General features: G+C 41.9%; 5 protein-coding genes across 10 annotated transcripts; 3 read left to right on the top strand and 2 right to left on the bottom strand.

Annotated features, from left to right (window-relative positions):
* Positions 1-28840: 28840 nt before the first annotated feature.
* Positions 28841-47183, top strand: LOC117547697 (targeting protein for Xklp2-like). 2 transcript variants are annotated; one of them, XM_034218476.1, is made up of 17 exons: positions 28841-28985; positions 29457-29593; positions 30337-30462; positions 30745-30871; positions 32321-32380; positions 32542-32661; positions 33763-33872; positions 39456-39604; positions 43528-43714; positions 43799-43979; positions 44066-44285; positions 44359-44451; positions 44962-45135; positions 45230-45376; positions 45474-45582; positions 46421-46587; positions 46813-47183. In XM_034218476.1, exons 2-17 carry the CDS (start codon positions 29485-29487, stop codon positions 46921-46923), a joined length of 2190 nt encoding a protein of 729 aa, XP_034074367.1. In that variant the 5' UTR covers positions 28841-28985; positions 29457-29484; the 3' UTR covers positions 46924-47183. The 2 variants fall into 2 exon arrangements, with proteins under 2 accessions (XP_034074367.1, XP_034074368.1); XM_034218477.1 differs by having other exon boundaries at positions 43841-43979.
* A 780-nt stretch (positions 47184-47963) lies between these two features.
* Positions 47964-53831, bottom strand: LOC117547699 (procollagen-lysine,2-oxoglutarate 5-dioxygenase 1-like). Its single transcript, XM_034218478.1, has 3 exons — positions 53735-53831; positions 52231-52356; positions 47964-49564 (listed from the first exon to the last, which is right to left on the bottom strand). Exons 1-3 carry the CDS (start codon positions 53828-53830, stop codon positions 49409-49411), a joined length of 378 nt encoding a protein of 125 aa, XP_034074369.1. The 5' UTR covers position 53831; the 3' UTR covers positions 47964-49408.
* LOC117547695 (targeting protein for Xklp2-like) lies at positions 52186-66067 on the top strand. Of its 5 annotated transcripts, none has more exons than XM_034218471.1 (18): positions 52186-52319; positions 54024-54160; positions 54922-55047; positions 55330-55468; positions 56912-56971; positions 57133-57252; positions 58364-58473; positions 61076-61224; positions 62298-62423; positions 62469-62559; positions 62646-62826; positions 62913-63132; positions 63206-63298; positions 63809-63982; positions 64077-64223; positions 64321-64429; positions 65268-65434; positions 65696-66067. In XM_034218471.1, the coding sequence occupies exons 2-18, from the start codon at positions 54052-54054 to the stop codon at positions 65804-65806; spliced, it is 2232 nt and encodes a 743-aa protein (XP_034074362.1). In that variant the 5' UTR covers positions 52186-52319; positions 54024-54051; the 3' UTR covers positions 65807-66067. The 5 variants fall into 5 exon arrangements, with proteins under 5 accessions (XP_034074362.1, XP_034074364.1, XP_034074361.1 ...); XM_034218473.1 differs by having other exon boundaries at positions 52276-52434; positions 62298-62438; positions 62688-62826; XM_034218470.1 differs by having other exon boundaries at positions 52276-52434.
* A 3248-nt stretch (positions 66068-69315) lies between these two features.
* Positions 69316-81453, top strand: LOC117547706 (targeting protein for Xklp2-like). The gene is given in 17 exon segments (XM_034218486.1): positions 69316-69473; positions 71063-71199; positions 71939-72064; positions 72347-72491; positions 73950-74009; positions 74171-74290; positions 75384-75497; positions 77917-77984; positions 78111-78190; positions 78192-78250; positions 78337-78556; positions 78630-78722; positions 79231-79404; positions 79499-79645; positions 79743-79851; positions 80691-80857; positions 81083-81453. Coding segments are annotated over 16 exon segments (1902 nt in total). The 5' UTR covers positions 69316-69473; positions 71063-71090; the 3' UTR covers positions 81194-81453.
* A 780-nt stretch (positions 81454-82233) lies between these two features.
* Positions 82234-114249, bottom strand: LOC117547696 (procollagen-lysine,2-oxoglutarate 5-dioxygenase 1-like). Its single transcript, XM_034218475.1, has 19 exons — positions 114159-114249; positions 112692-112783; positions 112354-112487; positions 109541-109704; positions 107856-107968; positions 106502-106565; positions 100227-100324; positions 98805-98906; positions 98552-98683; positions 98282-98403; positions 89246-89350; positions 88971-89096; positions 87810-87951; positions 87507-87620; positions 86952-87017; positions 86682-86786; positions 86180-86326; positions 84676-84801; positions 82234-83846 (listed from the first exon to the last, which is right to left on the bottom strand). The coding sequence occupies exons 1-19, from the start codon at positions 114247-114249 to the stop codon at positions 83691-83693; spliced, it is 2199 nt and encodes a 732-aa protein (XP_034074366.1). The 3' UTR covers positions 82234-83690.
* Positions 114250-123839: the final 9590 nt, after the last annotated feature.

The following is a 123839-nucleotide window of genomic DNA, read 5'->3' on the forward strand; positions in this document are numbered from 1 at the left end:
AATATTAATGTACAATGCCGAGCTTCCGGACCCCTGGGTCTCCATCGTGATCTCTGACCCGTGGGTACCCCCGTTCAACGATTGAGATGTTGTTTAAAGTTGATATTCTGAATAAAGAACAGATGTTTTGATAATTGATTACAGTTGATACACTGGATTAAAGGACAAATGTCTGATTTTTCCTTTTCAGGTTGTTATACAAATAAAATGTCTGATTTTCCTTTTCAGATTTTGAACAAATGTATTTGAATGAAATAAATGTATTACTAAGTGCCTTACTCTTGAATAAAGCGTAATGAAGTAAACGTAAAGTAATGTTAAAGATTGAGGACACTGTAACTTTACAGATTACAGATTGATCGATTCATCACTGTGAATTTATACCTTAAACTAGGAACCTTAGCTGGATTTCTCATAATCCTAAATTATACCTCAATTGATTTCTTATAATCCTAAATTCTAATTGTGTTTTTAATAAGTAATTGCCTTAAAGTAAATCTTTGAGATGTAAGCTGATTTAGAATTTGTGTTTGATGAATGAGATTAACTGAGTGATAAATGATAAAAGATCTTATTTTTGAAACATATGTTTTGCTGTAATATTTTGTATCCCATGTGTTTATTATTGTGCCTTTTGACAAAAGATGCCAAGCACTGAAGAGAGATGATTTTTTATTATGATTGACTGTGTTCAATCATGGTGATTGAAGTGTTTTCAATCTTGTTCTATTTTTAATGTAATGAATGTATCTGAGCCCACCCAACTCTGAAGACGCTTATTGATTTTAAGTATTGCCTGAAATATTCTTAGACTAATGTTAATTGGTTATCAATAGATTGATAAAAAGAGTGAATCTGTAAGAGAATATTTTAATCTGATCTGTTTATAGAGTTTCTTAGAATCTGTGATACTGCATGTAAGAGAATATTTTCATCTGATCTGTTTATAGAGTTTCTTATTGTTTTATAGAATCTGTGATACTGCAAACATCTGCTTGTAGTCAGTCAAAGACCCCTGTGTAGGTTGAGGCTTGTCTGGATCTCTTTGAGACAAGTAGACTATTGTCTCACATCTGCTACTAATTAGGTATACGCGGGCTTTCTGGAAGCCCGCCTCTCCTCGTGTTGGTTAGATGTTTTGTGTCTTTTGGGGCAGAGATTACCTTGGTGGAGCACAAGGACAGTGTGAAACTAGGATGATCTCCCGGCCGTACGTAATTGTCTGTCTCTCAATAAATATCAGTGTATCTACAGGTGAATCCAGTTTCCCTCATTTGATGATGCGCTCAACATTGCTGCAAATAAGTTTTAACTTCACATTTTGGCGTCACGAACGGTTACCAACAAATCGTCGAGCTGGTGAGTGTAATTTCAAATCTATATTTTGACATTGCCTCGCCAGACTCTGTGATTGACGGTATAAAATTACCTGTGGAACAGATAGATGCAATATTTTTGGTTTCCTCTGTGTGTGTGCACGGCAAATATTCGGAGAGACCTTAAAGAGGGCATCAGTAATGTGGAACTTCGGTTTAAAAGCAATGTAAAGATTTGTACTGAAACGAATCGCCGAATTCTGGAGATTTCAACGGTTTAACTAGTTAAATCAACTCGCCTCGAAATCACCCTGTTGCTGCTGCAGGAAGAGGGTGTGGGTAATTCCCCTCCCCCCCCCCCCTGTGGGGAGCAGCACACGAAACAGAGCACAGTGTCGTATTATTTTTAAATCGCACCATTATGAGTTTTGGAACTAAACAGAACTCTTATTAACGGGAAACGTGATACGAAATATTACGTCACGCTGTGTTTCATAAACTGAGGGGTTGTTGAATTTGGCTGTTGTTAAAATAAAGGGTACTGAATTCATTAAAAGTCTCTGCCTCTCCGGATCGGGGAGGGCAGAGCACCACTAAATTAGCATAGTGGTTGCAATGCTGATTGAGAATAATGTGGTTATTACTCTTCAGCAGATTCCGTTCTTAGAATTAATTAAATTAATTAATATCTCTGCTCTCGGTCGGTTGAGCAGTTTTACCACTACATTTGCATAGTGGTTTTGATTGAGAATAAGGTCGTTTATTGCTCATCAACAGAATTAATGTTTAACAACACAGACTTGTATTTTCTGTTAATCACACCATAAGCTCAAGAACTAAATTGAGCTATTAAATGGGAAGGGTGGTGGCAGAATATTACATTCACACTGTGTTTAATAAACTTACGGATTATTGAATTGGATTTTGTTAAAAAAAATAAAAAAATAAAAATAAAATTTAAAAAAAACAATAAGTAAAAATAAGTACTGATATTTCCCTACCCCCGCTGAAGTTTCCCTAATTCGGATTCAAATTAAACTGGATGAGTTTAGCTGTCACCTGATATTTGTTGCGGGTTCATGTTTGTTTGTATAATTGTTTCGTGTTTGTTTGTATACCTGCCGTCTTGTGCATGTTTTGTAACAACTAATAAATTAATCAGTCCACAGCCAAGGTAAAATGAATCTAAATTTCCGCAAAAGGAAAATAAATAGCAAAAAGCCTCTGTTTTACACCCGGGAACCTCAGAGGCATAACTGCGGGTCATCTGTCTGCTCAAATAGGTCAATGTTGTATTATTTGTTTCATTTATTCTTAATCTATGTATTGTATGGTAATAATGAAAATAAAATAACCTAATGTATTGAACACATTCCGAAACAAAGCAGATAAGACAAGACTTAGACACAATGGTGATTGAACCTTTTTGCACGATTGATGCAAAATGAAAACTTTGTCATTATCTGTTTCCAACTGGCCACTGGAATCAGATAATGGATATGAGTTGAAGTTCAATTACAGTTTTAAATATAGTTCAACATTCTTTATTTAACTGTTTGAAATTATTTCTAGTCAAAATCCCCTCCTTTTCTATACTCTGCTTGGTGCTGCAGAAGAAGAAAATAAAATAAAACGCAAGACACGGGGTCAGAGACAGGCGTGACCTCTGGAAGGAGAAGATAATCTGAAGCAGACCACGGCGCGACCCATTGGGGGTTTTATGACCACAGCACAAAGGAAGATCTAATTTCAGCAGTCAGTTTTTTTTGGCAGAACTTTTGAGCATTTTTAAAATGTCTTTTCTTGCCTCTGTGCAAGGCTTAGTCTTTCTATCTGTATAGCCACTGGTGTAAAGTAACTAAGTTCATAAACTCCACAAGTCCTATACTTGGGCACAATTTTGAGATACTGGTACTTTATTTGAGTATCTAAAATGTTTTGCTGTTTTATTTTTCTACTCCACTACAGTTCAGTGGTAAATGGTGTACTTTTACTCCACTACATGTATTTAATACCTTTAGTTACTTTCAGATGTGGATGAATGATGTGAAATCTAATCAAGTGTTTAATCAGACTTTAGTTCCACCTGGAGTGAATCCACTCCAAGTCATTCAAACTAGCTTCTCCTTTACCAGCTTTGAGAACACTTTCATGATCAATCATTATAAAACATATCATATATAGTATTCTGGAATAAACCAATCTGCACAACGACTACTTTTACTGTCGCTATTTTCACTATATTTTGATGACAATACTTTTCTACTTTTACTTGAGTAACATTTTGAATGCAGTACTTTTACTGTAACTTAGTATTCCTACACTCTGGTACTTCTACTTGTACTCAAGAACAAGATCTGAGTACCTAAGCTAACGTTAGCCAGAAACCTTCCATTTTGACACAAAGAACAATGGGGTAATTTCAAAGTAATTCGAAGTAATTCACACAGCCTCTTCCATATGGGAGGAGCAGCAGTTTCAGCTTCATTTAAATATGTCGCGTAGTTATAGATGGATTTATTTTTTCCTCTAAAAGAGAGAATGTGTATTTTATGTTAGTATTTCAAAAATCTCCTGGGGGAGAATCCCCCCAGACCCCCTGCGGGGGTTGGGTTTTCAGCATGTGAACTCTTTCACTTGTGAGGAAATGGCAGGATTGGCTCCAGGTCGCCTTTTTTTATTTACTACAAGACAAATGTTTTTATTTTATTTTAATTTCATACAGTTCAATTAGGATTGAGACAGGGAAATATTCTAAACCTCACGCGTGGCGTTTCACTGACAAGGGGGCGATATAGCGTGTATGTAATTACATTTCAAATACTGATTTGAGCCCCACCACTGTATGGGTTAGCCCTACCATAGATTATCTAACACAAATACTCGGGAGCCGATAAGTCAATAAGTTGCTTTTCGCGACAGGCACACAATAAAACAGTGGAAACAAACATGTGTTTGTCTTTCATTATTTAATGAAACTGTGTGCCCTTTATAGTCTGTGTCCAATATTGTGTATTTGTATATATATATTATATATATATATCCTAAATATATGCTAAGGTCCCGCTACGGACACGATAGCAGTCACTTCGTGCGCATGTGTGTAATTAAACCCATGATATCAAAATCTCACTCCAGCCAGGTACCCAAAGTTAGCAACCCTGTCCATACCCCAATAATATTTTATTGATGACAAGTTTGCATCCCTGCCTGTTATCGTTTTCATCACGGAGCTAAAAAAAAAAAAAAATGGTGTATTGATTACTGATCTGTGCAAGTCAAATTTGTTAACTCACTTTGGTTCTAATGTTAATGTTAATTTGATTTCAACCCATAAGTAATTATTTAAATTAACTCAACATTCCACATGATGGATTAGTGTTCCACATTTTTCCCACTAATTTGTTTATGATTAGGCCAATGGTAAAGAGAGACATTGATGACCCTGTGTCCTTTTTGTTAGCACGTGGTTCCATTTTGTCTAATGGCGTTGGACAGCTTCACTAAGAGTCACCCAGTTCTACCCTGCTACAGTCCGGCTGAGTGCAGTCACAGAGATGCTATGGCTGCTCTACATGACATTAATGGTTTGGTCCGAGAATGGACACCATTTCCTGCTCCCAGAGAGAATGACGCTCCTCACACTGAACAATACAGCCATTGACACTGTCTCACGTGGGTCTGCTCCCCCCCACCGAGCCATGAACTGGAAGCTGGAACACTTGGAACTGTCACACCAGCACCAACCCTTGGGTCAGTTAGATGAGACTAACGGCTTCACTTAGGGCATATGGGTCAGAAATATGACTCTCGTTACCACGGAGTGGGTTGTTTGTTTTTTTAAGGCTATTCATACTGCTATGCAGAGTGAAGAGCCCCTACTATTTTAACAAATACGATGTCAGGGGCCTCTTACTGTCTACTTCTGCATGTATTCACATTATATGGACCATGTTTACACCTGTTGAAACTAGGGCTGCACGGAACTCAGGCTACAATACAACCATTTTTTTCTGCTCTAACGATTCAATTTATAAATTCTACATCAAAATAGTTCGGTTTATTGTTTCCAATGATAACGTCACCTTAAGTGGAGGAATGCAAACCTGTTTTAAAATGTAAGGTTTTGAATTTCTTTGACATTTCTCAGTAATGACACCCTCAGACGCCCACTATCATTTATGCCAGTGGTTCCCAAACTTTGTTGTGCCCAAGGCACACCAAAGGACAAGTAAAAAATCTCAAGGCACACCTATTGTGAAAAGATAGCCCTTATAACACGTGTTATCACTCATAGTATGTAAAGTATCTGTAAATGTGCATAATTATTTACTAATGCCAAATAAAATGTGACAAAGACAACTATATTACGAAATATTTCCGAAATTAATTTGAAACTTTATCAAATTAGGCTTCATCAAACCAGCAACACACTCATTTACACCAGACAGGTCACAAAATAGAAAATGAGGCAAAGGAAACTCAGCAGAAATTCAGCACAGACAACAGTCAATGCAAGGAAGCTGCATTGTCCATGGTCCGGAACTACAAATTATAAATGTATTACTTTAAAAAATGTAATATATTACACTACTTCGTTACTATCTACATAAAGTAACTCGGTACTTTACTCGTTACTTTCCTCGCCGAGCACGTACAAACTGCGCATGCGTGAGTGGCAATAACTTTCCTTACCAGCAGGCGGCGGTAGTCAAGCCCCCAGGTAGTGCACCGGACTCAGATGAAAATATTCGTGCTGGCCAAACGGCGGTACTACACTTCCGGTTTGGTTGCCAGGCCCGGAAACACTTTTCCCATTGACTTACATGGGGAAAGAGTGGTCTGTAACTCGTTGGATAATTGTTTTAACTAAATAAACTACCCAGTATGAACACTTGTATAGCCCTTATTAAAAAACATTCGTTCCTCAAGTTGTAAAACATTTGCTAATAACGTTATTCTGAGAGTTATTTGCCTCTGCATTATGAACGCGCATCTAATCCACGGGACCGCGCAGCCCGGCACGTTCATGTTACGTGTCCCGACCAATCAGAGCACACTGTGCTCACAGGGAGGGTGCTGGAGCCAGGCTCTGGCTGGAGCTTTTGGAGCTACAATGAGCGTTAAAGGCAGAGAGTGAAATTCAGTGAATACACGTAGTTTACAGAGATGCTGTATGAGGAACCAATGTGAGTTGCGTTTATCTTTACCCATGGATGCACAATGGGAACGGATCCATATCGTCTTACTGCCATCCCACGGAGCTGTAATAATGGATATATTGCACATGTTTGCTGTAATTCATTGTCATACTACATGGGCTGTATGATTGAATCTTGTACCGTAAATGTTGTATTAAATGGAGTTAATATTACCGATATCACTAGATCATTACTAGCTAGCCGCTAGCTGCTAACTGCCGCCTCGTTCATATCAAATCCATGGCGGTAGTGTGTATTTGTCATTTAATACAGGCAACAACCGGAAGACAGAGAAGAAGAATAGACTGCGTGATATAAAAATAATGGGCATACCTCCACCCCTCGATAGTTATCGCTGACTCAGCCATTGTTTATGCAGCACTGCACGTGGAGATGTGGACGCGCAAGTCGCGCAGATGACGTACATAAACCTACAAAGTACTGATATAGTAAATTGAAAAATAAATGATTATTTTTGTGTAGTTGTATATTGAAAAAATAATGTATGGTTGTCACAAAATCCCACGGCACACCCGGACTTGCCTCACGGCACACCAGTGTGCCGCGGCACACCGTTTGGTAACGGTGGTAACTCAGATGCTTACATGGACTTGTATGTTTTTTCCTTCATATCTAACAGAAATAAGAGAGAAAGAGATGGGAAAGTGAGTAAAGAGGGATGGGAAGGAGGAGAGATATTTGCGAGTTGCATACTGACTCTGAGTTTTCTCGATTAATAGCTTATATAGACAATACCATGCTTAAATAGACTCCTAAGTTATTATTTCATATGTGACAATATGTAAGAAAAGGGAGGGAAGAGTCAAATTATATTGAGAAATTGAGCAATTGATTTCATATTGGAACATTCATTTCTCAAACCTATGTTTTATGGAAGAGGAAATGTACTTCTGATAAACTAATCCTTGATCAAACGGTAAATGGTGAATTAATATAACATTTATAATCATTGAGAAAGGGTTATTCCACAGGGACTAGCTCACATTTAACTTAAAATAACATTTATCTGCTTTGGACTGATGAGTATATGATTCTTGCATGTTAAATGACTAACACAAACCTTACATTTATAATGTGCATGTCTCAGGAAGGCTCCCAAATCATTCTGAGGGGGCCTATCCTATTTTTGTAATTGAATGATAATGTGCTAATCCATTACCTTGAGTTGTCTGCACTCAGGAAAACATCCCTATCAAGTGTTAACCCAATAACTAGGACAGCTCTGAAGGCCAAGGGTCAGAGAGAGAGGATCACACTCTCCGGCTGCAGAGAGCAACTTATCCACGGGCAAGGAGGTCGTTCGAGATGAGAGGATTCTAATCTTCAACTTTCTGATGAGATGGGATGCTTCTTCATTTTCGCTCGCAGGACGAGCGATGGCTTCAGAGGTCGTCATACAAGGTTTCCATGTTTCATTGGAGGAGCAGATGTTTTCATAACCTCTCCCATCACGGGGGGGGCATCTGGATGTGCCACTTGGAATAGGCAGGTGCACTGCTCTCAAGCAGATAGCAGAAGGAATGCAGGCAGATGAGCCTCTGTTTCACTGGGAGATCATAAAGTGCTCACTGAATTGAGCCACAAAAGCAGAGCAATTGGGGGGGATTGAGATATGGCGCTCTGATGAAGAAGAGTTTTGAGCCAATCAGCACCTCAGTGCTAATCTACAGATAATTGAGTTATGGCGCTCTGATGAAGAAGAGTTTTGAGCCAATCAGCACCTCAGTGCTAATCTACAGTATCAGGATGCCTTTACACACCAGACATTCTGTGTCATAAAGAGAGGAGGAAAACATGTCTTCTAGCTCTCGTACAAAGATAACATTTGAATTGAATGACCAAATGATTACAGATGTACAATTAATGATTGTTTTTGTATTCCCAATGAACAGATATGTGTTAAATAGTGGTGATAAATATATTTTATCAGATTACACTTTCACACTAAACTAATTAATTAATTGATATTTTCAGATTTATAAGGTATTGGACAATAAGATATTTCTAATATTATAACAGACAATGTTACTATCCTTAATCATTACCAGGTAAGAACAGATGTTTTGATATTGATTACAGTTGATGCTCTGAATAAAGAACAGATGTTTTGATTTTTTTCCTTTTCAGGTTGTTATACAATAAAATGTTTGATTCTTCAGATTGTTAAACATTTTGAGAATTGTTTAGCTTTCCCTTCAGATTTTGAAATGACATAATGATTGATAGTTGAAGTAATGTAATTAATTAAATATCATGCTTTACTCTTGAATAAAGCGTAATGAAGTAAACGTAAAGTAATGTTAAAGATTGAGGACACTGTAACTTTACAGATTACAGATTGATCGATTCATCACTGTGAATTTATACCTTAACTAGGAACCTTAGCTGGATCTCTCCTAATCCTAAATTATACCTCAATTGGATTTATTATAAATCCTAAATTCTAATTGTGTTTTAATAAGTAATTGCCTTAAAGTAAATCTTTGAGATGTAAGCTGATTTAGAATTTGTGTTTGATGAAGGAGATTAACTGAGTGATAAATGATAAAATATCTTATTCTTGAAACATATATTTTGCTATAATATTGTTGTATTTCATGTGTTTATTATTGTACCTTTTGACAAAAAATGCCAAGCACTGAAGAGAGATGATTTTTATTATGATTGACTGTGTTCAATCATGGTGATTGAAGTGTTTTTCAATCTTGTTCTATTTTTAATGTAATGAATGTATCTGAGCCCACCCAACTCTGAAGACGCCTATTGATTTTAAGTATTGACTGAAATATTCTTAGACTAATGTTAATTGGTTATCAATAGATTGATTAAAAAGAGTGAATCTGTAAGAGAATATTTTCATCTGATCTGTTTATAGAGTTTCTTATTGTTTTATAGAATCTGTGATACTGCAAACATCTGCTTGTAGTCAGTCAGAGACTCCTGTGTAGGTTGAGGCTTGTCTGGATCTCTTTGAGACAAGTAGACTATTGTCTCACATCTGCTACTAATTAGGTATACGCGGGCTTTCTGGAAGCCCGCCTCTCCTCGTGTTGGTTAGATGTTTTGTGTCTTTTGGGGCAGAGATTACCTTGGTGGAGCACAAGGACAGTGTGAAACTAGGATGATCTCCCGGCCGTACGTAATTGTCTGTCTCTCAATAAATATCAGTGTATCTACAGGTGAATCCAGTTTCCCTCATTTGATGATGCGCTCAACATTGCTGCAAAGAAGTTTTAACTTCACACTGCAAACATGTGTTTGTAGTAGTATCAGTCAAAGACTCCTCTGTAAGTTGAGGTCACAGGTCAAACGCTTCTCCCATATCCTGTGGGGGGAAGGTTTCAGGCTTGTCTGCGTTCCCTTGAGACAAGTAGATTATTGTCTCCCATCGGCTATTGATTAGGTAAACGCGGGCTTCTGGGGGCCCGCCTCTCCTCGTGGTGCTAGATGTTTTGTGGCTTTTGGAGCAGAGATCATGATGGTGGAGCACAGGACAGTGTGAAACTAAGATGATCTCCCGGCCGTATGTAATTAATGTACTGTGTTCAATAAAACTCTCAGTGCTTTGGCTAAACGACGTTCCAGACTCCTTCATTCTACCTCAACATTGCAACAACAGAAGTTTATCTTCACAGCGGCGATGTCCCTCTGGCGTGCTGCCAAGCCGGTCCAGTATGGCCTTCCTCAGATGCCGGTACACATGCCGAGAGGCTGCTGGCAGGCTGTGGGCGGCTAGCTGCGCATCCCCAGATAGCAGAGGCAATAGCCGGGCCGCCCACTCCTCCTCTGGCCACCCGCACGCCGCCGCTGTGCCCTTAAAGATGTCCAGGTATGCCTCCGGATCATCCTCTGCCGTCAACTTCTGGAGGGCAATTGAAGGCGGTCGGGCCGGGTTGGTCGCGGGATCGGCCTCCCGAGCGGTCGGACGCTGCAGCAGCTCCCGTAGGAGAGCCCGGTCCTCGCGCTGGCTCGAGGCGATCCCGAGCAGAGCCTCGCTCTGCTGTCGCTGTAATGCTGTGGTGGTCTCCTGCATGTAAGCGAGACGTTGGAGGGCCTGCCCCAGCGGGGTTTCTCCTTCCGCCATGATGTCCCTGTTCCGGCGCCACTGTGAGCCTCTCCGCTCACACAGGGTTCAAATATGGACGGAAAGAGCAGGTTCGTGTAACATATATGGCGTTTATTAGCTCCAAACAAAAGTATCCACTACTCCAACGTTGCCCGCGTGGCAACCTTCACAGGTCCTTTTGCCACCTTCCAGGATCCCGCCTACTGCAAAAACCCAGATCCAGGTTACGACATACTTTTATTCCGGCACTGATTACCTGATTCCGATCAGCTGTCTGGCCTCCGGCCGAGCCACTCCCTTCACTCCAGCAGCCGGCGCCCTAACCCCACCCCGCTGCCACAAATACATTTTGTAGTTTCCTTTCATTTAAAATGGTTGAGGTAAGCTTGGGGGACTCAAAGGGCACCCGATTGTTTGTCTGAATACCTTGTTTCTCTTGTGCATTAAGAACACTTGTGTTAGGGCATGAATTAACAATAAATAGGTTATATACAGTATAAAATACCACGTACTGTCCGCCCTCCCATGCCACCCTGGCATGACCTCTTGCCCCCCATGTAAAATGTTCTAGAACCGCCACTGGTGGCATTTAATACTTGCATGTGTGAACAAGTAAGCTAAATAATGCTAATGCACAACCTAGGATGAGTAGGATCATAAAGTCACTTAGCTAACGTTAGTTGGCCCGCAGAACACTAGTGGGCAAAATTAACGCTCTAATCACAGTAAATACTGTGGTAGCAAAGTAGCGGTGGGCACCAGATTGGAGATAATTATAGAGATAATCTTGTAGTAGCTTGTTTACCGACCATTTTCAAACAGTATTGCTGTTGGCGCTGCCCTTCTGTTGCCCACCAGTGTTCCACCACCAGTGAAGTCAGCTGTTTACTCCTATATAACCCCGCTGTTGACTGCTTTAATGACTATATGAGATGGCTAATGCTTTAGCCATCTACAATCTAAGCCTTAGCTAGTGGGTGAATAAAATGGCCTTTTAAAAAAATGCAGAACTTGTCATTTATGGAGCAGCTAACAAACAATAATTTTCAGATCAATGTTTGTCATCTCTAATCTCTTAATTTATCCCCTAGGAATCACTGAAGCGTGACATCTTTCAACAACTGCATGATCGACTAACACACATCCTGGAGAGGACACCTGTAGACATCGAAGGGTTAGAGTTTGCGTGCCGTCAGGATTGTGTTCTATTAAGTGCTCTGGGCGACATAGTTGATGTAGGAGAGAACATTCTGTCTGCACTTGCAGACCTTAATACTCTCATCCAGCAGGAGAGAGAGAATGAACAGACATTTGTAACCCTGGAGTTGCAAAGAGGTTCTGGACGTGGGCGTCCACGATTTACATTGTCAGTAGAGACTCTGACAAATCTTATAGAACTAGGACTGTCATCACATTGCATTGCCAGACTTCTGGGTGTGTCTAGAGCAACACTATTTAGGCGGATGGCCGAAAATAATGTATCTATATCAGCTTCATATAGTGGCTGCAGTGACGATGAATTCGATTTATTGATCACAAACATTAAAAGCACCATGCCAGATGCTGGCTACAGTATAGTCCGAGGTGCTCTACTTGCAAAGGGACACAGAGTGCAATGGGACCGAGTGTATGCATCCATGCATCGTGTGGACAGTGTTGGTGTGCTCTCCAGGATGACCCGGATGGGATGTGTGGTGAGGAGAACATACACAGTTCCTTACCCTAAGTACATGGTGCACATCGACACCAATCACAAGCTAATCAGGTGTGTTTGCATGCTATCTGTATGTGAAGTGTTCATTATATTATTTTTCATTTCTAGTTTTATATATCTTGTGTTTTTTTAATAATATTTTAAAATGACCATTGACAAAACATAGCATAACGTAGCATGAACAAATTTGGTTTTGCTTTCATCCACTTAAATATTCTATGTGAGATCTATGCTTCTATGGATGTTTTGTATTGTGTTTGGGAGTTACTTTTTTCTTTCTTATTTGTTTAAACTTAGATACAACTTTGTTATCTTTGGAGGAATAGATGGCTATTCAAGAAAGGTTAGACTTTATACTGTCAAAAAGTAACAACTGCAAAATGAGACAAGACTGCTGTTTTTTTATTTGTTGTATTAGGCTTCAGATTATTTTCTGTACAAATAGGGGGTAGTAACCTTTTCATTCGTGAGGGGAAGCAGGCTTTGTATACTGGAAATTAATTTATCAAAGTCGTAATTTCAATTTGTTTGCTGTCTGAATAGTGCCTATTCCACCCATCATATGTTAACTTTGTATTCATGTAAAGTATTCAGTCCTTTCTATTGAGCTTTGACTTGATTTCTCATGTCAAGAGGCTTCATGATATAACATCAAATCATTCTGAGGTGTCTAGTTTTCTTACCGTTTCATGTCATTTGTCAGTTGATTTATGTTGCAATGAATACTAATTGATCAAGTTGATAATGTATTATATTATATATTTACTTGTATGTAGATTATGTACTTGAAGGTAGCAGACAACAACCGGTCTGACACCCACTTGGTCTTCTTCAATGAAGCTGTGAACGAGCATGGGTATCCACTGAGGTATTCATATCATTCCAAATGTAATTTTTACTGTAATTGTGGACCTATCCATAGTATGTAGATGCTCCCCTCAAATAGCTGCACATTGTTTCTTAGTTAAAAGAGGCATATTTTGAACATATGTTTGAACTGACAAGATAAAACAATAGCCATCACATACCTTTCCAGGCCTCTAAAGTGCGCTCGGAAACATGTATTAGCTTTGCTGACACAACTATAATTGTTAAAGATGACAACACAATTGTGTACAGTCGGGGTTTAAAGCTGTGGGCCTCTCCTCATTTTTATGGCACTACATTATTGGGAGTATACTGTAGTGTCATATATTTTATATACTACATATATTTTAATTGTGTAATTTTCCTGAAGCATATAATTGATTTGTTTTTCAGAGTGAGAGGAGATCATGGAGGGGAAAATGTTAGAGTAGCAGAATTAATGTTCTCAGTTTGTGGAACTGACATTAACAGCTGTATTGCAGGGAAAAGCGTACACAACCAACGGTGAGTCAAACCTAATTTTGGAAGCTTTTGAGACTATTCATTCTTAACATCCCCTTTAACAAACTTTCAGAAGAACATTCTAATTTTAAAAGGAATTTAAAGGCCAAGATCATGAACATTTTCAAGCAAAAATGTACTTTATGATGGTGCACTGACTCTTGTGTCATTCAATGGATTATTGCCAAATTATAACAATATTACGTTTCAACTTTGAAAATTGAACAGTTTGTTCAAATCATCTGTAACTACAACTTATGACCATTTTTTTTCAAATACAGAATTGAACGTCTCTGGCGTGATGTGTTCAAGTGTTACGGGTGTGTTTTACAACACCTTGCACTCTCTTGAGGAACAACACCTGCTTGACATCAGCAGCATCCTGCACATATTCTGCTGCCACTATGTTTTCCTGCCACGCATCCAGGCCAACCTTGATGTCTTCACTGAGGCATGGGCCAACCATCCAATCAGGACAGAGCAAAACATGACTCCAAACCAGTTGTGGCAGGTGGGCCAAGCCCTGCATCCGGTGGCAGATCCTGATCCTGAGGTTAATTCCAAATGTGTTCAAAAAATCTTATCACAATCTCTTGTTGATCCTCAATCAATAAAAAAACAAACATCCTTACATTTAGGTTCTTATTCTCTACACATAATGTAGAGTTATATTTGTATTTATTCATGTTGGCAAACTATGGATAAGCTTAAAATGGGAATAATTTGGGTAAAACTGTGAGCTGCATTTGGGGCCTGTTGACATGTGTTTTGAGGACAAAGGAAGATGGGGGAAGGTGAGAGCATGTCCTGATTTGCATTCGACTTAGAACGAGCTACAGTGGTTGTGATATTAAGAGAGGTCCCTTGGGTTTCTCTGGTGGTTATCAACAGTAGCAGTTAAGTGAATACTGTTCAAACAATACCTGTGTTTGTGTTTTATATTGATTTCTCTGTTTTATCCTTTCATAAATGTAAGGACTACAAATGGCTATAAACATTCTGGGCTGGTTGGAGTAAACAGGGTTGTATTGCTCTGTGGGGGAGGTGTAGGTATGCAGGCCTTGAGACCTTTTGTTGGAAAGTGAGCCTGTTTGGTTTCCTGCTGCGTTTCCTGCTGCGTTGCGTCTCCCAATGAGATTACCTGAAAAGATGACCAGCTGACCTAACACCAAACCCCTCCTTCTTACTCTGGTATATATCCGGTGGATCCCTGGCGTTCGGCCTCTTCTTCACATGCTGCCCTCGGGTGAAAGTAGCTCTGCAGTATGCGGACCAGGGCAGGAGTAAGCCGGCATTACTCCTTAAGCATTACAATTAGGGCCGGGACTCGATTAAAAAAATTAATCTAATTAATTAGAGGCTTTGTAATTAATTAATCGAAATTAATCGCAATTTTGAGAAAATGAGAAGCAATTTTTTTCACATGGATTTTAGTATACCATTAGGCGCATTCACACCGCAGTACTTTTCCCACAAAGGTTCATGAGAACTCTTTGAACCTGGGGGTGGATTAGGCAAATGAAGCCGCTGACGTCACTTCTTCTTCTTCTGCTTTGGGTTTACTGGCAGGCCGCAAACCACTTCACGGCGTATACTGCCGCCCAAAGTCCCCGGAGTTGGGGACTGGCTTCAGTAGAAGCTGCTGGGACTCCCAGCAGCCTTCCGAGTAAATCGCCAGAACGCCGACACCTCCTCATCTCCAACGCTCCCATGTTTTATTTTGTGTTGCCATAAGTTAGTCTCTCTGCGTTTCTGCGCTGGGCTAATGCTAATGCTAATAATGCTAATGCGAGGATAATAAAATGGCGGCTTCACCAAACTTTTTGGGAGTTTTACGGGGCGTGGTTTGCAATCCTTCCAGCCAATCAGAAATATAGCTCTTTTCTCACAAGAGAGCGGTACGAAAGTCCCTGCTCTCTAGCAGCTCTCTGCTCTCTAGCAGGGACTTTCGTGGGGGTAAAAAGGTTCTCATGAACTAATTTTAGTACCGGCTCTTTTTGGTGTGAACGCGATAAAAGAGGCTAACGTCCACGCTAGCTTCCACGCTAGCTGCTATATGTTTTGCATTGAGGTGATACTTGAGGCTTGATGTGCTGCGGTGATATGCAAATTCCTTTTTGCATAATTTGTACACAACCGTGCTCTTATCGACGCTTCCATCCGTCCGTTTTTTAAAACAACATTTCCCACTGTTGTTCACTGTGGTTTGTTGTTGTCTGAAGTCATGAACGTTAGTTGGTGCTCCAGTATAATCGGTACGCCTGAAACTCATCCAGTGAGAAACGTTCCGCGGTGCAAAAATAAGTGCGATTAAAATGCGTTAATTTTTTTAACGCGTTAATTTTTGTGTAATTAATTAATCTTAATTAACGCGTTAAAGTCCCGGCCCTAATTACAATATAACTGTAATATATCATGTTGTATTGTAATGATTGTATTGCATTGTCATATTGCCATTAAAGTAGATTATTGTTAACGGTTACTTTGTAGATATGGATTCCTTCCTGTATTATAACCAGCTTCATAGGAACGCGCGGAGATTTGAAAAGCGGACCAGTTATCCCTCCAAATCTCTAACAATAACTATAATCACACTACTCTTGCATTAAAAAAGCCTTTGCTTGGTGCAATCAAGACTAGGGTTATTTTTCACCACATGTGTAAAGTCAAGTCTTTTCCATAATAACCTTCACATATTCCACAAACATTACTTGTAATCAGGGCCGTATCCAGGATTTCCTAAATACCGAGGTCCAAACATGCTAGGGGAATTCGGGGGATACCCCCCGAGATTTTTGGGATTTTCATGATCTAGTTATGGTGCTTTTTAAGTCCTATGGGGAGTCACAAATTGGATAATATATCGATTTCAAACCATGTCAGTGGGCTGACAATGTCAGCATCAATTATTTTGAAAGTGTAATACATAATAAGAATCAGTTGATTGTTACTATTAATGATCTGGACATGCAGAAGAGGCTAAAATGATCACAAAACATTGTCAACATCAGTGGCGAGCCGTGACTTTTATACCTAGGCCCTCTGACCCCCACCCCTTCCCTCGAGTTATTACGTCACAGCGTATACGTATACTTCAGCGGAATATCAAAAACAACGGCCCGGGGTGCAAAACGCATCAATGAAAGCGAACCTCTACCACACAAAACAACACCTGTAAATAACCCTATTTGTGTTCTTTGAAATTGAAAAGGATATTGCATTGTGTTTGTTACTTTCGTTGCAGTTGTATATCTTAAGTGTAATTTGGCATGCTTTTATTTTGAAGGCGAGTTAACGCTGTTGACAGGAAGTTGTTGTTGCTATGGAAACAAGAAACGTTTCACAGCGGGCAGAACTTGTCATAAAGTCCGCGATAATAACACCCACCCATTTAGAGGGAAGATATGATTGGTCAATTGTACTGTCATTTGACATTACTCTCTCGTTCAGTTACTATAGCTGGGCCCTCTGTGAATTCATAGCTGGACCGCCTGGACGTCCAACAGCTCCTCTCTTCACAGTAACTTGCAGAGACGAGCTTCTTTCATTTAACTCTTCACATTCCAACATAAACTGAATAGGCAGATTCGAAGGATTTATTTCTTTGGAAATGTTATTTTAAATACAATTAAATCAAGTTATTTTGGTAAAACTAATGAAAAATATAACTAAAAAAATATATTAAAAAATATATAATTTGTTTTAATGTTTTTAAATATTATTTTGTAGAATATCTTAGGCCCTCACAGAGGGCCCTGACGGCTAACCTACAGCCTCTCTTCCATCTTCTTGAGTCTCTCTGTCTTCTTCCTGTTCATTACTCTCTCTGTCCTCTACGCTTTCTCTTTGTTCAATCTCTCCCTCGTTGTTCACTTTTTGCTCCTCTTCACTTGTCGCTCCTGCCAGTGAATTAAAAGCAATTCAGCAATTTAGTTAATTTCACTTGTTTGTTTGCATTCTTTTTTTATTTAAATCTGTTTTGTTTGATTCTCAAAAGAGAACAAAGATGTAAGCAAATTGTGTTTTATACAATTGTATGTTATTATGACATCATCACAAGACTATTGTTATAGACACATTACATATTTCTCTCTCTCTCTCTCTCTCTCTCTCTCTCTCTCTCTCTCTCTCTCTCTCTCTCTCTCTCTCTCTCTCTCACCAAAGCTGAGCTTCGACTGACTGACGTAGTCTTCTCATTATATCTGAGTCAGTGTAAAAAGAAAACAATACAATGTTATATCTTCGATGTTTTACTCAAATTGAAATAAAAGAAAAGCATTACAACGTTTGTTAAAAGGTAATCCTTCTGACATTGGATGAATGTAATTAACTTTAGCTCTCTAGCTAGTTTATTCACGCAATTTAAACCAAAGTATAGCCTATAGCTGCAATATAAGTTAGTGTGCATGTTGTCGGACGTCCACTGACTAACGTAGAGCGTTCACACAGGATCTGCTGGTCATATGATGTTCTGATGAACAGAAACACAAGCAGCCCGCTGGACTCAGATCTCTAGATACCTCATCACTCCTCCGCTGCTCCGGTTCAAGTCCGGGCTGCGGTGATTTGTTGATACATGCAGTGCTGGAATTGGGCCGGTACTCACCGGTACGCAGTACCGGCACTTCTGGTTCTGACCCATGGAGTACCGGCACTTCTTGCTCAGTACCGGCATGCTGGCGGTACTCCGGTACTCATGCACCGTGCCAGTACTCAACACTCTCCCGCCGTTCTTATTATACATCCATATATATATATATACAGCCGCCCGGTACTCAGTAGATGCGTCATGAGGTGCCGAACGGACATTCTCATCGCTCTAACCGCTGGAGTTTCACAGCGGCTGTCAGCTGTTTACTCCTGTCATTCAAACAGAACGTGCTGGAGAGGGGGCGGGGCTTATCTTCTCCATGTAAATACTGTGGTGGAAACGACTGTCAAAATTAATCTATTTGACCGTGATTTAATAGTAATACACGTTTCAAAATAATAATAATAATAATAATAATGCCGAAGTAACAACATACTGAAAACTGTTAGTAAAACCATGTTTTAATGCTTTACAATTTACATACCTAGATGCACGTGTGTTGTGTTTATGCAGTGCAACTCCCACCCAGTGGGTGGCTATGTAGAGTGATAGAACAGAGCAGGCACGCCCCCGAGAGAAGGAAAGCAAGTCACGTCACAAATTAGCATTTCTAAAATGTTAGCGTGGATTAATAAAAGTGCAAAAAGACAGCGGTTGTCGCCGGAAGAAACTTCAAATACAGAGAATGCTGTGCCTGTGTTGGAAATTGTGTCTGATGGGGAGCTTTCTTTGGTTGATCCTCCTGCTCCAAGTTCTAGTGCATTAGCATTAGCACTAGCTCCGCCGCCTCCTCCAGAGCCTCTAAAGTTAGCTGCTGCTGGCGCAACTGCCACCACCAACACCGGGCAAAGCGATGCACCTGACTGCTGGACAACGGACCAGGTGCAATATTTTTGCAAGACCAATGCATGGCTCCTTCTTAAAGATAAGAAGCTAGGATGTCGGATATGCAGAGATGTCAAATCTTTGGGAATACACACTGGACAAGGACTGAAACTGTCAACTGAATGGGGTGAGTGTGCAGTGTCTCATTTCGGTGTTGACAAGGGCAAACAACAAGTTAGCCTGAGAAAAAAAATCAAAGAACATAAAGAATCACAAGCCCATGTAAAAGCTGCTGACATCCTTACATCTGCTTCACGTGAAACTATTCAACATCAAGTGCAGTCTATGCATAAATCTGAATTAGACACCACTATCAGAGTTTTTCGAACGGCATATAAAATTGGCAAACATAGCCGGCCATTCACAGACATGCCAATTGATTTGAATGTACAGAAACTGAATGGGCTGAACGTGGGCAGGGTTTTGCACTCCAATAAAACCTGTGGCGAAATCATCGACCACATAGCTCATGAGCTGAAGAAAAAAATGGCAAAAGACATTACAGAAAACCAAAGAAAACTGTGTTTTGGTCGATGAATCTACCACTATTAGTGGTAAAACGGTGCTTGTTGTGTGTCTACGCTCAGCATTAGCTGATGCTGAGCCCGAAACGTTTTTTTGGGAGCTGATCGAGTTGGATGGAACAACGGCTGATGACATCACAAAGGCGTTAATGGAGTGTCTTGGAAGAGATTTTAACGAGGACTTTTTAGGTCAGTGTTTCGTTTCTTTTGCATGTGATGGGGCTTCAGTCATGCTAGGGAAGAGAACAGGCGTTGCTACCCAGTTGTGTAGTAAATTCCCAAGCCTGTTTGTGTGGCACTGCTCCAATCATCGTCTAGAGCTGGCAGTTGGGGATGTGGTCAAGGAGGTCTCAGGGCTCAATCATTTCCAGATCTTTTTTGACAAACTCTATTCCTTGTTCCATGCCTCCCCCAAAAATCAGAGGCAGTTAGCGCAGTGTGCGCAAGCAGTCGGACAGCGTCTCCTGGTGATAGGGCGTGTTTTGTCCATCCGCTGGGTGGCTTCAAGTGAAAGGAGCGTCAGAGCAGTCTGGGAAAACTACCGAGTGCTTCATGATCACTTCACAAATGCTGCAAACGACACGAGCAGGGATTCCAGAGACAGAGCAAAGTACAAGGGCCTGGATGATGTGCTCACATCTGCAACGTTTGTCAGCAATCTGGGACTGATGTACGATGCGCTCACAGAGCTCAGCGACCTCTCTCGGCAACTCCAAAAAAGAGAGATGGCACTGCCTACAGCAGATAGGTTCTTAACTCGAGAAATACGAGTTTTTGAATCCATGGTCACCATGCCTGGCCCACACATGACTACAGTTCATACAGCTCTAGCTGAGAAGTCCTTCAAGGGTGTTGCCCTGCGTGAGAATGGCAGGCTTGTACAGATTCATGCAGGTCAGTTTTTCCGCAGTATGGTAGAGAATCTGAGACACAGAATGACTTCCACAACCTCCTCTCATGTCAGCACAAGAGAAATCCCATTACATGGCCGGGAGGCCCGGGACAATCAGCTAATCCAGGACATGAAAGTTATCCATCCTGGAAGTTGGCCTGAAGAGGAGTTAGATGTACAGTATGGGGACGTAGAGGTGCTACGTTTGTGCGAAGTGCTGAAAGTGGACAGAAGAGAGACTGTTCAGGGCTTTCGCGAATACAAGGAAACCAGGGCATCCCGTACACCTGCTGCCATGGAGCCTCTACTGAAAGCAGTCCGAACCATCGCTGTCTCCACTAGTGAGTGTGAGCGGGCATTCAGCTGCATGAACGATATCCTTACTGCAAAAAGGAATGCTCTCTCTGTCAGCCGACTGTCCAGCCTGGTTTTCATTAAATGTAATGGACCATCACTAGGACAGTTCAATCCGGAACAGTATGTGAGGTCCTGGCTGGCAAAGGGAAGGAGAAGTGCTGATGAAAGAGCCTGTCCAGCTCCAGCCCCTGATACTGATGTCCCCAAGGCCTTCTGGAGCCTTTTCTAACAATGTGAAGTATATTGCAAAGCAGCTCACCCAGTGAGAAGACTTTTGGCATAATGTGCCGATTTGTACAGATCCTGGAGATAGAAGGACTTCAGACCAACCAGGGAGTTATCTGATCAGCTTGGTGTTCAATGTAACTCTTTACCATGGCTCAGACTTTGTTACTTGCAGTTACAGTTTCTCATTTTAGATTGTGCAAATTTTGCATTTGTTTTTACATGTTCTTTGTTCATGCTCTTTATCATTTTTCTGAGTTGGAAAGTTAGATTGCATCATAGTTTACTTTATACATATTTGTATTCTTCAGTGGTGAAGTATATTGCAAAGCAGCTCAGCCATGTGAGAAGACTTTTGGCACTTTTTCGTTTTTCGTTTTCTGAGTTGGAAAGTTAGATTGCATTCAAAATGTACAGAAATACTTAATTTTGTTAAAGCTTTTTATAAAAAATGCTTCTGACCAGAGCTTTGTTTCCTTGTCATTAATGTTGAACACCACCAGAGGGGCTCTCACCTGAAAGGTCTCTGCTTCATGTATCTTCAGCAGAAGATCTAGACTTTGATTGCTATATTTTCAGTTAATATTGACCTTACTGAGCTTTAGCCATATCCGCTGCCTATCATAAAAAATGTTAAGTACAGTGAACCTTTCTAAAATATACAGTAGTAAAGAGACAAACCCACCAGCATTATAGTAGCCAAATTCTTGTTTGTGGGCTGTATATATATATAAAATTGACTTGAAAAAGTTGCTGATTTTAGAGTACTGGCACCTTTTTCATTCCAATTCAAGCACTGGATACATGTCGTCTTCTTCTGTTTGCTTTAATCGAGGCTACGTAGTTATGCAGCGCCCCCATGGTCAGTAAATGGAAGTACTACAAAGAACCCCTTTTAGTGTAATTATTTCACAAATTTTGTTATACACAGCTCGGAAAAAGAGGTCCGGACCTCGGTGACCTCAATGGTAGATACGGCCATGCTTGTAATTATAGAAAATTGCATAACCTTTTCTTTATCTTATTTTGTATTAATTTGTGATAATGACGGTGCTTGTTTAATGTATTAATGCATATGAAAGGTTATTCATATATATATATATATATATATACACCCAATTTGTCTTTGTCAGGGTATTCTCATACCAGAGATCCAGTGGGAAGAGAGTGTATTTTCAAATCAGCATCATCCTGGGGTCAATGTCCCTACACTGGAAAGTCCTCTCTCAGATCCTGAAATGATGCTGCTGCAGGACACAATCGATCCACTACAAGAATCGGATTGTTTTGGAGTTGACATTTATCTCGAGACTGTCCAATATGTTGAGAACCTCATTGAAGTCAGATAATGAGGATCAACATTTATTGTCCTTAATTGTACTTGCAACTTAAAATTAAAATTGTTTAACTCAAATTGCAGTTGCTGGATTGGAATTGTAAAAGAGAAATGTAAAAGTTCACTTTTCAGTGAGGTGTTGGCGGTAATAGGAGACGCTAAACGAGTCCCTCAGATTTGTAGGTTGATAAACAAAAGGTTGTAATTAGCAAGCTGTCATGTGAGAAGACAGGATAATATCATGTGTACTGTTAAGGAAATGGCAGGTGCTGCATCAGGAGTACATGGTTATGATTTATACATTTCTAATGTAATAATTCTCCAAAAATCCCCTTTCAGTATAGAATGCAATAATTGGTCAGTGTCCCTTTAAAATATAATAATTAGCTATCAACCTTTTTTAACCTTATCGTGAAAAGGAAAGCGGTGTTGTTTCAATCTGGGGAACAAAATAATTTGTTTACCAAAGGCTACTTTAAATATTTAATTGTCAAATACAGTTTTTTTAGCAATTGAATTGAGTTTGATTTACTATATGAATAATAAAGAACCATCATTGAATGTACTGCTTGTGTTCAAGGGAGTGGCAAGTGTAAAAGTGTAACAATGATAATAGCTAAAAATAATTCTACCAAAACTCTTTTATTAAAGAAAAAAAGCTGCAGGTGTAAAAACTGTTGAGATATAGATACATGTATATCTATATATATAGATATATCTATATATATAGATATCTATATATATAGATATATCTATATATATATATATCTCGGGAGCGCCACTTCCAGAAGCCATGTTGTTGGAGATGAACTCTGAACTTTCACACCCCCAGACTCCGCAAACCGCGTAGATGTTACACTACGTTGGAAACGCATTAGGCACACCCTCGTGGGGGCACACCATAGACTGTATATATAAATGGACGTAGGGTCCGTGACGTGACCCATAGGATTCTGCAGAGTTGCCGTGAAGCCCTTAGTAGGCGGAGTCGGCCACTAACGGCTCGACAGTGACGTCAGAGTTCAATTCCCGCCTTCTCCTGCCTGCTCCAAATAAGGGCAAAGAGGCGGAGCCGAGGCGGGACCTGCTGCCACCGAGCTGGAAGTTCCAGAGCTAGCTGAAGCTACCAAGCTAAGCTAACATGCTCCCCATCTGCACGCTGCCGTCGCATTTTACGTTTCTAAGGTAAGCGGACATGAAACTATTCAGCAAAACTATAAATAATAATCTAAGTTATTGAGTTTTAACATAATACTTCAGAATCTTAAAACCCCTTAACGTTTGTATGCAATTGTGCTAAATTCAACACTGGAATCAAGCAAATATTAATATGTTTGCATGACATTAGTTATTTATATTTTGATATCACTTAACTATACGTTTAATACATTTAAGTCAAGCTAAGGTACATATGCTAGTTAGTGCTCTTACCTGTGAGGCCTCCTCCAAACAGCATAATAACCAGACTGTATCATTAAAACTAAGTACCAGTTATAGATCCTTGACTTTAGACAAACAATTCAAAAGACAAAATGTATTTAAAGACCAATCTTTATTTGAATGTGCCTCTTAACCTGAGATATTAGTTATACAGTAATAGTATTGACAATCTAAAAAAACTGAGCAACTCAACAGTCAACTTTATGTTTCTTATTGACTAAAGCATTTATTATTTTCATTTTCCCCCTCTCATATTCAGTGTGGACGGATTGAGACAGCATGGTGTCCAGAGAGCTGCAGAGACTTCAGGGAGAAACCTCCGTGTGATGGACGTCCTGTCTGTTGGTTTGGAGAGGACTGAGGGTCTTTCCTCTGCGAGGAGGACCAGGCCTGATGGAGGAGCCCATGCTGGGCAAAGCTGATACCAACTGCACAGGCCTAGTCGGTCACTTTATTTGACTAAATGTGTTTAATACATTTAATAGGTTTACACCTTCTGTCCATATGTGCTTTTTATTTAAAACATTTGATTCACTTTTGGTTCACATTTCAATAAATTGTATTTGTATTTGCTCTCCTTTTGTCCATTATTCTTACTGAAAATGTTAGATTACACATTCACATCTGACTGAAGATTGGCCCCATTTATTTGTGACGTTGCAAAACAAGGTACATGTTGTGAAGCTCATAAAGTGAGGCAAATATAAATAATCAGCTGATGGAGTGTAGATGTGGAAATAGCTGCATTCGATCAGCTGACTGTGTTTTCACAATAAAAGTAGTTTCTTAGTGAATGTCCTGTACTGGTCTTAAAATCTCATAACATCAGCTTTTAATGTTCCTCTTGGATGTTCTTCTTGACCCTCAGAGAAGGAGAACATGTCGTGTTTTTCAGGCATGTCCTTTCCTAACAAAAATGACAGGAAACATAAAACATATTATTGCAGAACAAGTGTGGTATTTATGAAAGCGGTGTGTTTGTGTGTTTAGGGGCTGTAGATATAATTATTTTGTAATTGTAATGTTTTTTTTTTATTTCAACAATGAGCTACAAAGACAATCAGATTATGAATGAACAGTATGAAGTTCATCAACATTGAAATATATGTTATTATCAAAATAATATTGAACTGTTATCAAAACGTAGTGCAACTGTAGAAGCTTGCTCTGTTGTCTCACTGAAAGAATCACTTTTACCACGTTTTTTACAGACAATATTGAGAGATAAATAGTAGCAGTTCTCACTATGCGTTAAATATCTTTGCCTTCAATACATTAAATTAGAAAGCTGACAGTCATATTGCTTGTTATCATCTAAATGTAACTTTTTGGATGGAAAAAACCCTCAACTTAACTGATGTGTAGGTGATCTAGTATTTAGTATTGTTTAATGGAATGTATATCAGTGTATTCAAGTCAATACTTCATTCATTTAAACCAATATCTTTCTTGATTCTTTGTACAGTATGAAAAAAGAGTCTTTGTACCTGTGCTGAAGTTCACTGCTGTGAGGAGTCCAGTTCTGTCTCTCACTCTCTGGTCCAGCCTGTCTGCATCACCTGGACACCTTAAACAAACAGATATATATGTAAAGTACCATGTGTACAAACAATATAACTGATTCTCTTCTGTTGAACATGTTGGATTGTGTATTGTCCGAGTCAGGGGCCTTTTTATTTTACTGTAACTTTGGAAGTTGTGTTACCAATGCTTACTGTTTATTTGATACCCATTTGGTAATGCAATTAATAAAAACAACAAGGTTTGGGTTCGTTCTTCAGATGACTGTGACGTTAACGTGTAAGCTCAATAATGAACTCCGGCTCAACCAACCATATTGTAATATCTAAGTAATCATCTTGAAATATGACATTAATAATTGTAATATACACACATATTATTGTAAGGTTGATTTCACATACACTACTTCGACATTAGCTTGTCTACATACTTGAGCATAGCCAATTTAAATTAACCTTAGATGCATACAGTTCTACCTACATAATAAAATATCTCTAAGTTACAAGGATGTAACCTTATTTTATCAACCTCAAACAGAAGCCGTTTGTTCAACAGTATTATCCCACTTAACACTTGTCTCTTTCGTTTTAACCTTTATATATACAGTCTATGATTTTAACTTGGAGGCTACGATTACAATCGTTAGCACCGATGTAGCTACCACTAGCTTACATGCTAACCCAAGCCTTACCATTCATTACGTAGCTGATTAAAATCATTAACACATAAATAAAGCACTCGAATTTCACTTACCGCATTCATGCACCGTCTGTTTTAACCGCAGAGCGAGTCACAATAGTCCGATATATAAGCATGAAGAACAAACAACCACGGCCGGCTACAAGTTGTGTTTCCTGGATGAGCTGAGCAGGCAGAGTCCCTGTAGCTAGCTTCACGGAGCAGCTAGCAGAGAGACAAGAAGCTAACAGCGGCAGGCACTTGACAGAGCCGTCACTCAATGTGACGCCCTAATTTATGCACACATTTTAAGACCTAATATAAATAAAAGGGTCGCGTTAGAAAACAATTCACTCACAGATCCATAATCATGAAGGTGGAATCTAACTATATCGATAATAAAAATGTATGGAGCCAGGGGTAGAAACATGTTTTTTTCTGCTGTAAAGTTGGGCATTTTAACATGGGGTCTATGGAAATTGCTCCTTTCTGCAGCCATCACCTATCGGCCAATATATGAACTGCAGTGTGTGGCACTTCCGTATTGGCTTCCCGGCTCTACCCCACAGTTTGCCGCTTTGGGCACACGCATGTGATTGGCTTAAAATTAAGCAGACATCTGATTGGCCGAAGACACTCGCCTCTTTAAAAAAGTGTGTGTTGTAAATCTAGCTGCATCAGGGGTATGGGCTCAGAACAGTCTCATAATACACACATGCGCACAGAAGGATTCACACTTGTATTTCATGATCTGCAAAAGGATTCACACTTGTATTTCCGGATCCACACTTGTGTTTTTCAATGCACACACAAATGTATTCCGTTTCATATACATGTAAATAAAATCCAAATACAGAAAAAAGTTTTACATGTGTATTTTTGATCCTCACATATTTGTTTTCCGTTTAAAACCTCTGAACCTGCAAACACAAACAGCTTTCTGTGCACGGATCGCTGTGCATTCGTGTGTGGGTTTTTTGAGACTCCCCTGACGGTCAGCCGTTTCGTACTTGTAATTATTTCTATCTATAGCCAATCAGATGTCTCCTCAATTCTAAGCCAATCACATGAGCGCGCCCCCACGAGGGTAGATTTCTTGCGTTCATGACGTAGCGCTTCATGTACGCATTTTGCGCTGTCCGGAGCTGACAGCTCCATGGAGCCTGCCTGCAGGCGCTAATCTCAGGACACCTCCACTCTCAGTACATTGCCACTTTCCGAACAGGAAATGCACGCAAATACAAGCCTTTATATTATTAAGGTACAGCGCCACTTTCCGAACCATTGATGAATGCTTGTGTACACAAAAACGGCAGGCAAAACCGTTTTAAATGTGTGTTTCCTGTATGGCGAATACAGCTGCTTTATTTATGTCTGTATGAAGTTGTTGTGAGTGTGGAGGGAGCAGCTACAGGTTAGCTTAGCCTAATCGATCAGTGCACTACGAAGCCAGTGCTAGACAGTGACCTGTTAACGGCGGGAGCCCCGCCGGTCGTTACCGGCCGATATAGTTTGATCGGTGCTCTCTATAAAGGCCGATCAGGAGAGCTGGATCTGATCGATATGGACATAAACGCGAGTGAAGTATAACCGGACGCGAGAGAGAGATCAGATCAGCTGCTGAGTCTGATGGAGACACGCTGCTCTGCATGATCACCTGATGCTCCGCCCTCTGTTTAGCAAGCTGACCGGACTGCGCAAAATGCGTATATGAAGTAATCTTACCCTCGTGGGGGCGCGCTCATGTGATTGGCTTAGAATGAAGGAGACATCTGATTGGCTATAGATAGAAAAAATTACAAGTACGAATCGGCTGAGCGTCAGGGGAGTCTCAAAAAACCCACACACGAATGCACAGCGATCCGTGCACAGAAAGCTGTTTGTGTTTGCAGGTTCAGAGGATTTAAACGGGAAACTAATAAGTGAGGATCAAAAATACATATGTAAAACTTTTTTCTGTATTTGGATTTTATTTACATGTATATGAAACGGAATACATGTGTGTGTGCATTGAAAAACACAAGTATGGATCCGGAAATACAAGTTTGAATCCTTCTGTGTGCATGTGTGTATTATGAGACTGTTCTGAGCCCATACAGGGGAGTCTCAAAAATCCACACACAAATGCAGAGAGATTCACACACAAATGCAGAGAGATTCACACAGAAAGCGTCTTTTATATAAATGTAACAACACTCAAATGTGTTTTTGATGTAACTATTTGTGTGTGGATGAGAAATATATTTGTGAAACTTTTTTACATTTATAAAATGATAAGTTTGTGTGTGTGCATTGACAAATATGTGTGTGGACGGAGACATTTGTATATAAATCCGGAATTACATTTGTGTATCCTTTTGTGTGCCTTTATTTATTTTTGAGACTGAACTGACCCCATATAGTGACGGCCATCTTGGTGACGTGTGTTGTTGTGCGAGTCTAGAGATGTAGTTCATTGAGTGTTTCACACAAAAAAATATGTGTTACTTCACAGTTTTAAGACACATTTTAATTTTTTTGATTTGCAAAATTATCTTTTAAATTGACAAACATCATATGTGTAATACGTGGCACAATTCAAACGGGATCGAAAGATAATCTTTCTCTCTCCATTGACTTCAATACATAATTTTTTCCGAAATAAGGTCCCGTGGAGGTCCCCCGGAAGAGGAGGGACTTCGCCACTCGTTGATCACGTGGTCCCACAGGAAGTGTACTTGTATGTGCCAATAGGCGGTGAGTTGATGATCCTGACGTTAGTCATTGGCTTGTTCAAAAGAAAGGTGATTTGAGCGCTAACGGCTTGAACTGCATATTCCATTTGTGTTGCTTTAGGAACGGACGTTTTCGGTAAGTTTTTTTTTTACATGTTTAGGATCAACGTTTCCTCCGTAATTGCACAAATATCTGAACGTTTACTAATTCAACCGTAGTTAATAATGTGTTAATGTATTAATTAGAGTCAGCTGATAGTTTAATACGCGTTAGAAGTTATGTTTAACTTGAGATCGCCGGTTTTCCCTCGGCCAAGCTAGCTTAACATAACGTTTCATCTCAAAAAAGGAAAACATGACTCCTAAAATGATACTCGGTAATTGTATGTCAACTTAAATAATAACAGCAAAGTACAGCTAAACTGACTTTGCTTTCCAAGTGGTGTTTCTGTTTGTTCCATTAAAAATACAAGCTACGCCATACATTGTAACGTTAAGCTATCCGCTAGTTCAAAACAAGCTAATCGACATTGGTTAGAGTTAGAGACTCTTGTACATTGGGACACTTTTATCAAAGAGTGTTCATGTTAACTGTTTTCTTCTTTAGGGGAGTTGTCGAATAACACATTGACACTATGGCGGACAGCGACTCCGGTGATCGCTACGAGTTTGATGCCCCATCGCACGTAGTGGACATGCAAATGTTAGCAGAGCAGAAGGCTGAGGGCGAGGACAAGTGGTTTGGTAAGTTTAATATCTCTGCATCTGTCTGCTATTGATCCAACTGTGAACTGTAGTAATCAGAATCAGGTTTATTGCCAAGTAGGTTTACACTTGCAAGGAATTAGCTTTGGTTGGTTATCGTGCATACAAAACACAGTAAGGGCAATGTTGTTGTAAAAAAAAGAGTTGAAAAATCAGTGCAAAACCAATTAATATCTCTTTTTTTAAATATATATATATATATACAATGTGGTCTAACAGCAATATGCACGGGATGTATTTGCAATATCTGTAATTCCTCCATAACATTTGAGTAGGTGATTGCCTCTTTAGGACATCAGTAAATTAGCCGGTTCTTTCTTTTGCCACCACACAACGTGAGGGAGGTTGATGACACCACAGATATTTTCCTTAAACATGTGGCCGAAGTGAAAAGCAGGTTCTCTCTCTGGTTAGATAATCATTTCAGACATAACAGCACATCACCACAACTTCTCCCTGAGTGCAAGTTCAGTTACACACCACTGTGAGGTTTGATCCACTTCACCATGTCTGTCTGAAAGCCCTATTACAAGTAGGAAATGACTAGCAATTAGAGGTATTTGTGATGAGTTTTAACATTTAAATAAGCCCAAATGATACAAAAATGATGACCCTGCCCATACTACAGTACAGATTGGGTTAACTGTTCTATGTTTAAATTAACCATCAAGTATCTGTAAAAGGAGACCCCCTCTTGATCTTTGACCGTCTCTTTTGTGCAGAACAACAGACCAGTGATGGCCGCCTTGTTACTCCTCTGAGGACTGACAAATCCTTCAGGAACATCCATGACCTGGACCTGCGTCGAGCCATCGTAGCCCCGCAGATCAAGGTGGACGACATCCCAGGTTCGTTTTTATTTGTCAATTTGCATTCACAACAGTTACAATGGCTTCCAATGGCTGCTCAGTCATAGCAATCAACGAGCCGATAAATAAGGAGAACATATTCTGCTCATTTTCAGGGTTATTTTTGTATTTAGTGTCTCTACTGTGACATGCTTTAATGTTCAGAAAGGGAAAACTCCAAAAGCCATAATAGGATACCCTTTCAAACTTGTGTGTAAATAGCCTGTAGATTTATGTTATCCAGTGAACACTTCCATAAGTTCTCCTTTTTTAATATTTCAGCTCCTATTCCACCCCCACCCCCATCTCCAACTCCACCTGCTAACCTGGTCACCTCCTGGGGTGCTGGGTCTCCAGCTCGCACTGGTGCGCGCTCAAAGAGGACCTCTAATCCCCCAGCACCTCGCAGGTAAAGTCACGGTTATGGTCACTATTTTTGCTACAATAAGGCTGCAACCCAGTATTTCATTAATTTAAAGCAAATAACATGTGGTACTGATTAGGGGTGCAACAACTAATCGATTAAAATCGATTACCAAATTAGTTGCCAACTAATTCAGTCGTCGATTCGTTGGTGACGTCATCACGTGTGTTTTACGCGCCGTTAAGCTCCAACGTTATTGGTCTTTTTATCGGTACTGGAGACATTTAAAAAATATATGTCATGTATTATTGCTACAAAAACATTATATCGCAGTCTTAGTGTCACCAACTCGTTTCTAATATGCAAAAAGACAAATGCGTCTATGATGTATTTTCGATCAGACGAGATCTCTCTTCCCCCGTCTGTGTGCGAGGGGGCGGGGCAGTTTACACACACGCAGCTGCTACATGCCACAGAACGCGCTCCGAGGTGTGGTTACACTTTACCCGTCTCGATGTGGACAATGCTCGTTACCAAAAGTGCAAGAGTTTAGCATGTAAGGGCGGTAACACAAGCAATTTGTCTAAACATTTAGCAAAAGTGCAGCACATTCAGACGGAGGAATGCACCGGGTTCAACCGTCTTTCTAGTAGCTCTGTAGCCCCATCCACGAGTAACGTTTCCATGTCAGGTGTTATGTATGCTAGCAGCAACACACAGAGTTAACTCAATGATACAAACATGGGTTAATGATTAGAGGAAACTGAGTTATTTAGTTTGTTAAATGTTCAGCTATTCTGTTTACAGTTCTGTCATCAGATTATTTAATACGATTTGTTAAAACACTGTTGTTTCTTTTGATGTGAAATATTATTTATTTAATTTAAATAAAAAGCAATGTTAGTTTTGTTCAAAATGTGTTTAGTTAATTTAATAATATATGTATTTTTGAATCAAGTATTCATCTTTATTGTCTTCATTGTTAGTTTCCACATGCCTAGAACAACCTCAAGCTAAATCTAAAAGTTGATAAATAAGAGCGCTTGAGAAATTGTGCAAGGCATAATAGTCGATTAATCGATTATCAAATTAGTCGTTTGTTGCAGCCCTAGTACTGATTAATATAACCCTACCCATACAGCAGGGGTGTGTGTTGTATCGTTTGTTCTGGGGCTGCATGATTTGGGGGGGGGAAACAAATTGGAAAGGTTTTGCGGCATTATTCTCATTACTGTTGAAACTCGTATTAACATGATTCGATTTATTTGAATGTTTCAACCTGCATGATGTCTGTGGCATCTTAGTTTGAAGCTTTCGCGGGAACCTTAGGAGTGCAGCTGGAAATATTAGGACTATATGCAGGGTTCTGTAAAAAAAAGTTTCTATTGAGTTGCATTGTGGGAAATGTAGTATTTTTTGTTTTCTAGACACTTGCCTTTTACTTGAGATTAATTGTGTGATTGCATACATTTCTAATTGATTTATTCATTTTAGGGTTTTAAAGCGTAAAGAGGCGTCCAGTGGTCCCGCTCCACCCTTAAAGAAGCACAAAAAGTAAGTGACATCTGACCTTTTTTATTTCTATCCCTTTACCCCACAGCTGACTGATGTTCCAGTATTAACAGACACAATGTTCCCCATTAGAGACCCAGTCAACTTCGTTCCCTTGTTAAACTTTTCTCCTTCACGTTTTCTTCTTCAATTCTTTGTTGTAGAACTCCTGAACCCCGAAAGTCCAGCAGTGTGCTCCGCCGCAGTAAATGCCCGCAGAACAGCAGGACGGCGCCTAAGAGCCAGGCAGCAGCTTCAGCTACTTCAAACACTTCAAACACAGAGTAGGTCTTCTATCGGGGAAAGCCTCCTTCCGCTGTTTCTGTCTTGTGATTGCATTATTCAAAGATGAGTTATAGCCTCCGGCTTCTCGCCAAATTGTCATCAAAGGTAACGTTCCCACTAGTGGTGCACGATAATTACCGGCCCGATAATTATCGGCCCGATATTAGGAATTATGATGTCATCCCGATAAACCCGATAACAGTATTAATAGCCCCGATAATATACAATATATTTTTTGGGTGAAAAAAATACTGCGGTGTGGGTGGATTGGGATGAGGGGCGCTTGTTTTTCACTCGGCTCCTCCCGTTTTGCCAGTACTGTGGTATTAGTGGTTTAGGAAGAGGGGAGTTTTTCACAAATCCAGCGCTCCCTAACTCATGCCTGGCTGTGACGTAAATGGTGTGCGGCCGTGAAGCCAGGACAGTAAACAAACATGTCGCCGGTAGTATGGGACTATTTCAAAGTTTCAGAGTTAGATAGTTCGCTTGCTATTTGTATTAACAAATGCAATGCAGAAGTTCCACGAGGAGGGAAAAAGGCAACGAGCTATAATACTTCCAACCTGATTAGTCACCTGAAACATCGCCATCGCTACGATGGTGTGTTAAAAGCGTACGAAGACGCCTGCTCTGCTAAACTAGCGGCGAATCCAAAGCCAGCTGCAAAGGCACCGGGGCTTTTACCTATCGACGAGACTTTTGAAAAAGGCAAGAACTTTATTTGGGAAAATAAATATGGTCACTTTGAAGAGTCAAAACGGTTCTTGGCTTTGTTTTGTTCATAGTAGCAATGCTCATGTCATTTGCTCACTACTAGTCTTTTTTTTACCACCAGGTGTGCAAAAACTACAGGTAAATTTAATATATATATATATATATATTATATTATTATCGGTATCGGTCTTGAGAAGCAGGAAGTTATCGGTATCGGTTTCAAAAAACCAATATCGTGCATCCCTAGTTCCTACACATTGTTATATTCCATGTCGGTAAGCCAAAGTGTGTAGCGCTTTGAATGGGAAAGTTCCACTTTACATGAGGCTGAGATGGAAAGCAGGTTAAAGCTAAGTTTTTGCTGATGACTGACGTGTTCCAAACAGGCCATCTAGCTCTGAAGACCAAGAGATGGAGCGCATCAGGACCCTGCAGAATGAAGTGGCTCTGCATCGGAAGCAGAACGAGGCCAGCTACAAAGCGGCTCTGGCTGGCAGTGAGTGAATTTACCAGACTTAACAAATGCTAATGTACTTGCTAACTGTTTGGTACCATTTAAATGTGTCCGTGACGTCACCCATAGGATTCTGCAGAGTTGCCGTGAAGCCCTTAGTAGGCGGAGTCGGCCACTAACGGCTTGACAGCAACGTCAGAGTCTAATCCTCTGAGGCAGCCGGTCCCGCCTCGGCTCCGCCTCTTTGCCCTTATTTGGAGCAGGCGGGACCTGCTGCCTCAGAACTGGAAGTAAACAGAGCTAGCTCAGGCTAAGAAGCTAAGCGAACATGAAATACATGCATACCAAGTTACTGCTAACAGTTTAGTTCCCCTATATAAACGTTACATTCATCTGCAAGAGAATTAGCTATATTTTGTTATTCTTAATGCTCGTCATTCACACGTTAAGAAAAGAAGTACCGATACATAGCAGAACAATTGTGGCGATGTTCAGCTTAATAAGCCTTGTTCAACATTTATTTAGCTAATACTACAGCAGGCGAACCAAGTCTGCGTTTCGCTCTGGTTTTGCTGCATTCCTTGATCTCCAGTTATAACGACGGACTCCACCGCCCGGATATGTATGCATAAAGGGTTACGTCCTTAGCTGGCTAATAAGTAACAAGCTAAGCTACCAAGCACACAAACACCTGCGAACGGGGTTAACATGTATAATATTATCATTTTAGACTTCTTGAAAGTTCTGTTAGTACATTCAAGCGCACGGCACGACATTTTAATTGTCTGGTATTTGTAACAATATTCCCTAAAAGGCACAATCACCACGAAGACGGCTAAAGCTAAAGGGTCAAGTACAGTACTATGACTAACTAACGTTGTAGCCTCTATGGTTGTAGCCTAGCAGAGTGGACAAGTTGCTGTTAGCTGACAGTGAGGCATGTACATGTCCATCAAAGTGACCACGCCCTAATTTATGCAAAAACTTTAAGACCTAATATAAATAAAAGGGTCATGTTAGAAAACAATTCACTCACAGATCCATAATCATGAAGGTGGAATCTAACTATATCGATAATAAAATGTATGGAGCCAGGGGTAGAAACATGTTTTTTTCTGCTGTAAAGTTGGCCATTTTAACACGGGGGTCTATGGAAATTGCTCCTTTCTGCAGCCAGTCCATAGCAGCCCATGTATGTGTGTGGCACTTCCGTATTGGCGTCCCGGCTGTTCCCCAGAGTTTGCCGCTTGTGTGAAAGCCGCATCATCTGTGGTCGACTTTCCTGAAGTACTCCCCCGTTGATAGAAATCAACACGTAATGAATTAAGACCCCACGGTTTGATGATTGATAGGTGCTCTCTTTCATTTTGCCACACAGAACATTTTTACAATCCATCCATCCATCCATCTTCTTCCGCTTATCCGTGGTCGGGTCGCGGGGGTAGCAGTTCCAGCAGAGAGCCCCAAACTTTCTTTTCCCTGGCGACATCAACCAGCTCTGACTGGGGGATCCCAAGGCGCTCCCAGGCCAGCGAAGAGATATAATCCCTCCACCTGGTCCTAGGTCTACCCCTTGGTCTCTTCCCAGCTGGACGTGCCTGGAACACCTCCCTAGGGAGGCGCCCAGGTGGCATCCTAACTAGGTGCCCGAACCACCTCAACTGGCTCCTTTCGACGCGAAGGAGGAGCGGCTCAACTCCGAGTCCCTCCCTGATGACCGAACTTCTCACCTTATCCCTAAGGGAGACACCAGCCACCCTGCGGAGAAAACCCATCTCGGCCGCTTGTATCCGCGATCTCGTTCTTTCGGTCATGACCCATCCTTCATGACCATAGGTGAGGGTAGGAACGAAAATGGCCCGGTAGACAGAGAGCTTTGCCTTCTGGCTCAGCTCCCTTTTCGTCACAACGGTGCGGTAAAGCGACTGCAGTACCGCTCCCGCTGCTCCGATTCTCCGGCCCATCTCACGCTCCATTGTTCCCTCACTCGAGAACAAGACCCCGAGATACTTGAACTCCTTCACTTGGGGTAAGGACTCATTCCCTACTTGAAGTGGACAGTCCATCGGTTTCCTGCTGAGAACCATGGCCTCAGATTTGGAGGTGCTGATCCTCATCCCAGCCGCTTCACACTCGGTTGCGAACCGATCCAGTGAGTGCTGAAGGTCGCAGACCGATGAAGCCATTAGAACCACATCATCTGCAAAAAGCAGTGGTGCAATCCTTAGTCCACCGAACTGCAGACCCCCTCCCCCATGACTACGCCTCGAAATCCGATCCATGTATATTACAAACAGGATTGGTGACAAAGCGCAGCCCTGGCGGAGGCCAACCCTCACCGGAAATGGGTCCGACTTACTGCCGAGGACCCGGACACAGCTCTCGCTTTGGGAGTACAGAGATTGGATGGCCCTGAGTAGAGACCCCCTCACCCCATACTCCCGCAGCACTTCCCACAGTAACTCCCTGGGAACTCGGTCATACGCCTTCTCCAAGTCTACAAAACACATGTAGACCGGATAAGCGTATTCCCAGGCCCCCTCCAGGATCCTTGCGAGAGTAAAAAGCTGATCCGTCGTTCCACGACCAGGACGGAATCCGCATTGTTCCTCCTCAATCTGAGGTTCGACAATCGGCCTGACCCTCCTTTCGAGTACCTTAGAGTAAACTTTCCCGGGGAGGCTGAGTAGTGTGATGCCTCTGTAATTGGCACACACCCTCTGATCCCCCTTTTTAAAAAGGGGGACCACCACCCCGGTCTGCCACTCCTTCGGTACTGTTTCCGACTTCCACGCAACGTTGATGAGACGTGTCAACCATGACAGTCCCTCAACACCCAGAGCCTTCAGCATTTCCGGGCGGATCTCATCCACCCCCGGGGCTTTGCCACTGTGGAGTTGTTTGACGACCTCAGTGACCTCCCCCCGGGAGATTGGTGTTGATCCCCCGTCATACTCCAGCTCTGCCTCTAACATAGAGGGCGGAGTTGTCGGGTTCAGGAGTTCCTCAAAGTGTTCCTTCCAACGCCCTAACACTCCATCAGTTGAGGTCAACAACGTCCCATCCTTACTGTACACAGCTTGGATGGTTCCCTGCTTCCCCCTCCTGAGGTGTCGGACAGTTTTCCAGAACAACTTTGGTGCCGCCCGAAAGTCCTTCTCCTTGTCTTCTCCGAACTTCTCCCACACCCGCTGCTTTGCCTCGGCCACGGATGAGGCTGCTGCCCTTCAGGCCTGTCGGTACCTTGCAACTGCCTCGGGAGTCCCCCGGGATAACAAATCCCTGAAGGCCTCCTTCTTCAGTCGGACGGCTTCCCTGACCACCGGTGTCCACCAGGAGGTTCGAGGGTTACCGCCCCTTGAGGCACCTAGGACCTTGAGACCACAGCTCCCCGCCGCGGCTTCGGCAATAGAGGCTTTGAACACCGACCACTCTGGTTCAATGTCCCCAACCTCCACAGGAATGCCCGAAAAGCTCCGCCGGAGGTGTGAGTTGAAGGCCTCCTGAACTTGGGCCTCCTCCAGACGTTCCCAGTTCACCCGAACTACACGTTTGGGCTTACCAGGTCTATCCAGAGGCTTCCCCCGCCACTCGACCCAACTCACCACCAGATGGTGATCAGTTGACAACTCCGCCCTTCTCTTTACCCGAGTGTCCAAAACATACGGCCTCAGGTCCGATGATACGATAACGAAATCGATCATGGACCTTCTGCCTAGGGTGCTCTGGTACCACGTACACTTATGAGCATCCTTATGTTCGAACATGGTGTTTGTTATGGCCAATCCATGACTAGCACAGAAGTCCAGTAACAAACCACCACTCCGGTTCAGATCAGGGGGGCCGTTCCTCCCAATCACGCCCCTCCAAGTGTCTCCATCATTGCCCACATGTGCGTTGAAGTCTCCCAGCAAGATTAAAGAGTCCCCTTCAGGAGCCCCATACAGGACTCTTTCCAGGGTCTCCAAGAAGGCCGTATACTCTGAACTGCTGTTGGGTGCATAAGCACACACAACAGTCAGAGTTTTCCCCCCCATAACCCGCAGGCGTAGGGAGGCGACCCTCTCGTCCACTGGGGTAAACTCCAACAACGAAGCACCAGACGCTCGCCGACGAGTCCTCCTTCTGGGCCTGGCTCCAGAAGGGGACCCCGGGCTTCCTCCGGGCCGGGTATCCTCACTTCTTAGTTTTTCTTCCATGAGGTCTTTTGAACCAATCTTAGTCTGGCCCCTTGCCTGAGACCAATTTGCCATGGGAGACCCTACCAGGAACACAAGGTTCCAGACAACACAGCCCCCAGGTTCATCAGGGCACACAAACCTCTCTACCACGGTAAGGTGCTGGTTCTTCAGAGAGGTTTTTACAATAAACATGTTAAATGGATATATCCGCCTTCTTTCATTTATCTTTCCATTCCCACAACAATATACATAAAGAAATGACATATTTTGGACATAGTTCGAATGGTGATTAATCATGATTAATTAATTTTTAAGCTGTGATTAATCTGATTAAAAATGTTAATCGTTTGACAGCCCTATTTTTAAATAATTAAGATACTATACAGTTATACATCAATTTAATAATGAAAATGTGACACAAAAGAATGTTCAAATGCTTTACAATAAGTAATTAACACAATTATTTGAAACTTAAGTGGTAGTAAACTTGTCCACCCTTAATTGCTGGTATACAAAATACCAGTAGTGCAGCTGTTGTTCTTCACAGATCCACAAATGAATTGAATTGAGCAAGTCACTAATTTCGTCATCCGTTGTTTCCCTTTCAAATTTGGGTTTTGCTGACCCCCACCATAGATCCATTGGCCCTTCAGCAATGGATTGGCCAGACTAATACATTTCTAATGTTAAATAAATGAAAACCATTCACAGTTAAGAATTAGATATTAATTAGTAATGCTGTAACATATTTATTAATATTTCTAACTATATTTAAAATGTTTTACCTTTTTATAGAAGTGATTATATTGTATGCCAATATTTTCCTATGGTAAAGTTTCGTTTAGCATTTTGGTCGTAATAAGATCGGGACTCTTATTTTGAAGGAACTTTAACCGGAAGTGAATGCACAACGGAGCAGAATGTACTTATATATTTCGCCTGCCAAGACTTTACACATTTCCTCTTTGCTTTTCGTTCGGGTTCACCTTGCGCTTTATCAGTTGAATCACTTTGAACATTCGTTCAGATGTTGACGGGTTGGCCGAACTTTTTACCCCACAGTCAAACAACTTAATTTGCTTCGCCATTTTTTGTAAAACAAACACACGGCGCACGAGAGTAAACGTGCATCGCTTTCTGGCTCCGTAATCACACCAATGCACGTGCCACTTAAGTATCAGGTTCCTACTGGTCACAACAATAATTAAATATCACTCTTAATACAACAAATAATGAACATTTATCTATTTTGGGGTGCACATTTAGCTGTTTGCTGTGCTTATTTCTTCATGTTAAAAAGTGGTTGCCACTGATGGCAACCAAAGGCCAAGAAGTGGTAGACATTTTTTCTGAATGGTTGCCAATGGCAACCTGGCAACCGTTGCTGTCGAGCCCTGGGATCTGAAAGTTGTAAAAGGAAGTCTGGGACTCTTTTTTATTTCAGACCCACCACCAAAGAAGATGGTCCTGTCGGCGACGGTGCCCCAAGAGTTCCACTTCAACACAAACTCTCGTCACAAGGCAAGCACTTCATCCTGCAGCGCACAGAAGGAAGTCGACTTTATCAGCCAGCTGCGCAAACCCTGCTCCCCTGTGAGTACTTCCTGTGTTCTGAAACCTTTTAAAGTTTTAGGGGCTGCTTATGGTTGACTTCAGACGGGTTAAATGTCTGGGGACCCTCTGTACAAACTGCTGCTTTAGTTAACCCTCCTGTCGTGTCCGGGCCAAATCTGACCGTTTCACTACTTTCATCAATCACACATATTGTGTTTTAAATGTGATTGCTTCAAGGCCTTATGATATCCTACACAGTATTCATTTGAACATATTCAATTGCTGCTGAACTTTGAGTGGTTTAGTGTTCTCAGGCATACATGAGCGCCATAGGAAATGAATGGGTAACCCTAGATTATGTTCATCAATCAGATAGTAGACACCCACAAATCAACAAAATGTTCATTTAGAAATACATTTCAGTGTCTATTCTTTGTATATTCTGCTCTATCGTGTAAACCATTGTTTCTCTAAAGCGGGGTCTCCAACACGTTGATCGCAAGCTACCGGTAGCTCGCAAGCCCTCAATAGGCGCTTTCACACCGCAGTACTTTTCCCACAGAGGTTCATCAGAAATGGGAACCTTTTCCTCCCATGAAAGTGCCTGCTCTCTAGCAGGGTCTGAGAAGGGGGTGAAAAGGTTCTCATGAACTAAGTTCTAGTTCCGGATTTCTTTTGTAACGCACATTTTCCGAACTATACTGGGAAAAGTACTCCGTGTGAAAGCGCCTAATGTTAAAATGTGCTAAATATATACACTGCAAGAACAAAAAGGAGTAAAAGTAGCTCAGGACTTGTTTTATTTTTTGAAAGTAGCTCTCATCCTAAAAAAGGTTGGAGACCCCTGCTCTAAAGGGTGTTCAATAGAATTTGGTGATTAATGATGTTAATTATTGACTTGTTAACCTCTTAAGCCCCAAGCCTGTTTTTCAGGTTTCAGGCTCGAAAATGACATGCCCAAAACAAAGGACTATAACTTAACTTCTAAAAGGGTTATATGAATAATTTCTTTTATCAAAGCAAGGTCACATCTGTGAGTTGGATGTAGAAGTGTCAGAATCAATAAAGATGTTTCAGTGTCAGAGTAAATCCAGATGGAACATAGTCAAAAAGTGTACATTTTTGTCTCCGCCCAAATAAAACCCATTACTTATAGTGAAAACCACCCTTGAATGATGGGTTAGTAGCCTAAAAGCTTTAGGAATCCAAAGTATAACATATAATAAGTACCCTGTATCAAGATTGAGGCAAAACAAGTGAGAATTGACCTTTTTAGAGAGATTTAGCAAAAAAAAGTCCAAGCGGACTAAGCTTTGGGCACATTTGGGTACATTTGGTTCCATCAGTGCCATTTAACCTTTTTCAGGTACCAGACTGTAAAAATCATTGTACAACATTTAATTATCACTATAGGTATTCATTCCATAAAAAAAAAAAAAAAAATTGTTAAAAAAATAAATAAAAATTAAGTGGGTGTGTGTGTGGAGTGTGTGGTGTGTGTGGGAAGTTCCCTCTTTGCATGAGATGCATGTTACTTGCACAATAAAAATGAGGAAACTTAGGACGCATTTGACTCCAACTGGAGCAGATTTATTAAAAAAAATTAGCAACACACTATACAACAAGCATTTTTTGGGTAAAAAAAAACTTTATACAAGCCCTGAATGTTACAGTATTACTCCAGTAAGTCATGCCATGCCCTGTAAAAGTTATGTTTGGTAGTGAAGCACAGAGGGACCTGACACTTCCTGCAGTACACAGGTGTCTTCACCCTTCAGTTGCCAGCATCAGAGCACCTCCTGCAGTACCTCCTGACCTTGGTGGCATCTTCCCCATAATACTCGGGCATCCAGAAGCCATATCCTCATCGCCTTCCTCACTGTGAAAACAAATGTGGAAAAAACAAATAGATTAATTCTCTGGCTTGTACTTTCAAAAATGTAACTCAAATCAGAAATAATTTCTCTACAACAACAGCAGAACATCAATTTTGAGTGTGTGAAATAACATTATATCACTCAAAATGTATACCGTGTAAATTATGTGAGACAGGGTTCATATAATCTGTTCAATATTTAATATTAATATTCTGTCTGTCATATATATGTGTGTGTGTATATGTATGTATGTATGTATGTATGTATATATATGTATGTATGTATATATATGTATGTATATATGTATGTATGTATATATATATATGTATATATATATGTGTGTATATATATATATGTATATATATGTGTGTATGTATATATATGTATATGTATATATATATATATGTGTGTATGTATATATATATGTATATATATATATGTGTGTATGTATATATGTGTATGTGTATATATATATATATACGTGTGTATGTATATATATATATATATATATATATATATATATATAGTTGTAAGTCACTTTGGATAAAAGCGTCAGCTAAATGAAATGTAATACCGTGTTAAATTCAACATGTATATGTCTTGTTTATTTCAACAACAAGAACAAGAAACGGCATCCATCTTCTTTGTTGTTGTTGAGTGTGTGTGAAAGAACATTATATCACAAGATGGATGCCGTCGTGTTATTGTCACGTGTGTGAAATTACTATAGATGAATACACTCTTACACCAAATAAATAACAAAAAGATAAAAAACAGATGAATACTCTTACACCAAATAAATAAGTAATAGATACAAACAGAGAGAATCCATACCTTTCCGGTGACGGAGGTTCATAATCAGAGTCATTACTGTCCCCTTTGTGCGTGACGAGATCACTATCTTCCGACGGAGAGTCCTGAAATACGATGTCCAATGCCTCCTCGACGGACAAAAAAGTCTTCTTTCTGGCTGCCATTGCTACGATGAAGACAAAGAAAACAAATCCTGCTGTTTCGCTGATCGATCTGCCGTTCTCTGCTCTCCTGTCGCCGCGGGACATGCTATGCTACGCTATAGCCTAGTATGCAGCGTACAAAGACTGGGTCGTGCGTAAATCAGCTGATACAGCCTTTATTTATCCTTACACAAACTCCTATCTCTGGAACCCATTGGTCGATTTGGGTGATTGACACCTTTTTTGAATCGTTAGAGCCAATCGAATCGAGTAGCAGTTTCAAATTACGTAAATACGTCATGCCTGCGGAGGGGGAGCTATGCGTAAAAAGCAGCTCCCGCAGCTGAATCCACGGACTGTTAATCGTTGGACCTGTTCTTCTGCCGTGAATGAAAGGATTGATTCTCAGTAATCATTTTAAAGTGACAAGAGACATTGGATTAACCCTGAGCAGCGTTTTTATTCCTTTGAACACAACTTTTGATCACAAAACAGCCAAGGTAAGACCTAATTATTGTCAGGGATTTGAAAACTGATATTGTTTACTTGCTATGTTGTGGCTGCCAGCTCGGTTAATGTTGTGCCTGTAGTGATGGGGTGTACACCCATGGAATCTGTGGAATCTCAGCTTTCAGAAAATGTGTTGTTTGTGCGGAAAGGATGAATTATAAATGATCGTTTTTGTGAGTTATGAGCAGACATAGCAATTGCCCGTTTTTGACATGGGCTCATTTAGAGGCTTCTTGTGAGACTTCTTTTTCGAAAAAAAAAATTGTTTTCGTATAGTCAGTAAGCCAAGTTTCCTCCGGTCAGATGGGTATGAAATATTAATAGTTTCATGAATGACACTTCAGATATAGCACTGTTGCTACATATATAGCATTTTCGGACCCGAGCTCGGGTCCGTGGGGCTTAAGAGGTTAAATGTCTGCTCATAAAGCGTGCTACTACAGTACTTTCACTCAAACTGCTTCTTTAGTGAAATATTGCTGGATAGAAACACATTTATAAAAACCTGGCTTCATTCCGTTTAAAAATAAGCAAAAGCATCCTGATTTTGTTGCATGGCCAAACGTATCGAAGGTCACGCCAGATGAATAATGCCCTTCTTCCCCTTTTATTTCTCCAGACAAAGGCTCTGAAATGCAGCACCGTGCCCAAACCCTTCAACCTGTACACAGGCAAGAAGAAGGACGCAGAGGGGCCGGACGCAGAGGGGCCGGAGGCCTATGTGCCCATGGCGCAGCAGATCCAGCAGTTCCAGAATCGAACCCCCGATCGCTACCATCTGCGCAGTCGCAAGAGTATAAACAAAGGTGTGTTTGGAGCCAGATTGGTTGTAAACATTACATTTAGCTGACGCTTTTATCCAAAAAAATAAAGGTGTGTGTTCTATGCAGAGGGGGTTGAAGGGCCACTTACTGACATCCCGTGTTCTTCAGGACCCTCGGGGGTGAAGGGGGATAAGCTGAAACTCACCCAGTCACACACCCCTCACTTGATGACCCACCGGAGGAACCGCCCCACCGTCACCAAGAGCAGCGCTGAGCTGGAGGAGGAAGAGCTGGAGAAACAGCAGAAGTAAGAGCCCTCTTCTCTTGCCCATAGTCCTGTCAAAGACTCAGGTGTTAATACGTCCAGGGTTATTCAACTGTCTCTTTAATCAGGTTTAAAATCATCGCCTTGGAGCTGAACCGGAAGATCCTGGAGAGCGCAGAGTGCCTGAAGAGACCCCCAGTGAAGGAGTCCACAGTGCCTGAAGGCTTCCAGCTGCAGATTGACAAGAGGCTGCATGAGAGGCAGACCAAGAGGCCCCAGGAGGCCGAGGAGAAGCATCCCAGCTTCAGAGCCCAGCCGCTGCCCAGAAAGATCCTGGAGGGAGTCGTGGTGAGTCCCAGTGCTTTAGCTTTGAGATTGTTTCCATGAGCATGTCACACCAACACTTTCACTTTGATGACAGGGTCTGCCAGACAAGAAGGTTCTGCAACCGACGGTGCCAGAGTCTCCAGCCTTCATCCTGAAGAAAAGGGTCCGTGTGGAGAAGGTGGAGGAGGTGAGGACACATCTGTCTTCCCATCAACTGTGCAACTTTGGTCCTACATAGTATACAGTATAAATAATCAGCCAAATCTGTGTTGCATCTTTTTAAGCCAGCTTTATTCTGACTTGTTACCACAAGTTTTGCTCTTCTTTTTGGAAATGTATGGTTAATATACCTAATTTACACAAAAAGAAACCTCATTTCGGAGCTAAAAAAGGCCAAAACCTTAAAGGTCCCATGTCATGGGACACACACACACAGACTCCCAGCCTCGCCTTGTCCCGCCGTCTCAGGGAGGAGAAATCGGCGGAGAGGAAGCATGACATGGGACCTTTAAATTATTTTACAAACAAAAAGACCGCAGATGCAAAGTGAAAGTGATCATAATTATTTTTTCTTTATTAAAATGTAGTATAGAACAAACCTTTTATCCAGAAATAAAAACCTTTGGAAACGGGTCAAACAGGAAGTTTATACCAAGACTTCTCTTTCAACGTAACCAAACGTTTCTCTTTCTGCCAGGTAAAGCAGCCCTCGCCCATCAAGGCCCCCCCAGTGCCTCACTTTGGGCTCCCCTTCCTGCCCCAGCTGCAGGAGAACCACCACGTGGAGGTGTGTCCGTTCTCCTTCGAAGAGCGGGACCGAGAGAGGAGGGCCCTGAAGGAGAAAAAGCTGGAGGAGAAGCGCAATGAAGAGGTGGGGGTCTGCTACCACACCCTGTGTCCTCTGACCCCCAGAATGAAGACTCAACAGTTAAACCTCTTCCTCCTGTCTCCTTGAACCTTCCCAGGTGCCTCACTTCAAGGCCCAGCCGCTGCCCGCCTTTGACGCCGTGCTCCTCCCCGAGAAGAAGAGGCTGGAGCCCACCAAGCCCGAGCCCTTCAAGCTGCTGCTGGACGAGCGGGGGGCCGTGAAGAGCAGTCGCACAGAGCAGATGGTACCATTACTTCCACATTTTCATCCTCAATCATGGCCATCTTTTACTTGAATTTAAGATCTACAACTTTTTTTTCTTTCTTTTGTTCTTCTTGTAGGCCAAAGAGGAGCAGAAGCGTGAGGAGGCTGCAGTATTCAAAGCCAGGCCCAACACTGTCACTCATAAAGAGCCTTTCCAGCCTAAAAAAGGCCTGCGGGCTCCAGTGGGTAAGTCGAAACACCCCTGCACTCAGGATGTAGGCATCTAAGCCTGCCATTGGCTGCATATCTCTTCTGGAAGCAGAATGATGTGGAGCCAGTCGCTCACGAAATGTGACACTGAACTGAATCTAAACGGGTTCTGCACTCACATGATGCTCAATAAAAGGTCTCTTGCGCTGGTGTTGCCGTTGTGTTCCTAAACAGAGAGCGGTGCTGCCAGGCAAGGCTCAAGATTGTCGGATGGCTGCATGTAGGGGCGCAAGCTAGAATAAAACTGCACTGATTTCACCGCAAGGCTCTGCGTAGAATGCGACTACACATTATATAACCGGAACGCTCCAGAACATTAGCTGCGCTGTAGATTGGCATATTATTTATTATTCACCATACTTCCAATGACCACCTGTTTGTTCTATATTAGCAGTTTTGAACCCCAGTATTCACCAATGTAATGTTGTATCGGGTATAATCAATATATACTCGAGTTGTCATATCAGACTATCATCAGATAGACCTGTAAAAAAGGTACCCCCATAATATATGGCCTGGTACCCCTTCTAATAATAACATTGCCTTCAAAAACAATCTGGATACTTTGAAGGTCTTTTTATTTCATAATTGTGTTTTAGTAGCCGTCATTGTGACATGTGATGACGAATATGGAGAACAAAACCAATATTGAAAAGCTAAGAATCTCCTCTTTACAACGGTGTCTACGAGTCCAAATGTTGTTTGGGGGGTAGGTGTGACTGATTTTGATAAAGCAGGTCACATATAACCCTCCTTGGGAGTGCTCTGAAGTATGAAGCGGTTCTCATCATGTCACTCATGATTCTTCTTCCAGTCGTGGAGGCCTTTGCGCTGTCGACCGAGAGGCGGGCCCACGAGCGCCAGGAGTTTGAGCGTCTGGCCAATGACAAGGAGGCTCTCAGGATGCTGATGGAGGAGCAGCAGAGACAAGAGGTGGAGCAGAGGGAGAAGGACGACGTCACCAAGATGCGGAATGACCAGGTCCCTGCAAAATGATTATACTATTTGTTTGTTCTGATATTTTCAACATAATTCACTCTTTTTTTGCACATCTCCAACTTGTCTTTTCCACAATATGTACAACATACTACGTTGTTTTTTGCTTTGTTTTTTTGACCTGCTATATCAACAGTTTTTTTCCTGATACTTTAGAAATATTTTCCTGATTCCCATGTGGGACTCATACCTGGTGTTCTCTTCCTGCAGGTTCACGCTGCTCAGCCCATCAGACACTACAAACCTGTGGCCGTGAAGAAGAGTGATGTCCCCCTCACCATCCCCCACTCCCCAAACTTCTCTGACCGCTTCCGCCTGTGATCAGGACTCACTCTTTATTTAACCACTTCAGACATTGTTGAACGTTTCCCATTAGTGTGGCACGCTGGATGTGTTTGAGATGCCAGGAGCTGCCTTTACTGTCTTGTTATCTGTTTAGCTTTAGCCACCTGCTGTACATTAACACTTTTCTATCAGTGCTTTCATGTCTTGCCCACACTATCATTCCAAGCAGCATATTCTATCCTTTTGCTTCTTTTATATACTGCTTTTAATCAATAAAGTGTAAGAATTCCAAATAACCACTGGCTACTTTTCAACATCTTCAGTGTTTCACTTGGAAACCCAGACTTTGCAATGGTTAAAATGTTTATTGAGTTTATTTGATAAAACGTTCAGTTTGTTCGTGGTGATTCAGCCAGGAGAATATGCAAGGATACAGAAAAGGCATTCTGTTTGGAGTTTGACTTTTTCTGGTTATTTTCATTCTTTTGAGTTTTGTGCACCAGACTTTTTAATTAGTATATAAACTGGCATGAAGGTATAATATGACTGAATTTCAACTTAACATTAAAAGGAAACTACAAAGGACATCAACAGATTTTAAAGTTCTGTCAAAGATGGTGTTGCAGAATCCATAGGCTTGAGCACCTTTTCAGTGATATGACAGCCATGCCACATTTAACAATAGTTTGGAGTCAGATGAAAGCACTTTTAGAATGTAATGTCTTAATGCTGTTACAGATAACGACACTTATTTTGCTCAGGATTTGGTGGAGACTAACATAACAATAATAACAAATGCTAATTTTATGATGCTTCAAATAGAGATGCAGCTCACAAAATGTAAGTTGTATCTAGGAGTCAATTAAAAGTGTTCTCCACGGCTGACAATTCACTCCATCTGACAAAATACTCCTGACTTTAAGACAGGCTCATGTTAGCTGAACATGATGGGGGTGCCTATGCTATATTTTCAAACTGAACTGCTAGATTTGCTTCATCTGTTTCTCTGCTGTCAGTTCTGTCCTCCAGCTTCTGGCACAGCGAGGGACAGAAGTTCAATCACAGTTCACACACCGTTTGGTTCACAGATTTATTCAAGTTGTAGTCTTAGCTCAGTGATGGCTGGTAACAAGAAATGACAACGTTAGATGTAAAACTTTAACTCAGCTGATATCAGTGAGTGCGCCAGAGAAGGACTTCAGTATCTCTCCCAAAATGCAGTTATATTGCAAAACTATTTAGGGAGTGTGGCCTTTATCAAATGATATATACACACAATAAATAAGAGAGCCTTAGCAGGATTTGGAAGTGTCTGTTGAAAAAGTTAGTAAAGATGTACTTTAGCAACACAGAATGGGACAGCTAGTGTAAATGTAACAATATTTTCCACAAGCTTTGGTAAAAAATTGGAGCTGGTGGTTTCCTGAGGAGTCCATGTGACGGGGTCTGAACACTACAACGTAGCTTCTGACTGAAAATGTCAACATTGTTCTACACACACATGAGTTCAGAACTGGGACTAAAGTAACACGTCTACTTAGGAGAATAAAGCTGGTGAGATGAGGTTGGAGTGTGAGACGTTTCTGATCAGGTGTTCCCGCTGCATGTTAGCATAGGAGCTACTTCCTGATAACATCTGGCGGAACATTGTTAATTCTTAGCTGTCTTTGTAATGTAATCATCAAATCAAGTTTTATTTATATAGCACATTTATAAACGATTTTTGGTCGAGCCAAAGTGCTGTACATATAATAAAAATAGCCTACAGTAGAGACACTTTACAGCAAATACAACAGCACAGATTGTTCAGAATATCAGTATGAGGAAAACGACACCCTCTGTCCTTAATCTCATTTTCAGGTGAATGATGATACTAAACTCTGTGACTATCCTGGATCATGTACCCTACAGCAGGCTACACAACGCTGTAAGATCACTGTTTTCTAACTCACAAGAGGACAATGTTTTATCATCCTTTCTTTCACATTTTTCACCTTATAGAAAATCTCATTCCAGGAATTTCCAGGCTCCAATTCCCTTAAATCCAAGGACCCAAAACACCATAACAAGGCACTTTCCCAAGGCAGGTGGAGTGTGAAACGATGACACAATTGTGGGAGACATACAAATGTAATCACTTGAAATGACCATAAATGTCTATTTGTAAAGCTTCCACCTGGGGAGCCGGCCCCCCGATGCCTCGCTGACCCCGCGCAGGTTCTGCTGCTGTGACATCACTCCTGCTAATATGACATATGAGAAGCTTTGGGGAAGTGTTACTGTGGAGCCAGTTCTCCTCTGATGTGGCGCTAACATGTTCGGGTTCATTATGCAGCTGTGTTTTCGTCACAGAGCACTGGTGCTGTGGCTAATAGGTCAGACGTTGTATGAGAGTAACAGAGAAACAACATTATTTTTAACATGAGAACAAGCGAAAGAGAAGAGCGAAGGTGTGGAGAGCCGTGATGCGTTCGGATGCGGTCAGCAGAGTGGCCTGTTGGCTTTGGAGCCGGTGATGTGTTCAAGGGTCTACAAAGGACACAGCGATGTAGCGCACCCCCCCAGTGGTGGGCAGGCCTTCGTGGTAGTGCGTGAGGCGGCCCGGGTGCATCAGGGTCCAGCCTTTACGAGTGGCCTCGATGGAGCAGTCGTAGCGGAGGAACCGGCAGCCTCCACCCTGCAGCACAACACACACATCAGCCTCTGCTCCTCACACACACACACACACACACACACACCGGGGGAATATTGAAATCCCTCCCCTTATTAGAGTTCATTTTGTACCGATTTAACAGCTTCAGCCTTTCACGTGCAAGTACACTTACCAAAGTGCAAGTGCAACTAAATGTCACTTATTTAGTGTACAATAACTAAACAAACAATCACATCATACTGAATGGAATGTGCCTGCAATACGTACAGAAAATGGTTAGGGCCAAACGCTTTTTTCATTCTGACACAAAGTTCATTCTTTTATTAAATTCGGAGATTCAAGTCAGAAATCTGAGAAAAATGAGCAGAACAAGTTAGATTTTCTTTTTTCATAATTCTGACTTTAATCTCAGAACTACAAAAAAAATCACTTTTGGCTCATTCCAATCCAATTCAATTTGAGCCCTAATCTTCTTCCATAAATACCAGCTTTATATGTATGTGCAATTTGACTTCTTCTACAAAACATCAAATTGTAAGAAATGTCAATATAAGAAATGTTAGGTTCAATCCTCACAAAGCCCACGTATATATCATCAGTTTCACTCATAATGATTTAGCATTTGATTTGTCTAAATATGAATCCCCCTGATAATAACATGAGATAATGTCTGAGGGTTTAGTCCAGGTTAAAGAAACACCAGCAGTGGCGTTTTTATATGTACAAAAGTGGTGGGGCACAAAAAACGTAGATGTCTATATATAAGCTTCTGCAGTGAGGTGCAGTGAGGTTCATGGCTGGTACTGGCACTGACTCTTCAGGTTTACAAATCAAAATATAATATTATTTTCAAAAGCTTTTTTTGTCTGATTCTTCGATTAATTTTAGGATAAAGGATACCCAAAAAATGTAATTGTATCATTTAAATATTGAACTGTTCTCTCTTAGTAAGATCCCATTTTCAATAAAATTGTGGTCTTACCTTGACTTGAAGATGAAGTCCATTTGCCTATCCTTCTGGACAAAAATCTCTTACTTTTTTGTAAAAGTCCTCCTTATCTTCTTGTAGATTTATGATTTGAAAATTATAAAAGTAGCTAGACAAACCTGCAGGTCCGCTACAACTCTTACTACTTTTAAATCCAGGCTGAAGACTTTTCTTTTTGCCGCTGCTTTTAATTGAACTATTCACATCTTAGACTGCACTGTAACTTTTATCCATGTATTTTTTCTTTTAATGTTTATTTTATTAGCTTTTCTTTTTAATGACTGATTTTAAATGCCATTTTCTTAATGTCTTTCATTTTTTGTAAAGCACTTTGAATTGCCTTGTGTTGAAAAGTGCTATATAAATAAACTTGCCTTGCCTTGCCTAATAAAGATTTCATGTGACACATAAAATGGATTTGTTGATGGGAATTAATGTGAATAAATTAACTCTAGGTTAACGGTACTCTTGCTATCACTACTCACCGACACTATAAACCTTGTCCCTCATGCTAGCCCTGACAACACCGGTAAGCACACCTTCATCTAGACTGCACTGTTTTACGTGTCCTGACTTGTAGTGGTTCTCTCCTCTATCTACACTCTTCTTGTCATCTTTGTAAAACGATATCAGACTGGTCATTGACAGCCATGACTTCTAGTTAAATTCAGTGTGGCTGAAATGAAAAGCTTTGTTAAAATATGCAAGCACGCGAAAGTCAAAGTCAGCTTTATTGTCAAAAATTCTACATGTGTTATACATCCAGAAATATCGAAATATCGTTTCCCACAGTGTGACATGTATACAAATAATAAATAATAAAACAAAACAAAAATGGCCTAGATAACCAGGGTATACAGTTTAAAATGTTAATATATTTAAAGTGTTCAAAGTGCAGTTTCAGTGCAAGTCAGTTGAAACGATCTTAAGTTGGCGTGACGTTGAAGTCGTGCGACCCTGCTGCTGTACTGGCTTGTAGTTAGTTTATAGCATAACGTTAGCATTTCGCTTTTGGCGACTAGATATATGATTCAAAAATTATAAAAGTAGGGTAGACATGTGGAGATTATCCGGCTAAACAAAACGTGATCCCTCTCTTAAATGTGTGTCAACCACAGACCTTATTTCGAGCTATTTTCCAAAATCCTATGGAGAATTTGCATTGGTTTTTCACGAAGGAACCGGAAGAAGTTTACTTCCGGGTTTTACGACGCGTCACTGCGGTTCTCATTTTTTTGCCACACACATGAAATAGGACAATACTCTGAGCATGTGCAGTGTAGTTTTTACAGTCACCATTCACTTAGACAGTGAGAGAGAGGGGCAGGATCGGGTTTTGTCCCACATGGCTCTAAACAGCTCAATAGGCACACACTGTAGACACTAATTAGAAGAACACAGACTAAAACAGCAATGTACAGACGAATCAGATTATTAAACATGATCTTAAAATATATTTAATTTTTTTTTTTGGCAATCATTATTTTTAATACTTTCTGCTGACACTAGGTGGGGCTGTGCCCCACCTGCCCCTAATGACCAGTCGCCACTGAACACCAGGGATGCAACAATAAAAACAAGGCCCCAGGGGGCTTCATGCAACAACAACAACAACAGACTGACAGACAGGGAGCAGAGAAGAAGCAGAGAGAGAGAGAAGACCCGCCCCCATCCTCACATCCTCCAGCTGCTCCACATTTACCTGGTAGTCTACTTCCTTGCTGTTCAGAGCTATGTTAACAGTGAACGTGGAGGCGTCGTGGTGAGGCGCAAGCAGCGGCTGCTCGTCAGGTTTGTACCTCACCACGAAGTTCAGAGGGGTGGCGCACTGAGGGGAGAGGACACGTTAGGCAGCAGCAGCAGCAGCATACACACTATTCACTTCATCCATGGGGTAGAGTTACAGGTATATTTACTCAATTACTGTTGGGGGGTTTCTTTGAGAGTTTCTTCTTGCAGGGGTCTAAAGCTGCATTCACGTGATACACAGAGTGACATGATATGATATGTAGTGACATGATAACTCGGTCAAATGATCTTATAAGCACTTAGAATCATGTACATATATGAAGTCTTGTGCTCTGATTGGCTGAATTGTATGTTTTCGTCTTGTATATGTGGCACAGAGACATAGACATTCCAGAAGGGTAAAAGGTGGATTTGCAAATGGTTAAGGAGTGGGGGGTTAGGGTGGAAAGGTTGAGATCATGTCTAATGACGCATTTCCACTGCAGCGGGTAGCCCCGTTTAAGCGTCCTTAACCATCCTCAAGCGGCCAGGCCAGTTTTTGGTGTCCTTTCCATATAGCCTAGTACCGGCTAGCGGGTACTTTTTCCCTCTTTTTCCGGCCCCATAAAATCGTGGTTCTTTAAGATAATGAATGGGAAGGATGGGTTGGCTGCTTTCTTTCTGTTAGCTGTGTGCGGGGTGCAGAACCTCTTCAACCTTTGAGGATGAAGTTGCTCTGTTCCAGCATTTGAGATCTATTTCAATTGAATTTGACTTTCATAATGACTTTATGAAATATAAGAATAGACAGGGAACAAATTATTTCCCTCACATCTAGAGATCTTTCTATGGTAACGTCCCCTGCTAGCCTGCTCAGCTGTCGTCTGATTGGTCAGCCTACTCTGGAACACAACACAGTGCAGGGCCGTTTTACCGTGCGTCATGTGAAGGCAGCTTCAAGACAGAAGGGGTACACACTATAAAGACCTTTGTGATAATGAGCTATATAAATACAATTTCATTGATTGACTCTACTTAAGTACTATTTGGAAGGACTTGTTCTTTACTTGAGTATTTAACCACTACATTTGTTAATACCTTTAGTGACTTTGCAGATTTGGATTAATGATTATATTTCTAATCAACACTTAAATAAGACTGTACTGTAAGTAATCTACTTATTACCATAGACATTTTAACTACTTATACTTTAGGTTTTTCTTTCTGTACCACTAAATACTTCTACTCCTCTACAATTCAAAGGAAAATATTCAGATTTTACTTTATTTTTCATCTCTAGTTTTTCTTTTTAAGATTGTTTTAAATATGAAGTTCTGATGTGGATAACACTATACATTATAATGAAGTACCAAAATCAATGGGTGAATGTATAGATGTTTGGAATGCAGTAATAGTACTTTAAAGTAAAGGATCTGAATCGTCCTTCCACGGGGGACATGATGCTGTGTCAGCCGTACCTTGGTGTAGTACCCAGGATACATCTTCTCTGTGATCGGTGCGATGTACTCCAGCAGGAATTTGTGCCACTCCTTTTCAAAGTTGATTTGGTTCATGTGGATAACTGACTTTGCTTTCCAAGTGGTGTTTCTGTTTGTTCCATTAAAAATACAAGCTACGCCATACATTGTAACGTTAAGCTATCCGCTAGTTCAAAACAAGCTAATCGACATTGGTTAGAGTTAGAGACTCTTGTACATTGGGACACTTTTATCAAAGAGTGTTCATGTTAACTGTTTTCTTCTTTAGGGGAGTTGTCGAATAACACATTGACACTATGGCGGACAGCGACTCCGGTGATCGCTACGAGTTTGATGCCCCATCGCACGTAGTGGACATGCTAATGTTAGCAGAGCAGAAGGCTGAGGGCGAGGACACGTGGTTTGGTAAGTTTAATATCTCTGCATCTGTCTGCTATTGATCCAACTGTGAACTGTAGTAATCAGAATCAGGTTTATTGCCAAGTAGGTTTACACTTGCAAGGAATTAGCTTTGGTTGGTTATCGTGCATACAAAACACAGTAAGGGCAATGTTGTTGTAAAAAAAAGAGTTGAAAAATCAGTGCAAAACCAATTAATATCTCTTTTTTTAAATATATATATATATAGCCTATATATATACACCCTACAATGTGGTCTAACAGCAATATGCACGGGATGTATTTGCAATATCTGTAATTCCTCCATAACATTTGAGTAGGTGATTGCCTCTTTAGGACATCAGTAAATTAGCCGGTTCTTTCTTTTGCCACCACACAACGTGAGGGAGGTTGATGACACCACAGATATTTTCCTTAAACATGTGGCCGAAGTGAAAAGCAGGTTCTCTCTCTGGTTAGATAATCATTTCAGACATAACAGCACATCACCACAACTTCTCCCTGAGTGCAAGTTCAGTTACACACCACTGTGAGGTTTGATCCACTTCACCATGTCTGTCTGAAAGCCCTATTACAAGTAGGAAATGACTAGCAATTAGAGGTATTTGTGATGAGTTTTAACATTTAAATAAGCCCAAATGATACAAAAATGATGACCCTGCCCATACTACAGTACAGATTGGGTTAACTGTTCTATGTTTAAATTAACCATCAAGTATCTGTAAAAGGAGACCCCCTCTTGATCTTTGACCGTCTCTTTTGTGCAGAACAACAGACCAGTGATGGCCGCCTTGTTACTCCTCTGAGGACTGACAAATCCTTCAGGAACATCCATGACCTGGACCTGCGTCGAGCCATCGTAGCCCCGCAGATCAAGGTCGACGACATCCCAGGTTCGTTTTTATTTGTCAATTTGCATTCACAACAGTTACAATGGCTTCCAATGGCTGCTCAGTCATAGCAATCAACGAGCCGATAAATAAGGAGAACATATTCTGCTCATTTTCAGGGTTATTTTTGTATTTAGTGTCTCTACTGTGACATGCTTTAATGTTCAGAAAGGGAAAACTCCAAAAGCCATAATAGGATACCCTTTCAAACTTGTGTGTAAATAGCCTGTAGATTTATGTTATCCAGTGAACACTTCCATAAGTTCTCCTTTTTTAATATTTCAGCTCCTATTCCACCCCCACCCCCACCCCCACCCCCATCTCCAACTCCACCTGCTAACCTGGTCTCCTCCTGGGGAGCTGGGTCTCCAGCTCGCACTGGTGCGCGCTCAAAGAAGACCTCTAATCCCCCAGCACCTCGCAGGTAAAGTCACGGTTATGGTCACTATTTTTGCTACAATAAGGCTGCAACCCAGTATTTCATTAATTTAAAGCAAATAACATGTGGTACTGATTAGGGGTGCAACAACTAATCGATTACCAAATTAGTTGCCAACTAATTCAGTCGTCGATTCGTTGGTGACGTCATCACGTGTGTTTTACGCGCCGTTAAGCTCCAACGTTATTGGTCTTTTTATCGGTACTGGAGACATTTAAAAATATATGTCATGTATTATTGCTACAAAAACATTATATCGCAGTCTTAGTGTCACCAACTCGTTTCTAATATGCAAAAAGACAAATGCGTCTATGATGTATTTTCGATCAGACGAGATCTCTCCCCCGTCTGTGTGCGAGGGGGCGGGGCAGTTTACACACACGCAGCTGCTACATGCCACAGAACGCGCTCCGAGGTGTGGTTACACTTTACCCGTCTCGATGTGGACAATGCTCGTTACCAAAAGTGCAAGAGTTTAGCATGTAAGGGCGGTAACACAAGCAATTTGTCTAAACATTTAGCAAAAGTGCACCACATCCAGACGGAGGAATGCACCGGGTTCCACTGTCTTTCTAGTAGCTCTGTAGCCCCATCCACGAGTAACGTTTCCACGTCAGGTGTTATGTATGCTAGCAGCAACACACAGAGTTAACTCAATGATACAAACATGGGTTAATGATTAGAGGAAACTGAGTTATTTAGTTTGTTAAATGTTCAGCTATTCTGTTTACAGTTCTGTCATCAGATTATTTAATACGATTTGTTAAAACACTGTTGTTTCTTTTGATGTGAAATATTATTTATTTAATTTAAATAAAAAGCAATGTTAGTTTTGTTCAAAATGTGTTTAGTTAATTTAATAATATATGTATTTTTGAATCAAGTATTCATCTTTATTGTCTTCATTGTTAGTTTCCACATGCCTAGAACAACCTCAAGCTAAATCTAAAAGTTGATAAATAAGAGCGCTTGAGAAATTGTGCAAAGCATAATAGTCCGAATAGTCGATTAATCGATTATCAAATTAGTCGTTTGTTGCAGCCCTAGTACTGATTAATATAACCCTACCCATACAGCAGGGGTGTGTGTTGTATCGTTTGTTCTGGGGCTGCATGATTTGGGCGGGGAAACAAATTGGAAAGGTTTTGCGGCATTATTCTCATTACTGTTGAAACTCGTATGAACATGATTCGATTTATTTGAATGTTTCAACCTGCATGATGTCTGTGGCATCTTAGTTTGAAGCTTTCGCGGGAACCTTAGGAGTGCAGCTGGAAATATTAGGACTATATGCAGGGTTCTGTAAAAAAAAGTTTCTATTGAGTTGCATTGTGGGAAATGTAGTATTTTTTGTTTTCTAGACACTTACCTTTTACTTGAGATTAATTGTGTGATTGAATACATTTCTAATTGATTTATTCATTTTAGGGTTTTAAAGCGTAAAGAGGCGTCCAGTGGTCCCGCTCCACCCTTAAAGAAGCACAAAAAGTAAGTGACATCTGACCTTTTTTATTTCTATCCCTTTACCCCACAGCTGACTGATGTTCCAGTATTAACAGACACAATGTTCCCCATTAGAGACCCAGTCAACTTCGTTCCCTTGTTAAACTTTTCTCCTTCACGTTTTCTTCTTCAATTCTTTGTTGTAGAACTCCTGAACCCCGAAAGTCCAGCAGTGTGCTCCGCCGCAGTAAATGCCCGCAGAACAGCAGGACGGCGCCTAAGAGCCAGGCAGCAGCTTCAGCTACTTCAAACACTTCAAACACAGAGTAGGTCTTCTATCGGGGAAAGCCTCCTTCCGCTGTTTCTGTCTTGTGATTGCATTATTCAAAGATGAGTTATAGCCTCCGGCTTCTCGCCAAATTGTCATCAAAGGTAACGTTCCCACTAGTGGTGCACGATAATTATCGGCCCGATAATTATCGGCCCGATATTAGGAATTATGATGTCATCCCGATAAACCCGATACCAGTATTAATAGCCCCGATAATATACAATATATTTTTTGGGTAAAAAAAAGAAAAAAATACTGCGGTGTGGGTGGATTGGGATGAGGGGCGCTTGTTTTTCACTCGGCTCCTCCCGTTTTGCCAGTACTGTGGTATTAGTGGTTTAGGAAGAGGGGAGTTTTTCACAAATCCAGCGCTCCCTAACTCATGCCTGGCTGTGACGTAAGTGGTGTGCGGCCGTGAAGCCAGGACAGTAAACAAACATGTCGCCGGTAGTATGGGACTATTTCAAAGTTTCAGAGTTAGATAGTTCACTTGCTATTTGTATTAACAAATGCAATGCAGAAGTTCCACGAGGAGGGAAAAAGGCAACGAGCTATAATACTTCCAACCTGATTAGTCACCTGAAACATCGCCATCGCTACGATGGTGTGTTAAAAGCGTACGAAGACGCCTGCTCTGCTAAACTAGCGGCGAATCCAAAGCCAGCTGCAAAGGCACCGGGGCTTTTACCTATCGACGAGGCTTTTGAAAAAGGCAAGAACTTTATTTGGGAAAATAAATATGGTCACTTTGAAGAGTCAAAACGGTTCTTGGCTTTGTTTTGTTCATAGTAGCAATGCTCATGTCATTTGCTCACTACTAGTCTTTTTTTTACCACCAGGTGTGCAAAAACTACAGGTAAATTTAATATATATATATATATATATATTATATTATTATCGGTATCGGTCTTGAGAAGCAGGAAGTTATCGGTATCGGTTTCAAAAAACCAATATCGTGCATCCCTAGTTCCTACACATTGTTATATTCCATGTCGGTAAGCCAAAGTGTGTAGCGCTTTGAATGGGAAAGTTCCACTTTACATGAGGCTGAGATGGAAAGCAGGTTAAAGCTAAGTTTTTGCTAATGACTGACGTGTTCCAAACAGGCCATCTAGCTCTGAAGACCAAGAGATGGAGCGCATCAGGACCCTGCAGAATGAAGTGGCTCTGCATCGGAAGCAGAACGAGGCCAGCTACAAAGCGGCTCTGGCTGGCAGTGAGTGAATTTACCAGACTTAACAAATGCTAATGTACTTGCTAACTGTTTGGTACCATTTAAATGTGTCCGTGACGTCACCCATAGGATTCTGCAGAGTTGCCGTGAAGCCCTTAGTAGGCGGAGTCGGCCACTAACGGCTTGACAGCAACGTCAGAGTCTAATCCTCTCTGAGGCAGCAGGTCCCGCCTCGGCTCCGCCTCTTTGCCCTTATTTGGAGCAGGCGGGACCTGCTGCCTCAGAACTGGAAGTAAACAGAGCTAGCTCAGGCTAAGAAGCTAAGCGAACATGAAATACATGCATACCAAGTTACTGCTAACAGTTTAGTTCCCCTATATAAACGTTACATTCATCTGCAAGAGAATTAGCTATATTTTGTTATTCTTAATGCTCGTCATTCATACGTTAAGAAAAGAAGTACCGATACATAGCAGAACAATTGTGGCGATGTTCAGCTTAATAAGCCTTGTTCAACATTTATTTAGCTAATACTACAGCAGGCGAACCAAGTCTGCGTTTCGCTCTGGTTTCGCTGCATTCCTTGATCTCCAGTTATAACGACGGACTCCACCGCCCGGATATGTATGCATAAAGGGTTACGTCCTTAGCTGGCTAATAAGTAACAAGCTAAGCTACCAAGCACACAAACACCTGCGAACGGGGTTAACATGTATAATATTATCATTTTAGACTTCTTGGAAGTTCTGTTAGTACATTCAAGCGCACAGCACGACATTTTAATTGTCTGGTATTTGTAACAATATTCCCTAAAAGGCACAATCACCACGAAGACGGCTAAAGCTAAAGGGTCAAGTACAGTACTATGACTAACTAACGTTGTAGCCTCTATGGTTGTAGCCTAGCAGAGTGGACAAGTTGCTGTTAGCTGACAGTGAGGCATGTACATGTCCATCAAAGTGACCACGCCCTAATTTATGCAAAAACTTTAAGACCTAATATAAATAAAAGGGTCATGTTAGAAAACAATTCACTCACAGATCCATAATCATGAAGGTGGAATCTAACTATATCGATAATAAAATGTATGGAGCCAGGGGTAGAAACATGTTTTTTTTCTGCTGTAAAGTTGGCCATTTTAACACGGGGGTCTATGGAAATTGCTCCTTTCTGCAGCCAGTCCATAGCAGCCCATGTATGTGTGTGGCACTTCCGTATTGGCGTCCCGGCTGTTCCCCAGAGTTTGCCGCTTGTGTGAAAGCCGCATCTGTGGTCGACTTTCCTGAAGTACTCCCCCGTTGATAGAAATCAACACGTAATGAATTAAGACCCCACGGTTTGATGATTGATAGGTGCTCTCTTTCATTTTGCCACACAGAACATTTTTACAATAAACATGTTAAATGGATATATCCGCCTTCTTTCATTTATCTTTCCATTCCCACAACAATATACATAAAGAAATGACATATTTTGGACATAGTTCGAATGGTGATTAATCATGATTAATTAATTTTTAAGCTGTGATTAATCTGATTAAAAATGTTAATCGTTTGACAGCCCTATTTTTAAATAATTAAGATACTATACAGTTATACATCAATTTAATAATGAAAATGTGACACAAAAGAATGTTCAAATGCTTTACAATAAGTAATTAACACAATTATTTGAAACTTAAGTGGTAGTAAACTTGTCCACCCTTAATTGCTGGTATACAAAATACCAGTAGTGCAGCTGTTGTTCTTCACAGATCCACAAATGAATTGAATTGAGCAAGTCACTAATTTCGTCATCCGTTGTTTCCCTTTCAAATTTGGGTTTTGCTGACCCCCACCATAGATCCATTGGCCCTTCAGCAATGGATTGGCCAGACTAATACATTTCTAATGTTAAATAAATGAAAACCATTCACAGTTAAGAATTAGATATTAATTAGTAATGCTGTAACATATTTATTAATATTTCTAACTATATTTAAAATGTTTTACCTTTTTATAGAAGTGATTATATTGTATGCCAATATTTTCCTATGGTAAAGTTTCGTTTAGCATTTTGGTCGTAATAAGATCGGGACTCTTATTTTGAAGGAACTTTAACCGGAAGTGAATGCACAACGGAGCAGAATGTACTTATATATTTCGCCTGCCAAGACTTTACACATTTCCTCTTTGCTTTTCGTTCGGGTTCACCTTGCGCTTTATCAGTTGAATCACTTTGAACATTCGTTCAGATGTTGACGGGTTGGCCGAACTTTTTACCCCACAGTCAAACAACTTAATTTGCTTCGCCATTTTTTGTAAAACACGGCGCACGAGAGTAAACGTGCATCGCTTTCTGGCTCCGTAATCACACCAATGCACGTGCCACTTAAGTATCAGGTTCCTACTGGTCACAACAATAATTAAATATCACTCTTAATACAACAAATAATGAACATTTATCTATTTTGGGGTGCACATTTAGCTGTTTGCTGTGCTTATTTCTTCATGTTAAAAAGTGGTTGCCACTGATGGCAACCAAAGGCCAAGAAGTGGTAGACATTTTTTCTGAATGGTTGCCAATGGCAACCTGGCAACCGTTACTGTCGAGCCCTGGGATCTGAAAGTTGTAAAAGGAAGTCTGGGACTCTTTTTTATTTCAGACCCACCACCAAAGAAGATGGTCCTGTCGGCGACGGTGCCCCAAGAGTTCCACTTCAACACAAACTCTCGTCACAAGGCGAGCACTTCATCCTGCGGCGCACAGAAGGAAGTGGACTTTATCAGCCAGCTGCGCAAACCCTGCTCCCCTGTGAGTACTTCCTGTGTTCTGAAACCTTTTAAAGTTTTAGGGGCTGCTTATGGTTGACTTCAGATGGGTTAAATGTCTGGGGACCCTCTGTACAAACTGCTGCTTTAGTTAACCCTCCTGTCGTGTCCGGGCCAAATCTGACCGTTTCACTACTTTCATCAATCACACATATTGTGTTTTAAATGTGATTGCTTCAAGGCCTTATGATATCCTACACAGTATTCATTTGAACATATTCAATTGCTGCTGAACTTTGAGTGGTTTAGTGTTCTCAGGCATACATGAGCGCCATAGGAAATGAATGGGTAACCCTAGATTATGTTCATCAATCAGATAGTAGACACCCACAAATCAACAAAATGTTCATTTAGAAATACATTTCAGTGTCTATTCTTTGTATATTCTGCTCTATCGTGTAAACCATTGTTTCTCTAAAGCGGGGTCTCCAACACGTTGATCGCAAGCTACCGGTAGCTCGCAAGCCCTCAATAGGCGCTTTCACACCGCAGTACTTTTCCCACAGAGGTTCATCAGAAATGGGAACCTTTTCCTCCCATGAAAGTGCCTGCTCTCTAGCAGGGTCTGAGAAGGGGGTGAAAAGGTTCTCATGAACTAAGTTCTAGTTCCGGATTTCTTTTGTAACGCACATTTTCCGAACTATACTGGGAAAAGTACTCCGTGTGAAAGCGCCTAATGTTAAAATGTGCTAAATATATACACTGCAAGAACAAAAAGAGGAGTAAAAGTAGCTCAGGACTTATTTTATTTTTTGAAAGTAGCTCTCATCCTAAAAAAGGTTGGAGACCCCTGCTCTAAAGGGTGTTCAATAGAATTTGGTGATTAATGATGTTAATTATTGACTTGTTAAATGTCTGCTCATAAAGCGTGCTACTACAGTACTTTCACTCAAACTGCTTCTTTAGTGAAATATTGCTGGATAGAAACACATTTATAAAAACCTGGCTTCATTCCGTTTAAAAATAAGCAAAAGCATCCTGATTTTGTTGCATGGCCAAACGTATCGAAGGTCACGCCAGATGAATAATGCCCTTCTTCCCCTTTTATTTCTCCAGACAAAGGCTCTGAAATGCAGCACCGTGCCCAAACCCTTCAACCTGTACACAGGCAAGAAGAAGGAGGCAGAGGGGCCGGACGCAGAGGGGCCGGACGCAGAGGGGCCGGACGCAGAGGGGCCGGACGCAGAGGGGCCGGACGCAGAGGGGCCGGACGCAGAGGGGCCGGAGGCCTATGTGCCCATGGCGCAGCAGATCCAGCAGTTCCAGAATCGAACCCCCGATCGCTACCATCTGCGCAGTCGCAAGAGTATAAACAAAGGTGTGTTTGGAGCCAGATTGGTTGTAAACATTACATTTAGCTGACGCTTTTATCCAAAAAAGTAAAGGTGTGTTTGTTCTATGCAGAGGGGGTTGAAGGGCCACTTACTGACATCCCGTGTTCTTCAGGACCCTCGGGGTTGAAGGGGGATAAGCTGAAACTCACCCAGTCACACACCCCTCACTTGATGACCCACCGGAGGAACCGCCCCACCGTCACCAAGAGCAGCGCTGAGCTGGAGGAGGAAGAGCTGGAGAAACAGCAGAAGTAAGAGCCCTCTTCTCTTGCCCATAGTCCTGTCAAAGACTCAGGTGTTAATACGTCCAGGGTTATTCAACTGTCTCTTTAATCAGGTTTAAAATCATCGCCTTGGAGCTGAACCGGAAGATCCTGGAGAGCGCAGAGTGCCTGAAGAGACCCCCAGTGAAGGAGTCCACAGTGCCTGAAGGCTTCCAGCTGCAGATTGACAAGAGGCTGCATGAGAGGCAGACCAAGAGGCCCCAGGAGGCCGAGGAGAAGCATCCCAGCTTCAGAGCCCAGCCGCTGCCCAGAAAGATCCTGGAGGGAGTCGTGGTGAGTCCCAGTGCTTTAGCTTTGAGATTGTTTCCATGAGCATGTCACACCAACACTTTCACTTTGATGACAGGGTCTGCCAGACAAGAAGGTTCTGCAACCGACGGTGCCAGAGTCTCCAGCCTTCATCCTGAAGAAAAGGGTCCGTGTGGAGAAGGTGGAGGAGGTGAGGACACATCTGTCTTCCCATCAACTGTGCAACTTTGGTCCTACATAGTATACAGTATAAATAATCAGCCAAATCTGTGTTGCATCTTTTTAAGCCAGCTTTATTCTGACTTGTTACCACAAGTTTTGCTCTTCTTTTTGGAAATGTATGGTTAATATACCTAATTTACACAAAAAGAAACCTCATTTCGGAGCTAAAAAAGGCCAAAACCTTAAAGGTCCCATGTCATGGGACACACACACACAGACTCCCAGCCTCGCCTTGTCCCGCCGTCTCAGGGAGGAGAAATCGGCGGAGAGGAAGCATGACATGGGACCTTTAAATTATTTTACAAACAAAAAGACCGCAGATGCAAAGTGAAAGTGATCATAATTATTTTTTCTTTATTAAAATGTAGTATAGAACAAACCTTTTATCCAGAAATAAAAACCTTTGGAAACGGGTCAAACAGGAAGTTTATACCAAGACTTCTCTTTCAACGTAACCAAACGTTTCTCTTTCTGCCAGGTAAAGCAGCCCTCGCCCATCAAGGCCCCCCCAGTGCCTCACTTTGGGCTCCCCTTCCTGCCCCAGCTGCAGGAGAACCACCACGTGGAGGTGTGTCCGTTCTCCTTCGAAGAGCGGGACCGAGAGAGGAGGGCCCTGAAGGAGAAAAAGCTGGAGGAGAAGCGCAATGAAGAGGTGGGGGTCTGCTACCACACCCTGTGTCCTCTGACCCCCAGAATGAAGACTCAACAGTTAAACCTCTTCCTCCTGTCTCCTTGAACCTTCCCAGGTGCCTCACTTCAAGGCCCAGCCGCTGCCCGCCTTTGACGCCGTGCTCCTCCCCGAGAAGAAGAGGCTGGAGCCCACCAAGCCCGAGCCCTTCAAGCTGCTGCTGGACGAGCGGGGGGCCGTGAAGAGCAGTCGCACAGAGCAGATGGTACCATTACTTCCACATTTTCATCCTCAATCATGGCCATCTTTTACTTGAATTTAAGATCTACAACTTTTTTTTCTTTCTTTTGTTCTTCTTGTAGGCCAAAGAGGAGCAGAAGCGTGAGGAGGCTGCATTATTCAAAGCCAGGCCCAACACTGTCACTCATAAAGAGCCTTTCCAGCCTAAAAAAGGCCTGCGGGCTCCAGTGGGTAAGTCGAAACACCCCTGCACTCAGGATGTAGGCATCTAAGCCTGCCATTGGCTGCATATCTCTTCTGGAAGCAGAATGATGTGGAGCCAGTCGCTCACGAAATGTGACACTGAACTGAATCTAAACGGGTTCTGCACTCACATGATGCTCAATAAAAGGTCTCTTGCGCTGGTGTTGCCGTTGTGTTCCTAAACAGAGAGCGGTGCTGCCAGGCAAGGCTCAAGATTGTCGGATGGCTGCATGTAGGGGCGCAAGCTAGAATAAAACTGCACTGATTTCACCGCAAGGCTCTGCGTAGAATTCGACTACACATTATATAACCGGAACGCTCCAGAACATTAGCTGCGCTGTAGATTGGCATATTATTTATTATTCACCATACTTCCAATGACCACCTGTTTGTTCTATATTAGCAGTTTTGAACCCCAGTATTCACCAATGTAATGTTGTATCGGGTATAATCAATATATACTCGAGTTGTCATATCAGACTATCATCAGATAGACCTGTAAAAAAGGTACCCCCATAATATATGGCCTGGTACCCCCTCTAATAATAACATTGCCTTCAAAAACAATCTGGATACTTTGAAGGTCTTTTTATTTCATAATTGTGTTTTAGTAGCCGTCATTGTGACATGTGATGACGAATATGGAGAACAAAACCAATATTGAAAAGCTAAGAATCTCCTCTTTACAACGGTGTCTACGAGTCCAAATGTTGTTTGGGGGGTAGGTGTGACTGATTTTGATAAAGCAGGTCACATATAACCCTCCTTGAGAGTGCTCTGAAGTATGAAGCGGTTCTCATCATGTCACTCATGATTCTTCTTCCAGTCGTGGAGGCCTTTGCGCTGTCGACCGAGAGGCGGGCCCACGAGCGCCAGGAGTTTGAGCGTCTGGCCAATGACAAGGAGGCTCTCAGGATGCTGATGGAGGAGCAGCAGAGACAAGAGGTGGAGCAGAGGGAGAAGGACGACGTCACCAAGATGCGGAATGACCAGGTCCCTGCAAAATGATTATACTATTTGTTTGTTCTGATATTTTCAACATAATTCACTCTTTTTTTGCACATCTCCAACTTGTCTTTTCCACAATATGTACAACATACTACGTGTTTTTTGCGCATACTCCTTGCATATTATACTACGTTGTTTTTTGCTTTGTTTTTTTGACCTGCTATATCAACAGTTTTTTTCCTGATACTTTAGAAATATTTTCCTGATTCCCATGTGGGACTCATACCTGGTGTTCTCTTCCTGCAGGTTCACGCTGCTCAGCCCATCAGACACTACAAACCTGTGGCCGTGAAGAAGAGTGATGTCCCCCTCACCATCCCCCACTCCCCAAACTTCTCTGACCGCTTCCGCCTGTGATCAGGACTCACTCTTTATTTAACCACTTCAGACATTGTTGAACGTTTCCCATTAGTGTGGCACGCTGGATGTGTTTGAGATGCCAGGAGCTGCCTTTACTGTCTTGTTATCTGTTTAGCTTTAGCCACCTGCTGTACATTAACACTTTTCTATCAGTGCTTTCATGTCTTGCCCACACTATCATTCCAAGCAGCATATTCTATCCTTTTGCTTCTTTTATATACTGCTTTTAATCAATAAAGTGTAAGAATTCCAAATAACCACTGGCTACTTTTCAACATCTTCAGTGTTTCACTTGGAAATCCAGACTTTGCAATGGTTAAAATGTTTATTGAGTTTATTTGATAAAACGTTCAGTTTGTTCGTGGTGATTCAGCCAGGAGAATATGCAAGGATACAGAAAAGGCATTCTGTTTGGAGTTTGACTTTTTCTGGTTATTTTCATTCTTTTGAGTTTTGTGCACCAGACTTTTTAATTAGTATATAAACTGGCATGAAGGTATAATAGGACTGAATTTCAACTTAACATTAAAAGGAAACTACAAAGGACATCAACAGATTTTAAAGTTCTGTCAAAGATGGTGTTGCAGAATCCATAGGCTTGAGCACCTTTTCAGTGATATGACAGCCATGCCACATTTAACAATAGTTTGGAGTCAGATGAAAGCACTTTTAGAATGTAATGTCTTGATGCTGTTACAGATAACGACACTTATTTTGCTCAGGATTTGGTGGAGACTAACATAACAATAATAACAAATGCTAATTTTATGATGCTTCAAATAGAGATGCAGCTCACAAAATGTAAGTTGTATCTAGGAGTCAATTAAAAGTGTTCTCCAAGGCTGACAATTCACTCCATCTGACAAAATACTCCTGACTTTAAGACAGGCTCATGTTAGCTGAACATGATGGGGGTGCCTATGCTATATTTTCAAACTGAACTGCTAGATTTGCTTCATCTGTTTCTCTGCTGTCAGTTCTGTCCTCCAGCTTCTGGCACAGCGAGGGACAGAAGTTCAATCACAGTTCACACACCGTTTGGTTCACAGATTTATTCAAGTTGTAGTCTTAGCTCAGTGATGGCTGGTAACAAGAAATGACAACGTTAGATGTAAAACTTTAACTCAGCTGATATCAGTGAGTGCGCCAGAGAAGGACTTCAGTATCTCTCCCAAAATGCAGTTATATTGCAAAACTATTTAGGGAGTGTGGCCTTTATCAAATGATATATACACACAATAAATAAGAGAGCCTTAGCAGGATTTGGAAGTGTCTGTTGAAAAAGTTAGTAAAGATGTACTTTAGCAACACAGAATGGGACAGCTAGTGTAAATGTAACAATATTTTCCACAAGCGTTGGTAAAAAATTGGAGCTGGTGGTTTCCTGAGGAGTCCATGTGACGGGGTCTGAACACTACAACGTAGCTTCTGACTGAAAATGTCAACATTGTTCTACACACACACACACACACACACATGAGTTCAGAACTGGGACTAAAGTAACACGTCTACTTAGGAGAATAAAGCTGGTGAGATGAGGTTGGAGTGTGAGACGTTTCTGATCAGGTGTTCCCGCTGCATGTTAGCATAGGAGCTACTTCCTGATAACATCTGGCTGAACATTGTTAATTCTTAGCTGTCTTTGTAATGTAATCATCAAATCAAGTTTTATTTATATAGCACATTGATAAACGATTTTTGGTCGAGCCAAAGTGCTGTACATATAATAAAAATAGCCTACAGTAGAGACACTTTACAGCAAATACAACAGCACAGATTGTTCAGAATATCAGTATGAGGAAAACGACACCCTCTGTCCTTAATCTCATTTTCAGGTGAATGATGATACTAAACTCTGTGACTATCCTGGATCATGTACCCTACAGCAGGCTACACAACGCTGTAAGATCACTGTTTTCTAACTCACAAGAGGACAATATTTTATCATCCTTTCTTTCACATTTTTCACCTTATAGAAAATCTCATTCCAGGAATTTCCAGGCTCCAATTCCCTTAAATCCAAGGACCCAAAACACCATAACAAGGCACTTTCCCAAGGCAGGTGGAGTGTGAAACGATGACACAATTGTGGGAGACATACAAATGTAATCACTTGAAATGACCATAAATGTCTATTTGTAAAGCTTCCACCTGGGGAGCCGGCCCCCCGATGCCTCGCTGACCCCGCGCAGGTTCTGCTGCTGTGACATCACTCCTGCTAATATTACATATGAGAAGCTTTGGGGAAGTGTTACTGTGGAGCCAGTTCTCCTCTGATGTGGCGCTAACATGTTCGGGTTCATTATGCAGCTGTGTTTTCGTCACAGAGCACTGGTGCTGTGGCTAATAGGTCAGACGTTGTATGAGAGTAACAGAGAAACAACATTATTTTTAACATGAGAACAAGCGAAAGAGAAGAGCGAAGGTGTGGAGAGCCGTGATGCGTTCGGATGCGGTCAGCAGAGTGGCCTGTTGGCTTTGGAGCCGGTGATGTGTTCAAGGGTCTACAAAGGACACAGCGATGTAGCGCACCCCCCCAGTGGTGGGCAGGCCTTCGTGGTAGTGCGTGAGGCGGCCCGGGTGCATCAGGGTCCAGCCTTTACGAGTGGCCTCGATGGAGCAGTCGTAGCGGAGGAACCGGCAGCCTCCACCCTGCAGCACAACACACACATCAGCCTCTGCTCCTCACACACACACACACACCGGGGGAATATTGAAATCCCTCCCCTTATTAGAGTTCATTTTGTACCGATTTAACAGCTTCAGCCTTTCACGTGCAAGTACACTTACCAAAGTGCAAGTGCAACTAAATGTCACTTATTTAGTGTACAATAACTAAACAAACAATCACATCATACTGAATGGAATGTGCCTGCAATACGTACAGAAAATGGTTAGGGCCAAACGCTTTTTTCATTCTGACACAAAGTTCATTCTTTTATTAAATTCGGAGATTCAAGTCAGAAATCTGAGAAAAATGAGCAGAACAAGTTAGATTTTCTTTTTTCATAATTCTGACTTTAATCTCAGAACTACAAAAAAAATCACTTTTGGCTCATTCCAATCCAATTCAATTTGAGCCCTAATCTTCTTCCATAAATACCAGCTTTATATGTATGTGCAATTTGACTTCTTCTACAAAACATCAAATTGTAAGAAATGTCAATATAAGAAATGTTAGGTTCAATCCTCACAAAGCCCACGTATATATCATCAGTTTCACTCATAATGATTTAGCATTTGATTTGTCTAAATATGAATCCCCCTGATAATAACATGAGCTAATGTCTGAGGGTTTAGTCCAGGTTAAAGAAACACCAGGGATGCAACAATAAAAACAAGGCCCCAGGGGGCTTCATGCAACAACAACAACAGACTGACAGACAGGGAGCAGAGAAGAAGCAGAGAGAGAGAGAAGACCCGCCCCCATCCTCACATCCTCCAGCTGCTCCACATTTACCTGGTAGTCTACTTCCTTGCTGTTCAGAGCTATGTTAACAGTGAACGTGGAGGCGTCGTGGTGAGGCGCAAGCAGCGGCTGCTCGTCAGGTTTGTACCTCACCACGAAGTTCAGAGGGGTGGCGCACTGAGGGGAGAGGACACGTTAGGCAGCAGCAGCAGCAGCATACACACTATTCACTTCATCCATGGGGTAGAGTTACAGGTATATTTACTCAATTACTGTTGGGGGGTTTCTTTGAGAGTTTCTTCTTGCAGGGGTCTAAAGCTGCATTCACGTGATACACAGAGTGACATGATATGATATGTAGTGACATGATAACTCGGTCAAATGATCTTATATGCACTTAGAATCATGTACATATATGAAGTCTTGTGCTCTGATTGGCTGAATTGTATGTTTTCGTCTTGTATATGTGGCACAGAGACATAGACATTCCAGAAGGGTAAAAGGTGGATTTGCAAATGGTTAAGGAGTGGGGGGTTAGGGTGGAAAGGTTGAGATCATGTCTAATGACGCATTTCCACTGCAGCGGGTAGCCCCGTTTAAGCGTCCTTAACCATCCTCAAGCGGCCAGGCCAGTTTTTGGTGGCCTTTCCATATAGCCTAGTACCGGCTAGCGGGTACTTTTTCCCTCTTTTTCCGGCCCCATAAAATCGTGGTTCTTTAAGATAATGAATGGGAAGGATGGGTTGGCTGCTTTCTTTCTGTTAGCTGTGTGCGGGGTGCAGAACCTCTTCAACCTTTGAGGATGAAGTTGCTCTGTTCCAGCATTTGAGATCTATTTCAATTGAATTTGACTTTCATAATGACTTTATGAAATATAAGAATAGACAGGGAACAAATTATTTCCCTCACATCTAGAGATCTTTCTATGGTAACGTCCCCTGCTAGCCTGCTCAGCTGTCGTCTGATTGGTCAGCCTACTCTGGAACACAACACAGTGCAGGGCCGTTTTACCGTGCGTCATGTGAAGGCAGCTTCAAGACAGAAGGGGTACACACTATAAAGACCTTTGTGATAATGAGCTATATAAATACAATTTCATTGATTGACTCTACTTAAGTACTATTTGGAAGGACTTGTTCTTTACTTGAGTATTTAACCACTACATTTGTTAATACCTTTAGTGACTTTGCAGATTTGGATTAATGATTATATTTCTAATCAACACTTAAATAAGACTGTACTGTAAGTAATCTACTTATTACCATAGACATTTTAACTACTTATACTTTAGGTTTTTCTTTCTGTACCACTAAATACTTCTACTCCTCTACAATTCAAAGGAAAATATTCAGATTTTACTTTATTTTTCATCTCTAGTTTTTCTTTTTAAGATTGTTTTAAATATGAAGTTCTGATGTGGATAACACTATACATTATAATGAAGTACCAAAATCAATGGGTGAATGTATAGATGTTTGGAATGCAGTAATAGTACTTTAAAGTAAAGGATCTGAATCGTCCTTCCACGGGGGACATGATGCTGTGTCAGCCGTACCTTGGTGTAGTACCCAGGATACATCTTCTCTGTGATCGGTGCGATGTACTCCAGCAGGAATTTGTGCCACTCCTTTTCAAAGTTGATTTGGTTCATGTGGATAACTGACTTTGCTTTCCAAGTGGTGTTTCTGTTTGTTCCATTAAAAATACAAGCTACGCCATACATTGTAACGTTAAGCTATCCGCTAGTTCAAAACAAGCTAATCGACATTGGTTAGAGTTAGAGACTCTTGTACATTGGGACACTTTTATCAAAGAGTGTTCATGTTAACTGTTTTCTTCTTTAGGGGAGTTGTCGAATAACACATTGACACTATGGCGGACAGCGACTCCGGTGATCGCTACGAGTTTGATGCCCCATCGCACGTAGTGGACATGCTAATGTTAGCAGAGCAGAAGGCTGAGGGCGAGGACAAGTGGTTTGGTAAGTTTAATATCTCTGCATCTGTCTGCTATTGATCCAACTGTGAACTGTAGTAATCAGAATCAGGTTTATTGCCAAGTAGGTTTACACTTGCAAGGAATTAGCTTTGGTTGGTTATCGTGCATACAAAACACAGTCAGGGCAATGTTGTTGTAAAAAAAAGAGTTGAAAAATCAGTGCAAAACCAATTAATATCTCTTTTTTTAAATATATATATATACAATGTGGTCTAACAGTAATATGCACGGGATGTATTTGCAATATCTGTAATTCCTCCATAACATTTGAGTAGGTGATTGCCTCTTTAGGACATCAGTAAATTAGCCGGTTCTTTCTTTTGCCACCACACAACGTGAGGGAGGTTGATGACACCACAGATATTTTCCTTAAACATGTGGCCGAAGTGAAAAGCAGGTTCTCTCTCTGGTTAGATAATCATTTCAGACATAACAGCACATCACCACAACTTCTCCCTGAGTGCAAGTTCAGTTACACACCACTGTGAGGTTTGATCCACTTCACCATGTCTGTCTGAAAGCCCTATTACAAGTAGGAAATGACTAGCAATTAGAGGTATTTGTGATGAGTTTTAACATTTAAATAAGCCCAAATGATACAAAAATGATGACCATGCCCATACTACAGTACAGATTGGGTTAACTGTTCTATGTTTAAATTAACCATCAAGTATCTGTAAAAGGAGACCCCCTCTTGATCTTTGACCGTCTCTTTTGTGCAGAACAACAGACCAGTGATGGCCGCCTTGTTACTCCTCTGAGGACTGACAAATCCTTCAGGGACATCCATGACCTGGACCTGCGTCGAGCCATCGTAGCCCCGCAGATCAAGGTGGACGACATCCCAGGTTCGTTTTTATTTGTCAATTTGCATTCACAACAGTTACAATGGCTTCCAATGGCTGCTCAGTCATAGCAATCAACGAGCCGATAAATAAGGAGAACATATTCTGCTCATTTTCAGGGTTATTTTTGTATTTAGTGTCTCTACTGTGACATGCTTTAATGTTCAGAAAGGGAAAACTCCAAAAGCCATAATAGGATACCCTTTCAAACTTGTGTGTAAATAGCCTGTAGATTTATGTTATCCAGTGAACACTTCCATAAGTTCTCCTTTTTTAATATTTCAGCTCCTATTCCACCCCCACCCCCACCCCCATCTCCACCCCCATCTCCAACTCCACCTGCTAACCTGGTCACCTCCTGGGGTGCTGGGTCTCCAGCTCGCACTGGTGCGCGCTCAAAGAGGACCTCTAATCCCCCAGCACCTCGCAGGTAAAGTCACGGTTATGGTCACTATTTTTGCTACAATAAGGCTGCAACCCAGTATTTCATTAATTTAAAGCAAATAACATGTGGTACTGATTAGGGGTGCAACAACTAATCGATTAAAATCGATTACCAAATTAGTTGCCAACTAATTCAGTCGTCGATTCGTTGGTGACGTCATCACGTGTGTTTTACGCGCCGTTAAGCTCCAACGTTATTGGTCTTTTTATCGGTACTGGAGACATTTAAAAAATATATGTCATGTATTATTGCTACAAAAACATTATATCGCAGTCTTAGTGTCACCAACTCGTTTCTAATATGCAAAAAGACAAATGCGTCTATGATGTATTTTCGATCAGACGAGATCTCTCTCCCCCGTCTGTGTGCGAGGGGGCGGGGCAGTTTACACACACACGCAGCTGCTACATGCCACAGAACGCGCTCCGAGGTGTGGTTACACTTTACCCGTCTCGATGTGGACAATGCTCGTTACCAAAAGTGCAAGAGTTTAGCATGTAAGGGCGGTAACACAAGCAATTTGTCTAAACATTTAGCAAAAGTGCTCCACATCCAGACGGAGGAATGCACCGGGTTCCACTGTCTTTCTAGTAGCTCTGTAGCCCCATCCACGAGTAACGTTTCCACGTCAGGTGTTATGTATGCTAGCAGCAACACACAGAGTTAACTCAATGATACAAACATGGGTTAATGATTAGAGGAAACTGAGTTATTTAGTTTGTTAAATGTTCAGCTATTCTGTTTACAGTTCTGTCATCAGATTATTTAATACGATTTGTTAAAACACTGTTGTTTCTTTTGATGTGAAATATTATTTATTTAATTTAAATAAAAAGCAATGTTAGTTTTGTTCAAAATGTGTTTAGTTAATTTAATAATATATGTATTTTTGAATCAAGTATTCATCTTTATTGTCTTCATTGTTAGTTTCCACATGCCTAGAACAACCTCAAGCTAAATCTAAAAGTTGATAAATAAGAGCGCTTGAGAAATTGTGCAAGGCATAATAGTCCGAATAGTCGATTAATCGATTATCAAATTAGTCGTTTGTTGCAGCCCTAGTACTGATTAATATAACCCTACCCATACAGCAGGGGTGTGTGTTGTATCGTTTGTTCTGGGGCTGCATGATTTGGGGGGGGAAACAAATTGGAAAGGTTTTGCGGCATTATTCTCATTACTGTTGAAACTCGTATTAACATGATTCGATTTATTTGAATGTTTCAACCTGCATGATGTCTGTGGCATCTTAGTTTGAAGCTTTCGCGGGAACCTTAGGAGTGCAGCTGGAAATATTAGGACTATATGCAGGGTTCTGTAAAAAAAAGATTCTATTGAGTTGCATTGTGGGAAATGTAGTATTTTTTGTTTTCTAGACACTTGCCTTTTACTTGAGATTAATTGTGTGATTGAATACATTTCTAATTGATTTATTCATTTTAGGGTTTTAAAGCGTAAAGAGGCGTCCAGTGGTCCCGCTCCACCCTTAAAGAAGCACAAAAAGTAAGTGACATCTGACCTTTTTTATTTCTATCCCTTTACCCCACAGCTGACTGATGTTCCAGTATTAACAGACACAATGTTCCCCATTAGAGACCCAGTCAACTTCGTTCCCTTGTTAAACTTTTCTCCTTCACGTTTTCTTCTTCAATTCTTTGTTGTAGAACTCCTGAACCCCGAAAGTCCAGCAGTGTGCTCCGCCGCAGTAAATGCCCGCAGAACAGCAGGACGGCGCCTAAGAGCCAGGCAGCAGCTTCAGCTACTTCAAACACTTCAAACACAGAGTAGGTCTTCTATCGGGGAAAGCCTCCTTCTGCTGTTTCTGTCTTGTGATTGCATTATTCAAAGATGAGTTATAGCCTCCGGCTTCTCGCCAAATTGTCATCAAAGGTAACGTTCCCACTAGTGGTGCACGATAATTATCGGCCCGATAATTATCGGCCCGATATTAGGAATTATGATGTCATCCCGATAAACCCGATAAAAGTATTAATAGCCCCGATAATATACAATATATTTTTTGGGTAAAAAAAATACTGCGGTGTGGGTGGATTGGGATGAGGGGCGCTTGTTTTTCACTCGGCTCCTCCCGTTTTGCCAGTACTGTGGTATTAGTGGTTTAGGAAGAGGGGAGTTTTTCACAAATCCAGCGCTCCCTAACTCATGCCTGGCTGTGACGTAAATGGTGTGCGGCCGTGAAGCCAGGACAGTAAACAAACATGTCGCCGGTAGTATGGGACTATTTCAAAGTTTCAGAGTTAGATAGTTCACTTGCTATTTGTATTAACAAATGCAATGCAGAAGTTCCACGAGGAGGGAAAAAGGCAACGAGCTATAATACTTCCAACCTGATTAGTCACCTGAAACATCGCCATCGCTACGATGGTGTGTTAAAAGCGTACGAAGACGCCTGCTCTGCTAAACTAGCGGCGAATCCAAAGCCAGCTGCAAAGGCACCGGGGCTTTTACCTATCGACGAGGCTTTTGAAAAAGGCAAGAACTTTATTTGGGAAAATAAATATGGTCACTTTGAAGAGTCAAAACGGTTCTTGGCTTTGTTTTGTTCATAGTAGCAATGCTCATGTCATTTGCTCACTACTAGTCTTTTTTTTACCACCAGGTGTGCAAAAACTACAGGTACATTTAATATATATATATTATATTATTATCGGTATCGGTCTTGAGAAGCAGGAAGTTATCGGTATCGGTTTCAAAAAACCAATATCGTGCATCCCTAGTTCCTACACATTGTTATATTCCATGTCGGTAAGCCAAAGTGTGTAGCGCTTTGAATGGGAAAGTTCCACTTTACATGAGGCTGAGATGGAAAGCAGGTTAAAGCTAAGTTTTTGCTGATGACTGACGTGTTCCAAACAGGCCATCTAGCTCTGAAGACCAAGAGATGGAGCGCATCAGGACCCTGCAGAATGAAGTGGCTCTGCATCGGAAGCAGAACGAGGCCAGCTACAAAGCGGCTCTGGCTGGCAGTGAGTGAATTTACCAGACTTAACAAATGCTAATGTCCTTGCTAACTGTTTGGTACCATTTAAATGTGTCCGTGACGTCACCCATAGGATTCTGCAGAGTTGCCGTGAAGCCCTTAGTAGGCGGAGTCGGCCACTAACGGCTTGACAGCAACGTCAGAGTCTAATCCTCTCTGAGGCAGCAGGTCCCGCCTCGGCTCCGCCTCTTTGCCCTTATTTGGAGCAGGCGGGACCTGCTGCCTCAGAACTGGAAGTAAACAGAGCTAGCTCAGGCTAAGAAGCTAAGCGAACATGAAATACATGCATACTAAGTTACTGCTAACAGTTTAGTTCCCCTATATAAACGTTACATTCATCTGCAAGAGAATTAGCTATATTTTGTTATTCTTAATGCTCGTCATTCACACGTTAAGAAAAGAAGTACCGATACATAGCAGAACAATTGTGGCGATGTTCAGCTTAATAAGCCTTGTTCAACATTTATTTAGCTAATACTACAGCAGGCGAACCAAGTCTGCGTTTCGCTCTGGTTTCGCTGCATTCCTTGATCTCCAGTTATAACGACGGACTCCACCGCCCGGATATGTATGCATAAAGGGTTACGTCCTTAGCTGGCTAATAAGTAACAAGCTAAGCTACCAAGCACACAAACACCTGTGAACGGGGTTAACATGTATAATATTATCATTTTAGACTTCTTGGAAGTTCTGTTAGTACATTCAAGCGCACAGCACAACATTTTAATTGTCTGGTATTTGTAACAATATTCCCTAAAAGGCACAATCACCACGAAGACGGCTAAAACTAAAGGGTCAAGTACAGTACTATGACTAACTAACGTTGTAGCCTCTATGGTTGTAGCCTAGCAGAGTGGACAAGTTGCTGTTAGCTGACAGTGAGACATGTCCATCAAAGTGACCACGCCCTAATTTATGCAAAAACTTTAAGACCTAATATAAATAAAAGGGTCATGTTAGAAAACAATTCACTCACAGATCCATAATCATGAAGGTGGAATCTAACTATATCGATAATAAAATGTATGGAGCCAGGGGTAGAAACATGTTTTTTTCTGCTGTAAAGTTGGCCATTTTAACATGGGGGTCTATGGAAATTGCTCCTTTCTGCAGCCAGTCCATAGCAGCCCATGTATGTGTGTGGCACTTCCGTATTGGCGTCCCGGCTGTTCCCCAGAGTTTGCCGCTTGTGTGAAAGCCGCATTTGTGGTCGACTTTCCTGAAGTACTCCCCCGTTGATAGAAATCAACACGTAATGAATTAAGACCCCACGGTTTGATGATTGATAGGTGCTCTCTTTCATTTTGCCACACAGAACATTTTTACAATAAACATGTTAAATGGATATATCCGCCTTCTTTCATTTATCTTTCCATTCCCACAACAATATACATAAAGAAATGACATATTTTGGACATAGTTCGAATGGTGATTAATCATGATTAATTAATTTTTAAGCTGTGATTAATCTGATTAAAAATGTTAATCGTTTGACAGCCCTATTTTTAAATAATTAAGATACTATACAGTTATACATCAATTTAATAATGAAAATGTGACACAAAAGAATGTTCAAATGCTTTACAATAAGTAATTAACACAATTATTTGAAACTTAAGTGGTAGTAAACTTGTCCACCCTTAATTGCTGGTATACAAAATACCAGTAGTGCAGCTGTTGTTCTTCACAGATCCACAAATGAATTGAATTGAGCAAGTCACTAATTTCGTCATCCGTTGTTTCCCTTTCAAATTTGGGTTTTGCTGACCCCCACCATAGATCCATTGGCCCTTCAGCAATGGATTGGCCAGACTAATACATTTCTAATGTTAAATAAATGAAAACCATTCACAGTTAAGAATTAGATATTAATTAGTAATGCTGTAACATATTTATTAATATTTCTAACTATATTTAAAATGTTTTACCTTTTTATAGAAGTGATTATATTGTATGCCAATATTTTCCTATGGTAAAGTTTCGTTTAGCATTTTGGTCGTAATAAGATCGGGACTCTTATTTTGAAGGAACTTTAACCGGAAGTGAATGCACAACGGAGCAGAATGTACTTATATATTTCGCCTGCCAAGACTTTACACATTTCCTCTTTGCTTTTCGTTCGGGTTCACCTTGCGCTTTATCAGTTGAATCACTTTGAACATTCGTTCAGATGTTGACGGGTTGGCCGAACTTTTTACCCCACAGTCAAACAACTTAATTTGCTTCGCCATTTTTTGTAAAACAAACACACGGCGCACGAGAGTAAACGTGCATCGCTTTCTGGCTCCGTAATCACACCAATGCACGTGCCACTTAAGTATCAGGTTCCTACTGGTCACAACAATAATTAAATATCACTCTTAATACAACAAATAATGAACATTTATCTATTTTGGGGTGCACATTTAGCTGTTTGCAGTTCCAGAATCGAACCCCCGATCGCTACCATCTGCGCAGTCGCAAGAGTATAAACAAAGGTGTGTTTGGAGCCAGATTGGTTGTAAACATTACATTTAGCTGACGCTTTTATCCAAAAAAGTAAAGGTGTGTGTTCTATGCAGAGGGGGTTGAAGGGCCACTTACTGACATCCCGTGTTCTTCAGGACCCTCGGGGGTGAAGGGGGATAAGCTGAAACTCACCCAGTCACACACCCCTCACTTGATGACCCACCGGAGGAACCGCCCCCACCGTCACCAAGAGCAGCGCTGAGCTGGAGGAGGAAGAGCTGGAGAAACAGCAGAAGTAAGAGCCCTCTTCTCTTGCCCATAGTCCTGTCAAAGACTCAGGTGTTAATACGTCCAGGGTTATTCAACTGTCTCTTTAATCAGGTTTAAAATCATCGCCTTGGAGCTGAACCGGAAGATCCTGAAGAGCGCAGAGTGCCTGAAGAGACCCCCAGTGAAGGAGTCCACAGTGCCTGAAGGCTTCCAGCTGCAGATTGACAAGAGGCTGCATGAGAGGCAGACCAAGAGGCCCCAGGAGGCCGAGGAGAAGCATCCCAGCTTCAGAGCCCAGCCGCTGCCCAGAAAGATCCTGGAGGGAGTCGTGGTGAGTCCCAGTGCTTTAGCTTTGAGATTGTTTCCATGAGCATGTCACACCAACACTTTCACTTTGATGACAGGGTCTGCCAGACAAGAAGGTTCTGCAACCGACGGTGCCAGAGTCTCCAGCCTTCATCCTGAAGAAAAGGGTCCGTGTGGAGAAGGTGGAGGAGGTGAGGACACATCTGTCTTCCCATCAACTGTGCAACTTTGGTCCTACATAGTATACAGTATAAATAATCAGCCAAATCTGTGTTGCATCTTTTTAAGCCAGCTTTATTCTGACTTGTTACCACAAGTTTTGCTCTTCTTTTTGGAAATGTATGGTTAATATACCTAATTTACACAAAAAGAAACCTCATTTCGGAGCTAAAAAAGGCCAAAACCTTAAAGGTCCCATGTCATGGGACACACACACAGACTCCCAGCCTCGCCTTGTCCCGCCGTCTCAGGGAGGAGAAATCGGCGGAGAGGAAGCATGACATGGGACCTTTAAATTATTTTACAAACAAAAAGACAGCAGATGCAAAGTGAAAGTGATCATAATTATTTTTTCTTTATTAAAATGTAGTATAGAACAAACCTTTTATCCAGAAATAAAAACCTTTGGAAACGGGTCAAACAGGAAGTTTATACCAAGACTTCTCTTTCAACGTAACCAAACGTTTCTCTTTCTGCCAGGTAAAGCAGCCCTCGCCCATCAAGGCCCCCCCAGTGCCTCACTTTGGGCTCCCCTTCCTGCCCCAGCTGCAGGAGAACCACCACGTGGAGGTGTGTCCGTTCTCCTTCGAAGAGCGGGACCGAGAGAGGAGGGCCCTGAAGGAGAAAAAGCTGGAGGAGAAGCGCAATGAAGAGGTGGGGGTCTGCTACCACACCCTGTGTCCTCTGACCCCCAGAATGAAGACTCAACAGTTAAACCTCTTCCTCCTGTCTCCTTGAACCTTCCCAGGTGCCTCACTTCAAGGCCCAGCCGCTGCCCGCCTTTGACGCCGTGCTCCTCCCCGAGAAGAAGAGGCTGGAGCCCACCAAGCCCGAGCCCTTCAAGCTGCTGCTGGACGAGCGGGGGGCCGTGAAGAGCAGTCGCACAGAGCAGATGGTACCATTACTTCCACATTTTCATCCTCAATCATGGCCATCTTTTACTTGAATTTAAGATCTACAACTTTTTTTTCTTTCTTTTGTTCTTCTTGTAGGCCAAAGAGGAGCAGAAGCGTGAGGAGGCTGCAGTATTCAAAGCCAGGCCCAACACTGTCACTCATAAAGAGCCTTTCCAGCCTAAAAAAGGCCTGCGGGCTCCAGTGGGTAAGTCGAAAACACCCCTGCACTCAGGATGTAGGCATCTAAGCCTGCCATTGGCTGCATATCTCTTCTGGAAGCAGAATGATGTGGAGCCAGTCGCTCACGAAATGTGACACTGAACTGAATCTAAACGGGTTCTGCACTCACATGATGCTCAATAAAAGGTCTCTTGCGCTGGTGTTGCCGTTGTGTTCCTAAACAGAGAGCGGTGCTGCCAGGCAAGGCTCAAGATTGTCGGATGGCTGCATGTAGGGGCGCAAGCTAGAATAAAACTGCACTGATTTCACCGCAAGGCTCTGCGTAGAATGCGACTACACATTATATAACCGGAACGCTCCAGAACATTAGCTGCGCTGTAGATTGGCATATTATTTATTATTCACCATACTTCCAATGACCACCTGTTTGTTCTATATTAGCAGTTTTGAACCCCAGTATTCACCAATGTAATGTTGTATCGGGTATAATCAATATATACTCGAGTTGTCATATCAGACTATCATCAGATAGACCTGTAAAAAAGGTACCCCCATAATATATGGCCTGGTACCCCCTCTAATAATAACATTGCCTTCAAAAACAATCTGGATACTTTGAAGGTCTTTTTATTTCATAATTGTGTTTTAGTAGCCGTCATTGTGACATGTGATGCCGAATATGGAGAACAAAACCAATATTGAAAAGCTAAGAATCTCCTCTTTACAACGGTGTCTACGAGTCCAAATGTTGTTTGGGGGGTAGGTGTGACTGATTTTGATAAAGCAGGTCACATATAACCCTCCTTGGGAGTGCTCTGAAGTATGAAGCGGTTCTCATCATGTCACTCATGATTCTTCTTCCAGTCGTGGAGGCCTTTGCGCTGTCGACCGAGAGGCGGGCCCACGAGCGCCAGGAGTTTGAGCGTCTGGCCAATGACAAGGAGGCTCTCAGGATGCTGATGGAGGAGCAGCAGAGACAAGAGGTGGAGCAGAGGGAGAAGGACGACGTCACCAAGATGCGGAATGACCAGGTCCCTGCAAAATGATTATACTATTTGTTTGTTCTGATATTTTCAACATAATTCACTCTTTTTTTGCACATCTCCAACTTGTCTTTTCCACAATATGTACAACATACTACGTTGTTTTTTGCTTTGTTTTTTTGACCTGCTATATCAACAGTTTTTTTCCTGATACTTTAGAAATATTTTCCTGATTCCCATGTGGGACTCATACCTGGTGTTCTCTTCCTGCAGGTTCACGCTGCTCAGCCCATCAGACACTACAAACCTGTGGCCGTGAAGAAGAGTGATGTCCCCCTCACCATCCCCCACTCCCCAAACTTCTCTGACCGCTTCCGCCTGTGATCAGGACTCACTCTTTATTTAACCACTTCAGACATTGTTGAACGTTTCCCATTAGTGTGGCACGCTGGATGTGTTTGAGATGCCAGGAGCTGCCTTTACTGTCTTGTTATCTGTTTAGCTTTAGCCACCTGCTGTACATTAACACTTTTCTATCAGTGCTTTCATGTCTTGCCCACACTATCATTCCAAGCAGCATATTCTATCCTTTTGCTTCTTTTATATACTGCTTTTAATCAATAAAGTGTAAGAATTCCAAATAACCACTGGCTACTTTTCAACATCTTCAGTGTTTCACTTGGAAACCCAGACTTTGCAATGGTTACAATGTTTATTGAGTTTATTTGATAAAACGTTCAGTTTGTTCGTGGTGATTCAGCCAGGAGAATATGCAAGGATACAGAAAAGGCGTTCTGTTTGGAGTTTGACTTTTTCTGGTTATTTTCATTCTTTTGAGTTTTGTGCACCAGACTTTTTAATTAGTATATAAACTGGCATGAAGGTATAATATGACTGAATTTCAACTTAACATTAAAAGGAAACTACAAAGGACATCAACAGATTTTAAAGTTCTGTCAAAGATGGTGTTGCAGAATCCATAGGCTTGAGCACCTTTTCAGTGATATGACAGCCATGCCACATTTAACAATAGTTTGGAGTCAGATGAAAGCACTTTTAGAATGTAATGTCTTGATGCTGTTACAGATAACGACACTTATTTTGCTCAGGATTTGGTGGAGACTAACATAACAATAATAACAAATGCTAATTTTATGATGCTTCAAATAGAGATGCAGCTCACAAAATGTAAGTTGTATCTAGGAGTCAATTAAAAGTGTTCTCCACGGCTGACAATTCACTCCATCTGACAAAATACTCCTGACTTTAAGACAGGCTCATGTTAGCTGAACATGATGGGGGTGCCTATGCTATATTTTCAAACTGAACTGCTAGATTTGCTTCATCTGTTTCTCTGCTGTCAGTTCTGTCCTCCAGCTTCTGGCACAGCGAGGGACAGAAGTTCAATCACAGTTCACACACCGTTTGGTTCACAGATTTATTCAAGTTGTAGTCTTAGCTCAGTGATGGCTGGTAACAAGAAATGACAACGTTAGATGTAAAACTTTAACTCAGCTGATATCAGTGAGTGCGCCAGAGAAGGACTTCAGTATCTCTCCCAAAATGCAGTTATATTGCAAAACTATTTAGGGAGTGTGGCCTTTATCAAATGATATATACACACAATAAATAAGAGAGCCTTAGCAGGATTTGGAAGTGTCTGTTGAAAAAGTTAGTAAAGATGTACTTTAGCAACACAGAATGGGACAGCTAGTGTAAATGTAACAATATTTTCCACAAGCGTTGGTAAAAAATTGGAGCTGGTGGTTTCCTGAGGAGTCCATGTGACGGGGTCTGAACACTACAACGTAGCTTCTGACTGAAAATGTCAACATTGTTCTACACACACACACACACACACATGAGTTCAGAACTGGGACTAAAGTAACACGTCTACTTAGGAGAATAAAGCTGGTGAGATGAGGTTGGAGTGTGAGACGTTTCTGATCAGGTGTTCCCGCTGCATGTTAGCATAGGAGCTACTTCCTGATAACATCTGGCGGAACATTGTTAATTCTTAGCTGTCTTTGTAATGTAATCATCAAATCAAGTTTTATTTATATAGCACATTTATAAACGATTTTTGGTCGAGCCAAAGTGCTGTACATATAATAAAAATAGCCTACAGTAGAGACACTTTACAGCAAATACAACAGCACAGATTGTTCAGAATATCAGTATGAGGAAAACGACACCCTCTGTCCTTAATCTCATTTTCAGGTGAATGATGATACTAAACTCTGTGACTATCCTGGATCATGTACCCTACAGCAGGCTACACAACGCTGTAAGATCACTGTTTTCTAACTCACAAGAGGACAATATTTTATCATCCTTTCTTTCACATTTTTCACCTTATAGAAAATCTCATTCCAGGAATTTCCAGGCTCCAATTCCCTTAAATCCAAGGACCCAAAACACCATAACAAGGCACTTTCCCAAGGCAGGTGGAGTGTGAAACGATGACACAATTGTGGGAGACATACAAATGTAATCACTTGAAATGACCATAAATGTCTATTTGTAAAGCTTCCACCTGGGGAGCCGGCCCCCCGATGCCTCGCTGACCCCGCGCAGGTTCTGCTGCTGTGACATCACTCCTGCTAATATTACATATGAGAAGCTTTGGGGAAGTGTTACTGTGGAGCCAGTTCTCCTCTGATGTGGCGCTAACATGTTCGGGTTCATTATGCAGCTGTGTTTTCGTCACAGAGCACTGGTGCTGTGGCTAATAGGTCAGACGTTGTATGAGAGTAACAGAGAAACAACATTATTTTTAACATGAGAACAAGCGAAAGAGAAGAGCGAAGGTGTGGAGAGCCGTGATGCGTTCGGATGCGGTCAGCAGAGTGGCCTGTTGGCTTTAGAGCCGGTGATGTGTTCAAGGGTCTACAAAGGACACAGCGATGTAGCGCACCCCCCCAGTGGTGGGCAGGCCTTCGTGGTAGTGCGTGAGGCGGCCCGGGTGCATCAGGGTCCAGCCTTTACGAGTGGCCTCGATGGAGCAGTCGTAGCGGAGGAACCGGCAGCCTCCACCCTGCAGCACAACACACACATCAGCCTCTGCTCCTCACACACACACACACACCGGGGGAATATTGAAATCCCTCCCCTTATTAGAGTTCATTTTGTACCGATTTAACAGCTTCAGCCTTTCACGTGCAAGTACACTTACCAAAGTGCAAGTGCAACTAAATGTCACTTATTTAGTGTACAATAACTAAACAAACAATCACATCATACTGAATGGAATGTGCCTGCAATACGTACAGAAAATGGTTAGGGCCAAACGCTTTTTTCATTCTGACACAAAGTTCATTCTTTTATTAAATTCGGAGATTCAAGTCAGAAATCTGAGAAAAATGAGCAGAACAAGTTAGATTTTCTTTTTTCATAATTCTGACTTTAATCTCAGAACTACAAAAAAAATCACTTTTGGCTCATTCCAATCCAATTCAATTTGAGCCCTAATCTTCTTCCATAAATACCAGCTTTATATGTATGTGCAATTTGACTTCTTCTACAAAACATCAAATTGTAAGAAATGTCAATATAAGAAATGTTAGGTTCAATCCTCACAAAGCCCACGTATATATCATCAGTTTCACTCATAATGATTTAGCATTTGATTTGTCTAAATATGAATCCCCCTGATAATAACATGAGCTAATGTCTGAGGGTTTAGTCCAGGTTAAAGAAACACCAGGGATGCAACAATAAAAACAAGGCCCCAGGGGGCTTCATGCAACAACAACAACAACAACAACAACAACAACAACAGACTGACAGACAGGGAGCAGAGAAGAAGCAGAGAGAGAGAGAAGACCCGCCCCCATCCTCACATCCTCCAGCTGCTCCACATTTACCTGGTAGTCTACTTCCTTGCTGTTCAGAGCTATGTTAACAGTGAACGTGGAGGCGTCGTGGTGAGGCGCAAGCAGCGGCTGCTCGTCAGGTTTGTACCTCACCACGAAGTTCAGAGGGGTGGCGCACTGAGGGGAGAGGACACGTTAGGCAGCAGCAGCAGCAGCATACACACTATTCACTTCATCCATGGGGTAGAGTTACAGGTATATTTACTCAATTACTGTTGGGGGGTTTCTTTGAGAGTTTCTTCTTGCAGGGGTCTAAAGCTGCATTCACGTGATACACAGAGTGACATGATATGATATGTAGTGACATGATAACTCGGTCAAATGATCTTATATGCACTTAGAATCATGTACATATATGAAGTCTTGTGCTCTGATTGGCTGAATTGTATGTTTTCGTCTTGTATATGTGGCACAGAGACATAGACATTCCAGAAGGGTAAAAGGTGGATTTGCAAATGGTTAAGGAGTGGGGGGTTAGGGTGGAAAGGTTGAGATCATGTCTAATGACGCATTTCCACTGCAGCGGGTAGCCCCGTTTAAGCGTCCTTAACCATCCTCAAGCGGCCAGGCCAGTTTTTAGTGGCCTTTCCATATAGCCTAGTACCGGCTAGCGGGTACTTTTTCCCTCTTTTTCCGGCCCCATAAAATCGTGGTTCTTTAAGATAATGAATGGGAAGGATGGGTTGGCTGCTTTCTTTCTGTTAGCTGTGTGCGGGGTGCAGAACCTCTTCAACCTTTGAGGATGAAGTTGCTCTGTTCCAGCATTTGAGATCTATTTCAATTGAATTTGACTTTCATAATGACTTTATGAAATATAAGAATAGACAGGGAACAAATTATTTCCCTCACATCTAGAGATCTTTCTATGGTAACGTCCCCTGCTAGCCTGCTCAGCTGTCGTCTGATTGGTCAGCCTACTCTGGAACACAACACAGTGCAGGGCCGTTTTACCGTGCGTCATGTGAAGGCAGCTTCAAGACAGAAGGGGTACACACTATAAAGACCTTTGTGATAATGAGCTATATAAATACAATTTCATTGATTGACTCTACTTAAGTACTATTTGGAAGGACTTGTTCTTTACTTGAGTATTTAACCACTACATTTGTTAATACCTTTAGTGACTTTGCAGATTTGGATTAATGATTATATTTCTAATCAACACTTAAATAAGACTGTACTGTAAGTAATCTACTTATTACCATAGACATTTTAACTACTTATACTTTAGGTTTTTCTTTCTGTACCACTAAATACTTCTACTCCTCTACAATTCAAAGGAAAATATTCAGATTTTACTTTATTTTTCATCTCTAGTTTTTCTTTTTAAGATTGTTTTAAATATGAAGTTCTGATGTGGATAACACTATACATTATAATGAAGTACCAAAATCAATGGGTGAATGTATAGATGTTTGGAATGCAGTAATAGTACTTTAAAGTAAAGGATCTGAATCGTCCTTCCACGGGGGACATGATGCTGTGTCAGCCGTACCTTGGTGTAGTACCCAGGATACATCTTCTCTGTGATCGGTGCGATGTACTCCAGCAGGAATTTGTGCCACTCCTTTTCAAAGTTGATTTGGTTCATGTGGATATCTATCGTCGGCACGTTCTCATAGCCGCCCTGGATTCTAACGTCCTGAGAGAGAAGGAAATAAAATAAGAGCCACCACATGACCTACAGCAAACACACATTATAGAGAATGGCTGCTCAATATGTCATCTCTATATCAAATAAGAACTGAACAAGAAGCATGCAGAGCTTACATATTATATTCTTTATATTAATAACATGAATCATCCATTTCATTAATACATACATAATGAAATAGTTTAACTTATTATTATTTTTAATTCCATTATTCATTATTAATTGAAGTAATTTCAATATAATAAATGACATGATATTAATGTTATTTGATATTTTACTGTTATCTACAGGAGGCTCAAAGGAGGGAATGTATCACCATATCTGACACCCTCCAATAACGTACCGTATTGTCTCCTCCTGACCACTTCCCAAAATGCTCCATTTCTTCAACAATGTGATCACAGGCGACATCGGAGAAAATCGGGAACCAGTAGACATCGGGACAGGGCTGAGGGACAGAGGACACTGGTTACCACAGGACATGTTCACCATGGCATCACAACATCTGTCCATGTCTTTCTATATGCAACTCCTTTTATAAATGAGAAGCAGACACATGTGTTTTACTAGATCATGTGTAACCATGGCATCCTGCAGCTGGCGGAGCACTCACAGTCTCGATCAGCTTGTCTCTCATGATGTAGGTGTAGTTCTCATGGATGTAGCGCTCCTGCCAGTCCTGAAGGAGACAAACATAGAGCACAAACTGAATGACTTTGGCTTCCCACAATGAAATGAAAACACCATGGAGTGCGATATCAACGCTTAACTCTATTTCGATGCTTAATAAGCAGGACTGTAGAACAATGCGGAAGTGAAATCGGAGCACTGTTAATTTAATACTGGGTTAAAAGCATTGGCACAATGTTATTTAACAACAGAATCCCCCTTGACAATGAATGAAGTCATCTTTATCTTTGTTGTATTTCTAGAAATGCTTGTGGAGGAGAGTAAGTGTGAAATGACAAGTTTCACTTTGGGTCAAATTTGTAACGATACACTTCATGACATGACAGGTACATTTAGCTTGATACTTGAATATGCTTTAAGGCCCCCGCAGTTGGCCCCCGGGCTTTAGTTAGGACCCCCCTGGTTTATCCACACAATGACCTAATGAAGGCCAACCAAGAACCCCCCTCATCACATCTTATAATATGAACAGTCTCACCACTGGGTTTTCAAAGATCTGCCACAGGTCGTTATGGAGATGGCTGGTCTGGTAGGTCTCTATTGACACGATGCGACCAAAAGTCTGCATGTTGGTCACAAACATGAAGACTCCCTGAGAGAAAGAAGAGCATCAGATCAGATATTTGACATCGTGTTTTTGAACGAGACCTTAGACCAAACAGATGACAGAATAAGCAGAACATTTTGAACAAAGTGAAATGATGAAAGGATGTAGTTCTTGCATAAATGTACTACTACTGTTGTTAGTGTATAAAGAATGTTGTCAGTGTCTCTCACGGACCTGCTTGCGGATGTTGTGGCAGAAGGCCATGTCGGGGTCTAAGATGTCTGAGTTGAACAGATCGAAGTCAGTGAGCTCAGACCGGAGCAGACTGGCCTTCAGCAGGTACACACTGGACACATACGGGACATTCCACACACCCCTGGAAACAAGAACATCTTAGACGAAGTGCGAACCGACACAGGAGGTCTAACAGCAGGAACACACTGTGTTTCACTGAGAGAGAACCAGGCCTGAATGAGAGACAGCTTATAGAATATGATATGCTATTTAAGTGTGTTTGCTGATCTGCTCCTGTTTTCACTTGTTGTTGATGCAACTCCAACACTTCCTGTGTTTGTCACCTCCTTTCATTTGACAGGAAGTGTTGGATTAAACCAGGGGTGTCAAACTCAATTTCATCACGGGCTACATTCGCATAATGGTTGCACTCAAAGGGCCGGTTGTAACTTTAAGACTAAAATACATATATAAATATGTAATATATATATAAAATAATGTATTATATTATAATCATTCTTCTGCATTGGATTATTGTCGGATAGGGTAATAACTTCATAATTAACTCGGTCTGAAAGCAAAGGTCTAGGGCAAATAATTGCAAGTCTCTTCAGTGAGAATGTCACAAAATGATTTTAAAAGACACTTTGAAAAGAAAAGTCAATTCTGAGAAAAGGGCATATTTAGAAGAAAAAAAGTCAAATCTGAGAAAAAAGTCAAATTTGAGATGCATTGTGCTCCATGGCAACGGGCTTCTGTAAATCGCCATGTAACCGTAAAACAAACATATTATATTCTTTGCAAGCTCTTGTGGGGCCACATCAAATGAAGTCGCGGGCCGGATTTGGCCCCCGGGCCTTGAGTTTGACACCCCTGGAATAAACAGTAACTGTAAAAAAGGTGAAATGAGACAATTGGATATATTTAGAAAAGTCGTGAGCTATAATTACAAGTTAAATTACATATTCCTATTAAAAATAACCAAATGTGAAATATATATATATAATTTATTCATTCAAAAAAATGTTTAGGCATCACTACTTTTAGCTTTGATTGCATTTGGTGAAGCACTGCAGTTTTCTACAACGATATGTCAGCTCTATGTTCTATTCTATATCAAAGAACTCATTTTACAATCAAAGAGATATTTAAGCATCTTACACTCTGCGTCCTTGCACTATGTCCACGTAGTCCTCAGACCTGGCGTAGTAGCCCTCTGCACTGAGGGCCCCCCAGAAGTTGCTCCACAGTCGGCCAGGGCGAGTTATCATCGGGGCCACAAAGGGACTAAAGAACAATTCAAGTGTTGCTATATGAATACATCCAATCAAATACTAATATTAGAAACGTGCAAATAAAAAAGAGATTTACTCTCCAAAGGCATCAGCGAGCACAGGATCATTGTTTACAGTTGAATATAAATAAAGTATACTTGCAGGTTTTGTTCAATGAGAATTTTGAGTGTGTTTTCGTTCTTTAAGACCACTTCAATGTCCAAGGTGAAGAAATAGTCACAGCCCTCGTCTTTCCGGCACACATCGCTGGAAGGTAGAAGATACATATGTTGCGTGAACACATACTCTGTCAGACACCACACGTTCCTGCAGTACTAACAGATCAATGCGCACATCCAAAATACAAAGATCACGTTCTGCCCAGAGGGGGGCGGTCAGTGAATGACTGCAGAGAGTTTTTAAATGTTTCTTTTAGATATAAATACTACAAGGTTTGCATGGTAAACCAAGAACATATCAAACACACACACCATTTGTGTTAATCATTCAAGTATGGGTGCGCTTGTATTTGTCAATATTGCTTTGGAAGGTTCCTCACGGAGTGAAATGACCCAGAAGTTCCTCCGTGTCAGCCACGATAAGAGCTGTTCGTATTCTCTAGATCAGAGGTTTTCAAAGTGTGAGGCGTGCCTCCCCTGGGGGGCGCCAGAGAGGCTCACCTTCCCACACTTTGAAAACCCCTGCTCTCGATCAGGGGTTCCCAACCTTTTTCACCCAGAGCCCCCCCAAATGACTCCTGTTGGAATTTGAATGAAGAAATTAAAGGACGGCGCAAGTGGAAACAATTCACAAAGGGATTAAACTGTTTAAAACACATGCTCAAAGTAAACCGGGATTTGCCGATGTGTTTATGTGGATTCAAAAGTCGTAAATAATCTACAAAATGGAGGAGACCGATCTGATCGGAGCAACTGTGACAAATAATCCAACTGAAACCGGCACTTTACGCGCAGAAGAAACATTTCTATTAAAGAAAAAATTATACATTTCTGTCTTTTTATGCCTTTATTAGCTACTAACTTGAAATTGTATGCATCATATTTATTTCAAATTTCGAAGAACAGGACACTTCAAAATAATAGACTATGCCTAATAAAAAAATGGTAATATGGTGGCATAGGCCTGTATAAAACAAAAATAAAAAACTCTCATATTAAGCAGGTAAATGAAATGCTTGTCTGCCATGGAACAGGTAGCAGAGAGAAGACGAGGTTCAAGTGGTTCATTAATGTGAACCTTGGGCTTGAATGTCCGGTGTAATGTGAGTGACAGCCAGTCTAAAGTCGTTGTGAACGTCCAGTGTGTTGCGTGCTTTTGTTTTAATGGCAACAAGCGCGCTGAAGGCTGTTTCTGATAGATATGTCGTACTGAATGGGAGTATAATCCTGGTCGTGGCATGCAGTGTGAGCTTTGGAGCGAGGCTTGGTCCTTTGACAATCCAAAACGTTTTAAATCCTTTTTCCTGGAAGTATTTCTTTGACAGCGAGTCAGCTTGGATGCCGGTGTGCTCATCTTCGCAATCCAGGTATTCCACATCCTCAACTTTGGCAATAAAGGGATCTAAAACCCACAATTCCTTGGAGACGTACTCGTCTATGTCAGCGAACCGTGATTTCATATGAAGCTTAGCGCAAGTTCAAGAAGGAAGACCATACCCCCTGGTTTTACACGTCACTGCAAGCTCTTCTCCCATTAAGTAATCAGGGGCGGTACTCCCCAGCTAGCAATCATTGCACCTGCTAAACCCTTTAAATCTGCTCTTCCCTCTCTGTCAGTTGTCATTTCAGGTGTCAACGCACAAGTGTACGCGTCACGGTGTTCATGGTTAAGACAAGCAGCAGCAGGGCTTTGTCCCAGCTGAGGGCTTCGTTCCAGCTCCAGGCATTTATTCATCAGCTCCGCAGTATCGCGGATTAAGCTACAGGCGGCGTTCCCCAGTCGGGTAGCGGGTCAGCCGGCCGTCCCGCAAGCCCGGACGCGGGAGGAAAAGACAAGGAAATCGGGCTCCATGGAAGTTCCTCCGGCCTAATGGGAATGGCTACTTCACGCAAACAACTGACGTACGCTTCAGTCTCTTGAGAAGGCATCACTGGCATCAGGGCCGCCTAATGCGGCGCTTCCGGCTTCACGCGGAACGGGTCCTCATCACATGCGGAGTTTTACCCATTCTGGCTTCAACTACAACCCCTCCTGCAGGCAGGCAGGGCTTAAGCTATCCCATTGAAGCTATTCCTCCTGCGCTCACTTCAACAGGCGTCAGGGTAACGTTGGCAAAGGCAGTTGCAACAAATTCACGAGATGTTTTGTATATTGTTACGACATTTGGGTCATGCAGAGTGAGATCGCTACCCTTAAGAGAGGGGTGTGGCGTGTGCATGTGTGCATGGGCATGGTATGAGCGAGCGGGATACATGTTTTCTAGAAATAAACGAGGCAGCAGAAAAAAGGAAGGTCTGTGATCTTGCGAAATCTATCTTGCGAAACAGGAGAGCTAAATAATGCAAAGACCTCCCAAGAAGAGCTCGCCTCTCTCCATTATTTCCGATAAAATGAGTTATTGAACCAGAAGAGTGTTGCTTCTGCCCTGGGAGAGGACAGAGAGTCACCCCCCCCCCCCCCCCGTTTCCTCGACTACGGTCTGGGAGCCGACAGGAAGTTCAACACTATGCATTGCTACCTCTAGTCAGGGTTAAGGTGAGCTTCAGGCAGTGTTGGGGGTAACGTGCTACAGTATGGAGTTTCAGTAACGTATTACTTGCATTACTAATGCAGTCGGGTAATTACTCATTACAATGCTCAGTAACTAAACGCAGGTTCAAGCTTCAACACAGCGTTTCCTGAAATGAATGGCGTTTCGTAGGGCTTCTTTTCCTCAATGAACAAGTCGCTGCACATTATCCTGTTTATGACCAGATACTAAATAAATTAGGAATTCACTCCCAATATTAATTTAATTGACTAAATGATCGGTTTTCTCTTTTTCTTCTCCACTAAGAAAATTCCGTTTCTTGGTGCACCAACGGCTAGATCTGCGACAACAACATCTCCTGGGCAGCAAGGCAAGTTTATTTATATAGCACTTTCAATACAAGGCAATTCAAATTGCTTTAAAAAATGAAAGACATTAAGAAATGGCATTTAAAATCAGTCATTTAAAAGGAAGCTAATAAAATAAACATTAAAAGAAAAAGTACATGGATCAAAGTACAGTGCAGTCTAAGATATGAATAGTTCAATTAAAAGCAGCGACAAAAGAAAAGTCTTCAGCCTGGATGTAAAAGTAGTCAGAGTTGCAGCGACTAAGGGTGCAAAAACTAATCGACTAATCGATCAAATCGATTACCAAATTAGTTGCAACTAATTCAGTCGTCGATTCATTGTGACGTCAGCAGTGTGTTTACGTGCGTAAGCTCCAACGTTATTGGTCTTTTTATCAGTACCGGAGACATTTATAAATATATGTCATGTTTATTGCTACAAAACAAAAAACATTATATCGCAGTCTAGTGTCACAACTCGTTCTAATATGCAAAGGACAAACAAATGCGCCTATGATGTATTTTCGATAAGATGAGATCTCTCTCCCCCATCGCGAGGGGACGGGGCAGTTTACACACACAGCTGCTACATGCAGTGGAGCACACTGCGGAGGTGGCGGAGAGAACGCGCTCCGAGGCGTGGTTAACTTCACCCGCTTCGACGTGGAGAATGCTCGTTGCCAAAGTGCAATAAGAGTTTATCATGTAAGGGCGTAACACGAGCACTTTGTCTAAACATTTAGCAAAAGTGCTCCACATCCAGACGGAGGAATGCACCGGGTTCCACTGTCTTTCTAGCAGCTCCGTAGCTCCATTCACGAGTAACGTTCCCACGTCAGATGTTATGTATGCTAGCAGCAACACACAGAGTAACTACATTATACAAACTCGGTTAATGATTAGAGGTAACTGAGTATTTATTAGTTTCAATTTCAGCTTTTCTGTTTACAGCCTGTCGACAGATTACTTAATACAATTCGGTAAATGCTCAGGGCAATCTCGATGACAAGGTCAATGTTCCCCCCTTTCTACGCACGGAGATAATGTAATCTAATAGCGTGCAGGCCAAGGCTGGCTCTTCAAAGCAGATATTACGACGCGCTTTAATGTTCCCATCATCGTTCAGCGGAACTCTTTCAGCCTTAAGTCAAGTAGGAGAAACTATGCGTGCACCGGCTATTCGGGTAATAATATTAATAGCGTCTCTCCCCAGTTCAAATCACCCACTGCTCAGGGAGATCTCCTAATGCGTTGCCTTCACGCATCTAGCGTTCAAATACAACATTAGTAAACTACAACTCCGCTCAACTGGGAAAAGAGAAGAAGAAACAGAAGAGACTCCTCCAGGAGCACAGCGTTCCTAATCATGAGGAACTACAGGCCCAGTCTCACACCGGAGTTCCTAGCCATCATATCAAGCTCATGGTATTATCGTTCCTCTAACCAACTGCGTGCATCCACATAAACGTCTTCAACGACAGTTGCTCTTCCTCACTGGGCAACCGTACTTTGCATGCGGATTCTTCGGCACGCATAATCTCCCGTTTCCTGGACGTGGCATCCGCCGGCCTCACGACGACCGTGTTTTCCCCGACTTAAGGACGTGCACTGCACATCCTCCGTTTTGGGGGGGATATCTGCATGAGATCATTCAGATTTCCACTATTTCTACACATTTATTATCACACTTGCTGGAACTAACACTAGCGTCCCTCCATCATCCTCACTTCAGATGATAGAAGACAGTCTTAATCACTCAATCAGCTCATCAGCATCTATGACTCATCCCGGCACACTTAACGCTAATTAAGATATACTATATCATGGGTCATGTCTCAGTATTTAACCAAGTGTACGTATTTTCTGCGTGCATCCGGCACTTCATTCATATTCTCGGGTTCATGCTCACTTGGCTCGTGGTAAACCAGGTTACGATATTCATGCATCACCGTACTCAAGCTAACAGCTCTCGGGCATTATATCGTCTACATCTCCCTCTTCACCGGACATCGGCTCGTGCCGCCAATCAAGATCTCTTCAGTTTACCTATGGTAAATATGCATATAACTGGTGGTGGCGTCTAATAGCATATCAGGGCTTTCGTTCAGACAGGTGCAGCCATTCAAGGCATATCTCCCTCCTCCCTGCCAACTCGGACGGTGGTTCTCCTCCGCCTTCATATCCCACATTCGCCCGGACATCCGTGCGTGCTGGCCATCCAAGGTCCGAACACTAAACGGTATTTATACATACAACTGGTGGTGGTCTTAGCAAGTCAGCACATGTACGTGTCACCGTGTTCATGTTTAAACACTTCATATCGTCGTGACCTTCAGGTTCGCTCGTATTGAATCCTGCCGCGCAGGTTGCGGCCAGTGGGTCCGCATTATGTTTAAACCCTGCACGTGCAGGGCGAGTAGGTCAGTGTTATGTTTAACCCTGTGTGTACAGGTTGCGGCCTATGGGTCAGCATTTGTTTAACCCTGTGTGTGCAGGTTGCGGCCTATGGGTCAGCATTTGTTTAACCCTGTGTGTACAGGTTGCGGCCTATGGGTCAGCATTTGTTTAACCCTGCGTGTGCAGGTTGCGGCCTATGGGTCAGCATTTGTTTAACCCTGTGTGTACAGGTTGCGGCCTATGGGTCAGCATTTTGTTTAACCCTGTGTGTACAGGTTGCGGCCTATGGGTCAGCTTTTGTTTAACCCTGTGTGTACAGGTTGCGGCCAGCGGGTCAGCGTCATGTTTAACCCTGCGCGTGCAGGTTGCGGCCGGTGGGTCAGCGTCATGTTTAACCCTGCGCGTGCAGGTTGCGGCCATTGGGTCAGCATCGTCTAATCCAACATGCAGGCGCTAAGCATGGTTGGCGTTCACATTAACCCTACAGTTATTCCGACAATCTCATCATGTCCCTGTGTTATCTCATTTCATCCACAGATCTCCTCAATCAGCCAGCAAGGTAAGAAATGCTTCACATCTCAGCACTTCTTACTTCTCTTCTCTTTGGGGGTTCATCGGAGCGGTTTTCCCCTCCTGAATGATATCCTACAAACCGGGGCCTAATCTCCAAACATCAGTTGATTCATTGTTGTAATCTGTCAATCATAATTTTCTATACCACGTGTCCGGTATTAAACATGTATTTCATACATCACGTCTCTCATGAATGAAATGAAGCTTAGCGCAAGTTCAAGAAGGAAGACCATACCCCCTGGTGTTACACGTCACTGCAAGCTCTTCTCCCATTAAGTAATCAGGGGCGGTACTCCCCAGCTAGCAATCATTGCACCTGCTAAACCCTTTAAATCTGCTCTTCCCTCTCTGTCAGTTGTCATTTCAGGTGTCAACGCACAACCCGCCTCCACCCCTTCGCCTCCTGTCTCCTAATTCAGGGCCAAGCTAATCCTTCTTCCTCCAGACCAGACCGAACCATTATCACCACCACCAGTGTCTAGACCCCGGGGGGTTCATCGGAGCGGTTTTCCCCTCCTGAATGATATCCTACAAACCGGGGCCTAATCTCCAAACATCAGTTGATTCATTGTTGTAATCTGTCAATCATAATTTTCTATACCACGTGTCCGGTATTAAACATGTATTTCATACATCACGTCTCTCATGATTGAACTCCTTTTGCAGTGCGTTCATATGGCGGATGAACTCGCGACGTACAGACACAGGCACCGTTTCAGGATTGTTTCAGCAGTAGTGGAAACTGTTGCAGCTCCCCCCTCTCCTTTCTCCCGACCCTGTACTCCAGTTTGCGCACAAATGCATCGAGCGCCTCTTTACATTGGAGAATGTTGGACTCCACGCCTTGCAGACGCTTGTTCGTTTCATTGTAGCTCTGAAGATGTCGGCCAGGTATGCTGTTTTAATCCAGAAAGACTCAGTCACTTGCTCTGACAGTGCGCGGTTACGAGTTTGTAGAAACTCTTCTATTTTTCTTTCAGTTCTACAAAGCGTGCCAGGCAGCACTCGGCCGCGTGAGAGCCAGCGCACCTCGGTGTGCAGGAGGAGGGTTTGGCGCGCTTCATCCTCGCACAAGTCTGCGAATAGACGCTTGTTGGTGGGGCGACCTTTGATGAAATTGACTATTTTGACTACAGTTGAGTGTTTCGCTGAGGTCTTCTGACAATTTCTTGCTGGCCAGCGCCTGGCGATGTATCACACAGTGAAATATTGTGCAGTGTGGGGCCTTTTCTTTCAAGCGACTGTTAGATCTTGTTTTTCCCCATCATTGAGGTAGCTCCGTCTGTGCAACATGCAACTAAATTCTCATAGGAAAGATTGAGGGATGAGAGGTAAGAATCCACTGCAGTAAAAATGTCCTCACCCCGGGTGGTAGTGGTAAGGTTGACTGACATAAGAATGTCCTGCTTCAAATCTTCCCCATCACATAAACGATCAGCACAGCCTCGTCTGCTACAGTTGTAGTTTCATCAAGTTGTCTGGCAAATGGCCCCTTTCCAAGCTTTCCAAGCAGCTGCAGCTGCAGTTACTTGCCATCTTGTCGATTCTGTCTTTCACCGTATTGTTTGACAGTGGTACAGTTTTTAGCTTCTCCACTACCTGCGGGCCGCACAGTTTCTCAACCATTTTAATGCAAGCTGGCTTAATGAGCTGCTCGCCAATGTTGCGCGGTTTCTTTGCCTTTGCTATTAAAAGTGCACAAAGAGGCCTCGGTGGCCTTCTGTGCATTGCTGCCAGCCCTAACAAACGCTGTTCTAATATCCATTGGCTTGTTTGCCTTTGCAAGCTGTTGTTTCTTTATGAAAAAGTCCCGATCACGCCCGACCGTTTCTGGGTGCATGGTCTGTTGGTGTCTCTTCATTTTGCAGGGTTTCATGCTGTCGTTGGCTAGCTTCTCTCTGCATATCACACACTCTGGGCGGGTTTTGTCCGTTCCCTTCATGAAACCTAAGTTAAGATAGCTCTCTTGGTAGGTCCTCATTTTCTTTTTGATTGCAGATGAGCTGTCATCTCCTTTACGTTTTTCAGACATTTGTATTCATCTTGGAAGTCGGTCGCTAGCAAGCACAGCAAACTGTTATTATTACGGAAGCTGACACAGTAACTTCAGCTTCGGCGCAAATCGGAGGAGTATCAGATTAATTTGTAGAATTTTCATTAAAATTCATTAATAAATTAATTTCTATATTTTATTGTAATGTAGAGACAAGGCTTTTAGCGACAATCATGCATTGCGTTACAATTATATGTAAAAAAAAAAAAGATTATATGTAAATCTTTTCTTTGTTTTAAAGTTTAAATATGATATTAGGCCTAAAATCATTTGAGGCCTGGCACCCTCCCTGCGATCTTTGGTGCCCCCCAGGTTGGGAAGCACTGCTCTAGATGATAGGAAAGGAGAAGATGCTTTGCAGCTAACCCTGCTGGCAAATCCTAAAGGAGTTGCTCAGTCTAATGGCGCGTTTCCACAGCAGCGGGTAGCCCCGTTTAAGCGTCCTTAACCGTCCTCAAGCGGCCAGGCCGGTTTTTGGTGGCGTTTCCATATAGCCTAGTACCGGCCAGCGGGTACTTTTTCCCTCTTTTTCCGGCCTCATAAAATCGTGGTTCCCTCAGACCAGGGCCAGGGCTGAACTAGTGACGTCAACACTCTCGACTGCTGATTGGTCAGAGAGAATCGTCACAAGATCGCGCGCGAGTTCATCCCTAGCGTCGCATATATATTTAGAAGCAAGCTTGCAGCATTTTTATAAACAGCATTTTGTAAACGGATGAGCTACAAAAATGGCTACTTCTAATAAGAAAAGCACACCGTGGTCGACCGAGGAGGTGACGACGTTCCTACATCTCATTGGGGATGATCAAATCCAGCGGGAGCTCGACGGAACAACTCGAAATGTGAACAAAAACAAAGCCGATCGCCCCGCCTACACTGCTTCGCTACCCCAGGTCCTAAACTGTAATGGAAATGCGCCACGGCCTGGGCCGGCCAGCGAGGCAGCCCGAGGCCTGAGCGAGGACGCTTAGGGACGCTTAAACGGGGCTACCCCGCTGCAGTGGAAACGCGCCATAAGTGCAGTTGGATCCTCTCAGCACAGCAGTCTCTTTCCCTAAGTCCGGATAATAGAGAAATACTCAAGATGTGTCATACAGCTGAATGTATGGAACTCACATGGCCAGGTTGCGGGAGGCAGCAGTGTCCATCTCCTCCTCAGGCCCGCTCACTCTGACATCCTGATAAAGGCTCCCATGATCCTTCAGGAAAAGGCTGACCTGACTCTCATGATGAGCTTCCTGGAGTGAGAGTAAAACAGATAGAAAAGGAAGTACAGGGAAGAAATCTGGGATATGTGGACTTCATTGTTAGCTACAGCAGAGATGTAACAATGACACTGTTTTGAGCAGGAAGTTAGGGTTAAGATGTATTATGTCCTCCTGTTACCTGGTTGTGGATGAAGAGTTTCAGTCTGTTCTTGGGGTACTGGAGCTTCAGGAAGCGTTCAAAGAACACCGTAACAAAAGGGGTGGGCTTCTGAATGAAGATGCCGATAAGCACCAGTGGGTACTCACTCTCCTGTTGGATATAAACAGAGAAAAGGCTTAATACTTCCATTTGGCCGCAGACAAAACAGCCTTTTATTCAATGTGGCACATCTGGAACATACAAGATATAATGAAGAAGCCTGTGGACTGACCTGAAGACCTTCCAGTGGGAGGAGCCCCTCATTACACGCTGTGCATCCCGTCTCAAACGTCCATATGTTGGGGATATAGTTCCCCAGGTAGTTGATCTGGAGCTGGAATAGAAATCACATCTCTATAAAACATCCATTATGTATTAGAAGAAAAAGAAAGTCATTTTGTTTTATTCTTGGCATAAGAATGACTGTGTTTGGTTAGCAGTGGTGTATGCGAACAAAGAGCACAGTCATTCACATCAAACAGAGATGTTATCTTGTTCTGTGTGCAAAGCTGATATTTGCTATCCAGCTTTGTTTTGGTTGCTCATTCAGAAATCTCAGGACACTTCAAGACCAGACAGTTCCAATCAAATGGCTATAGACAGAACGTATCTGCGTGTTTAGGCTGAGATGCACATTCCTATTGTTATATGCAGTTGCAGGAAGTCAACAGTTTGATGGGGTGTTGATCTGCTTTGAAGTGTTTGTTACTGACAGACTGCAGAATGAAATCACCATTCTTCCCTCTGGATGAACCAATCCTGCAGTGGTTCCATTCAAACCAATACATTTACCCAAGTATTGTACTTAAGTAAGATAAGATAAGACTTTATTTGTCCCGAGGGAAATTGTTGTTCCAGAGTTACAATAAACACAGCAGCATAATAATAAAAGTAACAATTATAATAATAAAACGGTATACTAACAACGTAGTCAAAAGAGCAAATGAAACAACTACAACAAACATATGGGTCAAATAACAGTATTGTAATAGTGCAAAAGTGGCAGATTGGTCATTTGCTAGTTAATACTGGTTCTTTACTTGATTATTTCCAAATTGATCATATTTTGTATTTCTACTTCACTACATTTTGTAGGAAAATAGTGTAATTTTTCTCCACTACATTTCTTTAACACTTGTAGTTAATAGCTACTTTTTCCCTTTAAAAACACCTGACATGGTGTTGTGGTACTGTACTGCTCATATACCCAGTATGTATGTATTTACAACATTTGAAAGCTCTGAAATGTATTTCTAAGCGATACAAACACAATAATATAAAATTATATTACAATATAATACTTTGAAAAGAGTCATAGTGCATCATGGGTACAGCTAAGTACAGCTGATACAGTATATTAGCTGATTGCTGATAATACTTCTGTTCTTCTACTAAGGTAGCATTTTGAATTCAGGACTTTTACTTGTAATGGGGTATCTCTACTTTTACTTCAGTAAAGGATCTTAGTACTTCTTTAGCAATCCTGACACATGAGGAAGAGTGTGATGTGTCAGACTCTGCTGCCTGAAGACACCTGCACCACCTGCTGACCCTCCAGCAGTCCCCCTGGGGGTTAACCTCACTGGGCTGCTGTATTTATCATGTGAGGGTCCCGGTGTTGGACAGGTCCATATTAACAGTCTGTGGTCAGTACCTTGGTTGGTCCGTTCCCATGGACGACCACAGGTAGGGTGTCATACAGAACATTCCTGGCACGTACACGTCCATCCTCAAACTTCAGCACCACCTCACCTGGAGAGACACACACACACACATACACTAAAGTTCTTTATTCTGCATTTCATAGGCAAAGATCACACTGTAGTGGTCAACAACACTATGTGTGTTTGAGTAAGTAATTACGTAGAAAAACTATAAAGTCAGCAAGTTCTTTAACTAAGAGGCAACATTATTATCGGCCAATATTCACTCTTAATAGTTTGATCGGTGCTCTCTATAAAGGTCGATCAGGAGAGCTGGATCTGATCGATATGGACATAAACGCGAGTGAAGTGTAACCGGACGCGAGAGAGAGATCAGATCAGCTGCTGAGTCTGATGGAGACACGCAGCTCTGCATGATCACCTGAAGCTCCGCCCTCTGTTTAGCGAGCTGACCGGACTGCGCAAAATGCGTACATGAAGTGTCATGAACGCAATAAATCATACCCTCGTGGGGGCGCGCTCATGTGATTGGCTTAGAATGAAGGAGACATCTGATTGGCTATAGATAGAACAAATTACAAGTACGAATCGGGTGAGCGTCAGGGGAGTCTCAAAAAACCCACACACGAATACACAGCGATCCGTGCACAGAAAGCGGTTTGTGTTTGCAGGTTCAGAGGATTTAAACGGAAAACAAATATGTGAGGCTCAAAAATACATATGTAAAACTTTTTTCTGTATTTGGATTTGGACATTATCTATGAAGAAAAAAGATTCTGCAATATCATTTATAACAACCATCAGGCGGGAATAGCACATCTTGTCAATGCAAAAAGAAAATAGCACCAGTATAATCAATATTCAACCTGAGATTCCACTGACCAGAGAACACACAAAGGATCATGAGATCTCGGCATTACACATAAAACAAATAGCATCATTACAATCAACATTTGCCTGATGAAAGAAAACAAATCCCATCACAGTTCAGTTTTGTGCATTCATCTTCAAGAAGATGAGCATATCTGCTCTCTGGATCCAAACGGGCCCTTTCACAGCGTAGGATATCACCTGCTGAACTGAACACTCTCTCGCTTGGCACGCTGCTTCCCTGAACACAAAGGTACTTGGTTGCCATACGAGACAGGTTGGATGTGTTGTCGCCTTTCCCAGAAATAAACTTCTTGCAGTGGTTACAGACCCCACCATGCAGACTGGCAGTGGTTACAGACCCCACCATGCAGACTGGCAGTGGTTACAGACCCCACCATGCAGACTGGCAGTGGTTACAGACCCCACTATGCAGACTGGCAGTGGTTACAGACCCCACCATGCAGACTGGCAGTGGTTACAGACCCCACCATGCAGACTGGCAGTGGTTACAGACCCCACCATGCAGACTGGCAGTGGTTACAGACCCCACCATGCAGACTGGCAGTGGTTACAGACCCCACCATGCAGACTGGCAGTGGTTACAGACCCCACCATGCAGACTGGCAGTGGTTACAGACCCCACCATGCAGACTGGCAGTGGTTACAGACCCCACCATGCAGACTGGCAGTGGCAGCTCCAGAGTATTTGTGTTGGGTAATCTATAGTAGGGCTAACCCATACAGTGGTGGGGCTCAAATCAGTATTTGCAATGTAATTACATACAAGCTCCCCTTGACAGTGAAACGCCACGCGTGAGGTTTAGATTATTTCCCTGTCTCAATCCAAATTGAACTGTATAAAATAAAAAGGCACATTTGTCTTGTTGTAAATAAAAAGGGCGACCTGGAGCCAATCCTGCAATTTCCCCACAGTTGAAAGAGTTGACATGCTGAAAACCCAACCCCCGCAGGGGGGTCTGGGGGGATTCTCCCCTAGGAGATTTTTTGAAATACTAACATAAAATACACATTCTGGTTGTCGAGACAAAAGTCAAAAAGTAATATCTGTGAAAAACGGACTAATAAATAATTATGTGTTTTCATTTAGAGTATTATTATTATTATTATTATTATTATTATTATTATTATTATTATTATTATTATTATTATTATTATTATAGTATTGTTCAATACCAGGAGAGGGTATTTGTTTTATTTTGGATAGCGTAGGCTACTTTTCAGAAGCGAGCTGTAGAAAAAATATGAATGCCGCTTCCGGCAACACGGCTACAAAAGAGGTGTAGTTTGTGATGGCCGGTCTCTTGTTCTCAAAGCCACGGAGAGAGAACCAGGCGACAGTGTGTGTGAGGCTCCGGAGACGCCGTTGGTAGGTTTATTGTGTTTATGTATGTGACGAAGTTAACTTTGTCACTGATGGCTTCGGGCCTTGCATATGTGCACATGTTTATACAGTTTATATTATTGATTGATGTAGTGTTTATTGTATTTTATTTTGAAATGTGTTCCCCTTTCCCATGTCTGTTGCCATTGATTGTGTGCACCTGGTGCTCTGTGGTGTCTCCTCCCCCCTCACCTGTGTCCTGTTGGGTTGGGCATTTAGGCTCTGGGGTTTTGCTGTTTGGGAGAGAGTGTGTGTGAGATCTTTGTGGCTGCAGGCTGTGGTCAGGGAGAAACAGCAGGATTGAGGCTGTGTGTCATGTGTTCCTGACTTAATAAATGCCCACACCGGGTTGTATTTTGGACGTTCTGCCTCTGCCTCCTTGCTTGGTCGGGCCGCTCAATTGTCAGCTTCACAATTGGTGTCAGAAGTGGGATTGACCAAGTGAGGAGGAGAATAACCACAAGTTTGAGGAACTAACGGAGATGATGATGTTACTCATACAGTCTCAGGCAGCCGGAGAGCAGCAGTTTTTACGGATACAGCAACAGGTATCTGAGATAGAAGAGGAACGGAGACTCCGGAGGCAAGACGGCAGATTGGCTGAGGAGCTCGACCGCATCAACGTCCGGTATGGGGACCGGACCCAAAGAGGGGAAAAAGTGATGCAGCAGATTAAAGAGTACCGCATGGAGCTTCGGGAGCAGGACCGTAGAAAACAACAGGAGGAATAAACATATAAGCGGGAGGAGCTGGTAAAAATCCTGGAGGAGAATAACCGCCAGATGGAGAGGGAATTTGAGCGAGCGGCCGCTAAGAAGCTGGAGAACGTGAACATCAGCCTGCAGCGTCACCTGCAGCGCAGCATGGAGGAGAAGGAGGAGCGCGAGAGGGAGCTCATCCAGATGAAGCAGCAGATAGCCTTTCTGATGCAACTGCAGCGGTCCCGGGCGGATCCCGCTCAGCTAGAGAGGCCGCAGTCCCGGCTCTCTAAGAAGAAACTGGCAGAGGAGGAGCGGGTGAAAATGGCTGAGAAAATCAGTCAGGAGAAACAGCAGGAGCGCCGAGAGAGGAAGAATCAGATCCCGAAGAGGAAGAAAGGGAAGCTTCCTGTCGACTTCACGGCCCCCTCTGAGAAAACCCTGCTGCACAAGGGGAAGCAGGTTGTTGCCGTGGGGATAGACGTCCCAAAGGTAACCATTTCAGACGCTGAAGCAGACAGTACAGCTGAGACAGAGAAGCTCCTGGTTGATGAGCGTGTTAGGAAGGGGTACGATGAGGATCCGGTGCAGAGGCCGCTGAGGCTGGAGAAGGTCAGAGCCACTCCGCAGCACATAGAGGAGTCCAGGAAACACCGGGCGGAGTGGAGACCCATGGAGGAAAGCAAAATGGCCAAGGCCAGAGAGAGATGCAACCATGCGCATCGCGCGGTGGTCCCTTGCCTTGTAGCCATCCAACTTTGCGGTTAAGTACCGGCCAGGGAAGTAAAACCGGGTGGCTGACTGGTTGTCTCGAAGCCGAGACTGTTAAGACACTGTGCTTCCTGGGGAGAGGGGTAAGGAAATGTGACGAAGGTAACTTTGTCACTGATGGCTTCGGGCCTTGCATATGTGCACATGTTTATACAGTTTATATTATTGATTGATGTAGTGTTTATTGTATTTTATTTTGAAATGTGTTCCCCTTTCCCATGTCTGTTGCCATTGATTGTGTGCACCTGGTGCTCTGTGGTGTCTCCTCCCCCCTCACCTGTGTCCTGTTGGGTTGGGCATTTAGGCTCTGGGGTTTTGCTGTTTGGGAGAGAGTGTGTGTGAGATCTTTGTGGCTGCAGGCTGTGGTCAGGGAGAAACAGTAGGATTGAGGCTGTGTGTCATATGTTCCTGACTTAATAAATGCCCACACCGGGTTGTATTTTGGACGTTCTGCCTCTGCCTCCTTGCTTGGTCGGGCCGCTCAATTGTCAGCTTCACAATGTACTTGATCTGTTGCCGCAATTTGCGAGAGTGCTGTTGCGCAATCAACTGGTTTTTTTACGCAGCGTGGTCTGCCTGTGCTCCGTTTGTTTTCTGTGTAATTTAGACAGCGCAGGTGTTCAGATGAGGTTTTCTCTGGTGCTTGTTTCCAAGTGGAGATAAACACTCCTATTAATTCATTTAAGTTAATGATGTGGTTTTAAAGTAACAATTTATCCTTTCACAAGAACGGTGAGCAAAAATCCCAGAACCACACGGGGGGACCTAGTCAATGACCTGCAGAGAGCTGGGACCAAAGTAACAAAGGCTACCATCAGTAACACACTACGCCGCCAGGGACTCAAATCCTGCAGTGCTTAAGCCAGTACATGTCCAGGCCTGTCTGAAGTTTGCTAGAGAGCATTTAGATGATCCAGAAGAGGATTGGGAGAATGTCATATGGTCAGATGAAACCAAAATAGAACTTTTTGGTAAAAACTCAACTAGACGTGTTTGGAGGAGAATGAATGCTGAGTTGCATCCAAAGAACACCATACCTACTGTGAAACATGGGGGTGGAAACATCATGCTTTGGGGCTGTTTTTCTGCAAAGGGACCAGGACGACTGATCCGTGTAAAGGAAAGAATGAATGGGGCCATGTATCGTGAGATTTTGAGTGACAACCTCCTTCCATCAGCAAGGGCATTGAAGATGAAACGTGGCTGGGTCTTTCAGCATGACAATGATCCCAAACACACCGCCCGGGCAACGAAGGAGTGGCTTCATAAGAAGCCTTTCAAGGTCCTGGAGTGGCCTAGCCAGTCTCCAGATCTCAACCCCATAGAAAATCTTTGGAGGGAGTTAAAAGTCCGTGTTGCCCAGCGACAGCCCCAAAACATCACTGCTCTAGAGGAGATCTGCATGGAGGAATGGGCCAAAATACCAGCAACAGTGTGTGAAAACCTTGTGAAGACTTACAGAAAACGTTTGACCTCTGTCATTGCCAACAAAGGGTATATAACAAAGTATTGAGATGAACTTTTGTTATTTCCACCATAATTTGCAAATAAATTCTTTAAAAATCAGACAATGTGATTTTCTGGATTTTTTTTTTCTCATTTTGTCTCTCATAGTTGATGTATACCTAGGATGAAAATTACAGGCCTCATCTTTTTAAGTGGGAGAACTTGCACAATTGGTGGCTGACTAAATACTTTTTTGCCCCACTGTATATTTAAAAACGCACCTCTCACATCATTTTCTTCATTTGTAATTATAGATCTCTCTCTGTGTATGTCCAATGTATGAGTCATCAAAAAGAGACAGAGCGAGCAGCTGTTAACAGAAGAGTTTATAGAGGGGGTTTTGGGAGCCATGCCCGTAGACCATGCTGTCACATCCGTCTCTCAGTGAACTAACACATTCCTTCATGGCCTCAGAGAAGAGAAATGCTGCACACACTGCAGAGGGCTCCGCTCCTGCCCAAACTTGCAGCTCTGCCTGAACGGTATATTAAACCAGGTTTATTAGAAGATATGTGAGGTATTGTGTTAGCATTTAGCAGGGTTTTCCCACAGATCTGAAATATACTTGGGGGGGTGGTGGTAGCTCACCTGAGCTGAGGTTAATTTTTTTTAATAAAAAAACCTAAATGAGTTGCGAAATATACTTGGGCGGGCCGTTAATATACCTGGGTGGCCCGCCCAAGTATAGTCTATGTGTGGGAAACCCTGGTATTGTTTGTTAATGACAGCAATGTGTTAAATATAGTAGATACAAGCCACAAATAAACAATGTGCTGTGAATACAGTAGGTATTATGTGTTATTAAAACATATCTCCTAGTTGAATGAGCATAGTTTCACCCAAACGTCTTTCTCTTCCTTTACTGTACACAAGGTCTTAACTGTAACCATGTGTTATGTATGCCTTGTTACCATATCATTTCTTAAAATGAAAAGAAAATCTAGAAAACAGAATCTGCCATTAACAATTTTAACATTTAACAACAGAGACCAGTGAAACAAAGCAGGGCACTCACCGAGGGCTCCATGGAGGTTCTGGAACATTCTGCATTTGTTGTCCACTGTGATATTTATGGATTTCTGAAATGTGGAAACACAGCTTTAATGTACAAATAATATCTAAAAGCATAAATTCCCAAAACTTAAGTATGAAATATAAGCTGAAGGTGCAGCCTGCACAAAAATTCAAGGCTGGGTAAAAAAACATTTAGGGGGGGGGCTGACTTATATTGAGCTGACAGGGTAAATTCAGTATAAGAAGTCATGTCATACTCAGCATAATTCTGAAGAAACACTGAAACTGTTCCCATCACTACATCATTGCAGTCACTTCTTCTCTGTTTGCTCTCAACCTGCAGTTCTTCAAATGAAAAGCCTGACAGGAAATGAGTGACTATGCCTGATGAGCTACTTACTGAAAGACATTTTTTTTTTGTCTCAATACAGCCACTTCACAAGGCTGAAAACATTGCAAAGTGGAACTATTAATACATATTTTTTATCAGAATGATTGTGTAGGGCACAAGTATTGCAGGGTATATGCAGGAATCCTGAAGTTAAATGTAATACATTTTAAGACCTTTTTTAAGACCCTTTCCATACATTTTAAGACCTCATCACCACTTTGAGTTTTAACCGGTTACATTGGCGACACACTTTACCATATACAGTATTGAGTGTAAGATAGCACAACTAAACAGCTTGTGATAGAACAAAGCACAAGAGAATGAATTGTGTGACCAACCCAATGCAAGGTGTATTAGAAAAAGAAACCATTAGAAAGTAGTATTTGATTTAGGCATTGTTCCCAAGAGATGCAAACTTGCATTTCCCCATAACGATGTTGTTTAACAACCGGCGTAAACGGCCCTTTGCGCGCTATCAAGCAGTGAGCGTGCGATGTCCTGTTCAGATGACATCAAACCCAACGGGATGCCATAAATAAACTACACAGAATCACACTACACACCTACGCAATGATTACATTCAGGCAGACTGTAGAATACAACCTCTTTGGACCATTTATATACTTATTGAAAACAAGCTACAACATGTAATACCTTGGAAAATGCCGTTTAATACTTTTTAATAGCCTTAATCTTTGCTAAATTGATTTATCAACTTTTAATACTTTTTAAGACCCCGCGGACACGCTGTATTGGGACAAATTGATTGATGTTTTAGCAACATTGTTTTTAAAACTTTCATGCCACAAACCGCATTTGGATTTAGTGATTTGGAAATGCCAAAATAAGATCAAATACAAGGGAAATGATAAATACATGCCTCAAATAAAAGCCTGGTTCTGTCTTAAATGGAGGCACATTCTATTAAAGACTTCTATTGTTCATGATCAAATGTGTTAAGTACCCTTTTCGCAGGATCGATGTAGATGTTGGTGAAGAACAGCTGGTCACTGTCACTGTCCTCTCCCTTCCAGTCAGCAACCATCTCTCTGATGCTAGGAAGGTAGCCAATGAAACCTGAGGACAGAAACATACCCAGAGGAAACAGACAGGAAGTGAGAAAAAACGATGGAAGTGGAAACCTGTTTATCCAACATGTTTTTTTTCCATATTCATGCAAATGTACCATTTTGTCTACATTCAGGTACATCAAGGAAAAAGTGATGTCAACTGTTTCTAATGGACACGACTAATGACTCCTGCCAGCTTCAGTTGCTGGGCTCAGCTCAGAGCTGCCTGCTGCTTCTCTGCTATAAGAAGAAACGACCAAATCCTGCCTAAACCAAAACTGTCCAGTCACACCAGCGGATGGTAAACATTAACGTTTTAAAGGAGGGTGTAATGGGCAACATGTTCATCACTTGTAAGATATTACAAATCATACGTAGCTTTGTGTTTGAGATGTAAAGGAATAGGCCAGAGAGATGCGGGATGATTTGGGTATATGATCATGTTCACTCAGTGGTGCTCTGTCACTTTGCCTATAGTTATAAGCAGGATACAGTATATTTGTCCCCTAATGTCAAGTATTGATACACTTAAGTGTTGCAAATGTACTTTTTGTAATACTGTATCGGTTGTCCAGAACAGTGTTAATATTTTATTATTGGTTCAAATTTTAATTAATTTAGTTACCTTAAGACTTCAGCAAAAGCCTTTTCTCTTAGGCACTACATCCCCTTGCTTACAGCAACCCAAAATAAATGTAATTGTAACCACTGTATTATGACTCGTATTGTAGGAGTGGGGGGAATCATGTTATAATCAAGGTTTATTTCTTCTAAGATGGTGAATCGATAGAAAACTTCCAAAAGTTAATTAAAAAAAACTTGTTTCTCCAAAAGCAGTAAGATATTGCTAATGATGGACATAAATCCTACACACCACTTTCATACAAGGGACACTATACCAGCTATAAACCCATTCACTATCTCCCTCCAGCTCCCCTTACCTCACATTAGCAGGAGTCTGTCCCCCAAAAAATAAACCTGCCTTCCACTCCACCCCCATTACAGCAACAAACCTCTCTATTCAGGAGGAGGACGTTAAAAGACTGAACCCCCGCAAAGCAGCTGGTTCAGACTGTCTGAACCAGCTGCAACCGACCACTGTTTTGATCTTGTTACAGAGTATTCTGTGCATGTGCTGTTATACCTCTGCTGTTAAAAAGGGTAAGCTCAAGCCCTAAGAGGTGGGAGAAGTACTCAGATCTTGTACTTGAGTAAAAGTAGACGTACCAGAGTGTAGGAATACTCAGTTACAAGTAAAAGTTCAAAAGGTTACTTAAGCAAAAGTACATAAGTATTGGCATCAAAATATTCTAAGTACCAAAAGTAAAAGTAGTCATTGTGCAGATTGGTCCATTTCTGGTTACTTCCTACCTCTGCAAGCCCCGGTCAAAATGAAGCCTCAATATCACAATACTAATTTTCTAATAATCACTCTATTATGATTATCAGGGACTTCATTCCCCTGCCTCATCTTGATGCTGTGAGTAAGCATCTCCTGAAAGGACAAATTCAGGAAAAAAACTGACATTTACAAAAATGTCCACCCAATGTGAGAGCCTGACAGGGCCGGTCTACGTACCTCCTGAGCCTAGGAACCGGTTGCCCTCGGTGACGTGGGGGTGTTTGTCCTCCAGGTGTCTGTCGGGCCAGATCAGGCTCTCGGAGGAGAACACCACCTTGTGTTTGGCCTGCTGGAACTTCTTGAGCAGCTCTTTGGGACCCGAGGAGAAGACCACGTCGTAGCTGTGTGAAACAGGGAGGGAAGATAGAAACACTTTGAGAATTACGATGCCAGTGGTTACGTTCATTTAAAAAAATGTGGTTGGGTTGATTGAGTTTTTACTGCAACTCCCACTTATATGATTATTACTAATCATGATTAGGACTAATTTAAAGGCTGCATTACAGATAGTTTAATTTGAGGAATTTGCTGATTTTCTTAAACATCCAGAAGTGAGATGAGCATGTAGCTACCGATTACATTAAACAGGTTTACATCATCAGAATACAACAAAAGATAACTTTGTTGTTGCTCCTCTTCTCACGCGGAAAAATACATAATCAGACTTTTGCATTTCTTAAAAGTGGGGATAACTAGCAGGATGACAATGTTAGTAAAACCCCCAAAAGATCACATAGTGTTTGTTGTAAAGGATCAGATGTTGTCTCTTCTCTGTCAGCTGTACTGTTCTGTAGGATAATACTTTAAGTGTGAATCTAATCTTCTACTGCCTGAATCTGCTTTATGGTTTTCACTTTCTTTGCTTCATTTGTCAGCTCAGATTGTATTTCTGCTTTTTTAAACTGTAGTATGTGCTCATGTGCTCAGTGTTGGTGGAAAGGCTGCTGCCGGAATATGCTTCATGAAACGCAGCTTTTACTATAGATAACATCATTTTTGATCCTAAATATCTTGGTTTCTTCTTTCCAAAGGTCACATTGTTCTGTTGTTTTACATAATACACTTAAGTATAAAACATATATTTTTTATATTTCATATTGACATAATCCAAAAGTAATGGAAAAGTAATCAGATTACATTACTTTTATATTTTGACACTCAGATTAAGTTACTGATTACATTGTTTACAGTTAATAAGTAAGTGTAACGGAATACAATTTTAAAGTAATCCTCCCAACCCTGTATACATATATATATATATTAGGGCTGTCAAACGATTAAAAATTGTAATCGTTTGACAGCCCTAATATATATATATATGTATACTGTATATATAAATGTGTATATATATATATATGTATGTATACTGTATATATATATATATATATATATATATATATATATGTATGTATACTGTATATATATCACTGAATAACAATCATATAAAAATGTAAATGTGTGGATGTGCTGGATCTATATCTTGATGACTAGCAGTCTGTGAAGAATCTGCAGCTACATGAAGGCTCTTGTCTCTGAGCTATGTCTGTGGATATCTGAATATCTCACTCTCTTATCTTTTCTTTCTGAGAATGATGTGTGTGTGGGTATTTGAAGATATCAATCTCAGAGAGAAAACAAATATTTTAGAGATGTTTGCCTACTCAGAGGCAACGGAATGCAAACAATTACAAAGTAAGAATGAGATCTTACAGATACAGTCGCTATATCATTTTTGTAATTATTATACTTTTTGTCTCTGTCTGAACATCTTTGAGTTTGAGATGTTCAGATTGATATCTGTTGCAAATGTATTATCTTTTTGATTTACACACGGCATCTATTGCACGTCTGTCCGTCCTGGGAGAGGGATCCCTCCTCTGTTGCTCTCCCTGAGGTTTCTCCCATGTTCCCTTTAAACTGTGGGTTTTCTCTGGAAGTGTTTCCTTGTACGATGTGAGGGTCTAAGGACAGAGGGTCTAAGGACAGAGGGTCTCAGGACAGAGGGTGTCGTATTGTCATACTGATATTCTGTACACACTGTGAAGACCACTGAGACAAATGTAACATTTGTGATATTGGGCTATATAAATAAACATTGATTGATTGATTGATTGATTGATTGATATCATATTGTATATAACGTGCATTATAACGTATTCATAACCACAGAACAGTAACACATTGTCAGTTGTAAACAGGGGCGGACTGGGGGGAAAAAGTGGCCCGGGGATTAATTGACAGACAGGCCCACTTAATGCGCTGAATGTATCGGCCGGCCGGCGACGAAAGTATGTTTCTTAACAAAAAAACCTATGCGTTTTATGTTATTTTGGATAATTATTTGAATCATAGTAATCACATTACGTGAGCCCTTGAGTTGCCTAGAGCAAAATAGTTACAGCATATATTTAGTGATTTTAATGTTAACAGATCATTGATGCAATAAAATGTTGACCCAATTTGCCTGACTCCTCCTGGAAGACTTTTTTTTTTTTAAATGTTGAAGTTAAAAGCATCAATCTGGTGCACTTTGAGAGCAAAATTAGGGACTAAATCTATGGATACATCTCTCAACACCATATGAAACAGAACTGTAAACAGATTTACTTTTTCTTTCAACATTTATTTGAACAGCAAGTGGAGGCAAAAGTGACTGCACCCAACACAATAAACCTGCTAGCTAACTAGCCTAAACTCAGTAACAGAATGTGGGCAACACGTTCTTCTCCACAGCCGCGCCTCTGAGTCAGACGTCACTTCCCCCTTTTCTATCCTACGGGTACAGCCACTCCCCCTGAACCCCGTTTCCCTGCCAAAAAAAGGGAGTGGCCGGAACACTTACAAATGTGGGCTGGTAGGATTTTGGCAAAACAAAATTACATTTAAATGTTTTATTTTTTAAATTTTTTTATTTGTTTGGCCCTCCGGCCCACGCACAGCACCGGCCCACATTTGAATCTGAGTGTTTGCCTGTGGTAAAGACACTGTACCTGTCAGTAAAAAGGATGATTGTGTCTTCATTCTTCATTTCCTGCAGAGCCTCTTTCAGCAGTCGTACCTTCTGGCCCCCTCCTGTAGCCGACATGTAGTCACCTGCCCTCCATTTTTCACGCCGACCAAGAACCTTATAACATACACACATTTACTGATAAGATGAATTCCTAAATGCCTTAGCCTACTTTCTGCTCCAAAAGAAAAAATATGACTTATTTTTTCGACAAAAGTCTCAAATGTAAAAACAAGGATATCATTAAAGTTTACAAATAGAGAGGGTTTACATGGCTAGACAGGATGGAAGGAGCTTGACGCAGCCACAGGGGGTTCCTACCTTGACAGTGTAGTTAAAATGTTTAGCCGACACCAAGAAACGCTTGAAGCCTTCAGTGTCTTGGGTTGCAATGGTCACGATGAGAAGTTTCTCTAGAAGACATCACATTTTAAAGAAAATTAGAAAGGTGAAACAAATGCCTATTTTTTTCTCACAGGCTTCACTGAAAAATAAATTCAAGAACATTTACTTTTTTGATATTGTGGAGCAAATAACGAATGAAAATTCACTAATAAATGTTTAAATAATCCATTTTTAAAAGCAGGCACACTTGTTATAAGCACTGTGTATCTGTGAGTGAGGAGGGTTAGTGTGGAGGCAGAGGCAGAGGATGAGATTTGTAAATCTATAATATAATACCAATGTGTTTAAGATTACATTGAGCACAACATAATTAACCGGATGCACAAAAAGCTTTAAAAAAACGTAATGATGCCTTCAGAGTGCAGCAGATGGATGCATTTATCTGTAACACATTTAGGCTATAAAACTTTATTTCTGGGGAGCCAAAATGGGTCCACCCACAAGGGTCTCTCAGAATCCTGGGAGCTGCATGTCTGCACATAATGTTTGCTATTGTCTGATATTGTGTTCTCCTACTAGGCCATTTATTGTAGACTACTGTGTCCTATTTAATGTCTGTTCAATTCCGGAGGGAGAAGGTGCTGGAAAGCACTGCTATTATTTAAAAGTCAACTTTTTCTGAATACATTCTACAGTAATGTCTTATATAAACCAGAGGGTTTTAAGCAGCAAAAACACATATATCTTCAAACTTTTTGAGACAAAGAAAAATCCAAAGTGTGTTCTGTATTGTTTCATAACAGTCTTCATACAATCTCATCCTACTCCTACACTATGCTAATATAGCCTAGCTGCAGGCTACAGTTGTATTAATAGCGGCGCTGCTAGTAGCAGCCCGTCCACGTCAGCGGCACAACCTCCTCCTCAGCGGCTCCTACGTGCAACTTTCTCTCCCATGTAAAGAATGGGAATAATGTGAAACTGAATTGTCTTCTCAATACTTCCTTTTGATTTGAAAATACGTGTTAAACCACAACGTACTTAATGTCTTTTGCGAATTGTAAGTGACTTTTCGGCATACTTTAAGGGCCACTAGCAACACATGTATCAACAAATCCCAGTTTTTCTAACGGACAGGCTCTTCTGTAGCTAACAGAAATACACACTATAACTGTGCATTCTTACTATTTGGTTTAGGCTACTTACTGCCAAGTCTTGCTACGTGTTGTAACTTAACCGAATATTTCAGTCGTTTAATGGCTCGTCCATAATCAGGAGTAACGTTAACGTGCGAGTTTTCCTTCCACCGAGACCGCACGAGCTCGGGAGTCCCAGTCAATGCCGACCTCGCGTGCACTTTACTTCACTGTTATATGTTGACTTTATCAAACGCCCTTTTTAGTTAAAAATGTCAGTGAGTTCTGGGCAGCAGACTTTACTCACCTTCGGGGACTCGCTGCTCTTCACAGTTAGTCAGAGAGAAAAGTGGGCAGACAGATAAAGCTAAAAACAAAAGCACGCGCTGAAGTCTCATTTTGCAAAGTTCACGCTATAAAGTCCGTGCACAAGTCCCGGTGCAAACTGGACGGTACACTTCTACAGCCGGTGCGGAGCGAGGAGGCAAACTTAGCTCGACTGTTTTAACTTTTCCACCATCTGCCCCCTTCTCCCTCCCTCTCAGTCTGTGTTTACCTCCCCCTCCCCTTCCTTTCTCTCTCTCCATACAACACACTGTCTGTTTGAACAAGGAATAGGCCTCGAAGAATAGCTCGGGTGAAACAGTAGTGCGTGATTTTGTATTAATGAAAACCTAATGTATTCAATATGAATTAAATAAAATATAAATTAGGTGATGAAATAAAAAAACGATGGTTTCAAGCATCATGCCTCAAACTGTATAATTCTGCAACGCCCACTTCCGAAATGGAACGGGAGAAGCTGATGATCCAGCTGTTCTGCGGACATGAGGCTTGCACATAGCACCCTAAACCTGTGTTTATCTATTTATCATTTCACATAATCTTTTGGGAAGAAAAAAATAATATGTAAAAAGTCACCGAAAGGTAAAATGATCTTATTAGAGTAGAGTCTTTGAAAATCAACAGTCGCCTTACAAGACAAGTCTATCATTATTGTTGTTCATTGTAACTTGGTATGTCTAATAAACTACTGTTTAGTCATACTCTGTGTTTCCCTGCTGACATGCAGAGAGGGGCAGAGCTGGGAGAAGTACTCAGATCTTGTACTTGAGTAAAAGTAGAAGTACCAGGGTGTAGGAATACTATGTTACAAGCAAAAGTCCTGCATTCAAAATGTTACTCAATTAAAAGTACAAAAGTAACAGCATCAAAATATACTTAAAGGTGGGGTATGTCATTTTGGAGAAACCAGCTCGAGTGCGCTAGAATGTGAAACTACGCACTATGCAGCCGAAAAAAATCTGCCTCTTCCTTCAGACTTCGGCCGATTCCCAAACCGCCCCCTACACCCTACCCCTCCGTTTGGGTCCGCAATATTGAGGGCTGTTCCAAACCAACGAGTGTGGAGGGGGAGTGGGCCATCAAGCCCTCAAACAGCGAGTCTGCATCGGTGCTGACATGAGACCGGTCTCTAGTCTCTACCTGACCGGTCTCAACGCTGTGTGTGTCTGTCAGGAAACAAGCTGTTAACAAGTATACATCCACTGATAAACTGCGATGTTAACAACCTCATGATAACCTCATATGTTTTTAACTTAGGATCGTACCTGTGTTTAGTCTAGAAAAAGGTAAATGTGTGCATTTTATTATAAAGTTGTGTATATTTACAGACTGTTGCAAAAACTAAGAAGCTTATAAACATCAGGTTTAAAACTAAAAGAGCTTTACAAAAAAGTAACACAATGAAAGATGTTTGGAGTTTTATTTGAGTTATTAATTTACATTTTTTGTCTAAGGCCCAATCCCAAATCACTCCCTCGACCCTACCCCTCCGTGATGGAGTGAACTCCGTCTGTAGCCACACTCGCAGCTCAACGAGGCTCCCTCCTGTCAGACGGAGGGAGTAAATACAGCAGCAAGCTTTGGGACGGCCTCCCCTCTCTCCGGCAGAAACAGGAAATGCCGTAACTGTATGTAACAAGGATTTCAAATCAGCTTCTCTTAGACAAAAAATGTAAATGAATAACTCAAATAAAACTCCAAACATCTTTCATTGTGTTTCAAAGCTCTTTTAGTTTTAAACCTGATGTTTATAAGCTTCTTAGTTTTTGCAACAGTCTGTAAATATACACAACTTTTTAATAAAATGTACACATTTACCTTTTTCTAGACTAAACACAGGTACGATCCTAAGTTAAAACATATGAGGTTATCATGAGGTTGTTAACATCGCAATTTATCAGTGGATGTTTGCTGGAACTACTTGTTAACAGCGTGTTTCCTGACGGACACACACAGCGTGGAGACCGGTCAGGTAGAGACCGGTCTCAAGTCAGCACCGATGCAGACTCGCTGTTTGAGGGCTTGATAGCCCACTCCCCCTCCACACTCGTTGGTTTGAAACAGCACTTAATATGGCGGACCCTCCGCGTGAACGCGCAAACGGAGGGGTAGGGTGATAGGGTGTAGGCTAGGGGGCAGTTTGGGAATGGGCCTAAGAGATCCTAGGCTTGTTTGAGACAAGCGAGACCTGCGCAGTTGCGATCAACGTCTTGCTAGTGCGTTGCACGATGGTTAGTCATTTTGTCCGAATTGCTCTGGAGGCTCCTCTACATGAGACGTTGAAATCTCGCGGGACAAAGACGCCCGCAGCCTTGAGAGCGAGGCGCGGCGAGGCGGCGCAGTTCGGCCCATTCCCAAACCGCCCCCTACACCCTACCCCTCCGTTTGCGCGTTCACGCGGAGGGTCCGCCATATTGAGGGCTGTTCCAAAGCAACGAGTGTGGAGCGGTGTGGAGAGGGAGTGGGCTATCAAGCCCTCGAACAGCGAGTCTGCAGCGGTGCTAACTTGAGACCGGTCTCTACCTGACCGGAGTCACGCTGTGTGTGTCCGTCAGGAAACACGCTGTTAGTTCCAGCAAACATCCACTGATAAACTGCGATGTTAACAACCTCATGATAACCTCATATGTTTTAACTTAGGATCATACCTGTGTTTAGTCTAGAAAAAGGTAAATGTGTGCATTTTATTATAAAGTTGTGTATATTTACAGACCGTTGCAAAAACTAAGAAGCTTATAAACATCAGGTTTAAAACTAAAAGAGCTTTGAAACACAATGAAAGATGTTTGGAGTTTTATTTGAGTTATTCATTTAAACTTTTTGTCTAAGAGATGCTGATTTGAAACCGTTGTTACATACAGTTACGGCATTTCCTGTTTCTGCCGGAGAGAGGGGAGGCCGTCCCAAAGCTTGCTGCTGTGTTTACTCCCTCCATCTGACAGGAGGGAGCCTCGTTGAGCTGCGAGGGTGGCTACAGACGGAGTTCACTCCATCACGGAGGGGTAGGGTCGAGGGAGTGGTTTGGGATTGGGCCTTCCTCTCCACGGGCTGCGGAAGCGAAATGCTTGATGGGAAACGACTCGCTGGTATCTCGAGCTGAGCGCTCATTGGTGGTTTTTACCCCGTGCTGGTGATGAAACTCTCCAATTGGCTCGGCAAAAGTTTGTTGTTGTTTTGTGTCAGTTTTACGTCGCCACTTCCATTCACATTTTTCATCATTGTTCCACAATATTTATCATCATGAAATTAATATCTATATATTTTATACTATACTTGCACTGCTTACCGTTTTCATACTTTATATATCTTAGCATATTCATACACACTGTTCATACTGCTCTCAGGCTGCTGTGTATATCTAGTGTAATCATACCCCCCTCACTGTTTATTCATCATTCAATTCATTCTATATTTTATTCTATAGATTGTGTACATTACTTTTCACTTTACTGCTTGTTGCACCTGGTTAGAAGCTAAACTGCATTTCGTTGTCTCAGTACCTGTAATATGTGCAATAACAATAAAGTTGAATCTAATCTTGAGCAGGAACAAATGTATTTACTTAGTACATATCTGACATTAACGATTAAACACATGTGTGCATTCTTTATAAATGCAAACCGAGTCAAGCCGACTCCGGAGGTGGCGGTATTTTCATTTCATTTCAAACCTTTATTTATATAGATAAATCCCATTGAGATCATTGATCTCTTTTTCAAGGGAGACCTGCTCAAGTAGTTCCACATGAAACATAAAAACATAAATAGAACAACAAAAGGACATCATACAGCATCATTTACATAATTATCCACATAAACAGGTACCTATAGCTTCCGATTGAGTAGCATCCAACCGAGCTTTAAAAACATTTAGTGGCACCAGATTGTTCAGTTTCCATTTCAATTGCAGACTATTCCAAGACAGAGGAGCTGCGCATCTAAAAGCTGTCTTCACTAAGACAGTCCTAGCAGTTGGCACATTTAATAAAACCACAGCATTCGATCTCAGGCAGTAGCCACTTACAATTCTCCGTGAGATCAGGGAGCAGATATAAGATGGATGTTTCCCTAACATGGCTTTGTATATAAAAATGTACCAGTGACTGAGCCTCCGTACAGTTAGTGAAAGCAAACCAGCCCTTGCATACAGGGTACAGTGATGGGTTAATGCTTTACAGTTTGTCACAAATCTCAGTGCACTGTGATATGCAGCATCTAACTTGACCAGGCAATTGGCAGGTGCATTCATATACATCAAATCACCATAGTCCAGCACAGGTCAAAAGGTCACAGTGACTAGCCTTTTCCTGGCCTCAAGCGAGAAACAGGACTTGTTCCTGTAGAAGAAACCTAGCCTAACCCTCAGCTTTTTAAGCAGGTTATTGACATGAAGTTTAAAAGTGAGACAATCATCAAGCCAGATACCAAGGTATTTGTAACAGGTAACCACTTCAAGTTGTATTCCTTGCGTAGTTACAATATCTAAAACAGGCTCTGGTGTCTTTTTAGCTTTAGAAAAGAGCATTACCTTGGTTTTCTCAACATTTAAAAGAAGCTTTAGTTCAGAGAGCTGAGTCTGAATAATGTTAAAAACAGCCTGTAATTTAACACCAGCCTCCTTAATGGAGGGACCTGCACAGTACATCACGGTATCATCCGCATAAAAATGTAAAGTAGCTTCATCCACATTTTTACCTAAACTGTTGATGTAGATGGAGAATAAAAGTGGACCTAAAACAGAACCTTGGGGAACACCATTTGCAATGTTCAACCACTCAGAAGACAGCCCATCAAAGTGAACACATTGGGACCTTTCAGAGAGGTAGTTCACAAACCAACCCACTGCATGGCTGGACATGCCTATACTGGCTAGCCTCTGCTTTAAGATGCGATGATCGACGGTGTCAAACGCTTTTGAAAGGTCAATAAATAGAGCTGTACAACTCTGCTTATTATCTAAAATACTCGCCACATCATTCACCACTTTCATTGTGGCAGTGATGGTGCTATGTTGCTTTCTGAAGCCTGACTGATGTTTAGACAGGATGTCATTTGTACATAAAAACACCTTTACCTGTTCACTCACTAGGCGTTCAAGAACCTTAGCCAGAACTGACAACTTAGAGATTGGCCATAGTTATTTAATAAGGTGGCCTCCCCTCCGTTTAGCAAAGGCAGGACATACGCTGACTTCCACAATTTTGGAATTGTGTTTGAGCTGAGGGAGAGGTTAAAAAGAGTAGTGAGAGGTGGAGCAATAAAATCTGCAGCTATCTTTAAAAAGAAAGGTTCTACATTGTCCGGGCCAGCCGGTTTCTTAGGATCTAACTTGGTTAAAGCTTCACGAACAACATCAACAGTAAAAGGGGTAAAACTAAAAGGATTTTCCAACACACGTTTTTCAGAGTCACAGACTGTGGTGTTCACAGAAGCAGAGTTAGTGACAGAATCAAATAGAGAACCACAGGACACAAAATGCTCATTAAAGCAATTTAGCATAGTAGCCCTGTCCGATATAGAGCCAGATGCTCTATATCGGACACCTTCAAGTGGTTTAAAATCCGCCAAAAAACCGAGAGAAGAAGAAGAAGGCGAAGAAGGAGAAGCCGGCCCAATCCCAAACCACTCCCTCGACCCTACCTCTCCGTGACGGAGTGAACTCCGTCTGTAGCCACACTCGCAGCTCAACGAGGCTCCCTCCTGTCAGATGGAGGGAGTAAATACAGCAGCAATCTTTGGGACGGCCTCCCCTCTCTCCGGCAGAAACAGGAAATGCCGTAACTGTATGTAATAACGATTTCAAATCAGCATCTCTTAGACAAAAAATGTAAATTAATAACTCAAATAAAACTCCAAACATCTTTCATTGTGTTACTTTTTTGTAAAGCTCTTTTAGTTTTAAACCTGATGTTTATAAGCTTCTTAGTTTTTGCAACAGTCTGTAAATATACACAACTTTATAATAAAATGCACACATTTACCTTTTTTACCTTTTAGACTAAACACAGGTATGATCCTAAGTTAAAAACATTTGAGGTTATCATGAGGTTGTTAACATCGCAGTTTATCAGTGGATGTTTGCTGGAACTACTCATGACGGACACACACAGCGTGACTTCGGTCAGGTAGAGACCGGTGTCAAGTCAGCACCGCTGCAGACTCGCTGTTCGAGGGCTTGATAGCCCACTCCCCCTCCACACCGCTCCACACCAAGCCCCCAGGAAGTGCGCCGGACTCAGATGAAAATATTCGTGCTGGCCAAACGGCGGTACTACACTTCCGTTTGGTTGCCAGGCCCGGAAACACTTTTTCCCATTGACTTACATTGGGAAAGAGTGGTCTGTAACTCGTTGGATAATTTTTTTTAAACTAAATAAACTACCCAGTATTAACGTTTGTATAGCCCTTATTAAAAACATTCGTTCCTCAAGTTGTAAAAATGTGCTAATAACGTTATTCTGAGAGTTATTTCCCTCTGCATTATGAACGCGCATCTAACCCACGGGACCGCGCCGCCCGGCACATTCCCGACATTCCCAACGTGTCCCGACCAATCAGAGCACACTGCTCACAGGGCGGGTGAGGCTGGAGCTATTGGAGCTACAACGAGCCGTTAAAGGCAGAGTGAAATTCAGTGAATACACGTAGTTTACTTGTACTTTACTCGTCTTACTGCCATCCCACGGAGCTGTAATAATGGATATATTGCACATGTTTGCTGTAATTCATTATCATACTACATGGGCTGTATGATTAAATCTTGTACCGTAAATGTTGTAAATAAAGTTAATATTACCGACATAACGTCCCTGTAGCTTCGTATTGCACTAAGAAGCTTATTGCACTGTTGGCCTATATAAATATATATATATATACACAGGGCCGCCCCTGGCCAACTTGGGGCCCCAAGCGACATTGTGAGATGAGGCCCCCCCCCCCCAACCGACAGGAGTGAACTTTTTTTTTTTGGAAACAAAGTAGGCTACTTTGCAAATATAATTCCTGTTTATTATTATTATCAACGGTTACTTTTTTATACAGTGAGGTAAATGGTAAATGTGCATGTATGTCGTTCAGTATGCGTTTACAGGTGAATTTTGCATTTCCTGCCAAATGCTAGCCTCAAAAAGATAAAAACATAATTAATGCAAATAAACTACTTCTACTGATAATAATAATCATAATCAATTCAATAATATAAATACTATATTATCTTATTATAATATAGTTGTAATATAGTCAAGACAAAACATGCTTATGACATGCTCAAAAACTGATATTTCTTAAATCTGTATTCTAGTTCCCTCTGTCAGCAATGTATCAACAACTACACACATTTCTATCAGTATTTCTCTGTGTTGTGGTTGACATGATGATGACTGTTAGGAGTTAAGGGGAGAGGCTGAGCATCACCATGAAATGTGCAAATTGACATAAAAATGAATAAAAGGGGAAAAAGGCTCCATGTTTTTTAGGCTGTAAACTTTAACTGTTATGTAAGCCAAGTAGACAGACAGTTTATCACTCTTCTTCCTGTATATTAGCAGATAAAAGGCATAACATAATGAATGAATGGTAAATGAAGAATGCTGGAAATAACTGCATCTCCATTAGCCAATATGCTGCAGAGACTGCCTTCTTCATGTCGTGAATTGCAGCTGATGTTTTAATATGGCAATTGGCAATTTGACTTATACAACATTCGTAAGTTGTACATTTGACTCAAACAATAACCCACCTTCGAGTGATGCTCTAGTTTCTTCATGTTTTGTTTTTTGACTGAAACTGTCTTTTCACCGACATCTCTTCACCTGCACTAGTGGCCGTATCAAAGCCGTGATTGGTCAGATGTCAATTCATTGCAACGGTGTCGGGTTACAAACGTGCTCCTCTTGTCACCTCTCACGGCCCGTCCACACAGCGGCGTGCGCCGCACTCTCACTCTCGCGGGGGGTGCGCGGAGAACTGAGCGGAGAACTGCGCACAGCAGCTGAGGCCCTCTGGGCGGGGCCCCCTGCGCAAGGCGGGGCCCCATGCAGCCTGCGTGATTGGCCTGTAGGGAGGGGCGGCCCTGTATATATATATATATATATATATATATATATATATATATATATATATATATATACAGTGCAATAATTATTTCATGCTAAATGAAGCTCTGTTGGATATCACTAGATCATGTTACAGCATAATATAAGTACATAACGATTGATGTGTACATTAGCATCATTACTAGCTAGCCGCTAGCTGCTAACTGCCGCCTCGTTCCTATCAAATCCATGATAACAACAACTCATTACCATGCTGTCATGAACGCGCGGTGCTGTTACGTGTACGCAAATTGACGTGCTTGATGTGAACGAGCATTTTGGTTAAAGTTGCGTATGCTCTATGAGTGCACATACGGGTACTTCTCAGGCATGCTGGGTAATCTGTGACGTTTCACTCTCTCAAAAGTTGGGCCATTTTATCATCATGCGCTAATGAGCAGCTCTCATAGGAATGAATGAGGCCCCGCCTCCCACGCTGTATCCAGTTCTTATTATACATCCATGCTCCACACTCGTTGCTTTGGAACAGCCCTCAATATGGCGGACCCTCCGCGTGAACGCGCAAACGGAGGGGTAGGGTGTAGGGGTAGGGTGTAGGGGTAGGGTGTAGGGGCGGTTTGGGAATGGGCCGCCGACTCGGAGCTGTCCGACTTCAGGCGAGCTTTTTGAGACCTCCCCCGGCTGCGATCGGCTATTCTCATCTACTGTCGAGGCTAGCCGCATCTCGTCTCAAACAAGCCTGCTGATTTGAAACCGTTGTTACATACAGTTACGGTGTTATGCCGTAGATTGAAGCCTTGCCGTAGATTGAAGCCCTGTTCGCGGGGACGCGCAAAGGTGACGTCATCGCCTGTATTGAGCTTTTGCCGTTTTTTCACCCTTTTCTAAGCTTTTTTCTCTCTTTTGAATGATATATCAGATTAAACAGCAAACGGCTGAATAAATAATGTGCATACAATTGCGAGGAGGCTCGTTTTAAGGACACGTTTTTCAGATCTGTCACAATCTTCGTATTGGAATAAACTTCCGTTTTTGAGTGTATAGTCCCACTCTGTTATATTCCTCCTTCCTACAGAACAGACAATGACGGGATAATATGTGATTTGTCAATAGTCATATTTCTTAAAAACTTCTCTGTTGTTTAAGTGTCTGATAACCACGAATAGTAAGCAATGATATAACAGTAATGATATCACATGATCATGTCAGACACTGTGTTATTTTCAATCAAGCCTAAAAGATAATGTGTTCAAACCGGCTTCACTCACTTGAATTGCTCCTTTGAATATCATTTTTATATATTCCTACTCAACACATGTTTGTATTGTAATGCCACTCCTATTTTTTTAATTGTATTTTAAGGTGACATTGAATGCTTTGAAAGGTGCCCTAAAATAAAGTGTATTATTGATCTTATATCTGTGCCTCTATTACATTACATTACATTGCATTTAGCTGACGCTTTTATCCAAAGCGACTTACAATAAGTACATTCGACCAGGAAGACACAACCTTGAAGAAAACAGAATCATATAAGTATCATAGAGCCAAACATTTCAAGTGCTACTCAACTGGCTTTAGATAAGCCAG

The sequence above is a fragment of the Gymnodraco acuticeps genome, unplaced genomic scaffold, assembly GCF_902827175.1.
Source record: "Gymnodraco acuticeps unplaced genomic scaffold, fGymAcu1.1, whole genome shotgun sequence".
Classification (NCBI taxonomy): domain Eukaryota; kingdom Metazoa; phylum Chordata; class Actinopteri; order Perciformes; family Bathydraconidae; genus Gymnodraco; species Gymnodraco acuticeps.

Bases quoted from the DNA above. Each gene is read 5' to 3' on its own strand.
- LOC117547697 (XM_034218476.1), top strand. From the start codon at position 29,485: ATGGCGGACAGCGACTCCGGTGATCGCTACGAGTTTGATGCCCCATCG. The intron at 43,980-44,065 runs GTAAGAGCCCTC...CTCTTTAATCAG, and splicing joins GAGCTGGAGAAACAGCAGAA to GTTTAAAATCATCGCCTTGG. The intron at 45,377-45,473 runs GTACCATTACTT...TTCTTCTTGTAG, and splicing joins GCAGTCGCACAGAGCAGATG to GCCAAAGAGGAGCAGAAGCG.
- LOC117547699 (XM_034218478.1), bottom strand. From the start codon at position 53,830: ATGAACCAAATCAACTTTGAAAAGGAGTGGCACAAATTCCTGCTGGAG. The intron at 52,357-53,734 runs GTACGGCTGACA...CTCTCCCCTCAG, and splicing joins ATCCTGGGTACTACACCAAG to TGCGCCACCCCTCTGAACTT. The intron at 49,565-52,230 runs GTAAATGTGGAG...GTTGTGCTGCAG, and splicing joins GCAAGGAAGTAGACTACCAG to GGTGGAGGCTGCCGGTTCCT.
- LOC117547695 (XM_034218471.1), top strand. From the start codon at position 54,052: ATGGCGGACAGCGACTCCGGTGATCGCTACGAGTTTGATGCCCCATCG. The intron at 55,469-56,911 runs GTAAAGTCACGG...TATTCATTTTAG, and splicing joins AATCCCCCAGCACCTCGCAG to GGTTTTAAAGCGTAAAGAGG. The intron at 64,224-64,320 runs GTACCATTACTT...TTCTTCTTGTAG, and splicing joins GCAGTCGCACAGAGCAGATG to GCCAAAGAGGAGCAGAAGCG.
- LOC117547696 (XM_034218475.1), bottom strand. From the start codon at position 114,249: ATGAGACTTCAGCGCGTGCTTTTGTTTTTAGCTTTATCTGTCTGCCCA. The intron at 98,907-100,226 runs GTACTGACCACA...TTTCTATTCCAG, and splicing joins ATGGGAACGGACCAACCAAG to CTCCAGATCAACTACCTGGG. The intron at 84,802-86,179 runs GTACGGCTGACA...CTCTCCCCTCAG, and splicing joins ATCCTGGGTACTACACCAAG to TGCGCCACCCCTCTGAACTT.